The sequence below is a fragment of the Castor canadensis genome, chromosome 8 (genome assembly GCF_047511655.1).
Source record: "Castor canadensis chromosome 8, mCasCan1.hap1v2, whole genome shotgun sequence".
In the NCBI taxonomy this organism is placed as follows: Eukaryota; Metazoa; Chordata; class Mammalia; order Rodentia; family Castoridae; genus Castor; species Castor canadensis.
Genome location: NC_133393.1, coordinates 59,732,704 through 59,854,599, shown reverse-complemented (window position 1 = coordinate 59,854,599; position 121,896 = coordinate 59,732,704). Strand labels below are relative to the sequence as shown.

Below are 121,896 nucleotides of genomic sequence, written 5' to 3'. Positions count from 1 at the left end.
ACGCCAGGCCTCTGTAAGCCATATTCCCCCACTCCCTATGGTCCTCATTCGCAGTGGTCTCTCAGCTGATTAAAAACATTGTTTTCTTTCCATGACTTTTATCTATCCTGGGGTATCTTCTGCCCTTGGGCTCTGGCCTTGGATCCACACCAGCGCCCTGCAGGTATTTGCATACGAGGGGCGTGGCGAGACAGGACACGCCCACCGCTCGGCCCCCGCCCCCCGACGCACAGCGTGCCGTCCCTTCCCCGTGCGGCATGGCGGCTGCCGTGTTTCTGCTGTGGCTCGGCCCACGGCCGGTGGTTAAGAGCCTGCGCGCCTTCTCCACCGCCGTGAGCCCGGCCACCCACGCTGCGAGACCCAGTCCGCGTGAGTGTCCTGCGTCGCCCACGGGCCTGGGCTTGGTGAGGGCGAACTGCGGCCGGGGAGACCGATCCGCCGCCCTTGCTGCAGCGGGTGGGGAAGCCGCGAGCTGGGCCTTTCCTCTCCCGGGTCCGTGCGGTTACGGCGCCCCGAGTGCTAGTCCCGCACAGCTGTGCCAGAGGAAAGGACAGCCCGATACCAAGTCCCGAGGGGACGACCTTCACCCTTCAGTGCTGCGCCCGTCCCGCGTTAAGTCCTCGCAGGAGCTGGAGGGGGGCGTTCAAAACTCAGATCTTGTCTTGCCACTCCCGTGTCGAGAATCTACAAGTGGCTTTCGGATAAATTACAAATTCCTGGATACATCCTAATGGCCCTTATACGTACAGCACCTGTTTCTAATTTTTTCTTCTGTTATCCTGAGTACTTAACTCCTACTGTATGTGAGGCAGTGTTGTAGACACCCAGTAGGGTACGTTCTTTTGCAAAAAAGTAATCAGCTACATAAAATGTCATAGTGTTTCTTGAGAATGATGTACTGGGAGAGTAGTGGCTGTAGGGTAGAATAAGATAGGGTAGTCAGACCTCTCAGAGGAAATGACATGTCTGTTTTTTGACGGGACTTGGGTTTGAACTCAGGGCCTCTCACTTGGCGCTTTTCCACCAGAACCATTCTGCCATGAGCAGAGCCCAAAGCCATGCAGATTTGGGACGAGAGCATTCTTGGCCTAAGGAAATGTTAGGTGCAAAGTTCCACAAGTGAGGACAAGGCTGGGGTGTGATCCAGGAACAGAAATAATGCCAACCTGACTAATGGGGAGCGTGGCAGTTGAAGAGTGAGAGAGTTAAGTAATAGCCTGATCTTGTGAGGGCTTGAAGGCATTCAGTTTTGATATATGGCTGGATTTTTTTATGAGTTGGAGTCACATTGGAGAGCTTTAAGTAGGGAAGTGATAAAATGTAACTTACACTTTCAAAAGATCACTGACTGCTGTGTGGAGAACTTAACTTCAGTGGTTCAGCAGTGGAAGCCAGAGAAGGGTTTGGAGGTTGTTGCAGTAGTCCAGATGAGGTGATGGTGATTTGGAGTAATATTAAAGAAGGTGATGTAGTTGGATTTAGTATAGATTTTGAAGGTAGAGCTTATAAAACTTACTGATGGATTTGATGTGGTTCTGAGGACAAGTTTTAAGGAAGCCTGTTAGATTTTTGTCCTGAGTAATTAGGCGAATGGCAGTACAGTTTACAGGGATTGGGATGACTGCAAGGAGGAAATCAAGCACTCTACCAAGCATAGTTGAGAAGCCCAGTAAAGTCTTGAGCCTCTCTGTTCCGCTCTTAAATATCAGCCCTACTGTATTTGAAGCTGGTTACTTGCCTTAGCTTTCCATGTTCTGTCACTGCTTGGCAACACTTTTTCTCAGTGCCTGTTTCCATGGCTGCCTTCTGCTCATCCTTCAGGTTTTAGCTCAAAGCTTATTTTCTCAGGTGGGATTCCCCAGTCATAGTAGTGTTCTCCCAGAGACAGAACCAGTAGGATGGATAGATGGGTAGATAGGCAGATGAGAGAAGATTCAGTAGGGGATGTGCCCACGTGATTATTGAGGCCAAGAAATCCCACAAAAGGCAACACAGGATGTCAGTAACATGGCTCAGTCTAAGTGAGAAGAACATTCCAGTGCCAGGAGAACAAGAGAACAAATTCAACTTTCCTCTGTTCTATATCTCCCCCAGAACACCTCCAATACACACACACATTGAGGGAATCGAGAATGGATTTTCCCCATTCAGTCCACCAACTCACAGACCTGACTATAAGTCTGCTCTGGAAAATGCCCTCACAGACACCCAGGAGTAGTGCTTTACCAGCCATCTGGGTATCCATAATGTAGTGAAGCAGAAAACGAAGTTCAGAGAAAGACTGAAGGGCCAGGTACTGGATGTTCACTGTTCAGCGAGTTGAAGCTAGAGATGGTGAACCAGACTACGAAGAATCTTGTATGCTTTGCTCGTGTCACCCTAATTTATGTATTTGTTTTTTATTTTTCTGGCCATACTGGGGTTTGAACTCAGGGCTTCATGCTTGCCTGGCAGGTGTTCTATCACTTGAGTCATGCCCCTTTGTACTTTAATTATTTTTAAGAAAGTGTCATGCATTTTTGCCCTGGGTATACCTCCCTCATAGTTGGGATCACAGGTGTGTGCCACCATGCCCAGCTTGTTGGTTGAGATGTGGTCTGACTAAATTTTTGTCCATGAGGATCCACAGTCCTTGCAATCTCAACCTCCTGAGTAGCTGGGATCATAGCCGTGAGCCACCACACTCAGCAAATTTCTTGCTCTTTAGTTTTGTTGACTACAGATGAGTTATAAATAAGGATTATGATAGTTACTTGTATTAGTTGTAATGAATGAAATGAGATGAGATAATGGTGAATGAAAAGCATTTAGCACAGGTTCTGCATGTGGGAATGCTTAATAAATATCCCTATTATTTTAGTACAGTAAAACATTTAGAGAGGCGTATAGGGTAGTGTTTTAAAAGGTGTTTTCTATATGTGAGTAATCTGTCCTCTGTAGTCATGTGACTTAGGAATGGCTGTGGATTTTGTTACTGGTGTTACTGTAGCATTGGTAGTGTTGGGCTTTTTTTTTTTTTTTTTTTTTTTTTTTGAGACAGTCTCACTATGTACTCCCAGGCTGGTTGGAAACTAATGATCTTCCTGCCTCAACCTCCCGTGTGCTGGGATTACAGGTGTGTGTCACCACACCCAGCACATTGGCAGTTCTCATGTGCTGAAAGACCGAAGGATTATCTTTTTAATAGGAAAAAAAAATAGAATAATTCCAAATATGAGCAAGTACATTCATAATTAGGGCATTTCAAGCCAATTATTGTCTTAACTGATTATTTTTAAAGATTCAAAATACTTCTAAGTAGATATTTTAATTTTTGGAAGTGAGCTTATTTTGTTGTGAATCTTAAAGCTTATGAGACTTTTTCTTTAGATGATGAGTTCACTACACCAGCAATCACAATAAACTATTGAAATTGCTGTAGAATTTTCTGAACTGCTTCTGACTTTTTATTTTCATGAAGATGATTTTCGTCTCTGAACTGAAAATAGATTAGTTTCCCTGTTTATTTTACTGCATCTTAAATTGTGTTAGAACTTGGAATAACGATTAATGTTGAATATCTCTACATTATTAAATTCTCTATCACAATTATGTCCTTGTAGGTACAACAGGAAGAATATCCAGAAGTGAAAGGCAACTGAGAAGAAAGGTGAACAGTTTATGTACTTTAGTGGCTTCTGAAATCCTGAAGTGAGGTAGTACTCCAGAGCAGGCTTCCCAAGGTCACTGGGTAACTGCCACAGCCCTGATGGTGTTAGTTTTTGACCTTTCTTTCTTTTTTTGTCTATATCCAGAGAATGGGCCATCTTTGAGACGGAGAATGACCCACATACTCCCAGGGAACAGATATATAAGCCAGAATAGAGAACTGGTTTTAATGATGCCGTTAGCATCCATACAGCCTGAGAGTTTGCATTAGACTCTGGTGGGTATCTCTACAGGGATCCAGATTACATGGTCAACTGATGAGTGTGGAGTCAAAGGCACGTTACTTGGAAGTTAAATGGCATCAAATGACAGTCATCGAGAACAGTAATTTTCACAGGAGTATTGGCTGCTTCTTCTACTTCATGGTTTTGAGATGGCTTCGTTGGGCACTGCTGGATTTTGCCACCTTAAACCCTACTTTTGTATGCTGGCCACCCTCTTCTATTTCATATCATATCTTAAAATATATATGCTAATGTGATTGACTAAGCTATCAAGTAATTTTTCTCTGGGCCTAGGAGACATATAATTTCTTATTATGTATTTATTTAGTTTTTTTATTCCTAATTTACTTATTTCCAAATTCTTACTCTTTGTCTTCCTTATTTACAGGTTCTTAATGGCCCCTTATGTACTGTCTTCCATCAAATAAGTTTTAAAAATTACTTCAAAATATATTGTTAACACTTCAGAAACAAAATATAAACCTTTTGCTGAAAGCCTCTTTAAATTAATCAACTTTTAGTGAAGGAAATTTGACATTAAAAGGGATTTTTGCCAGAGGGTTTGAAGCAACAGTACAGAGATATTTATACAGCGGTAGTGTTTCTTCATTTGAATAGCAGCAGATTTGGTGGAAGTCAGATTTTATGTAGGTGGCAGTTCTAATTTTTATGTCTCATAATTGCAGCATTTGCTTTAAGTTAAATAATTTTTTTAATTTAAAATATGTAAGTTTTTTGTGTTTCTTAGGCACTACCTCCTAGGACCAAGAACATGGCTGTTGACCAGGACTGGCCTAGTGTTTACCCTATGGCAGCGCCATTTAAACCCTCGGGGGTACCTCTATCTGTTCAATGGGTTATCCAGTAAAAAAGGGTGTGCCCGTGGCAAAGGAGGGAAATCTAGAACTTTTAAAGGTAAGAAATTCCCAAGTGAATGCTGATCTTTTCTCCATTCCTACCCTCTCATACTTCAAGGTTCAGCATAGAGCAGCTTGCCATATTTTAATTAATTTTTTTCAGGCAGTAATGGATGTTGCATTTTGATTAGCCTTTGGGAAGAAGAGTCAAAGAACCCTAGGCATTTAAGAATGACCTTTCTTTGTATCTTCTTTATAGTCATCTTTCAAGCAGAACTAAGAAAAGCAAAGTAACCTAATTTGAAACTGAGAATTGAGAGGTGAGGTTCCACTTTTAAAAGAGGAATTTTAAAACTTTCTTTCCAGAAAGGTAGACTATTATTTAAATTTATTATTATAGTCCACCAACTAATTTTTTTTTTTTGGTGAGGTACTAGGGCTTGAATTCAGGGCCTTATACTTGCTAGTAGATGCTCCATCACTTCAGCCTCAATACCAGCCCCATCGACTAACTTTTTTACTACTTAAAATAAGTGATATGTGCTTCATTTGATAACATCTATAATGACTTGTGATGAACTATAGGGTTTTTTAAAGAAAATAAAAATCTTACCCTGGGAATGCATGTCTTAGTACCGTTTTACGTACAGTGGAAATTATCATATAATGGAAATGCACTTTGGTTTTCACTAGATGAAAGGGCTGCTAAAAAACAAAAAATTGCTAAAAGTTGTTGAAAAATGAGACAGAGCTGGGTGTGGTGGTGCGTGCCTGTAATCCCAGCACTTGGGAGGCTGAGACAGGAGAATCAAAAGCTTGGGACTAGTCTGGGCTACAAAGCAGGCTTGTGGCCAACCTGGACAACATAGTGAGACCCTGTTTCAAGAAATCCACCCTCCCCTTAAAAAAGAACAGAAAAGAAATGTCTATGTTTTTTAAAATGAGACAGAGCATAGGGGTACTCTCTGGTGACAGAAATAAATGAAATTTGGAATTGAGAGCATTTCATGTGACTCAAGAAAACAAACACTGAGGAAAACAAATCTTTTCTTCATATTAAAAGAACTTAAAGAGAAGGGTTGGGGATATGGCTCACGTGGTAGAGCAGCAGCCTCGCAGGGATGAGGCCCTGAGTTCAAACCCCAGTATTGCGAGAGAGGGACTGAGAGACTCTCTTTGGAAGAGGTCACTTGGTGGGAGAGAGCAGCTGTAATAATGCTGATGGCTGTGAATGCTGTGTTAACAAAGAAGTATGCAATATTTCATGCATTCCATATATTCCCAGAGATAGAGTCACTGAATGTGCTAACTGACCTAAAGTATGCAAAATGCTTAGAATGGAGCCTGTGTAAGTTCTTGCAAACGTTAGCTATTATTTTTTTCCTTTTATATTTTTTTTTAGGGGCACGGTACTAGAGATTGATCACAGGGTTTTGTGCTTGCTAGGCAAGTGCTATACCACTTGAGCTACACCCACAGACCTGATCTTGAGGTTTATATTTTCATGTTTCAGAACCACTCAGTTGGGGATTGGGAGAATTGTGGGTTGAGGCCAGCCCTAGCAAAAAGTTAGTGAGACCCCATCTCTAACAATAAGATGGGCCTGTTCATGAGCATCTATGGTCTCAGCCACGTGGAGAGCAGTAAGTGGGAGGATTGCAGTCTGAGGCCAACCCCTGCAAAACAAACAAAATCAAAATCCTATCTGAAAAACTAAGTAAAAAAGATGGAGGTGTGGCTCAAGTGAGGCCTTGAGTTCAAACCCCAGTACTACCACCACCAAAAAGAAAAGGAGTACAGAAGATGAATCTATCCATCCCATAATCCTAATGTTTAATATCTGTTTTCTCTTGATTAAAAGAAAGATTTTCTGATCAACTCTTAAGATTGCTGGCTTGATTGTTAGAATAACTTTCTACTTGTTCAAATTTTCATTTCCAAAAAAAAAAGCTAAATTGTCTCTTTCCATGTTTGCTACTATTTAAGAAATGTGTTCGTGAATGTTAATTTTATTTGAAGGGATCCAGTTTCCCTAAATTCTCATTGATTTCATGAATGACTTGGTGGCCTTTTATTGTATCATCATGAGTATATTCTTAACTTCATTAAACTGTTAAGATTTGTTTGCTTTATTCATTTGGTTAATAAATGTGTATTATTTGCAAAGTGTAAGTAACACCATGCTAGCCATTGTCTGAGAACTGGGATGCCTAAACAATGACCAGTGTCCTGGAGTGCTTTCAATTTTGTAAGTATACCTATAAATTCATGGAAGGAAGAATGCTATAAAAATGATGCTTATTTTTCTAGCATGATTGTTGTAAGATACTTGATAAAAGGTGATTTATACCATCTGAAGATGAACCAGAGTGTCTTTATAAAGTAGTTGGTACTGAATCTATATTTTAAGGAACTTGTTTCTTGAATTGACAACATCTGTGACATAGAATTAGTATTGTAAAACACTGTCAGATTTTATTTTCTGCATAAATAAAATGTGTTGTTCCTGTGATTTAGTTTTGTGAGAAAATTATCTTTTTCATATTTTCACGACATTTAGTAGTCGGGTGTGGTGGCACATCCCTGTAGTCCCAGCTACTCAGGAGGCTGGGGCAAGAGGATGACTTGAGCCCATGAGTTTGAGATCGTTTTGGGCAACGTACTGAAATCTTATTTCAGTGAAAAAATTTTAAAAAGACATTTAACTATAATTTATTCTTTAAACTTCTGCATTTTAGATCCCCAATTTTCTGCATTTGACTCCTGTAGCAGTTAAAAAGCACTGTGAAGCTCTTAAAGGTAAGCCGTTTATTTTCCTATCATAAACATTATGTCGACCTTGGACATAGAATTGGGAATCTCAGCTCTAATGAAATACAGCCTTGTGTTGTGCGGCATTGTCAGTTTCTCCCTTCTTAAAGAAAGATTTTTAAGTTGTTTTCAGTGAACTGCTAATTTCAAATCCACAAACTTCTTTTGCTAATCACTCGACAAGTGTTAGGAATACCAAGTAGAAGCCGAAGGCTAAGCTGGGTCGTGGTGGTGCACACCTGTAATCTCAGCTGCTTGGGAGGCTGAGGCAGGAGGAGTGTGAGTTGACAGCTAGCCAAGCTGCAGAGCAAGAGCCTGTCTCAAAAATTGAAAACCTAAGAACAACACGAAAGAAAGATGAAGCCAGAATTCAGGGACTTATTGCTGAAAGCGCATATGTAGTAACTCTGAAGAAAGTACTGCAGTGTCGTCCCTGTTTGCACACCTGTGCAGTTCAAAGTGAAGGTAGCGTAGAGGATGCTGGGTAGCAGAATAGTCAGTGGGTTCAGTGACAGGATGCCACACAGAGAAGCAAGAGTCTTCCTGAAGGAGCCATTTAAAATTTTAGAAAATTTAAAAGTGATATGTGTATGTGGTGACTCAAATAGAAGAGGCTAGCATGGAAAGCAGCCCCTCACCCAGCATGTTCTCTCTGAATCATTATTTAACTCTAATAATTACTTACAGAGAAGGAACTCACTTACGCTTATTTATGATACATACTCTTGCTGTTGCATGTGTATGTGAGTAGGTAATACAAGTGACCGCCAGAAATGAATTTGTTAATTGATTTTTACACAGGATCAAAAAGTGGTATATGATTTGTGCCAAGTAGAGCACGAATTTGGAAGAGTACTCCAGTTTTCTTCCAATTCCAAGCACAGGTGAACAGAAACAGACACTGAAAAGGGATGGGAAAACATCCTAATGGCATAAAGCAGACAAACACATAAATAAGAGGAAACAGTTTTCTCCCCTCATTTCAAGAGTAAGATTACTGTCCCTCTTTCAGGATCTCAAATATCTTCTTCCTTGTATTTTTTAATGCAAAGCCCTCCTGAAAGCTCAAATTTAATCATAATTACATTAATTATCCTACTTTTCCTTCCAATAGAATTAAGACACCTATATAATGTTTCTGGGTTTCATGTTTTTCTAGAAAAGCCTTAAGAAGTACATTGAGTATTTTATACACCTTTAAATCAGCATGAACACATTAAGACTTTATCCAAAGGGGCTGATTCTTTTGAATTAAATGGCACAATCAATCACTTGTGTGAACCAGAAACAATTCAAATGTGCTTATTCTATGTACAGTCCAAGGCAAATTAGATCAGAATTAAATTGGAATATATGCATACTAATGAAATTTAACAGTGAAAAAAATCTGCCTTCACCCCACATGGGAAGGAGAAAGAGTAGAAGCATAAGTGCTTGAAATCTATGTTTATACCAGGGATCCACAGATATTGTTCAGAACCCATCTACTGAATTATGGCTTCATCTTTTTTTTTCTTGTGAAAGGCTTTGATAGGGCACATTCAGAAGATTAGCTTTTTATTATTATAATTTAAAGACCTGAAAATCATTATTTTAATGAGTTTAAATTTAAAAATGTGTGTAAGACTGAGCAGACACCTCATATGAAATAAGTAAATAAGCATATGAAAAGATGTTAAACTTCATGCCATTAGGAATTGCAGTTTGAAATGGAGGACATTACTGCATGCCTACGAGAATGGCTAAAAACCCAAACATCGACAAAGACAAATGCTGACAAGGATGTGGAGCAAGAACTCTCATTCGTTGCTGGTGGGAATGCAAAATGTTACAGTCAATTTGAAACACTTTGAGTCTTACAAAGCTAAACATGCTTTTACCATAGGATCTAGCAGTACATCTCCCTAGCATTTACTCAAATGATTTGAAATTTTATGTGTCCCCAAAAAATCTGCACACAAAGCTTACTATAGGTAAAATGACCAGCTGATGCTCTCTTTTATCCAATATACACTACATCTAAACCTCCTACAAATAAAAATGGTCAGTAGTACTATTGACATGTCTGCTCTTTATGGTCAGTACCATTTGGGCCACCTTGCTCTTCGGAACCTGGACTACATCTTACTTGTTTTGACTGGGTAAACATTGTATATATGACATACACTTACAGTAAAAAGTAGGTCTACTTGGGGTCACTGTTACTCCCTCCCAACTTGTGAGAGACACAGGGCTTTGATTTTTGTTAGTGCTGTACACCTGTTATCTTACCTATCATGATTTAAGGTATTACCACAACTAAATTGATATATGTGTGTGATACATAAACCATAGTGCAAATTGTTGCTGTCTCCTTTGTATATTAAGTTTTTTGTGTTCCTTCTAAAATGTAATGTTTGAAGAGATGCTATACCAAGCTTGTATCTTCCAAATTAAAACTGTTAATGTGATAGCATTTTACAGGTTTGTGTTCCTTATGGTAACAAGGAAAGCTTAGTGGTGCTCATGTAATGCTGTGAATCATAATTTTTACCCTAAAATATTATATACAATAAAAATAACTAAATTATTTAAAAAATCTGCACACAGTTGTTTACAGTAGTTTTATTCATGATTGCCAAAGGGTGCCAGCTGTGGTGGCTCACGTTTGCAATCCCAGCACTAGGAAGGCTGAGACAGAAGGATTGCAAGTTTGAAGTCATAGTAGGCTACAAGATGAAACCCTGTCTCAGAAAAACAAAACAAAAAGCAAACAAGCAAAACTAAAAAATTGCCACAACTTGGAAGCAACGAAAGGACCTCCAGTAACATAAACTGTGTCACTCTTGACGATGGAATATTACTTAGCACTGACAAGAAACCTGTCCATAAAAAAGAGACACAATAAATGCATATTGCTGGGGAAAAGCCAGTCTGAAAGGTTACATACTATATGATCCCAAATGTATGACACTGTAGGAAAGACAAAACTACCATAAACTATAGACATTGCTTTTCTTTTTTCTTTTTGAGACAAGGTTCTCACTGCATAGCCCAGACTGGCCTAGAGCTCCCTGCATAGCCGAGGCTGGCCTGGAACTCATCATCCTTCTTCCTCCATAAACTGAGTGCTTGGCCTGCGGCCATGAACCTTCATGCTGCCTGATACAGATCTTAGTTAATAACGTATCAATATTGACTCATCATCAAGTGTAACAAATGTACCACACTCATACAAGGGTTTAATAATAGAAGAATCTGGAGAGGGGAATATATGTGAACTCAGTTATTGTATAAGCCTGAAACTGCTCAAAAATATCTATTAATTAAAATAACCTTTGCTTCCTATGTAACTGTCTGACTCAAGGCATGAGGAAACACCAAAGATGCTTTGGCCACAGCACAGCAATTATCAGATGCCTGTGAATTTATGTACGGACAGCCCAGTGTTTGTCCTGTTAGAGATGGGAGGACGGCCATCTGTAAACTTGTGTCCTGGGTTTTGGCCTATGGCAGGAGGCAAAAAGCTTTTCTTTGCTCCTTCTTGGTTGGCTTCAGATCAAAATACTGCTTCGCCATTGTTTAAGGTGGCATATTTTGGGGTGACATATTCTGGCCTCCTACAATGTATTGTTTTCTTCTCTTCTGTTACAATTAATTTTTTCATAATGGTCTTACTCCTTTTAACACATGCAGGGCATAATGTTATTTTCTAGTCCTGGGGATGGGAAAGTACAGGCTGGTAACAGGAAGAGGAAAATTATCCTCTTATGAGTGTCAGGGACCCAAGTTTGACGTACGTGAAAATGCATGTAAACTCACCAAGTTACATCTGCAGGGAGAGCTCTGCCATGGGCCACACACCCCCTGACACCTGAGGCTTGCAGGAAAAAGGCCTCCATGGAACAGAAATTCACAGCCTTGGGCTGAACAACTCTTGTAGCAATTTTTGCCCAGGATGCCAACATGGACTCCTGTGCTGAGGTTATCACTCCCAACTGTATTGGCTTCCTCTGTATTGGTCTTCCCACTCCCATTATGACTTTTCTGAAACCTGGTCCCTTGACCACCTTTGTGCATTTCCTGGAACATTTCTGCAGTCTGACCTCTTGTGATGTTCTGGAGTTTCAAGTAAACCTCTATTTCCTTCTCAAATTGTTGGCACCAATTCCACTAAGTGTCCTGAAACACTTTTTAACCAGAGGCACAAAGGTACAAGAGAAGAATTTTACAATTAGGTTTCAGGCAAGCTTTGAATTGTTCATTTGTTTGTGGAAGGTGAACTTTATTCTTTTTCGTAGACGTACATAGATTTGATATCTCCATATACGATATCTGCTGTTGAAACACTGTTCCATTAGATGTTCTTTGTTAGTGTTAGGTTCCTCTGTAACTGAACAAATGTTAAAATCACATTTTCCTCATCTAATTCCTCATAGAAATTCTCGCTGATCATTTTATTTGAATCTGACATCTTGAAGATTGCCCTGCAGTACTAAGATTACTTGCAGTGTACTTCCTTTTTTTTTCAGGTAGCTTCATTTTTTTTTACAGAACTTAAATAAATGTCTTAATCTTTCCTTAATTATATCTTTACACTTCTGCCAGTCTTGGGATTTAAATTGTATTTTCCAAATAACTCAGAATTTTCAAATAATTCTTCTCAATTTTCTTTCAAGGTAGGTCAGTTCAGATTTTGTATCTACCATGCAAATGGAAAATCTGAAATACAGGAAAGTAAGCCAAGGTCTTTTAAAGTCTAGTCCCTTGCTTTACCTATCAGATGAGTAAAGGTTAATGGGAATCTATTATGTACTTTCCAGTTGGCTGTGATTTTTTATACATAATTTAGGTAATTTAATTTAAAAACTAATTATCATCTGGTGACTGAAATGACTTATCCACAGCTTAAAAAGAACAGAAAGATTTGGTGCAAAACCAAAAGCTCATCTAATTCTCCAAACTAGTCTGTCTATTATAAAGTGCTGTCACTTGGGCTGGCAGAGTGACTCAAGTGGTAGAGTACCTGCTTAGCAAGCATGAGGCCCTGAGTTCAAACCCTCTACCACCACAATTAATTAATGAATAAATGAATAAATAAATAAAAGTGCTGTGAGTGGTACATCTTGTAGTATAGCATATTGAAATTAGGTCACGATGGGGGTGACATTCAACCGAGTCTTACTGTGCTCATTGTTTTAAATGTCAAAATGTTCTTAATTCCAGAGATACTTCTGTCCCCTCAAAGTGACTAAGTATTGATCTTTTAAACAGGAAGTTTAGGGAATGGTGTGGTGCTGCTTTATTTGTGAGCATTTATTTAGTCCCAGATATCAAAGAGTCTTTGTAACCCAGAGTGATACGTTACTTACTGATTTTACAGTCAAGCCCAAAGGGAGCAAAATATAGTACCTACTAGTAGAAAATTGTTAGCTTGGGGAAGTGCTATTGGCAAAGTACCTCTCCTGTGTCTTAGAAGAGCTCCCACATCTGCCTGTGATTAGATCAGCCTCTCTTGCAGTGCTTTATTAGAGGAAGCATGGATCCATGAAATTCCACGTGTTTGACCCCACAAGTCAATACTCTTAATTGTTCTTAGAGCGAGGCTATCTAAGGAATGAGACGGGGTGCCCAGTAGTGTCCGGGGTTTCTTCCAGAATCCCTCTACCACACTAATTTGATAGTCAGCTGCTGACACTTAAAGACTTACAGCTCCTATCTTCCTTTTTTTCCCCCAAGAGGGGACTGAGTTTATGCCTCTGCGCTGTGGAGATAGGGAACCATGCTTAGCGCTTCGAACTTTCTGTTGCAGCCTGGGTCCTGGGCCCAGACCCACCTCCTCACTGGGCTTTCTTGCCTGATACAAGGACAAGGCTGTTTCTGCTTCCATTTAGCCCCATTGGTTCATTGAAGCCACATGCAAGAAACGAGTTATTTTAAGGATCCATGTAAGGATAACCTAGGTTTTTACAACGATTTGAGTTCAAGCTTTCCTTAGGTTTTAAAATTTCTTAATGTTCTTTGATCAAATTTACCCATCTATAGTATTACTCCTTTTTTTTTGGCAGTATGGGGTTTGAATTCAGGACCTCTTGCTTGCTACACAGGTGCTCTCCCACTTGAGCCACTCCGCCAGCTATTATTACTCTTTCTTAACCCCTCTCCTTCCTCCCCTCGAGTTGAGGCTTTCTGTAACTCAATTTCTGAAAGATTTGCTGACCACACTTCAGTTACCTCTTAGAGCTTTTCCAGGGCTTCTTTCAATTCCTTTCAGCTGATCTTTACTAGTAACCTTCATTTGAGAGTGAATTAATATTATCTGTCACTTTTCATAAATAATAATTCTCTGGGCACTGAACTATTTTCTTTAATTGGTAGGGAGCAGTTAAACTATCCCATAATATATGCAGAGCCATAGTACACTGCCATCAAGGCACAGTCTCTCTCCTTACTTTTTTTTTTCCAGTACTGGGGCTTGAACTCAGGGCCTACATCTTGAGCGACTCCACCAGCCCTATTTTTGTGATGGGTTTTTTGAGATAGGGTCTCTCGGACTGTTTGCTTCAAACCATGACCTTCCCGATCTCTGCCTTCTGGGTAACTAGGATCACAGGTGTGAGCCACCAGGGCCTTTCTTTTTTATTCTAAATTTTGGTGTTGGTAATTGAACTTCATGCAAGTAAAGCATGCACTCTATCACAGAGCTACACCTCCAGCCCCATAGTTCCCTTTAACTGAACATACTACTCCCCACTCAACCTAAAATACTCAAATCATTCTATTGATTAAATTCCCTAACTAGGATGTAACTAAGAAAAAGAGGTGAGAGGTGACGCTGTGTATGTGGCATGCAAGCGAGATTCTGTGCTTTTGCGTGTGACCGGCGAGTGGTGTCACTAATTGGGTATTGTCTGTTAGCTTGCATTGCAATGAGAATTTACTTGCAAAAAAATAATTGAGATAATTTTTTTAAATTCTCAGATTTTTGCACTCAGTGGCCAGCTGCACTTAGCAGTGATGAGAAATGTGACAAGCGTTTTCCAATTGAAATCGACACAGCTGATTATGTCTCATCAGGACCATCTATTCGAAACCCCAAAGCTCGAGTAGTAACCCTGAGGGTAAGAGATTTTTTAAAAAACAAGAATCATTATAGTGCATTATATAAAAACACATTTTGTACGTGACTACAAAACTTAATACATGTTTGTTGTAGAAAATATGAAAATTTTAAATTACAGGATAAAATTGCCTAAAAATATACCACTCAGAAATAAGTTCAGTTAACAACAGTAGCTCATTTTATTATATATACAGACAGCCTTTGTGTATTTTAATGGAATGATGTTAGATGTGTTTAGTAATCTTTTCTTTTACTCTTAATAAGAATTAAACATTTCCAAATATTATTAAATATTCTTTAATTTTACTTGTAATGCCTACATAACATATAAGTGAGCATCTATTCGAAACAGTGTTTGAAGCTGAGGGTGTGGGGTTTTTTGGTTTTCTGAGCCTTACACATGCCAGGCAAGCACTGTACCGCTGAGCTACATCTCTAGCCCGTGGGGATGCATTGTTGAACAATTCTAATATAATTCTTTTTCTGAAACTGAAATGGGAGATACAAATAATGTCACAGCTTAGATCTGTCATAATGTATTAAGTTACTCATGTTATGGACATTGGATTTTTAATAGTTTCCTTTTGCCAGGTGTGGTAGTTCATACCTGTAGTTCCAGCATTCACAGGAGGGTGAGACAGAAGGTTCACAAGTTTGAGGCCAGCCTGGACTACATAGTGAAACTTTTATCTCAAAAATTAAAAAGAGGTTTCAGGTTGCCCTTCCTGCCTTCCTGCTTCCTTCCTCCCTTCTCCTTTCCTCCCTCTCCCGCTCAGCCCATGCTAGGCATGCCCTCTACCACTTGAGTTACACCCTCAACCTCAACAGTTTTCTTTTTTGCATGGAACTGGGGTTTGAACTCAGGGCTTCATGATTACAAAGCAGGCACTCTACTGTTTGATCCACACCTCCAGTCCATTTTGCTATGGTTATTTTGGAGATGGGGGTCTCACAAACTGTTTATGTGGGCTGGCCTTGAACCCCTATTCTCCCAATCTTAGCATCCCAAGTAGCTAGGACTGTAGGTGTGAACCACAGGTGGCCAACTAACAGTTTTCTTTATTAGGAAAATGTCATAATGAGTATTCTTGGAGATTAATATTTCTATATATTCCTAGTTATGTTCTCAAGGTAACTTCCTAAATGGAGAACTGTCGGTCAAAGGCTATAGCTATTTTGAAGTTTTTGATATATATTATGAAATTTCTTCAGGATGTGTAAAAAACACTGCACTAGTAGATTGTGAGAAAGCCTATTTTCCTCTGCATTCACAGCCAAGATCTTATTACTGATCAATAGGTTTGATAGGTTAAATTTTTGTAATTAAAAACAAGTGTTTTGCAGAGATAAATTCTCAACCTCTTAGTATTCAGACATATAATTTAGTATTAATGAGATTGAGAATTTATTCCTTTGCAAAATGCTTATTTTTGTCATTTGCCCATTTTGATGGTGTATGGTTTCTTTTATACTTTCATTTCTTTTAATTATAGCTTTATTAAGATGTAATTCAGGTACTACAGAATTCACTCTTTGAAGTGTGAAATTCAGTAGTTTTTAGTATGCTCACAAAGTTGTGTAATGATTAGTACTAACTCCAGAAATTTTCATCCTCACAAAAAGAAATCCTATTAGCAGCCTTCTCAAGCATCCCCAGATATCTGTTAACCACTAATCTACTCTCTGTCTTTATGAATTTGTCTGTTCCTGACATTTATTCATACTGTATGTTTTCCGTCTTGAAATGTTTTTCCAGCTTTTGATGTAGATCCCTGCTGTAGGTCTTGGCATGGGAAGCCTGGGGCACTGAGGAACCCAGTGAGGCACTAGGACCTTGAGTCCTGCCTCCTGCTCTGCCCTGGTGCATTGGTATTCACATTTTAGATCCAGAGAAGGAAAGTGGTTTTGTTTTTCTCAGTAATCATGAAGTAGTGTCAGAAGTAAGTGCACCTTATGTTTGCTGAGTGTGATGGCTCATGCCTATAATCCTAGCTACAGAACAGTTGAAGACTGGAAAATCACAGTTCTAGGCTAGCCTGGGCAAAAAAGTTAGTGAGACCCCCCCCATCTCAACTGGACATGGTGGTACATGCCTGTGGGCCCACCTACGTGGGCAGATGCAGTCCTAGGCTGGCTGGGCAAAAACACAAGGCCCGAGTGCTTGCCTAGTAAGCATGAGGCCCTGAGTTCAAACCCCAGAACTGCAAAAAACAAACAACGACAACAAAAAACCTACCTTACATCTGTAAAGTGCTTTCTTCTGTTAATGTGATTTATTACTAACAAAAGTCCTGTGTGTTAAATCGTCCTGAGGAAACCTTGTCTTGTGAGGTAAGATGATTTGTTTGAGTCACATTAACAAGAGGCAAACCTAGAAATCAAACTGTGTCTTCTCGTATGTGTAACACCAGACCTCTTTAACACCATATTTGCAACCTAGATAAGATATTCCATGTGCTTAGACATTTCTCAATTTTGTGTAGATCTTTTGTGTTAATAACAGATATTTAAAGAGAGACACATGTAACAGTATCCTGTGATTCGAAATGTCAATATTATTTTGGGGATAATGTTAATAGCACAATACCTATTGCTTGCCCTATTCCTTGAAAAATGGCAACTTGAAAAAAAAATGGCTCTTGAATTTTGTGAAGAAAGACAATGAATGCCACTCAACCTTGGAGCCAGTGTTCATCCAGATTAAAGACTACAATTTTGCAGTGCCTTTGAGTGCTAGCAGGTGGCGTGAGTGCACCACACGACTGTTTCTGAGCTGTTTATGAGTTTCTGGCATAAACTGTGCAGTTATGTTAATATGAATGAGTGGTAAAGCAGTTGTTATGATAAGAATCAGCATCACTGCCACATTTGACCACTTGCATAAAAACCTGGATCATGCAAAACATTAAAAAATTTTAATGTATTGTTAAATATTTTGATTTCATTGAGGAGAATTTTAGAAGGAAAAATCCCTGCTTTCTCACTATTCTAATGTAAAAATTGTCATTTTGTCTATGTTCTGTCTGCATACATGCATATGTATGTATACATGTAATTTTACGGTAGGTACATATTGTTATTTTCATATCAGTAATTGTCCATGTTACTAGTAGTAGGTTATCATAAGATGGATTGTTTTACCTGTCAAGGTAATAATCTGGTTGTTGATACATATTCTTTCCAGAAGACTGTGGTAATTCACATTGTCTGCAGCTTTTAAATGTGATATTGGGTTGATACTTAATAGGCAGTTTTCTTACTACTCAAATTCTTAAAGAGTGTGTTTACATTTGATTATTTTCTATTTCCTCTAGTTCAAATAAAATCAGTACTTAAAAATACATTTTTAAAAATTTACATATTCATTCAGCAAATACTCAGTGCTTTTCAAGTTCTAGGTCATAGCTAAGAACAAAATAGACATTATTCTCACTCTCAAAGGCTTTTTCGTGTGCTTAATGTTAATATAGGTAACATTTTTCAAAATTAAATCATATGAAATAGTGCTTTCAATAATATTTTTCTTATATTTTTTAAGGTTAAACTTTCCAGTTTGGATTTAGATGATCATACAAAGAAGAAATTTATTAAACTTGTAGGAGAACGATACTGCAAGACCACAGATGTACTTACCATCAAAACAGATAGGTAAAGGAAAAAATTGGAAAGACTGTTCACATGTGTTTCTTTATTGTCCTCCATCCCCTGTAGGCCTCTTTTGAAAAGTCATATTAAGATAGGAATGGTGGCTGGGCAAAATCCTAGGTACTTGGGAGGCTAAGATCGGGAGGATTGTAGTTTGAGGCCAGCCCAGGGAAATAGTTCATGAGACCTTATCTCGAAACATCCTTCACAAAAAAAATAGGTCTGGTGGAGTAGCTCAAGGTGAAGGCCCTGAATTCAAGCCCCAGTACTGCAAAAAAAAAAAAAAAGATAGGAATGGTTGCTGGGTAGAATCCTACTTGATTGGGAGGATCATGGTTTGAGGAGAGCCCAGGGAAATAGTTTGTGAGATCCCATCTCCAAAATAATCAAGCAGTAGAATGCCTGCTTTACAAGGACAAAATCCTGAGTTCAAACCTCCATAAAGGAGTAGCCTTTATTATATTAACTTCTGTTAGTGAAGTTGTCTAATTTGTATTTTTTAAATCCTCAATCTAGCATACTTATTCTCTTTATGTACAGAGAAAGACTTGCTTAGTTGTGTTGTTATTTTTAATCCTGGCTTTCATGTACCTATGTATGTAAAACTTGGAAGATGTAAGAAGAAAAGTATGATTTGCTAGTGATTAATGCTTAAATAGGTTGGTTTTTTTGTTTTCTTAATGGGCTTTATTTGTGATTCTAGACTTGAACAACATTTCATTCCATAAAATAGAATAAGTGTTCCCTTAAATAGGTTTTTACAAAGTCAAAGTATGGAGGTTGGAGTGTGGCTCAAGTGGTAGAGCTCTTGCTTACCACGCAAGAGGTCCGAGTTCAAACCCTATTACTACCCTAAAAAACACAATCAAGGTATATGAGTCCGTAGTTCAGAATTAAATTGCTAAATTGCATATGTGGAAATTTGTGAAGGCATTGCTGTAAATAAGCAGAATTGTAGAGCCAGAATAGTTATTTATAAAAAGAGTATTAAAGTTACCAACTGTGAGTTTATAAATTAGATGATTTTCATTCGATATAAAGAAAGGTTATCGGTATATTTTTACTAAATGGGTATTTTATTTCTAGAATTTACTTTTGTTGCCTCTAAATTGTGTCAGAATATAAAAGAGCTTCCCTTAGAGAAAAGTGAGTGGCAGATCTCCTTTCTCCCTTCTCATCCTAAGTTTCAAAGGATTTGGAGGCATCAGAATCAGGTCTCATAACCTGTGTCTTAGTTGTGGGAAGAAGGCTCAGGACAGTGTGCAGAGAGAGGTGGTGAACATGGTGGAGGCAGGACAAACACAGGAGCTGTGGGTTCTGATTATTACCTTAAGAGGGAAATAGATTTGAAATATATTAGGAATAATCCTTTTAGTATCTTTTGAAAGTGCAAGGTAACGTTGCACTTCTAATTTATCCAACTTTTAAAATACCTTTAACATGTTATTTCCTGAAATTATGTAAGTTCTGATAAGGTTGCTTTATCTCTAGGTTGACAACATCTGTACACACATTTCATGTAACAGCTATTCAGAGGACTATTAAATGTAAGTAAAGAATAAAAGTTAAAGTGACAGTTAAAGTCACTTGTCATGTAATAGTTTTATATTTGTCGAAACTGGAAGCAATTATTTCTTTTTCTATATTACTTTATTACCCTACAAACTTAGTATACTAGCTCATACATATATAGAAGTTTTGCTTAATTTTAGGATATTAGTTCTTTTTTTCCCCCTATATTAATTCTATTTTAAATATAAATGTAGCAGCAACAGTATATGTGTGTAGTTCATTTAAAAAAGAATCAGTTCTGAAGAAATAAGATTAACATTTAGAATAGCATGTGTCACCTTCTAGCTCATTTTTAAATTAACTCAGATATGCTCATGCCATCAAGTAGATTCTCAGCATTGAGATGGTAGAAGGAACTTGGATTGAACACAGTCCTGTTAAAAAATAGCTTAAAGCTATTATCATGTACAGATAACTCCATTAGTGATGAAAGTAAAGATAAAAGTAACCCCAGTACTCAGTATTCTCAATTAATGAGCTGCACAGACTATTCTAAGCAGAATTTCCTGAAATGGATAGAGAATTACTGAAAATGTTATCTTCTGTTTTAGTATATTGTATATTTTGCAAATTATTCTATATATTGAGTTTCTAGAATTTTGACTTCCTCCCTCTTTCTCTTTTAAAGGTGCCCTTTAAAGAGGCAGAATTACGATTATGCAATGTATCTACTAACAGTTCTGTACCATGAGTCTTGGGTAAGTGTGGGTGAATGTTCCTGGACTTTGCCAGTGGAATTTAGATGATGCCAGTCAGAATATTCTGTGGTGAATACTCAGTTGAGTATCTGGTGAGCCACTAACTGAGCATGTACGAATCTCCTATTGGTACCAAAAGTGAAGATCTTGAAATAGATTTCAATCAGTTATAGAACTATACTGAAATCATATGCCTAAACCTTTAAAACTCCGTTTCTGAAAAATTTGGAGTTTTTATTTGATTTTTTTGTTGTTGTTTGAGTTTGAACAAAGTTCTCGGTTATGGAAAAGTAACCGTCATGTGTATAACTTGAGAATGTATGGATTTTTCCTGTTTTCCATAACTTGGTAGAAAGGTATTTGAAATGTTAATTGAAATTTTAGGTTAGCACTTAACATAGTGACAGTTATACATTAGGAACAGTTAAGAATAATTCATTATTTAAATAATATTAAAAGTTGTGTTGTGTCTAAATGTATTATTTTTAGTAAAAGTATGTATGTTTTTGAGCGAGATTTTGTATACTTAAGCATCAACTTTCTTGTTTTTTTTTTTTTTTTTGGTGGTACTGGGGTTTGAGCTCAAGGTTTCATGCTTGCTAGGCAGGCACTCTCACTGTTTGAGCCACTCCACCAGCCATATTTTTGTGATGGATTTTTTTTGAAATAGGGTCTCACCAACTATTTGCCCAAGCTGCCTTCGAACATGGATCCTCCTGATCCTCTGCCTCCTGAGTAGCTGGGACTGCAGGCATGAGCCACTGGCACCTGGCTAAGCACAAACTTTTCAGAGTTCAAGTTGGTATCCAATATATTTAGGTAAATCAAAATTTTACATACTGTTTTTAAAATTAAAATAACTATCAATATGCATTCAAACTAAATTTTTTTATAGCTTACCCAACATAGAGGACTCAGTAGAATTTCATAAGAAGAACATTTGAAGGACTAGAGATAGCTGGAGAAGAGAGGCACTCTCTTTATATGTTCAAAGAACTTCATATCAAGAGAACTTTGGATTTTTTTTTGAGGGGGAGTGGTTTTGGGAGGCAGGATCTTGGTATGTAGTCCAGGCCGGCCTTGAACTCATGATCCTCCCGCTTTAGCCTTCTTAGCACCACCGTACTCTGCCCTGTATTTGTTTGTTATGACTCTTAGAGATGCAACAAGACTTCAGTTTATTGAGTAACACATTTCTAAGATCCATCCAAAGATGCAGTGAGCAGAAAATGTTTCATGTATTGGCCACTTAGCCAACATACAGTAAAAGAAACATATTCCTGAGATTTAATAGTTGCATTAAATTGCCTTTGGAGCCTCCTTCTGGCCCTGAGATCCTGTGATTCTGTGAACACATGCAGCTGTTATTCAAACTGCTCACAGCATTTTCATTGGTGTTAATAATAAAACTTTGTTGCTGTTGTTGTTAAGACTGAAGTTTGAACTCAGGGCCTCATGCTTGCAAAGTAAGCACTTTACTGCTTGAGCCACATGTCCAGTCTATTTTGCTCAGGTTATTTTGGAGATGGGGTCTGGAGAACTGTTTGCCCAGGCTGACCTTGAACCTTGATCCTCCCAATTTTATGATTACAGGTGTCAGCCACTGTGTCCAGCTAATAAAACAGTTTTAACATAAGAGATTGAGTAACAAATGAAGGGGGGTGAGGGTGGGGAAGAAGCTTTATTTCAAGTTAGTGAACAACAAAAAGTAGCTACTAGCTCTTTTCTTCTTTTGCAGTCTTCTCCCTGTCATAATTTATCTCCATTTTCTAATTCCTGGTATCAGGAGCAACATCACAACAGCAGTTATTCTCATTCTTGTCAGTTGGCTTTAGAAATGCCTTTGGCTTAAAATGATTAAGCTCCCTTTTGAGTCAGCTCCCTAGCTGCTGTTAAAGAGTAAACAGCCAACAATAAAAGCCAACCAGTTTGAGTCTCTTACTTTGCCAGCAGCCTATAAAGTGAATTTGCCCCAAAGGAAATGAAATGACAGGCATAAATAAATTCAGTGAAAGTTGACTTACCAAATTCTTTTTGTGGTTCCATGACATAGAATCCAATAAGCTTGTATTCTGGATTCATGTAAAAACCTTTGATCTTTAATGCTAATTAGTTGATGCCAGGACAAGGAGCCACATATAACTGTCCTAAACAGATATAATTAAAGAATTCCCATATTAAAATTGGCTCTTAGTCTTTTGTAAACAAGTACCATCAGTGAAGAAGCTTTAAGAGAATGCAGATGAGCCATGAAATTTTGCAGAGGTATTGGAACAGAATTTTTATTGAATCGAAATACTTTTTTCCTTCACCAGCATGGAATTCATGCTTGAAATTGGTGTTACCACCTGGCATTCAATCCAACATTGGGAGAGTCCCTGCTTAATCTATTCCTTTATTTTTTATAGGCTAGCTTCTGTGTACCCTTGGCTTTTCAGCCTTTCCGTGGAAGTTATTTCTAAGTAACATTGAGAGGAGAGTAGTTGGAACCCTTCTGGAAAATTATTCATCTAGACGTTCATATAAGGATGCTACTGTTGTATAATATTCAAGCCAGTTAACTATAGAAGTATCAAAGTTGACTCTAGTACATAGACTTCACAAAGCATAGATTTCAGACATAGAGGCATAGTAATCTTCAAAGAATGATTGTTTTAATGCTGGGAAGGTGATGAAGACACAAAGTGATCAAGACACTGGTCTGCTTGTCCTCAGCAGTTTAAAGAAGCAAAGAGGCTTCTAGAAATTCAGATTGATATTTCAACATTACATACTGTTAGCCTAGGAATGAATTACATTTCAACATTTGGAGCCATGGAGACCTGGGTTCCAGTCCCATTCCCATTGCTTTTTACATGTGTAATGTTTGTCAGCCATTTAGCCTCAGGCTGTTTTTGGGTGGATCAGGAAGAATTTATGTAGTGTCTAGGAAATAATGGGCTCTCAATAAATGGCTATTAACATTGTTAATAATGCTAAAAATGAAGAAACTTTTTTCTTAGAATTTCAAATTAATTTGTTCTTGATTTCTAGGTATTCATTTATTTTTTATTCCTGTGTTCAGTTTGATAGTTTATATAGTCAGATCTGTACCCTACTGTATTTAAACTTAGAACATGTATCCTACTCACAATCCGACATAATGGATTACAGAAGTTACTAAATTTTTACTTTTTGTAATATTCTTTTTTTACCCCTCCCCCTGTGTAATTTTCTTTAATCTAAACTTTCTACAAGTGGATAGGTTAAGAAATGATTGAAGGAAATATTTTGTAAAGGACTTGCACAAAAATATAGACTAAAACACAAACACTGGGCCAAAGAAAAAAGCAATTGCTTTAGAGTTTACAGAGATCTGAAATTTGGATGCTGTTGATAGATTCAAGGGCTGGGCTGCCCTTGGGAACTACCTCTCCTTCACCATGCCCCTGTCACCCCATGTCAACTTTTGCACAGACTGGGAACCTGCTCATTCTTTCAGGATGGGCTCCTCTGCTCACAGTTCACACCAAAACCCCTAAGACTTAGTCCTTTCTCCTATGTTCTCTGTTGGCATCCTCAATAAATGACCCAGATTTTCAGATTTTAAAAAACAAAGAAGGAACAAAAACTTGTAAAGCCACAATCACCATTTCTCAGATTTTATTATATCAGATCTATCAGATTCAATTTATGTATATGCTTATATTAAACAGTGTTTGCTATGTTGTTTATTCTTTCTTACATTCAATAGCTATTTAGTTTTTATGTATCATTGGCCTTCCATATCCACAAATTCAGTCAACCTTGGATCAAAAGTATTTTTTTAAAAAATTGCATCTATACTGAACTTGCATGGACTTTTTATTCTTATCATTCCTAAATAAAGTTTTAAAGCTATTTACGTTGCATTTACATTGCATTGGGTATTACAGGTAATCTAGAAATCATTTAAAAAAGTATACAGGAGGATGTGCATATCAGATACTGTGCCATCTTATTTAAGGGTCTTGAGCATCTGCAAGTTTTGCTGTTTGCAGAGACTCTTGGAACCAATTCCCTATGGATATTGACTCTATAAGGTATGGTGGTAGGAGTCAGTAAGACCATCAGAATAAATCAACCTTTACCCTTAGGAACCTTTGTTTCTGGAGGGAAATTGATGACAGTAATAGTCTCTCGAGCTAGAAAATGGAAATGGGAACATAGTGCTATAGTGACACCAACTGAGATTACTTGTACCTGTGAGCATCAAAGACGTGCTGGTAATTTTGGGAAGTGAGTAGGAGTGAGTATTAAAGAAGTGGGTGAAGACCTTTGTAGATCTAGTGGGTTTAGGGAGCAGGCAGAATCTTGGTGTGGCAGGGAAGAGATAAAGCAGAGGCAGAAGATGAGGCAAATTATAAAGAAGATGTGCAGCTTACTTACAGTGAACATTTGTAACCACAGGGCAGCGGTGTGTGATGTAGCATTTTGCTAATTGTTTGAAAAGGCATTTGTTTCATTAGCTCAGTGTTTATGAAAGAGTAAGCCATCCTTTATCAGATATCAGTTATACTTTTCATCCAAAATGACACATACTGGCTGGCAGAATGACTCAAGTGGTAGAGTGCCTGTCTAACAGGCCTGGAGGCCCTGAGTTCAAGCCCCAGTACTGTCCCCCCCCAAAAAAAAAGAAAAAAAAAACTTAAGCTATATATGTAAAATATGTAAGATAAATACGTAAAAATACATATTGTCAGTTGTTTGTTTGATAGTCTTAGATTCAGAGGTTAAGATGTAATAGGAAAAAAGTTGAGGAACATGCTTGTGGAAACCAGTGGGTTTAGTAATAAATGTTTTTAAAAGTGCTATAAGGGTTGTCTTAGTCAGTTTGAGCTGTCTAACAAATTACCATAAATTGGATGACTTAAACAACAGAAATTGATTTCTCACAGTTCTGGAGGCTGGGAAGTCTGAGATCACGATAGTTGGGTTAGGATAAAAGCCTTCTTCCTGGTTTGTAGTGGCTGTCTTCTTGTTGTGTCCTCATATGGTAAGGAGCAGAGAGAAAAGACACCCACTCTTGTCAAGCTCCAGTCTCCATGACCTAGCTAGCTACCTTCCAAATGCCCCATCTCCAAACACCATCATATTGGGGTTTGAGATTTCAACTTGAGTTGAGCGGGGAGGGACATAGACATTCACCTATAGGAAGAGTCGTATAATTTACTATTTGATTTAAGTAAACTTCTTTTTCAGTAATATAAACTATAGCATACTTGATGGATATTAGCAATAATTAGCTTACTCCTGTTGTGGCAATATAGTCAGAGGAGAAACCAAGCGACACTCGGAGGAGTGGAGAACTCAGATTTTAATTTTACGCTAGCGGGGCCCAGAGGTATACCTGTGTCTGAGCCCTGAACAAAGGATTCACGGGATATTTAAAAGGCAGTACAGGGCATCAGGTTACAAGGAATGTGCTCTCCCATAAATTAGGGGCTAGTAGTAGATTAGAGACCTAAGGTTTAGATAAGAATAGCAGGGGAGTCCTGCTTTGGAAAGTTTATTTACCAGTGGAGACAAAGGAATGCAGGAATGGGTGCTTATCTCTGCATGGTGTCCTTCACCTGGATCCTGAACTTTTGCATGGCTCTAATGGGCAATTCCTCATGTTTTACAGCTCCATTTGAGGTTATAGCTTTTAATTGACAGTTTACTATGTTTTACAACCCTGTTTTAAGGCTATCTTCCTCTTCACTTCTAGATATTAAGTAAAAAATTATAACGTATTTTCAATATATATTTTTACAGTAGCTTAAGATTCTTATTTTTCATCAATATGTAATTTGAATTATGTGTAGATCAGCATTATTTTTCATTTGATTACGTTTTTTCAAATGTTTAAAAGAAAATATTCTAATTTCGCATTATTTTAGATGTTCTTCAGAAATAATTATTCCCATGAGTTTACTTCTTGATGCATATTTATATTTGGCAAAGTTAATAAAATCTGTATTCTAAAACAAGTTGTTTCTCCTACCAAGATGCATTTCTTTAAATGAAGTGTGTATTTTATTTCACACTCTGCATAAACCTACTAATTTTAGTGACTTTTAAAGAAATGCAATTGGCTAAGCATTTAATTGCACCCCCATAATGAGTCTGAACATTAATGGTGTACCAGTTGTTGGCAATAATGGCGCCGATAGGTTTCAGTTCTTACTGCACCCTTAAGCTCCTGTTTTCCAGGGTCACGGTCCTGCCTCAAGTCTAGCTTGAATCCTCCTTCTGCCCCAACCTCCAATCAGCATGAACCATAAGATCCTAACCAATCAGATCATGCTGAGTCCCACTGAGGGGTATTTAAGCCCCTGCTCCTCTCTCCCTCTCTCTCTTGGCTCTCTGCTCCCTCCCTCTCCCACCCGGCAATAAAGAATCTCTTGGCTAGATCACTCCTCTCCACGTGGTCATTTTGGGGCCTATATTTCCTTACACCAGTAACAGTAAAAATGTGACTGTATACCATAGTTTTACTTGAATCCAGATAAATCCATCTGGCCTTTGTTCTAAAAGTGGATCTGTGGTGTTCCAATGAGAGTCACTGTGAGAGTTAACTATGAGAGTCAGCTGTGTTACCGGGAGAGTCAGCTGAGTTTTCTGCTATTTCAGATGATCACCTTGGGCTAACACAAAAAGGAAACCAAAAAGGGGATGGGAGAGGAATTGTTCCCTTTTTAAAAAGTGCTTCAAAGTAATTTGTCTTTTTTTCTCTTTACACAAAACATTTAGTTAATGGCCGGCCCATTTTAAATTAGTTCTAACCTGGAGAGGAAAGGTCAGGTGTTTTGCCCAAGGTTACATTAGCAGAGGAGCTCAGACCTGAACTGTAGTTTCACAGTTTCATATTCTTTCCATAGTATCATATTCTTTACTTTTGTTCAACTTTGATTTGCAGAATATTAAGAAATAAGAGCTGAATCAAATGTGTCTTTAGCTGCTCATTTCTTGTCTTCTCAAACTTAATTGAAAGTTCATCTACATAATCTCATTTCAGTTGAGTCATACAATGTCACCTGTGATAGATACCTGGGCCCTATATAGTCAGAATCTCTAGCTATGAGTATAGTTCTAGAGCTCCTGATTCTGAGCTCTGGTTGTTAATAAGTACCCAGTCTGAGAGGTGTTAATGAGAGATAGGTTGTCCTATCCTTTTTTGTGTGTGAGCTGGGAATTGAACTCACAGTCTTTAGCATGCTAATTGTGTACTCTGCCACTGAACTACACTCCCAGCCAGGAGAGTGACCTGCTTTAAGACAGTTATCTAGTATCAGAACTCAGAGTATAGGCATGAAATGGAGGGGTTTGTCTGACACATACACATAGAGTTTAGACATAATGGGGAAAGCAATGGGCAGCTAGCTGTTCTGTATACTTGAAAGCGGTGTAGAACCATCTTGTTGCCTCCAGGCAAGACATTGTAGTCTAACACTCAGGAGCCCACTGTTGTCTTAAAGCTCTTGTCACAAAAGCTGTAAAACTAGCCGGGCGGTGGTGGCTTCTGCCTGTGATCCTGGCTACTCAGGAGGCAGAGACCAGGAGGATCAGGGTTCAAAGCCAGCCCGGGCACATAGTTCACGAGACCCTATCTCAAAAAACCCTTCACAAAAATAAGGCTAGTAGATGGTTTAAGGTGAAGGCTCTGAGTTCAAACCCCAGTACCACAAAAAAAAAAGTTGTAAATCTAAGAGTCGGATATTTTCTTCTCTCTCCTAGTATCTAATATATGGGCAGGTCTTTTCAGTTTTAGCTTTTAAATGTCTGTTAAAACTATTTCCCCCTCTTTATCTCTGCTGCTACTTAGGTTTTTATCATCTTTTACCTCAATAACTGTTACAGCCTTCTAATTGATATCTCTGTCTGAGTCTGCCTTCCATATTATTGGTAAAGTAGTTGTTCTAGAAAACAAGTTATTGTATCACACTCCCTTATAAAATCCTTCCTTGGTTTCCCATTACCTAAGATAAAGTCTAAACTCCTTAGCACATTATTCATAGCAATTTGGCATTTCATTACTAGCTCCTCGGGAAATAATAGGCTCTGTACCCTATAACTCACCTGTAGTATAAAAGTTATGTTCATAACATATTCTTTCGTAATTCTTCATGTGTTATTCTCTTTGCATATTCTTTTTCCAGTTGATCAGCCTGGCAAGTTTGAGGCAGGCTGGTAGGAAAAGAGTGGGGCTCATGTAGGTTGCCTGGGGATGGGCCAGACCACCCTCATCTGGCTGGGAACTGCCCATGTCCCTACCCACTCATTCATTATTGGGTGGGAACCTCCTGGGCCTGCCCTCCCATGCAGTAGTATAGGTTTTAAAAGCACCTGAAAAAGAAAAGTAGGCTCTCTCCACCTGCACCCCACAGTGCCCTCTGCTTCTTCCGTTTCATCACCTGGCAGAAGAGGTGACTCCTCTTTTCTCAATAAAACTATCCTGCCTCACCCCATCCACGTGCTCTGCTTGGATTTTTTCCATTTGGAGCACAAAAACCAGGATTTTCTGATCACAGACTGCATCAGCATCAGTAACAAATTGATATGAATCTTTTACTATACCTCATATGTAATCTGTCTTAGATGTTTCCTGCCAATCCTTTTCCCTTCCTCCAGTTAACATTCTATTACTTTTATGGCAATTGCCTGTATATAATGTCCCTTCCCTCCACTGGACTATGTAATCACTGGGGGCAGTGACTGTATTTCATTCTTCTTTATTTTCTTAGCATCTAGTATAGCGTCTGGTATATTAGTGTTCAAAAAAATATTTTTAACTTATCCAAATTGAATTTCTTGACATATTAGTTAAAATTTAGCTTTGGCAGCTATATTAGCAATTTTTTTCACTTTTTATCCATTATGCATATTTGCCTCTCCCTGGTTTTTTTATGATTTTCATATTCCTTGAGATTTTTTTAAATGGTTAAACTATTTCATATAGCACAATGCCTAACTTGTAATCATGAGAAGTGAAACTTACTGTGATCCATGTGCTAAGCAAAGGGAGTTGTAAATAAGATGGTAGGAGGTAACAAATCTTTCATTTAGTGAGACAGATACTTCTTTGCCTTTTGTTACTTCAGAACATACTGACTATTGTATCTCTTAGATGGCATTTTTCTTTGTATTAAATTTGTGCTTACAAGGAAGAAAAGATAGGTTCAAATTAAGTTACTCTTTTGTTCTTTTAATATCTTGTTTACCAGGTTTATATTGTTCCTGAGTACAAGTTGTTCTCCCACTAACCACTTACGTGGTTTTGGGCAAATTATTTAATTGCTCTGGGCTTCACTTTCTTGGTCTGTAAAACAGATGCTAATAGTACTAACTCACAGGGTTGTATCCGAGTTCAATGAGTTAATACATGAAAGGACTTTGAATAGTGCCTGGCACAGAGTGAGTGTCCTGATCTCTAGTCAGCCTCATCCATGCCACTTTGTTCTCATTGGCCTTCATTCCCTTCCCTTAATGTGCTAATCTCTTTCCAGCCTTGGGCTGTGCCAGTTCTTCTACTGGGATTATAAGCTTCGTGTCACTGGCTCCTACTCAACTTCAGATCTCCCATTAGATTAGAAGTTCGAGGAGAGCACACTTCGTGGCATGTAGTTGGATCATAAAATTAATTGAATGAAAGAGAAAATGAGTAATTGAGCCAACTGGAAAAGAACAGGATCACATGGAATGTCTGCTCCAGGTTATGGTAAGGCAGGTTCTCTCATTGCATCAGGGAGGAAAAGAAAAAAGAGAGTTCTGTATGTGTGTATGTGCGATTTATACTCATAAGTTAGTTTGTGAATGTAAATGCTTAATGGTTGAGGTTTTAACATAGGTGTCTTCAGTGTAATCCAACTCTTTCCCAAAATGATGCTCCATCTTAGGTCACAATATTTTCAGTTTCCCCCAGAAATTTGAATATGCTGTTGTTTATGCTCTAGAAATTAATATATTCCAACCATACTTCAAAAAATAAACTGGTGGATGTGAGGGCAATCTGGCTGTAACATCTTGTCACCCCATTGATTGCCAGAGTTGATTCAGCTTATGTGGCTGGCTAGGTGGGTGTCCCCTTCCTCCCTTACTGCTCCACGTGTATCCCTCCTGAAGCTGCACTCTCAGTTGAAGAGGACCACCATCTCAAATAAAGGAGGACTGTTCTTTGGTTCAGGGTATATGAGGAGCTGCGCTCCCCTCCTAGATCTTCCAAACAAGCTCAAAAAAGAAACTGGCTGGGGATGTATCTCAGTGAGTAGAGCACTTGGCTAGCATGCATGAAGCCCTGGGTTCAATCCCCAGCACCAGAAAAGAAAAGAAAAAGGAAAGAAAAGCTTGTAATTAACAGACTACATCAGTGCTGGGAATGATATTAAAATTAATAATTTGATGATAAACTATAAGTCAGGGTACAAAACTAAGTAAAATTTAACCATAGCAAAGTTTTTAAACTGTGTTTTTTTTTTCCTTGCTTTTATTTTATTGATTTTACATTTGCTTACATGTGTATACATTGTTTGGGCCATCCACCCCACCCCCCAAATCTGGGCAGAACATATTCCACCCTCTTGTTCTGTGATTTTGTTGAAGGGAAAACATAAGACATAATAAGAAAGGCATAGCATTTTTGCTGTAAACTGTGTTTTTAAGTATTGATTTGGGGCGCTACAATTATAATTTTCCCCTTTTTAGTAATTTCCATCTTTTCTATTAGAATATATGTGAAATTATAATTTGCCAATACTGTATCAGAATTGACTTCTGAATTACTGTCATTTTACTCTTAACCCACTATTTTAGAGGCCCTTAATGAGACAATGAAAACTTTACTTAAAGGCATTGAAGTTTAAAAAAGTTTGAAAAGGAAATTATGAGAAAAAGGCCATTTTAAACAATACAAGTATAAAAATCTTATTTCAAAATTGTTATGTTTAAGTGTAGCATCTTGGAAAAACACTTCTTATTTGCAAGTAGTAGAAGCTCTTTTATTTTTAAGTGTAGCATCTTGGAAAAGCACTTCTTATTTGCAAATAATAGAAGCTATTTTAACTTTCTCCCTTTTTTCTTTCTTTTTTTTTTTTTTTCCTTCAGTAATGGGGTTTGAATCAGAGCCTTGGGCCATTCCACCAGCCCTTTTTGTATTGGTTGTTTTGAGATAGGATCTCACTTTATACACAGGTTGGCCTGGACTGTGATCATCCTATCTGTGCTTCTCTTCATAGCTGGGATTACAGGCACATACCACTGCACCCACCTGTTGGCTGAGATAAGGTTTCATGAACTTTTTTGTCCTGAGCTTGCCTTAAACTTTGATCATCCTGATTTCTGCCTCTTGAGTAGGTACAGACTTGAGACATTGTGCCCATCTTTAACTGCAAAATTTCTAATTGGAGTGTGTCATGTTTCTAGAGTGTCTGTTATATGTTAAATCCAAATGGATTAGATGTAATTTTTCCCAAGTTTTGTCCCTTCCCTCTCTTTTCCTTATTCTGCTTATCTCTGAGGAGGTATAAGTTGTACATATGCTAATAACTCTAAACTCTTTGTATCCCGAGGCCTTTCTCCTGACCACCTTGTACTAATTGAGTTCTCCTTGTTGTAAGTTATGGAAACTCACTCAAGCTAGCATAAGCAGAAAGATAGGGCAAGGGTGCTAAGAGATGTAAGAAATGGGCATGAGTGGAAGCTGGGCAGAGTGAGGTTCCTTAGTTTTGGGGCTCTGCTACCGTATGGGTAACGAGCTTTATTGTCTCTGTCTGTAAACTGACTTCCTATCCTGCTTCAGTCTACAGGTCTGAAAGCATGACCTTGACTATTTCAGGATTTATAGGACTGAAAAATTAAAATAAAATTTTATTTCTCATTGGATTCAAGCTGAAAGGAAGGTATTGTGCTTTAGTCAGCCTTCCTCCAGTCACTGCAAAAGGATACCTAACAGGGAATGTCCCTGTGAGGAGCCAGTAATCTGCGGCTGATAGACTGAATGCATGAAAAACCGACCCAGCTTGGGCCCTGTGAATCAAATTAATAATGCCGTTGCAGTTAGGATTTTTAGAAATCCCAATTTTTTAAAGGCAGATACTGATACGCTACACAAGAAATGATATAATGCCTAGAATTTCCTTCACAGTCATTTAGTAAAGTTTTGGGAAGGGGGCCGTGGTAGAGGCATATATGAAATAAGATTGACCATGAGTGAATCATTAGAGCTGGGTGACAGGTACACGGGTGTTCATTGTGCTGTTCTCTTTACTTTTCTATGTTGGTGAGACTTTCTTAATAAGAGGCTTTTTATAAATCATGAAAACAAAATTGTATTCAATAGAGTTAATAGCATGTGTAAAATGATTGGTTTATAAATTAGTTTTGTTCTAGTAGCTGTGTTTTCATGTTTGGATAATGAGGTGTTTTTACTTTAGCCAACTCTTATTTTTTTTTTTTACATGAAGGGAAATTCAGCAGTTGTTTAATATGAAAAGCCAGCATACCTTTTTCTAAGACATGAAGCATTCATTTAAAAATGCTAAAGCAAGGGTGTCCTAGATGTCTGCCTTCTCATATTGCCTGAGCATGTGGTAGGCTCTCTCTAAATGCTTTTTTAAAGAACATCCTGGGCCAGGAGCGTAGCTCAAGTGGTAGAGTGCCTGCCTAGCAAGCACTAGGCCCTGAGTTCAAACCCCAGTATTGATGATGATGATGATGATGATGATGATGATGTGTCCCAGAATGGTCACAAACCAACAGGGAGCTGTGTTGTGTCTCGACATTTGTTGTCCCTCGACAACAAACTGCTTTTCTTTGCAATTTATTTGTTGAAGAAATCTTGGTGTGTGTTTCCCTGTAGGCTCTCCTATCATTTGGATTTTGCTGATAGCGTCACATAGTACTGTACATCCCACTGTTCTGTGTTTCCTGTAAATCAGTGCATAGATCTAGAGGCTTACTCACACCCTAATTAGGTTTTTTTTTTAGGAAAACTGCTTTGTAATTGGTATTGTAGACTTCCATTAGGAAATAGAATATCTGTTTATCTTTTTGTGAACTTGGCACCATACTTTTTCAAAGTCAGAAATTAAACATTATGGGCTTTTGAAAGTAAAACGTATAGGTTTTTACAGTAGTAACAACTACTGTAAAAACTCAGGAATTGCTAATGCAGACTAAGTTCCTCAAATTATATTTTCACAATCTTACTTAAATATTTTACAATTTCTTCTTTGTATAGAACATTTAAGAGTTGTCCTAGTTTCACATTTGTTGAACTTGTTAAACAGAATCACCATAAACCTTAGGAGAAGCTAATTAGTACAGTATTTTTAAAAAGACTTCAGAATCTCCTAGTTATAATCCCACAGTACAGATTTCATAGTTATGTTAAGTAGCTCTAATGTATATAACAATATAGTTTTCTGTTGCTCCTTGAGGTCATTAATCCTGCCTTCTGCTATATCTAGACTGTTTTTAAACATAGACAGTGATTTATTAATTTCAGACGTTTAGTTTTTCAATTCTACATGGCTGTACTGAGGTTTGAACTTGGCCTTGTGCTTGCTAAGCAGGTGTTCTGCCATTTGAGTCACCCCTCCAGCCCAAAATTGTTCATTTTTAAATTTACAGTATTTATTTTTTTCTCTGCATTCTTTTTTTTTTTTTTTCTTTGAAACAGGATCTTGCTGCGTAGCCCAGGCTGGCCTTTATCTCCTGCCTCAGCCTCCCATGTGCTGGTATTACAGCAATGTGCTGCCACACCTAGCCTTTGTTTTCTTTAACACATTAATCATAGATATTTTAAAGTGTTGTAACTCTGTTATTACGATCAACTGAATGTCTGCTGCTGTCGTTTGTTCTTCCTTAGTTATTAATTTCATTTCCTTGGTTATTATTTTCTTTCCTTCCAATCTTTATTACATGTCAGACATTGTGGAGGGTTTCCTGTTTGTTTGGTTTTAGTTTTTTTAGACAGGGTCTCACTATGTAGCCCAGGATGGCCTCAAATTTATGATTCTTCTGCCTCCACTTTCTGAGTAGCAGGAATTACAGGTGTAAGCCACAGCACTCTGCTCATACATTGTGCCTTGAAAGACCCAAAGAAGCTGTACTTGTATTGACCATCAGAAAGGATTTCCTGTTTTTTCTCTTGAGCAGATAGCAGTCAGGGCCTTATCATTTTAACTCACTTATGATTGAGTTGGGCTAGGGCTAGGCTGCAGGTTTTGTAAGATCTAGTCCACCTCTGGGTTGTCCCTGTTCCTGAAGCACAGCCTTCCAGGCTTGTGATGGGAACTTGGTGAGTCTGGCTCCACGTCTCTGAAAGACTGCTGAATGATCAATTGCTCCTTCCAGAAGTTTTGTGCTTAATCTGTTAACTGCTTAGCTCCTTACAGCTTCACAGTCTAGCAAATGTCTTGAGAGGGAGATTAGTCAGAAGAGGACTTCCTGCCTCTTCCAAATACTGTGAGATTATGGGAGTTTATACACTGCCTTTTATTTATTTATGTTTTTTCCTTTTTCTTTTATTATTCATATGTGCATACAAGGCTTGGCTCATTTCTCCCCCTGCCCCCACCTCCTCCCTTACCACCCACTCCGCCCCCTCCCAATACCCAGGAGAAACTATTTTGCCCTTATTTCTAATTTTGTTGTAGAGAGAGTATAAGCAATAACAGGAAGGGACAAGGGTTTTTGCTGGTTGAGATAAGGATAGCTATACAGGGCATTGACTCACATTGATTTCCTATGTGTGGGTGTTACCTTCTAGGTTAATTCTTTTTGATCTAACCTTTTCTCTAGTACCTGTTCCCCTTTTCCTATTGGCCTCAGTTGCTTTTAAGGTATATGCTTTAGTTTCTCTGCGTTAAGGGCAATAAATGCTAGCTAGTTTTTTAGGTGTCTTACCTATCCTCACCCCTTCCTTGTGTGCTCTCACTTTTATCATATGCTCATAGTCCAATCAGCATATGATAAAATGAGCTCCTTGTCCAATGAGCTCCTTGTCAAAGTCCCTTGTTTTGTTTGCCCTTGATCTAATGTCCACATGTGAGGGAGAACATATGATTTTTGGTCTTTTGGGCCAGGCTAACCTCACTCAGAATGATGTTCTCCAATTCCATCCATTTACCAGCGAATGATAACATTTCGTTCTTCTTCATGGCTGCATAAAATTCCATTGTGTATAGATACCACATTTTCTTAATCCATTCGTCAGTGGTGGGGCATCTTGGCTGTTTCCATAACTTGGCTATTGTGAATAGTGCCGCAATAAACATGGATGTGCAGGTGCCTCTGGAGTAACCTGTGTCACAGTCTTTTGGGTATATCCCCAAGAGTGGTATTGCTGGATCAAATGGTAGATCGATGTGTAGTTTTTTAAGTAGCCTCCAAATATTTTTCCAGAGTGGTTGTACTAGTCTACACTCCCACCAACAGTGTAAGAGGGTTCCTTTTTCCCCGCATCCTCGCCAACACCTGTTGTTGGTGGTGTTGCTGATGATGGCTATTCTAACAGGGGTGAGGTGGAATCTTAGCGTGGTTTTAATTTGCGTTTCCTTTATTGCTAGAGATGGTGAGCATTTTTTCATGTTTTTTGGCCATTTGAATTTCTTCTTTTGAGAAAGCTCTGTTTAGTTCACTTGCCCATTTCTTTATTGGTTCATTAGTTTTGGGAGAATTTAGTTTTTTAAGTTCCCTATATATTCTGGTTATCAGTCCACTGTCTGATGTGTAGCTGGCAAATATTTTCTCCCACTCTGTGGGTGTTCTCTTCAGTTTAGAGACCATTTCTTTTGATGAACAGAGGCTTTTTAGCTTTATGAGGTCCCATTTATCTATGCTATCTCTTAGTTGCTGTGCTGCTGGGGTTTCGTTGAGAAAGTTCTTACCTATACCTACTAACTCCAGAGTATTTCCTACTCTTTCCTGTATCAACTTAAGAGTTTGGGGTCTGATATTAAGATCCTTGATCCATTTTGAGTTAATCTTGGTATAGGGTGATATACATGCATCTAGTTTCAGTGTTTTGTAGACTGCTAACCAGTTTTCCCAGCAGTTTTTGTTGAAGAGGCTGCTATTTCTCCATCGTATATTTTTAGCTCCTTTGTCAAAGATAAGTTGCTTATAGTTGTATGGCTTCATATCTGGGTCCTCTATTCTGTTCCACTGGTCTTCATGTCTGTTTTTGTGCCAGTACCATGCTGTTTTTATTGTTATTGCTTTGTAATATAGTTTGAAGTCAGGTATTGTGATACTCCTGCATTGTTCTTTTGACTGAGTATTGCTTTGGCTATTCTTGGCCTCTTGTGTTTCCATATAAATTTAACAGTAGATATTTCAATCTCTTTAATGAATGTCATTGGAATTGCGATGGGAATGGCATTAAACATGTAGATTACTTTTGGGAGTATAGACATTTTTACTATGTTGAGCATGGGAGATCGCTCCACTTTCTATAGTCTTCCTCAGTCTCTTTCTTCAGAAGTGTATAGTTTTCCTTGTAGAGGTCTTTCACATCTTTTGTTAGGTTTACACCTAGGTATTTGATTTTTTTTGAGGCTATTGTAAATAGAATTGTTTTCATACATTCTTTTTCCGTTTGCTCATTGTTAGTGTATAGAAATGCTAATGATTTTTCTATGTTGATTTTATATCCTGCTACCTTGCTATAGCTATTGATGATGTCTAGAAGCTTCTGAGTAGAGTTTTTTGGGTCTTTAAGGTATAGGATCATGTTGTCTGCAAATAGGGATATTTTGACAGTTTCTTTACCTATTTGTATTCCTTTTATTCCTTCTTCTTGCCTAATTGCTCTGGCTAGGAATTCCAGTACTATGTTGAATAGGAGTGGAGATAGTGGGCATCCTTGTCTGGTTCCTGATTTTAGAGGGAATGGTTTCAGTTTTTCTCCGTTAAGTATAATGCTGGCTGTAGGTTTGTCATATATAGCTTTTATAATGTTGAGGTACTTTCCTTCTATTCCTAGTTTTCTTAGAGCTTTTATCATGAAATGGTGTTGGATCTTATCAAAGGCTTTTTCTGCATCTATTGAGATGATCAAGTGGTTTTTGTCTTTGCTTCTGTTAATGTGGTTTATTACGTTTATTGATTTTCGTATGTTGAACCACCCCTGCATCCCTGGGATGAAGCCTACTTGGTCGTGGTGAATAATCTTTTTGATGTGTTGCTGAATTCGGTTTGCCATTATTTTGTTGAGGATTTTTGCATCAATGTTCATTAAGGAGATTGGCCTCTAGTTCTCCTTTTTGGAGGTGTCTTTGCCTGGTTTTGGGATAAGTGTAATACTGGCTTCATAAAATGTGTTTGGCAGTTTTCCTTCCCTTTCTATTTCATGGAACAGTTTAAGGAGGGTTGGTATCAGTTCTTCTTTAAAGGTCTGATAGAATTCAGCAGAGAATCCATCAGGTCCTGGACTTTTCTTTTTTGGGAGACACTTGATTGCTGCTTCAATTTCATTTTGTGTTATAGGTCTATTCAGGTGATTAATTTCCTCTTGGTTCAGTTTTGAATGATCATATGTATCTAGAAATCTGTCCATTTCTTTTAGATTTTCAAATTTATTTGAATATAGGTTCTCGAAGTAGTCTCTGATGATTTCCTGGACTTCCATGGTGTTTGTTGTTATCTCCCCTTTTGCATTCCTGATTCTACTAATTTGGATTTTTTTCTCTCCTCATTTTAGTCAGGTTTGCCAGGGGTCTATCGATCTTGTTTATTTTTTCAAAGAACCAACTTTTTATTTCATTAATTCTTTGTATGGTTTTTTTGGTTTCTATTTCGTTGATTTCAGCTCTTATTTTTATTATTTCTCTCCTTCTATTTGTTTTGGGATTTGCTTGTTCTTGTTTTTCTAGGAGTTTGAGATGTATCATTAGGTCATTGATTTGGGATCTTTCAATCTTTTTAATATATGCACTCATGGCTATAAACTTTCCTCTCAAGACTGCCTTAGCTGTGTCCCGTAGGTTCTGGTAGGTTGTGTTTTCATTTTCATTGACTTCCAGGAACTTTTTAATTTCCTCTTTTATTTCATCGATGATCCATTGTTCATTAAGAAATGAGTTATTTAGTTTCCAGCTGTTTGCATGTTTTGTGTCTTTACTTTTGTTGTTGAGTTCTACTTTTACTGCATTGTGATCAGATAGTATGCACAGTATTATTTCTGTTTTCTTATATTTGCTGAGACTTGCTTTGTGCCCTAGGATATGATCTATTTTGGAGAAGGTTCCAAGGGCTGCTGAGAAGAATGTATATTGTGTAGAGGTTGGATGAAATGTTCTGTAGACATCTACTAGGTCCATTTGATCTATTGCATATTTTAGATCTTGGATTTCTGTATTGAGTTTTTGTTTGGATGACCTATATATTGATGATAATGGGGTGTTAAAGTCTCCCACGACCACTGTGTTGGCGTTTATATATGCTTTTAGGTCTTTCAGGGTATGTTTGATGAAATTGAGTGCGTTGTCATTGGGTGCATACAGATTGATGATTATTATTTCCTTTTGGTCTATTTCCCCTTTTATTAGTATGAAATGTCCTTCTTTATCTCGTTTGATCAATGTAGGTTTGAAGTCTACATTGTCAGAGATAAGTATTGCTACTCCTGCCTGTTTTCGGGGGCCATTGGCTTGGTAACTCTTCTTCCAGCCTTTCATCCTAAGCATATGCTTATTTCTGTCGGTGAGATGAGTCTCCTGTAAGCAACAAATTGTTGGATCTTCTTTTTTAATCCATTTTGTCAAACGGTGTCTTTTGATGGGTGAATTAAGTCCGTTAACATTAAGCGTTAGTACTGATAGGTATGTGGTGATTCCTGCCATTTAGTTGTTTTAGTTGTTTGAAGGTTTGATTGTGTGTACCTAACTTGATGTTACTCTCTACTGTCTTGCTTTTTCTTTTCCTGTGGTTTGGTGCTGCCTGCCTTTTCATGGTTAAGTTGGGTGTCACTTTCTGTGTGCAGAATCCCTTGCAGAATCTTTTGTAATGGTGGCTTTGTGGTCACATATTGTTTTAGTTTCTGCTTATCATGGAAGACTTTTATTGCTCCATCTATTTTGAATGATAGCTTTGCTGGGTAGAGTATCCTGGGATTGAAGTTATTTTCATTCAGTGCCCGGAAGATCTCACCCCACGCTCTTCTTGCTTTTAATGTTTCTGTTGAGAAGTCTGCTGTGATTTTGATGGGTTTACCTTTGTATGTTACTTTTTTTTCTCTCTTACAGCCTTCAATATTCTTTCCTTAGTTTCTGAACTTGTTTTAATGATGATATGTTGTGCGGTAGTTATACTTTGATATGGTCTATTTGGTGTCCTGGAGGCCTCTTGCATCTGTATGTGAATATCTTTCTCTAGATTTGGGAAATTTTCCATTATTATTTTGTTGAATATATTACGCATTCCCTTCGCTTGCACCTCTTCTCCTTCGATGCCCATGATTCTCAAGTTTGGTCTTTTGATGGAGTTGGTGAATTCTTGCATTTTCTTTTCACAGGTCTTGAGTTGTTTAATTAATAGTTCTTCAGTTTTTCCTTTAATTACCATTTCATCTTCTAGTTCTGAGATTCTGTCTTCTTTTTGTTTTATTCTGCTGGATTGGCCTTCTGTTTTGTTTTGCAGTTCTGTTTCGTTCTTTTCTCTGAGGTTTTCCATATCCTGGCAGTTTTCCTCCTTAATTTTGTCCATTTTTGTCCTGAGTTCATTTATCCATTTATTCATTGTGTTCTGTCTTTCCCTTTGGTGTTTATACAGTGCTTCTATGGTTTCCTTTATTTCTTCTTTTGCTTTTTCAAATTTTCTATTTTTATTGTCTTAGAATTTCTTGAGTGTCTCCTGTACATTTTGGTTGACCCTATCCAGTATCATCTCTATAAAATTCTCATTGAGTACTTGTAATATGTCTTCTTTTAAATTATTCTTGTGGGCTTCATTGGGTCCTTTGGCATAGTTTATCTTCATTTTGTTGGAGTCTGGATCTGAGTTTCTGTTCTCTTCATTCCCCTCTGGTTCCTGTTCTAATTTTTTGCTGTGGGGAAACTGGTTTCCCTGTTTTTTCTGTCTTCCCGTCATTGTCTTTGGTGTTGTTACTGTCCCTGTACTGTGTGCAATTAAGTATTTTCTAGCTTGTAATAATAACAATGGTAATACTTAGAATGGAAGGGTGAGCTGAAATGGAAAGCAAGAAGTTAAAGAAAAGGGGAAAACAAATATACAGACAAGAGGGAGAAAGCAGAACAAGGTATCAGACAAGAGAGTTTCATGTTATAAACAGGAAGTGTTAGTGTACTAATCGACAGTACGCTGAACAGACATTAGAGAGACAGAGAGAGGATTGAAAATCAAAGATAAAAAAATAAAAAATAAGTAAATGAAAGTAATATCTCTATATAAAAATGAATTAAAATAAAATGGAAAATAGAAAAAAAAAATAAAACCCAAAAAACCAATGCAGTTTCAGTCTTAATAATTTGGGTGTCCGTCTCAATCTGCAGTCCTGGAGTTGGTGCCTCAGATGTTGTTCTGTAGTTGTCTCATCAAAGGGGATGCATAAAGTAGAACAAAACTACACACACACACACACACACACACACACACACACACACACACACACACACACACACACACACAAAAGCCCCACCAAGTGTCCCCAGTTCAAATGCAATACAGTTTCAGTAAGTTTTTCGGCTTGCAGGTGTAATTTGGTTGTTCTCTCATCAAAGGTAGGGAGAAAAAGAAAAAAAAGCGTGTGGAGACAGTTCTGAGAATGGTATCTGCAGCTGTGGCTTGTCTCCCTGCTGCTGTCAGCCTGCTGTAGCTGGCAGTGTTATTTATGCAGATCTCTGGGGTGAACTTAGCACTCACCTGGTCCCACAGGCTTTGTTTGTTTAGAGTTCTCCTGTGCGGGAGCCTCTGCTACAGGCTGTCCCCTTTTCAAGCACTGGGAAAGGTGACACTGCCCCCGCGTTGTCAGGCCTGCTGTTTATTTACAGTTCATGTGGGAGGTGGGTCTTCCCTCCTCTCCTGTGCAGTTTTCCTCCCACTGCCACTTTCACAAGCTTTCCTGCTCCTGCTTACTGGGCGGTGCTGCTGCTCCTGCCGGCCGCCATCTTTATTTACAATTCACGTGGGAAGTGGGTCTTCTCTCCTCTCCTGTGGAATTTTTCTCCCTCTGCCACTCTCACAAGCTTCCCGGCTCCTGGTTGCTGGGTGCGCGCCCTGCTCCCGCCAGAGGCTCTCCTGCCCACCCAGCTTGTTTATTTACAGTCCCAGGAAGGATTCCCTTCCCCCAATCTTTAGCACTCAGGGCGCCCCACCCTCTTTCCCATGTGTCTTTATTGTTCTTATTGCTTATTACTCAGTTTCTCTTTTTTGTTCCCCGGGTGGAGGTCAGTCTGTCCAGGGGGCTATGCTGCTCTGGCCCAGGCTTGTCTGTGGGAGTTGTTTGGTTCCGCGAAGCCACCTGGTCAGCGTCTTCCCAGTGGGTGCCGGCCACTGGTGGCCCTGGGGGCCCCCCTTGTTTCTCCGTTTAATGTGAAGTGGAGATTCTCTGCACCAGCTGGAGGTGTGGAGGGGTCAAAGTTATGCCTTTTCTCGGTGATTATGCATGCAAAGTGTGTCTCCAGCATCTCTCCAAGATTTCACTATAGGAGGCTTGCTTTCTGCTTCCTACCTCTATCCACCATCTTGGAATCCTCCTGGATAATCTATACACTGCCTTTTAGAAGCCTGGTCCTGACTTCCAATTCCTCTATGTAGCCCAGCACTAAAACTGGTCATGTCTGTGGCTTCCCAAATTCTAATCTGTCACGTAAGCCCTGGCTGATAGATCAGACCTTACTCATTTCTCTTTTACTAAATAGAGTCCTTTTGCATGGACCGATTCAGTCTTATTCTTGTACAGAATTGGAAAATGTCCTCAAGGAGCAAAATAGCTGGGGCTTGAACTCAGGGACTCTACCACTTGAGACACTCCACCAGCCCTTTTTTGTTTTGGGTAGTTTCAAGATCGGGTCTCTCGAACATTTGCCCGGATGGCTTCAAACCATGATCATCCTGATCTCTGACTTCTGAGTAGGTAGAATTATAGACATCAGCGCCCAGCTTAAAAAATGTATTTTTAATTGACTTATTAATTATACATATTTATGGAGCACAGTTATGATAAGTTGATAAATGTATCTGACGCACAATGATCAGATCAGGGTAATTAGTATTTCCATCTCCTTAAACATTTACATTTCTTTGTGTTTGTGTTTTCAAACTCTCCTTTATGAAATACAAGTTGCTGTAAACTGTAGTGACCCTTCTATGTGGTAAAACACTAGAATTTATTTCTTGAACTGTCTTATTCCCTCCCTACCTTACCCTTTCTAGCCTCTAGAAATTGCTATTCTGTGTTTCCTTCTTCCATGAGATCAACTATTTTAGCTTTCATGTAAGAACATACAATATTTGGCTTATTTCATGTAACACATTAATCCCCGAGTTCTATGCATTTTGCTGGAAGTGACAGTTTTATTCCTTTGTAAATTTTTTTTATATTTATCATGGGGCTTTGGAAATTAGATTTCTTTTTTAATCCTAACAGTGACCTGGTACAAAATGTTTTTAAGAGAGGCTTACTTTTGGTCTTATTGGTCATAAAATGTGACCTGAATGGATGAGGATCTGTCTGTCTATCTATCCATCTATCCATTTATCCATCCCTTCTGTTTAGAGATGGTATCTCCACAGGTCTGGGTATTGTAATCTGAGTTGTTTAGACCAAAAAAGCTTACACCCAAAGGCAACTGCATGAAAACTGAAGATAACGTAGTTATTTTAAAAAGAGGTATGTAAGAAAATGAATTCTGGCTGTGGGTATTGGTCAGTGGTAAAGTGCTGGCCTAGCATGTGCAAGGCTCTGGGTTCAGTCCAGAGCACTGCAAAAATAACATCATCTTCATCTGAGGTTCATTTATCAGGAAGATAGGAAGTAACAGCATTATGAAAATACCACCTTGGACAGTTTTATTATTTATTTTTATTACTGTTATACTGGGGTACATTGTGACATTTACCAAAGTTCTTACACTATATCGTAGTTGAATTCACTCACTCCATCCTTCTCCTTTATCCCTTCTTTCCCCCGTTTTCCTGGAATAGTTTTGAAAGGCCTCATTTTTCCATTTTCAAGTGGTAGAGTTCTTACCTCACATCCATGAGTCCCTGAGTTCCAATCTCCACTGCAGCAGAAAAAAAAAAGGAAGAAAAATGTCACCTTTAGATAAGTGACAAAGAATTAAAACCTCTTATTTGTGTATATTCTATCAGGTTTAAAGATACCAGTCATTTTGTGAGTGGGAATAAAATGATAAAACATTTGGGGCAAGTATGTATAAATTCGTATTACCTTATTTTGTTGTTGTTTGATGCCTAAGCTGGCCTCAAACTCATGATCTTCCTGCTTTTGCCTCCTGAGAGCTAGGTGTATTTACCTTTAGAGTTTCACCTTACTGCTTGATAGTGGCAGTGGTAGGCACATGTCATGTTCACTTTGAAGACATTCTCCAAAATGTTTCATAGAAACTCCCCCATAAATACTCCTCCCAAACCCTTGGCATAGTGCATAGGTTTTGGAGGTAGGCAGATGTGTGTTTGAGTCCACTCTTATTTGCAGTTATGTTATCAATAACAAATATTTAGTTAGTGTTTACTGTGAGCCACGTGCTGTCGTATATAGCCATCCTTTACTCTCTTAATGCTTGGAATAGCCCCGTGAAGTCTGAGCTGATAGAGATGCAAGCTCAAGGGACTTACTTATCACAGGTAAAGCTAGGATTTGAATTCAGGCCTGAGAAACACGAGCCTGTGTGTGTGTGTGTGTGTGTGTGTGTGTGTGTGTGTGTGTTTTGTTATCCCACCTCCCTCCTCTGTGACATTGAGCAAATTTCTGATATACAGCTCTATATTTGTATTCTGAAATCCAGAATACCTTGGAAATTGATAGTCTTTTCATAACTTACTTGGTAGGGTAGGAAGAATGGGTCCTGAATGGCTGAGGAGCTATTTTATTTATAATTTATTTTGAGATGGGCTCTCACTGTGTCACCCAGACTGGTCTCAGATACCTGGGCTCCTGTAATCTTCCTGCCTCAACCACCCAAGTGGCTGGGACTACAGTGTAGCCACCATCCCTGGATATTTGTGTTTTCTGTTTATCCCGTTTAATGTGAACAGTTGATATCTTGCTGTAAAAATAGTAATGAGTTAGATTAGGAGGTGCTGCTGTAGACCCTTTCTGGAGGAGTTACAAAATATATGGCATATGCACTGCCATGTATTTTAATTTCCTAAAATACAAGAAAAATTTAGGAAATTTAAATTTCCTAAAATACAGGAAATTGTGAAATCTGAAACCCTGTAAGAGATCGTGGCCCTCTATTTAACTGGTATACCGCATTGTTTTCTTATCTTAGTGAGAATTACAGTGTATGCAGTAATTAATGCATGTAGGTATTTGAGGTATTTGACAGGAAGCATTCGGTTAGCTGAGATTGTTGGATCATTCTCTTGCATTTTATATTCAGCTGTACACAGCTTGGACGCTAAAGCTCGTGTATGTAGAAAATGTGAATTGTGTTCAGCTTGCAGCTGTAGTTCAGCGCTGTATTGTGGTGGTAAGAGGATAGTGAGAAGCCATGCCTTTTACAGAATGTTGCTGTTTTGAAGCAGTAGTGATTTCTTCCTGTAAACGTACATTTTCCTGTAGTACAGGGTTTCCTTACCTTTTCATGCCATGTGCACTTGGAAAATCTCTTACTGCAATAAATTAGCAAAGAATGTGATTCTCCCTGCTTCTGGAGAATCCAGAACTGAGGGGATCATTATGGCACACCTGTACCACCTTGGCAGAAATGTATATATGTTAGGTGGAAGGGCAGGATAAATGGAATAGAAATTATTAGTGGGTTTACTTTGGCTACTTACTTCCTGTAAATATCTACTTTAAAGCATTGTAGAAAGTCCAGACGACACTTGGATGAAATGTAAAATTTTTTAAACAACTAGGTCACTTAATTTGTTGTCTTCTAGCAGTCAGGAATGAGATGGAGTGACTTTTTACTTAATGCTTTATGAAATGAATTCATTGGCTTCTTAAATTAAGCATATTTCACTTGTAAGTTGGAATTATGAAGAAATTAATGTACAAAACAAAACAAATTCAGTTTGACTGTTAGAAATTATTTGCGACGGGTGTAGAGAGGAGTACAATAAGAAGCAGTTTCACATGTCTGCATCTCCCCGTGCCAAACTAAAAGCTTCCCTGTCAGGTAAAAGGGGGGCAGAGGGTTGATTGTCATCTGGATAAATTATTTCTAGAACATGTGCTGGGACACTGCCTGCATCTATCAGTTCAGTTTTTAGGACAGTAGGGCAAACGTGCAACAATTGTGAGAGCAGAATACCCCACATTTTGGGGGTCAGAGAAGACACTCTGTATCTTATTGGTTTCCTCTTCCCCTCCTCTCCTCTGCTCTGTCTCTCTCTCTCACTCTCTCTTTTTTTGGTGGTACTGGGATTTGAACTCAGGGTCTCACAGATATTAGACAGACACTCTACCACTTGAGCCACACTCCCAACCGTACTGGTTTCTTTTGAAGGATTCAGGGGAAGATTTCTTCTTACTGGTCTCTGTGTGGTGAGGGAGCCTCTTCCTTGAACCTCAGTGGTTGCATATGTTAGACAAATGCTCTACCATCGGATTACATTCTCCTTTGTTTTCCAGTGGGCTGTTGTGGAGGGGTAGGGGTAAGAGGGTTACATGGGTGGAAACTGTTTACCTGCTTGACACTCACACACTTAGCTCTGAGGAGCCTTGGAGCTTTCTCTGCTCAAGCTGGGGCCTTTTCAGTGGAATTTTTCAGAGGTAGTATATTATTTCTTTCTTTTCTTTTTCTTTTGTATTTTGTTTCCAAGCTAGGGAGTCTCACTAACTTTGCCTAGGCTGGCCTTGAACTCACAACCCTCTTATCTCTATCTCCTTGAGTAGCTAGATGACAGGCAAGTTGTTCTACCATGCCCACCTACAAATATACCTCTTGTAATAGCTTTCCACCTTTGTAGTGGATGATTCTTTAATAGTACACAGCTCAGAATATTATGTTAATTTGGAAAGAATCTGTGAACTAGGACATATTACTTATTAGTTATGTTGTTTGGCTTTTCACAGAATGTTACATCTCCATTAAATCACAGATCTGAATTATATGACTGTTAAACCTGCCAGTGTGCCTGAAATAGCATGGTAGTAATTTTTGTAATAAAAAAAGTTCTAGAAGAACAAAAGAAACAAACAAAAAGAAAGAAAGAAAAAAGATGTACTGATGAAAATTTTTTGCATTATGTAAACAAAGATAAAATTCTAGAAGATATGGAGTCATGACAAAAACCATGCACTGCATACAAATGTGCACATATATTGATATTTTAAATTTTATTATAAATATTCTCTCCTGTCATTCCTACAAGCATGTTGCAAAGATAAGTAAGTCTCAACTCATTTTTAACCTCAGTAATGTAAGGTGTTGATGGGTTTAAGGTTTAGGGAATAGAATGCTACAAATTCTCTATTTGTTGGAAAACAGGATAGTTATATTATAAGTGAAATTTGCAAAGTAGACAAATTGTAAATTATATAGCTAGAAGTAGTGAGAAGTAGCACAGCTTGAACAATTGGTGTTCACAGAATAGAGTGTGAGCCATTACGGCTGGCCCAGATTGTCAGCCAGGCCAGATAAGGCAGATAAGGGGATCAGAGTATGCATACAAAGTGTTAATCAGAGACTCCACATTTTGAAGATTCTCTTCCCTTGAAACAAATAAAAATACTTTGTCTTTTGGTAACATTTCCCAGAATTGAGATCTCTCTCTTTTTCTTTTCTTTTTTTTTTTTCTTTTAGAAAACTGAAGAATGAGGAAAAAGAAAGACTGAAACAGACATGGAAGAGTATGTGTGGAAAAACAGCTCCTTAGCAAAAAGTATCTTGGAAATACTTTTTCAAATTAAAGCTTGCTGAGAAAAATTTGGAAGTAAATAAAGAAGAGCTCCTTGGTACTAAAGAAGTTGAAGATTACCAAAAGTGTGTTGTTAGTCTCAAAAATGAAGGGGAAAACAAAATTAACCTTTCTCATATAAAGAATCAGTGAAGAGACTATTGAATTTGACATGAATTATGAAGTAGAAAAGTCTGCTCTGACTTAATAATTTTATGATGCATGTAAGCCATATCTCATTTCACATAGAAGTGAAAATGTTTTAAAGCCATCATTTCATGTCATTAAAATAATCTTTCTTACTAATGCACAGTGACAGTGATTATTTTAGAGTTTTTCATTTATACACCAGAACAGTTAATTAGAAGATTACTGATTGCTTAGACTCTAAGGTGTTTTTTTTTTCTACATAACTTTAAAATTCATATTTTATATATATTTGATTGCTTGTCACTGCCATATTTCTTTCCTCCCAGATTGGCATTTAGTGCTTGTTCTTGAACACTTCAATTATTTGGAAAGCCAGGCCCAGAACCCAGCTCCCTGACTTGCATTTCAGCGCTTTGTTGACTTGTTTCCAGTTCTGGGCTGAATCAGGTCCTCAGGGATATTTTCTAATCTAAAAACTTGTTCCTTCCCTTCCTCCCTTATAGGGGCACTTTATGTTGATTTAGCTCTGCTTAGCATCCTGCTTTCTATGTTTTAGAGCTCATTTTGCAAACCCAGGCTGGAGGAAAAGTACAAGTAGATACTACCTGGTGTTCACCCCTCTCGATGCCCCAGGTAGAGCTCAGGAAAGAGTGCAGTGTGAAGACCTTCAGTTTAATTGGAGTAAATGACAAAGTGAAAACTGTCCTAAGAAGCATGCCATTGAGTTTGAGTTTAGCTGTTAAAACATTTTCTTTTTCCAGTGCTAGGGATTGAACGCATGGCCTCATACTTACTCAGTGCAAACTCTGCTCTTGAGGCTAGATTCCTAGCCCAAGTCAGTCATTTTAAGTATATTTGCAAGTCATTTCTTAACACTTCCCAAGTTATTGACAGGTGGTTCATTTACAATCACAACAAAGGAATTCTTGAGAGGTCACTTGCCTAATTAGACATATTTTGCGTAACAGAATTAGAGAATGAAAGTAAAAAGCTATCTCAAATCAGTTGTCTAAAACATTTCTATAAAATGAAGTTTAATTTGGTATTAGCAAGGCCAAAGTCTACAGTTTATAAAAGACAAAAATGTGACCTTGAGTATAAAAGAGAAAAGGGAGTATGTTGTGTTCCATTGGATACAGATAGTAAATAAAAAGCAAACAGATAAACTTTTGGTCATGTTTAGAGCATTTAGGAAGTATGGCAGTACAGGTGCAGTGCACGTGAATAATCCCAGCACTCAGGAGGATTCTGAGTTTGTGGCCAGACTGGGCTAATTAGGAAGAACCTGTTTTTAAAAAAAAAGTGTATTTATACTCCACTATTGTGGAGTGAAGGAAAATAGATACAAAATGGGGTTGAAGAAGGGAACATTTTGAAAACACTGGAAGCTGAGGGGAGACCATTTGGGTTAAGGGCGGTCTGTTGTGTACTAACAGTGCAGGTGAAAGCAGAGGGTGTAGTGTGTAAAAAAATCCATCCTTGCCCAGAGACTGGTCTGGGCTTTATGCTCAGCCTCTGAGAGGCAATCTATATAATGCCTGATAGGAGGGTCTTTGTGTAGGGTGGGAGCTAGTGCAAAAAGATTTGAGGGTGGACCCAGCCATGCCAGAAAAACCAACTATATGATTCAGAGTGGGGGCTTTGGGTCACATGGTATCAGTCCACCTGGCAGTTGGGATCAAGTACCCAGGCAGTCAGTGAGTCATTCATTCCTGTGTGATGGAGCCCCAGTAAAAACTTTGGACTTTCAGACTCAGACAAGCTTCTCTGGTTAGTAAGACTGTGCAGTTATCACATAATGATACCAGACAGTAGTGTCCTGACTTCGTAGCAGGGAGGAGGACCACAAAAGAAACAGGCCGGTGTTCTGGTAAAGTAGCAGGGAGAAGGAATGGCATAGCAGAGAGATAAAACCTAAAGAATCCAAATGTGAAGAAAGTCACGTAGGACTAGTGGTAGAGGGGCACTTAGCACTAGGGTGAAGCAGCCTATAGAACTGCATATAACCATATATGTGCTAAACCTTGTTTGTTTCTTTTTTATTTTATTGCCTCTGTAACCTGCTTGCAAGGGTACATAAGGTGAGACCCCTTTGTTCTTGGGGCTCAGCCTTTGGACACAAGTTGCTGACTCTGTGCCAGCATAATAAAGCGTTGCTTACTTGCCTCAGAGTCCCATGTCTCTGTTTGAGTTTCCTATAACAACTCCAGAGAGCACCCCAGAGGCTAAGCATTTGAAACCTTCCTGGACTTCAATTTATTTGTGTTTTCCCTTGGATGTACCTTTTCTTTGTAATAAACTGTAACTGTGCAAATAGTAGCTGTCATTGAGTTCTGTGAGTTCGTCTAGTGAATTACCTAACCTAGAGATGGTATGCAAACACTCCCAATTTACATGCGGTGTCAGAAATAAGGATAGTTACAGATGTATTAGAAAGGACTGGTAAGTTACAATGTTGGGGAGATTTCGTGGTTATTTCCTAAGCAGGTGTAACAACATTAGCCTTAGTTATTGATTGGGCCTTGAAGTCTTTGGTTGTTTCTTAATAAAATTGTAAATTTTATTTGGTTATGTTTGGATTCCAGTTATTATGGGGTCTTGTAGCCCCAGTTATTTGTGCTTTTTGCCTGACTAGTGAAGGTTGCCTCTTCAAGCCAAGTTTACTGAGTTTATCTGAAGGACAAAAGTAGGGGCTGAGGAAGAAATGTTTGTTTCCTTGCTAGGGTAGTTATATTTTTCTCAAGTGAATTTGAAGGAATGAGTAAAATTCTAAAAAACCTCAAGAAGGAAAATTTTTTTTCCTTTAGTTTTTTGGAAAATTTCTAAGCAATTTGTACATAAGTATGTATGTATTTTAAAAGGATGAATGTACAAATAACCTGTAAAGACAGCTTCTGAATTCTTTGTTTAAATATAATTTTAAGGGGCTGGGAGTACAGCTCAGTGGTAGGGTACTTTCTTAGCATGTACAAGGGTCTGGGTTCAATCTCCAGCATTGCCAGGAAAACCAAACAAATAGAATTTTGTAATTTAAATCTTGATATTTCCCCCACCAGTGAAATAGTTTTGCTTCTCTAATGTTTTAGGAAATAAATCAGTAAGATTTATGAGCCAGGCACTGGTGGCTCACACCTGTAATCCTAGCTACTCAGGAGGATCAGGGTTCAAAGGCCAGCCCCAGGCAAATAGTTCATGAGATCCCGTCTTGAAAAACCCATCACAAAGAAAGACTGGTGGAGTGGCTCAAGTAGTAAGGACACCTGCCTAGCAAGTATGAAGTCCTGAGTTCAAACCTTAGTGCTAAAAAGATTTATGATATTTAATACTATGAATCACTAGCAAGTTAAGGTTCACTGATTAATTTTTTTGGCGGGGGGTAGAACTGAAGTTTTGAACTCAGGGTTTCATGTTTGCAAAGCAGGCACTCTACCACACCTCCAGTCCATTTCGCTCTGGTATTTTGAAGATGAGGATCTCATGAACTATTTGTCCTCAAACTGGAATCCTATCTCAGCCTCTCAATCATTAAGTTTTTAATCATATTGTTATTTGTGGCTGATAGCCATTGCTGGAGAATTTGTATACTTCTATACTAAAAGAAATAGCCAGTTCCTTTTCCATCCAATTTCAATACATTTAAAGACTGAATATATTTAAAGAAAAATATCTTTTAAGACACTGGACAGTTTAACATTTGATGAATTCATGCTATCCAGTATTTATCCATACTAAACAGTATTTGTCCATCTTGTAATAGGATTTCCCCTTACCCTTTGTGCTTAATGGCTTTCTTTCAGAATGAGATGAAGGGCTAGAAGATGTGGACAGAGCAGGGCTGGAGATGGAGTTTGGTTGGTGTGGCATGCACCTAGTATGCAGGAGATCCTGGGCGTTATCTCCAGCACTACCACAACAACAAAAGATTTGGATGGATGCAAAATGCCTAGAGATAATATTTATACCGGGGTAAACTATGCAAGAGAAGAATGCAGACTAAAATTCTCAAGCTTTATTCAACAGAATCAACAGAAAACTCAAGGAGCTCAGTACCACAGTTACTGAAAGGCATCTCAGCTTTAGAAAATAAGGACGGTGGATTGGGATTGAGAAGGATTAATCAATCGAACTTAAAAATCAGGAAGCATTTGCTTATGGATTAGTAGGTAGCTAATAATGCTCTTTGGCTCAAATCAGTAAAGTGATACGTGACAATAATTTGACCTTGTCGATGGCATCTTTTATATCATGTTTATTGGAATAACAGTGGTTTTTTAAGTCTTTTGAACTAGATTTCCTGTAGTTAAATCCTGGCCTCACTGTAGCTGTGTGACTTCAGCCAAGATGCCTACCCACTCTTCACCTCAGTTTCCTCATCTGTCAAATGCAATAGTAATTGTGTGATAACAGTATTATGCAATGGTAATGGTTAATAACAGTCCACCTATCTTGCAGAGTTGTAAGTGTGCAGGTAGTTAACGCACTTAGAACTATCTCTGACACGGAGCTAAATGACAACTGCTGGAGTGAGACTTACGTTTACTAAGCATTGGCCTTTTTAGAGGTTGGTAGGAGTGGACATCCTAGATAATTAATTATGTTTTTAATCAAATTCCCCATGGCTTACAGAAAACTGAAAATGAAACCCTTGAAATGTTATAACGTCACTCCAACTTTTAAAGAGTTCTGCCTCAATGTATTGCAGTTTTTACTTTGTCTCGATCCTGACTTTCTCTGTCCTAGTGTATACTGTCCCTGTTGCTTCTGACAGCATCCAAATGCCAGGATGACTACACAACAGCAAAGGAAGATGACAGCGGTACACAAGGCCAGAGAAGCCAGCCAGGTCTTTGAGGTCACAGATGCCCCACCAGGTGTCTCATCTTCATTCTCAGACGTGTGATTTCTGCTGTTGGACCCCTTGGTTTTGTTCAGTAATTGTTTGCTACTGTTGAGTCCGGATGGGATAGGCACATGAGAACGTTTTGTGTCTGTGGGCACAAAGAAAGTAGAAATAGTTTCATTGTTTGGATTGTTGATGAAGTCAGTACTTCGTGATTCCTTATTTACTTTGGTGGTAATGGGGTCATTTAGGGAAATGAATTTTGCCCCCAAATCTGTGGTTAATTCCTTGGAATAACCAGTATTGTTTGTGTTTGCAACCAAATCTTGATGTGTAGTTGATGATGGAGGCTCTATTGATGGCAGCATGTGGTTGAGCATGGTGGTTTGTTGTTTGTCTAAATTCATAGCTTTTAGGATCCTTAGTCTGTCCCACCTACCAGATGAAGAGTGGGTCTTTAGATCAGAGGGAGATGATTGCTCAAAAACCAGCAAATCTGGATCTTTACCTGAAAGATAAATAAGATATTATTTATTTTATTTTCAATTTCAAAGAGAAAGCCTTAATACATGGTTTGGAGAGTCAGATTTTCCCACTCTGAATTATTGAACTAAGCTAAATACAGACTCTACCACTGGAAACTTCTGAAAAGCTTAGACACATACCAGCTACATTTCAGCTTATTTTCTCTTCCTAGGACACTTTCTGCTTTGAACAAATTGGGCTTGTGTGTGCCAGGGCTTTGGCACAGCAATAGTGAGTGTTATGTGTACTGGGAAAACAGTAATCATGTGAGGTACTAGATAACATTTTTAAATGCAGTAGGATAAAATAGAGCCAGAGAAAGGTAACTATTCAAAGTCATGAAATCCCCAAGGGTCTTGCTTTATTTTACTATTTTCTCAGTTTTTGTATCTAACTCCTTTTCCTCTGACTTTACACATGCCCAAACTGCTTTGTCTTTAGAGGAGAAGAAAAAAGCTTCCCCTTCTCTCTCTCTCTCTCTCTCTCTCTCTCTCTCTCTCTCTCTCTCTCTCACACACACACACACACTTTCTCTTCTCTCCTCTCTCTCTCTCTCTAAAAGCATGCCAATTTACATTTCCTTTCTGACTTTGTTTTACCTTAGTTTCTTGTTTCATTCCTCACCCTTCTGTCAAAATTATGCTTCTGAGGCCCTTTCTGTTTCCTAATCAGTTGTACCTCATTGCTTTGGCTTTTCTGTTGTTCTTCGATACTGCTGACCATCCTTTTCTTGAAATTCTTCTCCCATGACTCCCTGGACCCCAGGCCCCCTGGCATTTTACCCCCCACTCCCTGCTTCCCATTTTTACTTCTTTTGCTGGTTCTCTTCTTGCTGTTAACTGGTGGCGTTTCCACATTCTTTAGTCCTTGGGCTTCTGTTGTGCTTCTGTTGTGTTTTCTTTTCACTGCTTCCCAGCCTTCCACACACACAAGGAGATTGTCCTCAGTCTTCACACTACAGTGATGGCCCTCAGTGTTTCACTGGAGGCTTCTGCCTGGACAGCTCACGTCATCTCTACTGAATATGTCTGAGCCAAAATCATTCTGCCTCCTTGTCTCAGCCAGTGGCATTATCACCCCGTCACCCATCCTGGAATCTATGGCAAGAATGATTTTTGCCTTCTCTTGTAGTGGGTAGGAGGGGAAGACATGGCAGAAAACTGAAACTTAAAGAAACTAAACCTGAGAAGGTCATGTAGCACTGAGGATAAAGTAGTCAATGAAGCTGTAAGTAACCGTATATGGGTTAAACTTTGCTTCTCGCTTCTGTAACCTGCTTGCAAGGGTATACAAGCAAGGGCCCTTGTTCTCGGGGCTCAGCCTTTGGATGGGAATCCACTGAGCCACTGCCAGCATGCTAATAAACACTGCTTCCCTAAAAGCCTTGGTGCCCTGTTTTCCTGCTTGGCTATCCCACATTCTCTCTTCATTTCCTTCATTTCAAAGGTAACTAAGGGCTGGGGATGCAGCTCAGTGGTAGAGTACTTGCCTAGTATGCTCAAAGCCCTGGGTTCAGTTCCCAGAATCTCACACACAAAGTAATTAATCCTTCTTTCCAGTGTTCGCGTAATTACCCTTTTCATGACAACTACCATCACCTTGTGTAGATCAAATGCTTTCTTGACTAGATTTTCTACTCTGTGTCCCACATACAATGTTCCTAGACCAAGGTCATCAGAATTCTCACTTCAATTGCGGTGTCTTGTTAAATGCCTCACTAATTCCACATTCCTTTGTTGCTATTGTTGTGAGGCAGGCCAGCCTTAAACTCAAAATCCTCCTGCCTCAGCTTTATGGGGTTGGGATTAAAGGTCTAAGACACTGCACCTGGCTTGATTCTCTCCTTCTGGCAAAGTCATTCCAAAACTCTACCCATAGACTTCTGGAAGGCCAGCCCCACTCTCTCTCTGCCATATTTCCATTGTGACTTCAAACGTGTCCTTATTGTAGCCAGACCAGCTTTTCACTTTCCTGTGGTGTGATACACAACTCCTTACCTTGTTGCCTCTTCCAAGAAGCCTCCCCTGAATAAGCTGGCTTCCTTCAGTCTCCCTTTCTTACAGCCTTTGGACTGAGGCTGCATCACACATTTTTGTGTTTAGTTATATATTCTATATGGATTGTCTTAACTCATTACATCAACTAGATTATAGGAAACATGAGGGCAGAGGTGTAGCTATTGAGCCCAGCCTGGAATATTAGTCAAAGAATACAAATCAATAAAGAAATTTATCTCCTTTGTATTTTGATGGCAAACACTATTCTTTTGTACATTGGCAAAGGACTCTTAAAGATGCATTTTTCTAGAATAAAATACACTAGTTATCTTGAGACCAGTGAGAGGCTGATGTATGTCCATGGTCTGTTTCTTGGTCCTTGACTTCCGTCTTTGTAGAGTCCTTGTATACATTGTCCATAGACCATTAGCCAGCCTGCCTGCCTGCCTTCCTTCCTTCCTTCCTTCCTTCCTTCCTTCCTTCCTTCCTTCCTTCCTTCCTTTCCTTTCCTTTTTTCCTTCCTCCCTCCCTCTCTCCCTCCCTCCCTACCTCCTTCCCTTCCTTCTTTACCTTTGGGTCTTGCTCTATATCCTAGGCCGGCCTCAAACTCAAGATCCTCCAACCTCTGCTTCCCTAGTACTGGGATTACAGATGGCGCCCTCAGCCAACACAGTAGAAATGTCTACTTAGCTTTTGTTGTGGGTTCCTGAAATATGGTACTTTAAGTTCTTGTTCATTTGCCCATAATTTATCATCTGGAATGAACTTGTCATTGCTGAATGTGCCAAACTAAGGGGAATTTCCTTTCAGTTTTCTTTCCTGGATGTACAAACCATCTCTAGACAGAGGTCACTGGAAAAGAGTGATGTAGAGCCTATCCATGGCCATTACCAGCCAGTTTCTAGACTATATGTCTCTTCTAGAGTATTTCCAGCATCCTTCAAAAGTCTCAAAATGCAGAATCATTACCATCTGTTATGTTGTACAGAATGGCACCGGTTCCAGGCTCTAATATGCAGCTCTCCAACGTGGGGCAGTGGATGTGGAGGCAGTTGACATTGTCATGAATCGGATCATGGAAGAAAACAGCCAGGTTACAGGAAACTGAAAAGGAAACAGACAAAGCACACCTTCAGAAGATTTGATTTCCACCAGTTTTTGCTTATTTGTTGGCTTTAGCAGAAGTGGGTGGTGTGATGGGGAAAATGAATCCAGCCTCCCCAGAACAGCCCTGAACTCTATCTATCCTGAGCATACAAGGGCTTCTTCCACACGGGCTCCTTGGAACCATGTGCCTGTGGATACCAACCATCTACTGTGCATCAGATTTCTAGGTGCAATAGCTTCTCAGAATGCTAAGGTGTTAGCACCAGAGAAAGGAAAAAAAAGGGACGAATGTTACCAAAGGGAAGAGAATGATGGGAAGGGCAGAATGACAGCCTAACTGGGAGGAGAAGCCCAGATGTTGGAAGGCAGCGCCAAGCAGCAGGCCAACTGTGTCTGCCTGCATGTGTGCGCGAGTGCCATGTGCAAACCACATCCCCCTAAAACATGATCAATGCTATATAAGGAGGCAGAGGGTGCTGGCGTGTGCCATTCTAGTGGGTGGTGGCATATTGCTTGCTCATGCTGTCTTCCCTTTCTAAGCAAATTTGCTGTTTAAAACAGTCTGGAAAACCTGAAGTCAGATTTGTTGTATGCAAACCTTCAATCTATCTTCCCTAAAATGCAACACAGATTTTAGTCCTGCTGCAGAGTGGTCAGAACCATGTGATGCATCCCTTGGGAATACCTTCTTTAATAAAGTAAGGTTAGAGAGGCGAGCATGTGGCTCCCAGGCCTCAGCGTGCCTGAGTCTGCTGTGGAATTATGCTGGCAGAACCTGTCTGGCTTCTCTGGAATGTTCATTGTGAGAGCTACATCTCTACCACTACTTCTGGGACACCCTCAGATTTCTGCATTCCTTATTTTTCCAGAAGGAGAAAACAGACAAAAGTTAGCTTAACAATGCATTGCTAATATGTTAAAGATTGCATATTACAGTCCCGAGGACTGAGCTGTAAAGTTTTAAGGGAAAGGAACTTTAAAAAGTTCAAATTTAATACATTTAAATTTATGATAAAGTAGCTAATGCTTAAAGACATTTCATGTTAGCCAGACAGGTGGTACATGCCTGTTATCCCAGCACTTGAGAGCTGAGGCAGGAGGATTGTGATTAGAGACCAGCCTGTGTTACATACTGAGACCTTGTCTCAAACAAAACAAAACACAAACAAAAAAAAGTTTTATATTCCTTACATACATTTCAAGAGCCTCTGCTCAGAGCAGGGGTATGGCATTTTAAAGTTCTTATCTCCAGCTAAAAACTGCAATGTGCCTTCCTGCCTTTCCAGATCTGAAGAGAGAAAGCCACAACTTGGAAGCTACAGAAACGGTCAGATCCTGCAGTTGTCCTAGGTGATTACAGTAGCCCTGAAAACCCAGAGGCCACAGCCACTCAGGTGTGGAGAGTGAGGTAAATTCTAATCCTGGGAAAACTGGGGAAAAGCTCCCCTCATTGAAGGTTTTTGGGAGTTAGAAGCATCCAGGAAGTGGAAATCTGGATTGATTATCTTTTCAGAAAGAGTCCCCTTTATTAAATTAGTTGCTTTCTTTGTGCCTGACTAACTATTGAGGAACTGGGCTGTGGCAGCTTCTCACATTGTGATCCTGGTTAAACTGTCCAAGTAGCTCCAAGTTCATCTCACATTCAGGAATTGTACATGCATAGTTGGACTAGAGACACTCTACCACTTGATTCACTCCACCTGCCCAGGAATTACTTTAAAGCACTTATTGCTTTTGCTGTTTCTTTCCAAAAACCTTTAAAATCACGAGGAAAGTGAAAAGAAAATGGAAGAAATCTTTAGGCAATTGTGACCTGAAATTCCACAAGAATGAACTGTTTTCCTAATTGAAGGCCTTATCATATTATATAGATAATGTTTGCACCCAGATTCCATACTAAAGAGAAATAGTCTTTTATGGAAATGTGAGAATATAATTTAATTTTTTTGCTATTTGATATACATATCCCTATGTTTCAAACATGATTCACAGTCTTCCTGGCCAACGCATCCTGTGTTTTGTCAACCCAAGCAAACACAGTTCAAATAATTAGTATGATACAATAATAATATCACCAAGAAGTACTTTAAAAAAACAAAATACTGCAAACATTTTTGAAATCATATCTGTCATACCTGGGGTTATAAAAATGTTGTTAGTTAACCCTGGAGGAAATATTTTCGCTTCACACTTCTTTGAAGAAAATAAGATTCTGGTTTCTGGAGGTCATGTGGCATTCTAAGACATTATTACATTTGTAAATACAGCATGCTAAAGTCAGTCTCAATCTCTCTCCCTCTCCCTCTCCCCCTCTCTCTTCCTCCTTCATCCCAGTGCATCTTTTCTGGTCCTTTTCACCTCTCCCCTTTCCTCCTTACCTAGGCCTTCGGTCTTGGCCGTCCCCCTTACTTTTGCTAAGGTATGTCATTAATACTTGCCGTCCTTCCTAAGACAGCAGCTCCTGCTGCACTTCTGGCCAGTGCTCTCAGAGTAATACTTCAAGAACTGGGCTCCCAGCTTCTGAGATTCCTGCAGCTCAATGAGCAGACCTGGGAATCGACGGATCCAGCAGTCTCTGTAGAAAATGGTGGGTGAGCAGAGAGAGTCTGACAGCCACACCATGCTCAGGAACAACAGCAGGTCTGCTGCCACCACAGCCACCTGCATTGCTCTGGTATGAAGGCAGACTCAGAGACAGTGTGACTTCCAGACTGATGCTGAAGCTCACCATTAGGGTTTTGGGTTTAGGACAGTCTCAAGATCTTTGGGCTAAGAGTGAGCTTCCTTGGAAGGCTTCTGGAGAGTCAGCCTGAGGAAAAAGGAGACCATTCTTTGCATACTGATTTTTCTTTTGTTTCTTCCTAGAAGAGTCCCAGGTAAACACTGGCATTGCTCTGTGAACCCTGGCCAGGTGCTTCCAATATCCTGTCCCTTAGACTCTTAAGGATGTAGACTCTCTCCTCTACTTTTCTTCTTCCTCTGAAAGTGAAGAGTCACAGACACCTTTTACTAAGTAAATATACAGACAAATGGAAATCCTAGTCAGGAGTCTTTCTGAGGAAAACAATAATTTAGTCACTTGACATCAGATAAAGGAAGGATCTATTTCACCAGAAACCAAACATTGTTTTGTAAGGTACTCTGTATAGCTTTAAAGGAACTGACTGAAGATTAAAAAAGAAATCAGTTCTTTATTTGAATTTAAGTTCCACTGTTCATGTTCACTAGAAAACTAGTCTGAAACTAGTTAAATTTTTGTTTTTATTTGAAAAAAATCTTGACGGTAAATTAAAAATTAATATAAAATAAAATTTAAAATTTTAATTTTGCAGGGACTATAAAAGTTCTTGGGGTCAGTCTCAAGCTTTTTTTTTAAAAGAGAATTAAAAATTCAGCCATAAAAATATGCTCATAATGTAAATGGAGTATAATAACCATTAAAATGTATACTGCTGGACCAAGAGTAAGTGTAATTTATAGTGAAAATTGTGAAGAGGTTCAAGAAAGGAATGCCCAGGCCGGAGGTGTGATTCAAGTTGCCTAGCAAGTACATAAACCCCAGTACCACCACGAAAGAAAGAAAAGAGAAAGAGAGAGTAGAAAGAAAGAGAGAAAAAAAAAGAAAGAAGAAAGAGAAAGAAAAGAAAGGGATGCTTGTCTTCTGCAGTTTATGTTTGCAAGTGATAAAAATGACTTCTTTATGAAGGACCTACAGAAAGCCATTGTATCTCTGAAACAGAAATAGTTGCTCTGAAATGTGATCATGGAGAAATCATTTTAAATTTCCAAATATTAATAGAATCACTACAATTACAAAGCCAAAACAATTGAAAAGGCAGTAAAAATGGCCTCTTGATCTTGTGATGGCTATGTGTTCCTCATCTCACAATGTCCAAGATGACAAATTAGATCCAGCCATAAAACTGCTGCTTTTTTATCCATTTTTATAGATGCATTAGCGATCATGGACTTTCACCATGAAGTACTGAACTGTACCTTTAAAACCATGAAATATCTCCACATCTTGAAGCTGTTTCTTCCATACCTTTTTACACAATGTCTCATTTATGTACTTGATCCCAAAATGTAAACATTCTCTGAATTTCCTAATAGTCATCATCCTACTGGTGACATCTTTTAATTTTTAGAAACATACATAATTGATAATGAGGAGGAAAATACTTAAGACTGAATAACTTTAAAAACAATTTCACTTTCTCCTAAGCAAATATTATATCAAGCACTAACTCCTATCCTTGCATAAGCAACATGAAATATACTAAAAATGCTAATTACTTCATTCTAATGCATTTTATAAATTGTTTTTATATTTATTCATATATGAATACATTGTTTGGGCCACCTCTCACCACTACCCCCTGCCCACCCCTCTCCCCCCTACCCTAATGCATTTCTGGAGAGCTTGTTTGGAGGTTCTAGCAGGGGAGCACCACTACTCCTATATCCTTGACCAAAGAATGGTCCTCCTCTATCAGAATGGTCGTCCTCTTCCACTCAGCACGCAGCTTCAGGACGGGCGCACATGGAGCGGTGAGGGAGGAAGGGGACACCTGCCTAGCCAGCCAGATCAGCCGAATCAACCCTGGCAATCAATGGGGTAACAGATGTCACAGCCAGATCGCCCTCACATCCCCTAATCCATTTCTTAAAGAACGTTTCAGTTGCTTGCCTGAAAACAGTCTGATTATTCCATCTCTTTTGAGGGGAAAAGTAAGAGATTTTCTAATGGCAAGCAAGGGGCAGATGAATAACAAAAAATTGCTCCCCATTTTTCATGAGAGTCCATAGCTATTTCTATTAGGAAATGCCCTTGTAGCAGGGAGGAGGATCAGAAGAAAACAGACAGGCCTGTGTTCTGATAAAGTAGCAGGGGGGAAGGGATGGCACAGCAGAGAGATAAAACCTAAAGAATCCAAATGTGAAGAAGGTCACATAGCACTAGGGGTAGAAGGGCACTTAGCAGTAGGGTGAAGCAGCCTATAGAACTGCATGTAACCATACATGAGTTAAACCTAGTTTTTTAATTTTATTGCCTCTGTAACCTGCTTGCAAGGCACATAAGGTGAGGCCCCCTTGTTCTTGAGGCTCAGCCTTCGGACACAAGTCTGCTGGGTCTGTGTTGGCACAATAAAATGTTGCATCCTGCTAAACTGCCTCAGTGTCCTGTGTCTCAGCTAGCAACTTCCTGCAACACCCTTGGAGCATAAGGTAGAAAATCTACTTTCTAACCTTGTGAACTTCAAGTATCTTAGTCATATCAATTGTAGTTTCTTCTGTGTAATTCCTTGAAGTTCTCATGTTCCCTGCTGGAATAATGAAATAATCTGACATTGTTTAACCCTTTACTGTCAAGTGATATTTAAGTGAAGATCAAAGTTGCATATTAATGGATCTACAATGCCTTAAAATTTTGAAACACATTTTTTGTGGTGACTCATAAATATTAAGTCTGGAAATGAGTAACTTCTTGGGGCTAAGTATTTTGAAAATGAAAGAAAGAAGAGGACGACAGAGCTTGACCATGTGACGCTGGGCACCATTGCTCATGCCTGTTGTTATCCTAGCTACTTGGGAAGCTGAGATCAGATGGATTGTGGTTCAAGGCCAGCCGGGACAAATAATTTGTGAGATGCTGTCTCAAAAATACCCAACACACAAAAGGGCTGGCAGAGTGGTTCAAGTGGTAGAGCACCTTCCTAGCAAGTGTGAGGCCCTGAGTTCAAACCCAGTACTGCCTCCCCAAAAAAAGTTCTTATGAAAAAGTATCTTTCAGTGCTTTTAAAAGAAAGATCTAGATTAAAAATTATACTGACTTTCTGGTATTTCATTCTTTATGCATACCAAAATTTGTACCAGAACTTCCTCAATTGTAAAATATTCTAAAGATAGTATTATAACCCACATAAAGCATTTCACAACAGTGCCTGGCATGTAATAAATGCTCAATAAATATTAGCCACCATTATTATTATTATGTATTGTTTTCCAGTTTTTATTATGAAAACCAATACTGTGATGAACATCTTATACTAAGACTTTTCCACTTGCTAAGTCCAAGTCCACAAATTCTTTTTAAAATTTCCTGTTTGATCATTATTTTAGTCTTTTATAAAACAGGCAGTGATATTATTAAGTGCTTGACATGAATCACAGTTCCAAAAGCAAGTCTTCTTTAGGTAACAATCAATTTATCTTGTTACAAAAGAAATGTTTTCATGAAGACTAGAAATCATATTCTAGGTCTTTTGTAAATAAAAGAATTTGTATTCCTTTGACTTTGTATTTCTAGCTTAACAGGAAATTCATTGTGTAATTTATTTAAATGAATCAGTCTTTTAGGATGCTCCCAGTCTTCAAGGATGTTATTATGTCAGGGGCTGAAGAAGTTTGCAGTGTCAGTGCTCAATATTGCCAAATTAACACCTGATCTTGCCCTGATAGTACCATGCTTGGATTACCTTTCTAATGCACATCATTCATGGAGTGTGATTTTTCGGTCTGTTTTAAAAAGGCAAGAAAATGCCAGTCTGAGGCAGATCTATGACAGCTGGAAACAAAAGCATCCATTGGTGAAGGACTCTAAAGAGACAAATGAGAGACTAAGAGCCTGTTCTTTGTGGCTGACACACCGAATCCTGCATTGTCACTGACTGAGGCACAAATAGACCCCAGGTCCAGCCTCTTTGAAACAGGACATCCTAACACAATCCTCCAGTCTAATGCCTAAGAATGGGTGTGGCATTTTACCTTCCCAAAGAGACTGCTAAATCCTGGTCACTCACCTGCCCTCACCTTTCTCCCAAATCAAGAATGTCTCACTGCACTCTCATTGAGAATGGAAGTGTGAAAGACTAGTGTGACAACAGAATCTTATCAGCAATGATTTAAAGGCCAGGTGACATAAGGTGAAGCTCTGGAAGTTTGTCACAGAATCCAATAGAGTAGTTGAATAAAACAAGTCATAGATTCATTTGTTTCCTTTGTTTTTCCCAGAGAGATGGAACCTACTAGAATTCTTTTTCCATGTTTCTTAAATTTAGTTCTTGATTCTTGGTGTATGAGGCAGAAAATAATAGACAACACCACCTCACTATGAGGTAGCTAAATTGCAGAGTAAGAAACACAAATGTGCTTAGCAAGTGTGAGGCCCTGAATTCAAGCCCCAAATTCTGCAATAAATGCATAAATAAGCATAAATGTATGTCGAGAGGTTCTCATGCTTTACCTGTAAGATTTTTCCTTTTCTGATTTTTAATCATTCCCAATTTCTAAAATAAAATACTAGTCAGCATTATAGGAAGTACTTTCAGATTGAGATACAGGAAATATATTTAGCAGAATATTTTACTTAATAACTTCTCATTCAAGAAGAAAGCTAAAGTTTGTATAATTACAAACTTTAAAAATATTTTTAAATAAAAAAATGGGCTATGGAGATAGCTCAGTGTTTAGCATGTATGAGGACCAGGTTGGAACCCCTGTTTCATGAAAACAAAATAAACAATCTAACTACGTAGTCTCCCCCAAATTGAGGATTATTATATTTGGTTCTCAAATATTGGTCTGGGGAGGTTTTCAAGGTTTAAAAGATAAATATGAACATGCTTTCTGTTCCTTTGAAATTCACATTCCTCCTTCTAGCCATTCAAAGACAAAAATCACAGCAAATTTAAAGGTATTAATTGGCTTTTATTTCCAATTCTAGAATCTGAAAACACTTTTTTCCAAAATACAAGGAGTTTTCTGTGCCATAAACAGAAAAGGGTTGATGAAAGTAGAAACAGAACCAAGAGTGACTGGGTCATTTCAGTGACTTTTCTTATGAAGGCTAATGATAAGGCCCGAAGCCGGCCTATTTGGAGATTTCGTTGTTCTCTCTCAGATAAGACAAAGTAGATTCTGCTTGGTGAGGTAGAACCTCAACACATCACTTTCGTTTATCTGTTGGGCCTACAGAAGGCTATAACTCCAAACCAATGACCTCTATATATTTTATTTTACATACTATTATAGTCCAGTACAACAATGCAAATATCTTAATTGGCTTTTTTTTTTCTGTGCTGGGGATTGAACCCAGGGCCTTGGGCATACTAGGCAAGCACTCTATCACTGAGTTACCTCCCCAGTCCCTTGGCTTGACTTTTGACTCTAGAATCAGGCAACACTTTTATTCCATAAAATAGAACAAGTGTTCCCACGGTCAGAGAAAAGGAAGTTGGTTTTTGTAAGGTACTGCCAAATAAAGACCATGCCACGTGTGGAAAAGAAAGATTTATTGGAACCACACTGCAGGGCTGTCACTCTTGGGTTCAGAGTGAAGCAGCTTGGCTGAAATGAGTAGTGGGCTTTTTAGGAGAGGCCAAGCCATGGAGGCTCTGGCCTCCGATTATCTACGATCACCAGATGGAACAGGTCGACATGCCTGGCTAGTTGAGTAGCTGGAAGTTCCTGAGTTGTTTTGCAAGCCAAGAAACAATCAGGCAGGGAAACAAGCAAGGGAGAAACAAGCAGTCATGAATCAGGGGGTCTGGTTTTGGTACTATTCTCAGGACCTTCCACCTGCCCCAAGAATGCCAGGGACCTAACATTCTAGCCTTTTGTTGGTATTATGGGAGCCAATTGATCTAGCTGTTTTGTGCTGAGTGGGGGCATCATTAAGGGGGGTTCAGCTGGAATTGGATATTTGTGAGGTCCCCAGGAGCAGAGACTGACTTTTTTTCCCCCAGGCTTCATTTGCAGACAAGGACAGTTGTTGGGAGAAGGTTGTAGTAGAATCTGGTGGGAAGTCTGTCTGCTGAGTTCCCTGAATGATCCTGGAGGCATCTAGGGTTAAAGAGCATTTTCCTGGTTTAAGGGTTTGTATTTCCATAGCATCATTACATGTGCAGCTGTTTTTCTTTCTAAAGTAGCCTCTATAATGGATCTAATGATCGTAGAACCAAGGGAAGGAAGCAGGGAAGTAGTATGCATGCTCCCAGAATTAGGCCACTGCCTCTATCAGTGTTTTAATTCACCTATGGCAGAAAACCACCCTCCAAACAAGTTATTAGGATCCCAGCTTTTCTTTGTTTATACATGGGGACTCCCAGATTTTCACCTTGTCTGAGGAGGAGCAAGTAGAAGGATGGTCTGATGGAGCCCAGCACATAAGACCCAAACCAGTTTCTAGGCAACACTGTATTTACAGGGTTACAGGTGCCTTGACTGCAGTTAGGGGTAGTAGTGTCCTTTTGAAAGAGGGCTAAGTGTGTAGCCTCATGCCATGTGGTCCATGAAACACAACTCCAATAAGGGCAAAAATGATAACCCTCATTATTAGACAGCCAGGAGTTGTCTCCCCTGCACATATATTTTTCATTTGATCTATAGGTCCTTTTCCAACCCAGGCCCCCACAGCCACAGTCTGTACCTTCACATAGTTTGTCTATGGTCACACATGCATCAAACAATAATGACACTGGTTTTTCAGGATCAAACACCTGGGTGTGAGTAACAATGTTCCCAGCGAGGTAGCCACTCCTGAGTTCTAACCACTGCTCCATAGGGCGATAAGTGGGGTTGAAGCAGGTAAATTGATTATCACACTTGATAGATGGTGTGACTATGAGTGCGTGACCCGATAACAGAGCCTGCACAGGAAGAGTAAGTGTAGAACAGTAAAGTCTTAGTAACAATACATCCTGCCCGTGCAATGCACATGCATGGGTCACAGGAGGAGGATTTCTGGGCTGCAAAGGGAAAGCAGATCAAAAGCCTGGTGAGGAATAAGAGCTTATGCAGGAGTGGAAGAGGGAGAGAGTTTGCAAGAGAGGCATAGCCGCATGGGGCCCAGCGGCATGAAAGAGTACTCATCCTTTGCTGTAGTGGAAGAGTCTGAAGTTGGTGGGCAATGTTTTATCCTTGAAAGGTACTGCCAATGGGGGGTCCCGTTGAGCTTTGACAGTGGTGGGTGTTGTGAGGATGACCAGATGAGGGCCAGTACACTGAGGTCCCAATGGAGAGGGTCGAAGATCCTTCAGGAGAACAAGATCCCCTGGCAGAAATTGTTATAGGGCCCTCTGAGGGGTGGGACAGGATCTGGTCTGCATGCTCTCTGAGAAGTTCCTGGAGGAGGTTAAGATAAGATAGATAGCCAGAGGAGTAGAGTCTGTTGAAGGCAAGTTTCCTAAGAGAAATGGGTGGCCATACATTATTTAAGACCCAAACAGGAATATTAGAAGGAACATAAAAGGTGTCTGCTGGGGGCTGTATATCTAGGGATCCAGATTCTGTGAAATCCTGTAACTCCCAAGAAAGCTCTAAGCTGCTTTTATGATATGGGGGAGTGGGAAAAGAGGATTGGATTGATTCATTCATGACTCAGGGAGTGAGTCTGTCCCTTTAAGAACACACCCAGGTAGGTGACCTGAGGGAGACATAATTGAGCCTTCTCCTTAGAGACTTTGTATTCCTGGAGGCCAGAAAGTTTTGTTTTTTTTTTTTTAAAGGACTCAGTCACCCTGCAGGTGAGGGGCTCCTTGGCTCTGCACTGAAGTAAGTCATATTGAAGAAGGGTGGCCTCTGGGAAGTGCCAATCTAATAAGTCTCTGGTTAGGTCTTGTCCACAAAGATGAGGGCTGTCTTTAAACTCTTGTGGCAAAACTGACCAGGTTAGTTGCTATGAAGCATTTGTGGGACCTTTAAAGGCAAATAGAGGCTGACTGTCAGAATGCAGGTTAAATGTAGCACTTTTGGATAAAAAAGAGCTTTAGCTCATTATTTTATATAAACTGACACTTTTAACTCTGTAAATGTTTGTATCATATTTAGATAAAGTATAGACACAGAACACGGTTATAAGATGGTCATTTAAGAAAACTTTGCATGAGCAAATACATAAATGAACTGATTTAATAGTACTTAAAGCTTGACAAGATCAACAGAAACAAAGTAATTTCTTTGATAAAATCTTTCTGTATAACAGTTTTTTTGTAGATGTTACTCAGAGCAGAATAATATTAAGATAGCCTTATTATTTTATGGACATAGAGAATTAGATTTTAGTTTGATATGACCTTAAGAATCTTTTAGGCAACTTTTAGATTATAGTCAACTTTAACCTTATCACACACTGAAGCTTTTATTATATCCTTTTAAAACTTACTCAGAACCTTCACACAACATACTAAACCCTTTGATGGTTTGTCCTTATCCCTCCTCTCCATATTTGAAACAATCTTTAGGACAAACCCTTCTTAACAAAATCCTTTCTCATCCAAAAAAACCATTCCTTTTTCCTTCAACTTCTCAAAAATACACTCAATACCTATCTATATCCTTTCCAGTTGTTTACTTTGTAACTTGTATTTTAAATTTAACTTTTATAAGAATTTTAAATTTAAGTAAAACTGTCTTAACTTTTTGGCTGATGGATGAGACCATCCACCCCCACCATGGAGATCTGTGAAGGATAATGCTTACCTGAAATGTCAGGTAGCACCAAGTAGGTGACTGAGGCCTACCTGCCACTTGGACGGTTACCCTGGGCTTCTCCAAGGTGATCTTGAAGGGGGCCAAGGTCCCAGGGCCATGTCAGTCTTCTGCCGCCAGACCCAAGAGGTCCATGAGGCCTTCACTCTGTTGAGAGTAGGAGTGGGGACAACAAAGAGGGGCAGTCGTCCCTCCAGTGCCCATTCTGGCTACATTGTGGACAGGGTCCTGGCGGTGGGCGAGGTGAAGGGCAATTTTTTTGCCCAATGTCTTGTCTGGTTGTACTTGAAGCAGGCCCCTGAAGGTGTGCATTGTTGTCTGGCCCATCTCGAAGTTGAAGGAGGTGGCCTCAGGGTAGCTGCCAAGAGCTGGGCCTTTCGCTGGTCTCAAGCCTCATCTCAGTTATTAAATACCTTAAATGCCATTTTCACAAGATCTTCTGCCTGTTTAATTTTCTTACAATATCAGGGAAGGATTGGGAAATAAAATGAGAGTTGAGAATAATTATTCTATCCTTGGAAATGGGTCTCATGCTAAGTCATATCATATGCTTGGGTTAGGTATTTAAATTCTTTAATATAGGTGGTTGAGTCATTAGAGAAGGAGTTTAGTCTCTTTTCAATTTTAGAGAGATCAGTCATGGGAAAGGGCATATGAACTGTGATAATGCCATCAGCTCCTGCCACCTCCGAGAGTGGTACAGGTGGACTGAGTATGCTTGGGAGGAGGTATGGGAGCAGGCATGGGATGCAGGTGGGGAGGAGAAGGGTGAGGGTGTAGCAGGGGCTGAGGGCAAGGCTGGTGGTGTTGGCACCTGAGGAGCCGATGGCTTAAGGTCAATTGTGGCCACTGCAGAAAGGAATAGGGGGGGTGGATGTTTGGGAGAGCCATTGGGGTGGAAAAGCGGGGGGGTCTCAGTCATGGGAGGATGCGGTGGGAGAAGAGATTGAATAGAGGACCAGTGGGAGGAGTTGGGAGGTGGACAGACAGAGTCCGTGAGGTCACAAGTAAGAGAGTTCAGTGGGAGGGAGAGACAGACTTTGAGGGGGGTTTGTCACTGGCAAGGAGGATTTGAACAGCGTTACAAGATTGGAGCAGGGAGGGTCAAGAGCGGAGAGAAAGAAAAGCTTGGACGAATGGAATTTTGGATCACTTGCTGTTGCAATGGCAGAAATTGTCAAGATCTAGAAGTGTGTGAAAATCAGAAGTACCATTTTCAGGCCATTGTGAATGATCCTCTAGTTTGTACTAAGGCCAAACGGTGTTGCAGTCATAGATTAGTTGCTTAGGTTATATATTGTCTTGGAGACCAAGGGGGAAGGTGTGGAGAAGGCATCCCAGTGTACACGTCTAATGTAGAGTAGGAGGTCCCCATAATGTAGAAGTAGAGAGAGAAAGAACGAGGCAGGTGCCTTGGCGAGTTTACTCTTCAGGCCAATATAGGCCTAGGTCAAGGTCTAGCCTCCCTTATGTGATTCAGGCAAGAAGAGCAGAATTGTCCAGTTGCATTTGGTCAAAGTAAGCCAGAGGGGCTGTTGAGCTCTCACCCTAGGCAGAGGAAAGGAAAACAGGGAGAGAGAGCAAGAGAGAGAGGGAGAGAGAGTGGGAGTGTCACCTGAGTGGGTTCCCAAGGGCGGGCATCCCCGGCCTGGGTTGCCATCTAACAGGAAGTGTCCCAACCAGTTAGCCAGGTGTTCCTGTGCTAAGTGGTGGGTGCCCCAGCGGGCAGGAGAGGCATACCTGGCATGGCTACAACTTCAGGACCAGGCAGAGCAGGTAGCCCTGGCAGGAGGGTGACACTTACAGAGTCTGAGGAGTAGGTCAGGTGGAAAGCAGTGGGAGAGAGGCTAATGATGGATGGGAAAGCCAGCAAGGCAGTAAGGTCCAAAATCCACAGTCTGGAGGCATATGGGGTCAATTCAGCAGTCTGGGTTCAGGAGAGGGCAGGACATGAAAGCCAAGGGAGCAGCCCCAGGCCGGAGCGTCCTGTTAACTCCTCCCGGTTTCGGCACTAGATGTAAAGTACTGCCAAATAAAGACCACGCCACGTGTGGAAAAGAAAGATTTATTGGAACCAGACTGCACGGCTGTCACTCTCCAGTTCAGAGTGAAGCAGCTTGGCTGAAACGAGTAGTGGGCTTTATAGGAGGGGCCAAGCCATGGGGGATGGAGAGTCTCTGGCCTCCGATTACCTACCATTGACAATCGCCAGATGGAACAGGTCGACATGCCTGGCTAGTTGAGTAACTGGAAGTTCCTGAATTGTTTTGCAAGCCAAGAAACAATCAGGCAGGGAAACATGTAGGGGAAAAACAAGCCGTCATAAATCAGGGGGTCTGGTTTCGGTGCTAGCCTTGGGACTTTCCACCTGCCCCAAGAATGCCAGGGACCTAAGAGTTTTTATAGACAGAAGGGCTTGAAGAAAGTAGAAGTAAACACAAAAAGCACATTGGCCATTTCAGAGACTGTCTGCTTCTTAAACAGGGACAGAGAGTCAGTACACTATAGCTGACTAGTTAACATCAGGGCATTTCAAGTTACCTGTCTGATGCAAGAATTAAAGTAGAAGGAATTTCATTATTATGCCAATTGAAACTAGCCTGTTTGGGAAATTTGGCTGTTCCAGTTCTAATCCTGATTTCTTGGACGGTCAGATAAACAGCTTAGTTTCAGCTTGGTGAGTTAAGACTTTACCAAGAGGGATTCCATTTTGATTTTTCACTTGGTCCTTGTGGCCTAGAGCAGGAGTTTAGTCCAAACCCATCGCTTCCTGTAACATATTTAAAAACACTTACACTTAACTTACATTTTTCTCCATCCCCTTGCAGGACCTCCTTCCTATTATTATTTGGAGTGAGCCTTCTAATTCCCATATCCAGATGGGAAAGAAGGGTCATTTCTAACTGTCTTCAGACCATGGGGGAATGGGTACGTAGGGTAAGGAAGTGGCAAGCAAAGCCACCTCTGTAGGCAGATAGGAGCAAAAGCCGTCAGACTTCTGCCCAATGGTAACATTTTGTAATGGTTGCCCAACTAAACTTCAGTAGGAAAAGCAATTGCTGTTAGAAAATATTGAGTCACAGCGTGTACGTCCCTCTTAATGACGTAGGCTGGACAAGGCACCCCAACACCAAAGGCATGATCCCCTGGTTCCCTGCCCCCCATCCCGGTCATGGGGCTTGCTCCTCAGGTGCTGAGCCCTACGGAACCTGCTGCACCTGCCTGGCCCTTCTTCAAGATGGCTTCCACACGACGGCAAAACGAATGAGCTATAGGTGCCAACGTGCAGAGGCGGTCTGTGCGCCCCAGCCCTGAGACTTGATGCTGAAACAGCCAGAGGGGTGACCCCAGCTTGACGCCTTTTACCACCCCTAGGCCCTATTCCGTCATCCTGTCCTCCCTCGCTCGGTTCCTTTTCTTTCGCCTTTGTAAAGCAACGCGGAAGCGGGCACAGGCGGCCGGGAGGCTGCGGGGACGCGCGTGCTCCTGCGGGCGGGCGGGCCGGGCGCCGAGGGCCGCGCGACCGGACGGAACCGGCGGCGGGTCCGGGCGGAAGAGCGGCGGGCGCGGGGAGGGGGCAGGGGCTGGGGCGGGGGACTGGGACCGCCCCACCGGGTGCCGTCGGGTGCCCCGCGCGCGGTCGCCCGGCCTTTTTTGGTACTGCGGGAGCGCAGTGCAGGGCCGCCCCTCCGCGGTGGGGGAGCTGCACAGCTCGGCCGGGCCGCCATCCTTCGGCGCGCCCCACCCACCCGGAGCCCGGGAGCGCGCGGGGACGGCTGGGCTAGCGCTCACCGCGGCGGGAAGCCCCTGGGCTTCCCGGGACGCCCCCGCGCCCCCAGCCATGTCGGCCGAGGAGATGGTGCAGATCCGCCTGGAGGACCGCTACTACCCGGTGAGCAAGAGGAAGCTTATCGAGCAGAGCGACTACTTCCGCGCCCTCTACCGCTCCGGCATGCGCGAGGCCCTGAGCCCCGAGGCCGGCGGCCCGGAGGTGCAGCAGCTGCGCGGCCTGAGCGCGCCGGGCCTGCGCCTGGTGCTCGACTTCATCAACGCCGGCGGCGCCCGCGAAGGCTGGCTCCTGGGCCCGCGCGCCGAGCAGGGCGGAGCGGGGGACGCGGATGAGGACGGGGACGAGGGGAGCCTGCTGTCCGAGCTGGTGGAAGCCGCCTCCTTCCTGCAGGTCACGTCCCTGCTGCAGCTGCTGCTGTCCCAGGTGCGGCTGGGCAACTGCCTGGAGATGTACCGCCTGGCGCAGGTGTATGGGCTCCCCGATCTGCAGGACGCCTGCCTGCGCTTCATGGTCCTGCACTTCCATGAGGTGCTGTGCAAGCCCCAGTTCCAACTCCTGAGCTCTCCTCCCCAAGCCCCGGGGGACATCAGCCTCAAGCAGAGGCTGAGGGAGGCCCGGATGGCTGGGACTCCTGTTCTCGTGGCCCTGGGAGACTTCCTCGGGGGACCCCTGGCCCCGCATCCCTACCAAGGGGAACCCCCGTCCATGCTCAGGTATGAGGAGATGACGGAGCGCTGGTTCCCGCTGGCCAACAACCTTCCTCCCGACCTGGTGAATGTCAGGGGTTATGGGTCCGCCATCCTGGACAACTACCTGTTCATTGTGGGCGGGTACAGGATCACCAGCCAGGAGATCTCCGCGGCGCACTCCTACAACCCCAGCACCAATGAGTGGCTCCAGGTGGCCTCTATGAACCAGAAGAGGTAAGCAAGCGCCCGCCCAGTAGAGCCTGCTTCTTTCTCATCCCTTCACCTGTTCCTTCCTTCATCCACCTCAGCGTTTATTGGCAGCTGAGGTGGGAATGACAACTTCAGGAGTGTCGCCGGCCTTGACTCTGGCATAGTTCCCAGTAAGCTAAGAAGTTGCAAGGAAGAAGAGGCCTGAGTGAGGTCAGCTAGCTGAGTGGTTTTCTTGTGGGTACTAAGCCTCGAGGTAAAACTGATTTCTTTGCCTCTCTCCTGGTGAAAGAAGATGTGGTTTCCGAGGATACGTTTTAATTTTTTGCAGTACTGGAGTTTGAACTCAGGGCCTACACCTTGAGCCACTCCACCAGCCCTGTTTTATGTTGGATATTTTTCGAGATAGGATCTCAGGAACTGTTTCCCCAGGCTGGTTTTGAACTGTGATCCTCCTGATCTCTGCCTTCTGAGTAGTTAGGATACAGGCGTGAGCCACTGGCTCGAGAAGGATACTTTAAAAGAACACTGCTATTTGCTTTTTTCTTATTTTGACTTTTTAATCTTTAGAGTCTAATCCTAAGGACAGTCATCTGTAGCATTGACTTTGGGGGATTTTTCTGTTAGTGACTTTTCCACATTGGGGCACCAATCCATGACTGAGAGACAAGTCCCCAGAAAGTTATTAATATTTGCTATATAGGATTACACACTCTGTCGCTTTCTCTTTCTCTTCCTTTTTTCTTTCTTTCCTTCCCCAACAGCCACCATCATTGATCCAAACTTGAATGTGGCTGGTTAACTAGAGTTGGAATGCAGTCATTCCTCAGTATCCATTATCTGGGGGATTGGTTCCAGGCCGCCCTCAAGATTGTGAATGCTCAAGTCCCTTATATAAAACGGCTGGAGGATTTACACAGAGCCCATGCACATCATCCCATATACTTTCAAGTTTTTTTTTTTTTTTTGTATTTGTTTTCATTCTCTCTTTTTTGGTTGGTGCTGGGGTTTGAACTCAGAGCCTTGTGCTTGTTAGGCAGGCACTCTTCCACTTGAGCTACATTCCCAGCCCTTTTTTGCTTTAGTTATATTTCAGATAGGGTCAGGCTGGCCTCTGCCGATAATCCTTCTACCTACACCTGTCATGTAGCTGGGCTCACAGGCGTGCACCATCACACCCAGCTTCTTTGTTGTGATGGGATCTGGCTAACTTTGCCTGGGCCAGCCTTGATCATGATCATCCTAAGTAACTGGGGTTATGGGAATGAATTACCATGCCCAGCCCTGTTATTTTTAAGACTAAGTCTTGCTTTGTTGCCCAGGCTGCTGGTCTTGAACTTATGGGCTTAAGTGACCTCCCACCTTAGCCTACCAAGTAGCTGACACTACAGGTATGAACTACCACACTGGTCTTAAATATTACAGACTTTTAGCTATGGTTTTTTTTTGTGTTGGTTTGTTCTTGTTGCCCAGTCTAGTATGGAACTCCTGGGCTCAAGTGGTCCTCCCTCTTCAGCCTTCTGAGTGCTGGGACAACAGGTGCTCACCACCATGCCTGGTTCCCCCATAAAATTATCTCTGGATTACTATAATTTCTGGCATACTGTAAATGTTATGAAAGTGGTTGTTATGCTGAAGTGTTAGGAAGCAATGACAAGAAAATGTCTGTACGTGCTCAGTACAAATGAAATTTTTTTCTGGATATTTTCCATCCATGGTTCATTGAATCCATGGATGCAGAACAAAGAACCAAATGCGTTTCCATCCATCCCAACCATCTCCCTTCCTATCCTGCTTCTGCCATGAACATGGGTGACTTAAAGAAGGGAAAAAAAAGGAGGCACTTGGGGGTGGAGTGGGAGGGGAAGCAGGGAAATGAGCCAGGAGAGACTAAAAACAAGGATAAAGAGAGAAATATAGGATAAGTGACAGGAATAAGGATAGCAGGGCCACGATGCCTCAGAAACCCCGATTCAAAGTAAGGAGAGGAATCGGCATCACCCAGGAAAGGACAGGAATACCCAGTGCACGTGTTGCCACCTCCAGCCCCACCACCTGCCCTAAAATGTGGGGCAAGGAGTCTGGGAGCACCCAGCTAGGCAAAGAAGGCCTGGATAGCAGTGGGGGTCCAGCATACACATTTATTCCTTTTGAGGGTCCTCCTCACCAGCGAGGGAATATTTGGGGGGAACTTGGTTAATTTTTACTGTAACATAAAATGCATTTGGGAAAGTGTGCTTTTTTTTTTTCTGACTATAAACATACTACACAGAGCACTGAAGAAGCAGAGAGCCTATGTCACCCTTCCTTCTTCCCCCTAAAGGCATTAACTATAGGTTGGCACATTTTTCCTCCAACCTCCACCCCTTTTTTCTGGTGGTACTAGGATTTGAACAAAGGACTCTGTGCTTGCTAGGCAGGTGCTGTGCCAGGAGAGCCACTCTTCCATCCCTTTTTGCTTTATTTTTCAGGTAGAATCTCATGCTTTTTGCCCAGGATTGGCCTCAGACTTCAATCCTCTTATCTGTGCCTCCCAAGTAACCAGGATTACAGTTGTGGGCCTGGCCTCATCCAGCCCCTAGTTAATGCATTATTTATATCATTGAGATACCATATTTAAAATTTCATATCAAAAGTGTTACTTTTAAGCAAACGTTAAGAGTGTTGATTGAACCAACAAAGGAACATTCAGTAGTTATATGTAAGTGGTGCTCTGTGTGGGGATGGAAGGTCCTGGGTTCTGTAGTACTTTTACTTGCCTCTAACTATATCAACTTGTACTCAACACTCCATCCTTAGCTCTACAACCATATCAGTGCACCTTATAGCATTTTTTTCATTCACAAATCCTTGGTAGTTCCCGCCCCACCGCCTTGCCCCCAAATGACTTTTCTGTGCTTTTAAAAAAAAGTATTCATGTTGGTGGAGTGGTTCAAGTGGAAGACCACTTGCCTAGCAAGAGTGAGGCCCTGAGTTCAATCCCCAATACTGCTAAAAACCCAACCAACCAACCAAAAAAAAGTATTCAAGTAATGCATAAGTACATACTTCTTAGAAAAAATCAAAAAAGACTTGAAAAACTATAGAGAAGAGTAAGTGTATCTGTGTTAGTTTCCTTGTTACTGTGACAATACCTGAGGAAACAACTTAAGGGAGGGTGGATTCATTTTGTCTCATGATTTTAGAGGTTCCACTCCATGGCCACTTGGTTCTACTCCTGGCTCATGCATGGTGAGGCAGAGTGTGATGTTGGGGAGTGTGTGGTGAGCAAGGTGACTCAGCTCATGGACAGGAGGCAGAGCAAGATGAGTCCCAAGATAAGATATATCCTTCCAAGGCACAGCCCCCATTGACCCACTTCCTGCAACTGGGATCCACCTGCTGATACTGCCATTAAACTATGAATCTGTCAACAGATTCATCCATTGATTAGATCTAATCACTTCACAAAAGTCCTACTACTTCTGAATGTTGTATTGGGGACGGAGCCTTTGACACACCAGCCTTCAGGGGATGTTTCATATCCAAACCACAACAGTACTTATAGGTATCTAGTTAAGTATTATAAGTGTATAGACATATAAGTTATATGCCTTTATAAACATGAGTGTTGGTAATGGTTCACAGTGGGAGTGTATATCACCTTATGCATAATTATTTTTGTTCTAAAATTACTGGCTTGTGTTGATTATTATTAACAGTGTATTGTACCTCAGTTTTCTCTGTATCCACAAATGCAGATCCACCTTGGTCTTGTTAATGACTGTGTAGCATTCTAGCCATGGATATACCATAATGCCATTAGCTTTTCCCTTACTCGTGAACATTTAAGTCACTTCCGTTTGCCACTGTAAGCAGTGCTGCTATATGTGCTTGCATATTTTAGTAGGCACACATGAGTTCTGTATGTTAAAATCTTGGACTCCCTGGGTGGGCAGGGCAAAGTGCATGCACATTTTAAAGTTTGGTACCTCACCACAAAACTTCTAATTTCCTCTTCCATCAACAGTGCCAGTTTCCTACACTGTTGCCAAGATGAGATACTACCATCCCTCCCCCTCCCCCTTAATGGGCAAAAACACTGGTGTGATTTTCCCTGATTAGAAGAAAGATTATTCTTTTCGTATGTTTATTGGTTCTTTGTACTTCTTTTATAAATAAGTGGTCTTTGCCAATTTTTAAAAAAATTGGTTAAATTTTTTCATATTCATCTTACAAGGTATACACACAGAGATCTCTTGTTCGTTATGCAGTACTGCACATGTTTTCACTTGCTTTTTTTTTTTTTTTCTCATATGCTTCAAAGCTGAAGTCCCAAAGTGACCAGGCAGGTAAAGTCACTGGCTAGATGGGCGGCTGAGAGTGCTGATGAACCAGAGAGCTGCTACCCCACCAAAAGGGGGCTCCACACTCAGCCACACCTGGCTATGCCCAAGTGGAAGTGAGGAAATTGTGTTGCTAGGCATCCAAATGTACCAGTTTTTAGATGTTGGCCATTTGCTCTGAAATCGTAAGCAGTAAAAACCTTGTAGAGCAAGCAACCTGGTGAGCATCAAGTCTTAGACTGCAGGCTTGTAGTGTCTTCTTGTAGGAAGACATTTTCATGGTTGTGAAGTTGGATTTGTCATGTGTGTTTTATGAATTCTGGATTTTGTACAGGAAAATCTTCTACTAAAAATCCTCTGTTAAAAATCTGAAAATGTTGTCTATATCATGTTCTCTCTTACAGTTTTGACTTTAACGTCCAGATCTGAATGTGTTTGGGATTTATTTTCACACGAGGAATAATGTAAGATTATACAACTTTTGTCTGAATGTCCCAACAGCTTCCATTCTTCTCACTGTCGTTTGCAAAATCAGTTATCATGTGCTAATTTTCCTATTTCTAATTTGGTAGATTGTCATAATTTTAAATTAATTTAGCTTAGCAATACATTTTGTTGTCTGGTAAAAATGAAACCTCTCTGTTTTATTTTAATTCTCTTAGCTATTTTTTTACACATTTTCTCCTTCAGATAAACTTTAGAATCAATTTATTAAGTCCTAAAGGATTTTGACTTGGGTTGCATTGTGCTTCCAGATTAGAGGAAGATTAATAGTATTATTCACAGTAGTTCTTCTTATCCCACATTTCATTGTCCATGGTTTTATTTACTCATGATCTAAAAACATTAAATAGATAATTCCAGAAACAGTTCATAAGTTTAAATTGCATGCTGTTCTGAGTAGAGCAGTAAAATCTCACACAACTGTTCCTGAGACATGAATCATCCTGTTGGCCAGTGTAGCCATGCCATGTACAGTATCCACTCATTAGTGGCCTACAGTCACTTGGTAGTCAACAGATCATCAGTGTTGATATCACAGTCCTTGTGTTCAAGCAACCCTTATTTTATTTAATATTGGCCTCATGAGCATGAGTCATGACCATTAGAATGTGCCCAAGACAAGCTGCAAAGTGCTTCTTTTAAATGGGAAGGAGAAAGTTCTTAATTCAGTAAGAAAAAAATCATATGTTGAGGTTACTAACATCTGTATAAGAACACATAGAACATGTCTTCTATCTGTACAGCTGTGAAGAAGGAAAAAGAAACTCATGTCAGTTTTGCTGTTGCACCTAAAAGTGCAAACAAAAGTCAGGGCCACTAGGTGTGATAAATGCTTGTTATGATGGGAGAGGATTTGGTACTCTCTGGTTTCAGGCACCCCCTGGGGGCTTTGGACCAACTAGAAAAATCATTATTTTGGGTGTGTATCTAGGTCATTTGGTCCTTTAGAAAAGGTTTGCTTTATTATCTTCAGAAAGTCTAGATAATTTGGTTAGGATTATTCTTAGGAATTTTGTAATTTCTCCATAGATACTTTCCCCATTATACTTTCTAATCTGTTATTGATGCTGTGGTGGAGTTTATACCCTTCTTTATTGCCTTCATTCTTGGACTCAGGTCTGACCTCATCCGAATTAGAAGTTCCTTCCTGAATCCTCAATTGGGCTAAATGTCCTGACCCCATGTTCCTCTAGCATCTCATGACTTCCTACCTTGAAGTCAAAGTGCTTATGTTGTGTCTGTCCCTTCTCGTCAGGAGCTGTGACTACCCAGTGCTCACTACATTGCTACTATGAACATGGTATGCAATGAATAATAGGCGCCTTTGTTTTTTACATTACTGTGATAGAGTGAATGTATAATATTATATAAAATGTAACATTATTGTGAACACTTTCACCTTATACTATCAGTAGAGTAGCTGAAACAATAACAATAGCATTTAGTTGAACACTTAACTGCAGTGGAGGCTGCTTTGCACATACCTCACTTCTTCACAAGGACTGTGTTAGGCAGGTTCTCATCTTACAGAAGCAGGAAGTGAGGAGCAGAAAAGCAACGCAAATTGCTCAAGGCTGTGTGATAAGTATCTATTAGATAATTGTAGCCATTTAAGTTGTTTGCAAGTTTTGGCATGTAGTTTCCTCCAAAAAATAAAGAGTGGTAGTTTTTGCAGTACTATACTGCTATTTTTGTTTGCTTTTTTGAGGTTGGCTTTGAACTCTTGGTCCTCCTATCTCAGTCTCCTGAGTGCTGGGATTACAGATGTGCACCACTATGCCTGGCTTATTGTGTTGCTTTTTAAATAGCATTCGTGTCTCAGTTTTGCCATTCTTTTTCTTCACTTTTTTTTTTTTTTGGGCAATACTGGCATTTGAACTCAGGGCCTGGTACTTGCTAGGTAGGTGCTCTACCACTTGAGCCACACCCTCCTCCCACACTGTTTGTTTTTTTTGTTGTTGTTGTTGTTTAGTTATTTTTGAGATAGAGTCTTGAGTTTTTGTGGAACAGCCATGGACCATGATCCTGTTAGTTATATCTTCTGTGTAGCTGGGACCACAGGTGTGTACTAGCATGCCTGGCTTGTTTTGTGGAGCTGTGATCTCATTAACTTTTTGCCTGGGCTGGCTGGACACAATCCTCCTGATGTCCACCTCCCAAATAGCTGGGATCACAGATGGGAGCTGCCATGCCTTGCCACGACATCATTTTTCTAGTAACCACTGGATATACAGAAACAGTTGATATAGTTCCTGCCTTGAGGGAAATTACAATTGAGTTTAGACAATGAGACAAGTGAAAATAAGACCTAGAGTGGGATGGTTCCTGGATAATGCATCCAGTTCAGATTCTACACTGGAAGAAACTTGGAGCTTTGAGTAAGAAAGATGGGTTTGGCATCTGATGACATGGCATTTCACATCTGCCTAGATTCCCTCTCCACATGGCCTGCCTTTGGGGTGTGTTCAGTACTGACTGACTTTTACTTTGAAAGGGGGTCAAATGCTGAATGGCCACTTTCCCCTGGGACTGAACCCTGCAATAATCCAAAATGTTAAGGTAACAGAATCCTAAAGTGCAGGAATCCAGTATGCAGATATTTTATACAGCCTTGTGCACCCCGGAGAGCATGGTGCTATTTGATGTGCAGTAGGGAAGAAAAGTTTAGCGTCATTCCCCACGTGCTTGAAAATGACAATATCCAGCACTCCTTGAGATGACTTTTGAAGTCCAGGTGTGCAACATCCCTTATTGTGTGAACATAGATTTGATCTCAGGTGTCACCAGGATGTAAGTCTTCACGTGTCAAAGCTTGTGGGACCACAGAATTGCTATCTTGCTTCACTTTAGCAGTAGCTTGTGGGAACTGGCTGCACTGCAGTATTCAGATCATTCATGGCCCCCGTTTCCTAAGTCATCTTCAGGGTTCCACACAGCCCACACTTCTACTCTGAAAATGGAGCTGTTGTGTCCTCCTGTTCAGTATGTGTTCTTTTGTTTTTGAAATAGGGTCTTGCGATATAGCCCAGGCTGGCCTCGATGATCCTACTGCCTCAGACTCCTGAGGGCTGGGATTACAGGTGACTACCATTATACTCAGATGAGAGCTTCATTTTTCTTAAAAGTAAAGTCAAAATCACATTGTTGCTTTGTTTAATTTTTCTCACTTGCATTTGTCTTTTTGTAAGAGAAACCAAATCATTTGTTATTTTATTAAAATTTCTTTTTACCTCCTGAATACAGTATAGCTTAAGTGGTAGAGCACCTGCCTAGCAAGCAGAGGCCCTAAGTTCAGTATCACCAAACAAACAAAACAAAACAAAGCACTGTAGAGATCATTTTAATTATTAAGTGATTGATGGCTCACATACACATCCTTACCATTCAGCAGGCAAAGAGTGAGTTATTTTGAGGAAGTTGGAAGCGAGGTGCTAAGTGGTGAGAATTTGCTGCTTTGTGCAGAGTTCCAGTGACTACTACAGTTGATGAAGGAGACACTGACCGCCTTAGGGTTGATAAACTCAGGCTTAGGACACATGAAAAGCTTCCCTAAAGCACCAACGGCTTCTTTTTGCAGGTTTTTTCTTTTTTTCACACTCATTGCATTCCAGATACTGTCCTCACTTCTCGTCCCCCCTTCAAAGATGGGCAAAAGAAAGTACAGATAAACTGGTATTCGGTAATTTGTCCAGGTCACCCAGTGGAGCTCAGATTTCACCATGCAAGCCTGGAGTTAGAGACCTTAGCTGTATGATGCTAAATTTAGTAAATAGTCTTTTTTTTTTAATGTGGCAATTTTATCTTAAAACAAACCCAGCATTAATAAAGTGTTTCTCTTGATTAAACATTTGAGCATGTTGGGGTCCTGTGAAATGGAATTGTTTACTTTTAACTGCCTATTCATTCATTCTCAAAAAGAAACCCTTTACCTGTTTGGTTAGGACAAATGATTATGCTAGATGAACAGTAGAAACTGTTTTAACTTTACAAAATTTGCTATCTGTATACCTTGGGGAGCAAAACCAAGTTGAGAGCTGGTAAAATTTAGTGCTTATTTACAAGCTTTATTTCCTCTGGTTCCCCAAATTTACACACACACTGGGGGCATCAGTGGTCAGATTTTAAGGACCATTGGCAGCAAGGAAGGTAAGCAACATGAATCAGGCCCCCCCAGGAACTGTTGGTGAAGTCTGTTGGCATGAAAAGATGGGATAGGTGGCTGGATTTAATGGACATTGTGAAGTTCTCCATGAAGAGTGCTCTGTTCACTTTGATTTGAAAAACAAAACTAAGCAAAAACACATTTAAATATAACTATCATAGCACCTTTAAAAAAACTTTAACTTTTTAGTAGGTGATTATTGTTAACAGATTTTTTTAAATCTTTTAATGCATCTGTGGTTATTGAATACCTACCAGGAGGCCAAGCCTGAGCTGCTCACCCACTGCTGCTTCCTGATATACATGCTTACATAACTTTTATTGTTTTTATTTGTAGCTTCTATCCCCATTCTTTTCTACGGTATTGTTATTTTTGATGAAATCCTTGGCCTCAAAATTTACTTGGCCTAGCATCTGTGTTTCACAAGATAGAAAGCTGATGAATTATAATAATATCTTATCTTTGTGCAGTGCTTTCTGGCAAACTACTTGATTTAATCCTCACAAACACCTTGTGATGGAGATTGTCTCCATTTTAGAGATGAATTTGAGAAGTGATTGGACCAGGTTCAGACACCTGGTTATCAGCAGAACTGGGGCTAGAACCAGGGTCTTCCAATTTGTGCTCAGGCCTTTTTTTGTTGTACCATGCTACTGCTCACACTTTTGTAAGCTTGTGACTGTTGCACATATCACTGCTTATGGACCCAATGTTGCCAATCTTTATCCTTGGCTTTGAAAGGATTGATTAATCCCTATATGCTACATTGAAACAAATTAACTTTATCTTTTCAATTTAAAAGTCATGAGGCTTATCTAGTATCTGAAGCTGATGACTAAAGTTGAATTCTATACTGAATATGGCATTTGACACCAGTATGCTTTTCTTTTTAAAATTATTCAATATTATAATAAATGTGTATTTGTTGACATAAGTATTTGTTAACATTTATAAATGCCCTAAAAGCACTGGATCAGAATATTTTAAATTAGATCAGTGCCTACCTTTCCCCATTTATATGTTATAAAGCAATATATAAAATGTCCTCCAGTGGAGCAGCGAGGGCCAGTGACCTGCAGTTGTCACTATGCAGGTCCCCCCTGTGGTAAGAGGGTCTCTTCCACTACCCTTTGCACCTGCCTATTGGCACTGGTGTGTACGGAGGATAGAGCCTTCCCACTTGATAGGAAGAATGAACTAACCATTCTGAGGAAAGAAAAGACAAGCAAGCTTTTCTCCCCTACATGCCCTAGAAGGAATGTCTAGTCATCCCCCAAATACCCATGGGGGATTGGTTCCAGAACCCCTGCCAATACCCAAACCTCTGGATGCATTTGCACACAACCCTGTCATCCCTATCCTTTAAGTCATCTCTAGGTTACTTGTCATATCTGATACAATGTATATGCTATGTAAATAGTTATGAAACTGTAGTGTTTAGGGAATAAAGATAAAAAGTCTGCACAGATGCAATTATTTTTCTGAATATTTTTGATCCACAGTTGTTGGCAGAACCTATGGATGTGAAACTTGTAGGTAATAGAAGGCTGTTTGTGTTTGTGTATACAAACTGTCATAGGTTCCTGGCCTAAGACCAGAAAGATTAGTACTTGTTGTATTGAACTGTTATCTGCAGTTGCTAATGTCAGGACGGTGTGCCATTCCTGTGGAACCTTGGGGACAAAAGTAAAATTTGAGGAGCCATCCTTTCAGTCCTCTGTCCTCAGGCAGAACGGCCCCCTACTTGAAGAGCTGATTTTCTTCAGCTCTCCAACACACTCCACACTGTGTTAGTAGTATGCCTTCATCATACTTCTTCATGATCATGAGCCTTTGTGTCTCTCTTCCAGGTCTAACTTCAAACTTGTGGCTGTTAATTCAAAACTGTTTGCCATTGGTGGGCAGGCCGTTTCTAATGTTGAATGTTACAATCCTGAGCAAGACGTGTGGAATTTTGTGGCACCCTTACCAAATCCTCTCGCTGAGTTCTCTGCATGTGAGTGTAAGGGGAAAGTTTATGTCATTGGAGGATATACTACCAGAGGTAAGTGAAGGATGAAGTAAGTCATCATATATATTAGCTTCAATGGCCTGGGCAGGTCAGGAGGGACTAGGGGAAATGGTATGCCAAGTGTGGTATTTAAATTCTATACGTTCACACATCTGGAAGGAAGGGTCCTGTATGACGGGTTTTTGATGATCTTATGTGAGTATGAAAATCAGTTGAATGGAGTAGGGGCAGCTATGAAGAAAATATGTGTTTTTTTGTATTCAGCCATGGTGACCTGGCTGGATCTGCTTTGTGGGGGCTGCTCAGGTCACAGCTGCTCTCTGAGGTAGCAAGTAGTTGGGAGAGGAGCCTATCTGAGTATCCTTCTCCCAAACACACATTGTCAGCCCCATCCAGCATTATAGGACCAGAACTTCCTTGCAGATCTTTGCTTCCATTTTGTCACTCTGTGAGCATAAAAGGATACAGGTTCCAGAAACCCAGCTCTACGGCATTGTTCACATGTCAGAGGAGTTACACAAACATGAATGCAAACAAATTCTTTCTTGACTAGTGGTTGCACTATGTATTAAATTGTGTGCTTGTTACCTTTTGTAGTGAGTGTTTTATAGTTAGTAAATTGGAAATAAAAAGGTTCTTTAATTTTACACTGTCGTACTTGGTAGGGCATGCTTGTGGTGACAGTGACAGTTGCTGGACAGCCAAGAAGAGATGTGCATCTCCTGCCCACCCTTTCTCAAAGCACTTTTCTCCAGGTTTTGTCTTGGCCAAGGGAATTTTGCATTTGGTCTATCTGACTCTATAGAGCCCAGTCTTTAGAGGAAAAGTGTAACTGGACTCTTAGGACTTTTAGCCACCCTGAAGTAGTAGAGTTACCATTATACTTCACATAGTGAGATAACTAACATTCCTTTGTGGAACAATATGGGTAAGACAGAGTTCTCCAGTCCTGGTTAATAACATGTATAAAAAAGACCCTAGGTTGAAAGTGACCTAGGGCAAAAATCCGCATAGTATTCAAATAGATGACACAAATTCTTTTTACCATATTCAAGTTTGTCTTGTTTAGGGGGTTGTGTTAGAGATAGAAATTAAATATAAAGTATTGTATGAACATTTCATTTACTTTTTAAGTGGCAGCAAAAGATTTTGATGAGTACTTCTTAGCATACCACTAACTGGTTGCTTCCTGTGGCTGCCATAACAAATTGGCACAAACTTCATGCCTAAAACAACAGAAATGTATTTTCTCACAGTTCTGGAGACCAAAAGATAGAAATCAGGGTGTCAGCAAGGTCCTGCTCTTTCTGAAGGTCCTGGGGGAAGCTTCCTTCCTCTTCAAGCTCTTGTATTCCTTGGCTGGTGGCTGCACAGTGCCTCTGTCTTCACATGGCTCTCTCCTCTGTGTGTCTTCTCCTCTTCTGTCTCTTAAAAGGACCCCGCCATTGTATTTAGGGCACACCTGCATAATCCAGATTGATCTTTTCTTAAGATCCTTAATTATATCTGTACAGACCCTTTTCCAAATAACGTCACATTCATAGGTTCTGAGAATTAGGAAGTAAATATGTTGTTGGGGAGGTCACCATCAACCCACTGCAGGTGTTGTGTATATTTAAATAGAAGCAGTGACAAAAAAGAGTGAGAGCACTGGAAGCAGTGAGCTGCTTTTCCTAGTCCAAGTTTCCATCACTTGTGGAGTTATTCCTGAAGTTTTCTGTAGTGATCCTTCACTAAAGATAATTGCCAGTCTCTTCTTTGCAAATAATTGAGAAAATAGCTTTAGCAGGCTTCTTTTATCTTCAGCATTAGTGCTTAGGTAACTAATCAACTTTGATCAACTTTGTATGCCTAGACAACCATAGTCTTCCTGCAACCCCCAAACTCCTAGGTCTCTTTGTCTCCCTGTCTCTTTTCTCCTAGGAAAGTAATTAGCTATCTTATTTACCTGTAGACATTTCTAAGGATTCTGATTCCTCCCTAGATGGGGTGACGCAGAAGGCATCCTGTGGCCTAACATAATGCACATACATCCTTTGACTTCTCTTCTAGCCAAGGGAAACTGAGCTCTGCTGGCAGCACTATAAGCTGGAGTGCTCTGCTGGTAGATTTGCTAGGTTTTCCACGACCCCGGCTGAGCAAATGTTCTTTAGGTTTGACCTGGAAAACTCTTCTTGTAAGTTTTGAGCTTTACAAGCCACCACTAGTGTGCTTTCTTCACTTGGGCCACCCACTGTGATTTGTGTTCTGGATTCCCTGTGCCAAAGACCATGATGGGATGGTTAGGCAATGTGGATGGATGAGTGTTTGTGTAAGGGTTGAAAATTTGTCTTCTAAGACTAGAGGGCAGGACAGCTACTTGTCCTCTGCAGCCCCCATTCCTCCTCTGTTGGACTTTTCCCAGCACTTCTTAATAGTTTCCTGTGTTTCAAACAAGTCATCCTAATTGTTATGAATAAAGCAAACCACACACACACCTAACCCTCCCACCCTGTCGCTGCCCCCAACACTACCGTCAGGACTTGAAGTTGGAGTCTTGTCTCACTGACTTAAGTGAGACTTTTAAAATTCAGTAAATAATAGTGCATTACCTTTATGATTGCTTTTTGATTATTTCAGTTCTTTGCCAAGCACTAAAGAAATCAAGAAAAATTCAATAAAATGTTATAGTTACCATAAAGGACAGAAGGATGATTTATGAACCATTAGAATCAATTTTAAATGCAAAAACTAGAGCTGGGTGCTGGTGGTTCATGCCTGTAATCCTAGCTACTTGGGAGGTTGAGATCATGAGGGCCTTGGTTCAAGGCCAGCCTGGGCAAATAATTCGCAAGACCCTATCTTCAAAATAACCAGAGGAAAATGGAGGTATGGCACAAGTAGTAGGGTGCCTGCTTTGCAAGTGCAAAGCCCCATCCCCCAACACACAAAAATGTAAAAACTAGAAGATCTTCCCACCAACTCAAACCATCTCCTCTTAGGCTGGGTCCTTGCTGAGTGAGGAGAGAGAACATTTGCAGAGGACCTAGAGAAACCTTCAGGCCTGGAATTGAGAAATGTGTGGGAATTTGGAGCATCACTAGAATGAATCTTTTATTCCTGCAGTGGGGAGTCAGGTTACAAAGTCAGGAGCACTTCTGATAGATTAGCAGCCAAAGGCTCCTGGGATGAACTTTATCACAAGGGCTATAGGAAAAACAAATATGCAGGAGTATTAATGAGGATGGAAATCAGGACAGTTTCCTTAAGTGTAACAATTTTGAAATTTCTGTAGGTCCAGCGACATGTGCACACATAGGACTTGGTCTCCTCCATGCCCTGCTAGGAGGTACTTTAGTGTGGACTGTGTATAGCATATAGGCTATGGAGCTCCTTAAGCCCTGCTTACTGTGGGTGGGTCCTTCTAACTGAAGGAGGAGGCCAACACTGAAGAAAATGATCTGTCTTCTCTTACCAGTGAAATGTATGCTTTCATAGTGTGTCAGTTCCCTAGCTGAGTTGTTTCCTCCACTGATAGTTTTTATTGCTGGTTTAATAATGTTTAATAATAATAAACAGAAAGTTCACTCTTCCTGATAACTCAGAACATTTTTTTTTTTTGCCTACTGAAGCTAAAAATATTCCACTTATTATTTCCTATAGGAGAAAAAAAAAACAATTTAAAAAGCTTTGTCTGATATTCTGAAATTTCACAAGCATTCTGAATTTCACAAGCATTTATTTTTTGAAAAAGGGAGGCGGCTACATTTTTTCTTAAAGAAAATAGCTATTAATGGGAAATAATGTCAGAGTAGTCCTTGATTTTTTCCACAACAACTAACCATGTCTTGGGAAGTGAGCAGGGGAGAAGGTTGATCTTTGTTAGTGTGTCTCCAGCATTACTGCTGGGAAACAATTGTCAAGTGAGTCTAGCCTGGCTTGTTAGAGAGCAAGAGGTGAGATTTCTTATACCTCACTTCTAAAACTTTAAGTCCTTTTCTCTAGCCAATCTGTGGAGACTTGGCTTTGTTACCTGTCATGTTTCTAAGGACCAGCTGCCAAGAATAGATCATCTTAGGGTTCAGCCTATTTTCTAAGTAGTCAGTCATTCTGCAGCTGTTAATGAGTGTTCAGAGGCTTTTATTCGTTTTACATTGATCTTGTGATTCAAAGTGTGAAGATACCAGGGAGAAGGGCCTGTATTTAAATAAAGCTGTTCATTTCCCTGGCTAAATGATGCTAAGATGCTACCAAGCAGGGCGCATGCCTGAATGGGAGGTAGATGGGGGTGAATCCAAATGTACCTTTCCCCAGCCATTTGGAAAACTATTGTTCCAACCTCTGCTTTCCTAAAAGAGTTTTACAGCCTTGTGACCATATTGTACAAGTAGGGGAAGATGTTGATGTACAGCTTAGGTGGTCCGTGAGAATTGCTGGTGGCGCTGCAATCATTTGGCTTTTTTCTGTTTCAGACCGAAACATGAACATCTTGCAGTACTGCCCCTCTTCTGACATGTGGACGCTCTTTGAAACCTGTGATGTGCATATTCGCAAGCAGCAGATGGTGTCTGTGGAGGAGACCATCTACATCGTTGGGGGGTGTCTCCACGAACTGGGGCCTAACCGGAGGAGCAGCCAAAGTGAGGACATGCTTACTGTGCAGTCCTACAATACCATCACCCGGCAGTGGCTCTACCTCAAGGAGAACACGTCCAAATCGGGCCTGAACTTGACTTGTGCACTCCATAATGATGGTATCTACATCATGAGTAGAGACGTTACCCTGTCAACCAGCTTGGAACATCGAGTTTTCCTCAAGTACAACATCTTTTCAGATAGCTGGGAAGCATTTCGGCGTTTCCCAGCCTTTGGACACAACTTGCTGGTTTGCTCCCTTTATCTGCCCAATAAAGCAGAAATATGATGAATTGACTTAATAGTTAAAAGAAACCTGGTTCAAGACAAAAAAAAAAAAAAAAACAAATGTGGTATTCTACTTCAAGGGAGACTGCTTTCTAAAGAGAAAAAGTAGGTTAAAGTAGGCCACATGTATACTAGTAGGAGCTGTAAATAAGCTTACCTGAACTAATTACTTGAAAACTTGTGGAAAAAAGAGACCAACTTTATTATTTTTTTAAATTATTTTTAAATTATGGGAGAAAATCCGTGATTTTATCTAAACAAAATACTCTTGGGCCAGTGACTAAAACTGATTCATTGAGACTGCTTGGGAAGGGGCCCATGTCAATAAGTGACATGATTGGTAAAGATGATTTTAAAATGTTTTATTTAGGTCACTTGAAATATTTCTTTATTGTTTTCAATGTATTTGACAAATGTCAATATTAGCATTGTCCTCACTGCACCTCCATCACACCACACCAATAAATTCCTATGTTCAGATATCTCATTTTCAAACTATTTTTCAGAAATCTACACTAATGGAACTCCACAGTGAGCCTATGCAAGCATTCCGTCCTCCCCAAAACTTATATGAAAACATTCTCTGCTATTTTTTCAGTCTTTTTTGTAACTATGAATACTGAATAAAGAGACTGATAAAGCCTCTTTATTTCAGATGTGGTAGATTATGGATCTATGTGGTTCATATTGCATTACTAGGCATTCTGTATTGTATAAAAGAGAGGGTATGATTCAAAGGATGGATATAAACATATATTTTTTAAATTGAGTCTTAAATAGGAAGGAAAGGAAATACCAAATAAAAAATTTGCCTTTAACAGACTTCTAGTAAATGCATTTGACTTTGTTCTTGTTTTAAAAGTGAAAGAAACAAACTTTATAACATTTAAATCAGGATGCTTTTTAATTTAATCTTAGCTTTATAATTCATGTTTTGCTTTTGTGAGCTTAGGTGAGGATGGCTGTAAAACATTTGTACTCTAAAGAGTAAAAAGTTCTTACAGAAGTGGACTGGCCTCTGGTGGTGCTTCTGAATGTAAATAAGGTGTTTAGCTTGCCTTGGCTGTGAACTCAAATAGCTCCCCAACAATGGCAGTAAGCAGCACCAAGTCACTGGAATAAAAACTTCTTCTGGTCATAGGTAGTGTTCTTTAAAAAAACAAGTGTGCTAGGGCACACTTACCATGCAAGAAGGCCAGGTTTAATTGCCAGCACTAAAAAGCAAAACAAGAACCCTTCCCCATGCTCATGTATGGAATTTTATTTTGATTGAAAAACACTTTCTGAAATCATCTGCCATTTTGTAATGGAATCAGTTAAACTGTAAGCTGCACTCTGTCATTTGCATGAGCAGCAGGCAGAACCATTTCAGTTACACTGTGCCTGGCTTTAAGAAAGCCCCATAGAGAAACCATTGTTATGGCAGATTTGTGTATTCCACACTTACTGAGTGCCTGCTCTATGCCTGTTGCTTTAGCTGTGGTATGTAGGGAAGCTGACCACTCCAACAGTTCTTCAGGTGATTAGAGTCACTACAGGGTTTCTTTGCAACCATGCCTCTAGTGTATTTAAAAGACAGATCTAGTTATAAGATCCTATTTGTACAACTTTTCAGGAGAACTTCTATCAGATAAAAAGGAGTAAGCCTTTATTTCGGATGTGGTGACAGGATTTTATATCTTGTTACCAAATAATTCTATCAGTTGTTACTTACCAGTAGTCTACTTATTACACTGCTTAAGGGTTTCTAAGCCATATCTGTTTATTCTCAAATACTAAGTCTTTTGAGACAGGGTAAGCCCAGGCTGGCTTCAAATTCACCAACCTCCCACTTCAGATTCCTGAGTGCTGGGATTACAAGTATATACCACACCTGGCTTTCTTAAAGAAAAATTCTGCTGAAATCTTTCCAAGAATGGTACTTAAATAATAGATTTAATTTATATTCATTGTAGAATTGGATTTCCAGTGACCTCTAATTTCATTACCTGTATTTTAAAATTATTTTTAAATAATTAAGTTAAGCTTTTTAAAAAGCTTAACTTTTTAAAGGCTTAATCCTTTATATTCAGAAGAGACTACCAGGTGAATTAGTATTGGACAAATGATTGGAGATAAGCTGTAAGTAACCACATCTCATAAAGTACAGTATTATTCCGGGTCTCTTTTCCTAATGTTGACAATTAGATTCTTGGACCAAGTGAAGGTATACTTTTATCCACAGAGCTCTTATATAAACCAGGTTTGTGTGTGTGTGTGTGTGTGTGTGTGTGTGTGTGTATGTGTGTATGTGTGTGTGTAGATGGGCTTGCCTGTTATAGTGCTCATTAAGCTACACAGACTTGTACCAAGATTGTGTCATTCTTGGCCACCAGCAGTACTTGGGAAATGTAGAATGTGTAATAGGAACAGATCTGTAGATTTTATGACATCATCTTTCCTGCTGTGCATGTCATCTGTGTTGACATTTTAAGGGTAGTTTTCATTTAGCTCTGTTATCTTCTTGGTGTCAGTGTTATAGTGAAGACTCTACCTGTGATGAAGGCAGTGTTTCTTTGAAAATCTCCTCTCATCCTCTAGAACTGTCCTTTACTCTTTGATGATACCTCTTTATTTTCTTCCCATCCTCCTTCTGTAAATGCTTTATCCCTGTTTTTCTGAGATGCTTCTGAGAGGTGCTGACCTCCCACTGTGGGGCAGGAAGTGGCTGGGAGGGTTCTGAGTAGGAGCGACCTGTTGTACAGAGGACAGTCTGATGAAAGAGTGAGTTCTGAGAGTGTGTTGGTAGAAGGAAGTTGTTCCTTCCTGTCATTCTTTCTGACCTTCAACACCCTTATTTGAAAGGCTTTCCTCTTAGCATGCTTTAAAAGGTTTTCTGATGAGTACATAAGAGTTAATTATTTTTACAGTATGGGCTCAGTCATAACATCAAAGTACTCAGAAAGTTATGGATCCCAATAAGAAACACACAAAGGCTTAAGACCAAGCATGAAACCAAAGAGATTTAACTCCTCCATTCTTTTTTAAAGCCAAGAACCCAAGTATTTCCAAATGCCTTAGATACAAATCAAAGCTATAGTGAGGTGGACAAAGTTCTTTCTCTAAAAAGGGAGTGACTGAATTAAATGTGTTCTTTCAATGAACAGTTGCTTGTTGGATGCTGTGTTTTCAGATGTCTAGGTAAAGTTACGACCCTGTTTGGCCAAAGAGGTAAATTGAGAGAATGGGCCTTAGTCTTCCTGATTACCTAGCCTTTCACAAACAGTGGCTTAATGCAGATCACTTGAGAGGAAGCATAATGAAAGGAAGATGGGTGAGTGTGGACACCTTTTTCCTAGACCAGGAGTTGGGAGTATATAACATTGGTGCCACTGTTTTTTCAAGGTGGCACTCCTCTCTTCGATGCCAGAATTTGGTCCCAGAAATCCATGTCAAATCGATACTTCCAGAAGCCTTTTACAGATCCACCATAATGGAAGGAAGTCTATTTTCCATCCCCACCTTAGACATAGGAGTGAAGGAATTAGGTCAGTAGATATCTCTCAGAACGGCTTTGAAAGCAGCCAACTGATTCACCTCAATTCCCTGGTTACCAGGAATACTTATTCTGAGTGTCTGTCAGTGCAAGACAGTGCTAAGAGCTGGGAACACAGGCATTATTAATAAGCCACAGTCCCTGATCTTGAGGAGTTTACAGCTGTGTAAAAATGTTCACTGTAGTTGTTTTAGATAGGGTGTCATTCTCAAAGCTGCCTGTTTTTGTCAGGCACCCTGGGCTCTGGTTAGGCAGCCTGTTCAGTCTTGGCCCAATCTGTCCTTTGCTTTGTGATTTAATAGCAACCATAATGAACTGGTTTTTTTTCCCTTAAGTTTATATACCACATCCTGTGTTTTAGTTTTTTTTACTCTGCTTTTTTCTCACTACTTTTAATAATCTTCATACTTCATTTTTATGAAAAAATTTAAATTGCATATAATCTGCTTTAGTTAGAAACATCCAATCAGCACTGCAGCCTGTGCAGCTCTGAGCTCAGCAGCTTGATCTAGTGGAGGAAGAGTAGAAGCCAGGAAGTATGGATTTGGAGCAAGGCAAACTGATACCATATATAGTTAGAGCTATGCCTTGAAGATGCTTTCATGAAAAGCATTAATAAAAATGTTCAGACAATAATCCCCACAAAAATAAGTTTATTTTGTGTTTTTAATAATTATCAAATGGTAGTTTTCCATCTTTATGTTTCATTCGCATGAGTATTCGTTTTCTACTTCTTCTGTTAACTTTAGAAACACAATGTGAAACACACACCAGCTGACACATGCCATCTCCTATACTTGACATAACCATGTTTACCCATTCCTACAGGGAACAGATTAAGTAGAAAAGGCCAATTTTGAAGAGCAAAAGAGTGCTGAAATAGCTTTTATAGGGGTGGCTGGTGCTCTTACAAGTGGTTGCCATAGTTCATTACTGGTAAAGAAAAGGAAACTGTGATTTGCATTATTGTGTCATTTAAGAAACCCTTCAGAATGGGGCACTTTAGTTGTCCCTACAATGTTTTCATATCTAATAGTCATTTTAAGGCAAATGATAATCTGTAAAATGAACAGTTAATGTTTTGTTATGACTGGTATTTTGTTTGTTCAAAGGTTGTATGGAGCCTTCAATTTTAATGTGGCTTAAAAATGTAAACATTATCCTATGATTCATTTAAATGCAATGACTTGTGTGAAACACTTGCTGTAACAGCATTCATTTTGTGTTTATTACTATAACTGTGGAAGAAAATTTCTTCAAATAAAATAGTTCTGAATTGCTTATTGTTGTGTTAGGCTGTATGAACCAGCTGTATTCCCAGGACTGCACTCCTGCTTGGAGTGCAGAGAGAGGGAAGTGCAAGGGAAGAACTCCCCAGTTCTAGGGGATGCAAGGCCACACTGGAGAGTGGATTAGGGAGGTGGCAATCCTGTTGGAGGGAAGCTGAGCAAGGAGAGTGACTGGAGTTTGGAAGAGAGGGAGCTGTGAGGAGTCAGGAGGTACAGATGTGCTGAGCAGACTGCCTAGAATCCTCAGCATCCCTGGATCCTACTTTTTGAGTCCCTTGAATTCTGAATAAAGCATGAAGTCTAAATCCCACAGGGAGCCATTATGACCCACCATGATCTGTGTCTCCCTGTTTAGAAACTTTTCCCCCTTTTAATCTCCCTCTACTCCAGAAAACCTGAAACATACAATGTCTTGCCTTTGTGTTGCATTAGTTATGACTTTGGCCACGAGGTTGGGAAAGGGATGTGGAGGACAATGTCACAAAATGAGACTCAGTTACACAGTTGTTCATTTTTTGATAGTCTTATTGTCCAACATGGGAACGTGTGCACATGCACATACCTTTTTTATATAAACAATTTTAACAATGCTCCCACTTAAAATTCTACTACCACCCTGTAAGGAGCCACCCCACCCCCTGCTCCCCGATGGAAACAATCTGAGGCAGCTCCTGAATCCAAAGCCATATACCACTCACTGACTCCAAGTCAGCATGATGGTGTCAGTCTCTCCATTAGCTTTAGGGAAACTTGAAACAGTAGTACTGTCCTGCCAGACTGCATCCCCAGGGATGCTGCTATAGGAGAAATGATTGCCTCTATGTGGCAGGAGGTACTCAGGGAATGAAATCCTTAGCCTACTTCTTTGTCTCCCGCAGTGGCCCAGTCCTACTATACTTTCCCGACTGTCTGTCATGCACTTCTAACTGAAGGAGAGAATCTGGCTTCTGTAGTTATGTAGGAGCATAGTGTCTGATCCTTGCTGACTGTTGGCGGCAGCAGGAGGGTTAAAGCCATCAACTGTAAAGCAAGACTGGAGTGTGCTTCCCTACATGCAGTTTTGGGGATTGAGGGTGCTCAGTCTCCCTGGGTCTTAGATTCTTTATCTGTAAAACAAAGGTAACAGTATCCACCCTATGGAATTGTGAATTGTCTGAAAATGTCATGCAAAGTGGTCCCTGGCACATTGTCAGCGTACGTGAACATGAGCTGTTGTTAACAAAGTTGGTTGTTTATACTTATTTTTTTGGTGGTACTGGGGTTTGAACTCAGGACTTGGTGCTTGCTAGGCAGGGGCTCTACTATTTGAGCCACATTTCTCACCCTTTTTGGAGATAGGGTCTTGCTTTTTGCCCAGGTCAGCTTGGAACAAGCTGTGCAGTACTATGCCCAGCTTTTTTCCCATTGAGATTGGATCTTGTGAACTGATTTTGTCTGGACTGGCCTGGAAATGAATCCTCCCAATCTCCACCTTCTGAGTGACTGGAATTATAGGTATGAGCCATTGTGCCTGGCCACTGATTTCAACTTTTAATTAAAAACAAGGTATTTGGGGCTGGTGGAGTGACTCAAGTGGTAGAGCATCTGCCTAGCAAGTGTGAGGCCCTGAGTTCAAGCCCCAGTACTGCTAAAAAACAAAAACCAAAAAAACCCCGAAACAAAATTTAAAAAGCAAGGTATATTACACAATGAAATATAATTACAAATTAACAAGAGCAACTGTAGAAATTGTACCAATACGTAGAAATTAAATAATATGCTCCCAAATGAGCAATGGGTAAATGAAGAAATTAAGGAAAAAGTTAAAAATTTCTTGAAACAAATGAAAATGGAAACACAGCATACCAAAACCTATGGGATACAGTACTAAGAGGGAAGTTTATAGCCATAGTGCTTGTATGAAAAAGAAAGCTGTCAGACAACCTAACAAAGCAACTTATGGAACTAAAATGCAAGAACAAACTAAACCCCAAATTAGTAGGAAGAAAATAATAAAGATAAGAGCAGAAATAAATAAAACTGAGGCTAAAAATGTCCAAAGGATCAATGAAACTTTGGGTTTTTTTTTTCTTTTTTTGAATAAACAGAATTGACAAACTTTGGCTAGATTAAATAAGAAAAAAAAGACCCAGATAAAATCAGAGACAAAAAAAGAGACATTATAATTTATATCACAGAGATACAGTGGATCATTAGGACTGTTGTGAACATTGCCAACAAATTGAAAACCTAAAAGAAATGGACACATTTCTAGGCACATATGACTTACCAAGATTAAACCACAAAGAAACAGGAAACATAAGCACCAATAACAAGCAAGAAAATTGAGATGTCTCCCAGCAAAGCAAAGCACAGAACCTAAGGGCTTCATTGCTGAATTCTACAAAACTTTTAAAGAAGAGCTAACATCAGCTCATCATAAACCATTTAAAAAAATTAAAAGGGAAAGAATTCTTTCACACACATTCCATGAGAGCAACATTACCTTGTTACCGAAACCAGACAAGTACATGACAACAAAAATAATTACAGACCCATATCCCTGATAAACATATATGCAAAAATCCTCAACAAAAAACTAGCAAACTGAATCCAACAGCACATCAGAAAGATTTTATAATGGAGTAGGATTTATCTTAAAGAGAAATGCAAATCAGTAAACTTGACACAGAATGAAGGACAGAAACCATATGACCATCTGAATATACACAGAATAAGCATTTGATATAGTTCAACTTCCATTAACAATAAAAAAAACTCAACAAATTACATGTGAAAGGAATGTACCTCAACACAAGGGCTTATGTGACAAATTTATGCCTAACATCATATGGAATGGGGAAAATTAAAAATGTTTCCTCTAAGATATTGATGACAAGGATGCTACTCTTATTCAACATGCTACTGGAAGTCCCAGCCAGAGCAACTAAGTAAGAGAAAAAAGGAAAGGTATCCAGATTTAACAGGTGGGAGTCAAACTACTCCTATTTCCAGATGACAAGATCTTATATAAGACTCCATCACCACTCTGGACACTGGTGGCTCAGGCCTGTAATCCTAGCTACTTGGGAGGCAGAGATGAAGAGTTTTGTGGTTTGAAGCCAGCCCAAGCAAATAGTTCACAAGACCCTATCTCAAAAATACCCAACACAAAAAAAAGCTGGCAGAATGGCTCAAGTGGTAGAGCGTCTGCTTAACAAGCATGAGGCCCTGAGTTCAAATCCCAGTTCTGCAAAAAAAAAAAAATACTCCACCATGGTTAGGAATTCTGTAATATTGCATATGAGATCAACATGCAAAAACTAATAGTATTTCTATGCACCAATAACCGACTAGGTAAAAAACAACTCAAGAAAGCAATTTATAACAGCTAAAGAATGACTAGAATAAATTTAACCAAAAAGGGAAAGAACTCTATAATGAAAACTGTAAAACACTTATGAAAGAAATTGAAGAGGACACATACACACACAAATGAAAAGACAGTCCATGTCATGGATTGGAATAATTAATAATAATTAAAATGTTCATACTACACAAAGTAGCCTATAGGTTCAATGCAGTCCCTATCAAAATATACTAAAGTCATTCTTCACAAATATGAAGAAAAAATACTTCTAAAATTTGTATGCAACCACAAAAGACCCTAAATAGCAATCCTCAGCAAAGCAATGAAAGTTAGAGATATCAGAATCCAGACGTCAGCACAACTATGAAGGCATGGTAACCAAAACAGCATGACTGGCACAAGAGCAGATTATAAACCAGTGGAACAAAAAGAACCCAGAAATAAATCCATGGATTTATTTCCAGCTGATGGAGGGGGTGCGGTACTGGGGTTTAAACTCAGGGCTTCAGCCTTACTAGGCAGGCGCACTCTGTTACCGCCTGAGCCTTCAGCTCTTGCCAGCTGATTTTCAGTAATGACACTCAGAACATTCAATGGAGAAAGGACAAGTTTTTCAAGTATTGAGTCAGGCTACAAAGTAGAAAAAGATACCATGGGACTCCTCAGACCCCATGTAACTAACTTATCTTCAGCATGTCTCATGCTAAAGTCTTTATCTCAGCCCAGTCCTTTGCTATTGTAAATTGTAAGACAAGACAAGAAGCCTTGGTGTGATTCCACCCTCCATCACCTCGCAGATAAAAACATGAATATTGAGCACATCCCAGGTATTTGATAAAAATACCTAAAAGCTAGCTTAAATGCATGCACAGAGTAACTGTCAATCACCCTATCCTGATCCACTGGGACTGTCCAAACCCCTACCCACTGGCAGATTATTGGTGATTTGGGAACTGCCCAGGTTTTTCCTCTTTCCATAAATAATTGGGGTTTTAAATACCTTGAGACGAGAGCACTCTCTCTGCTCCCTTTCCACCTCATCTGGCCAGATGAGGCCCCTCCATTGCTTCTTGTGATGCATTCCCTAACCTTTAATAGACCTTACTATATCCACATGTCTTGCTTGGTTGCCTCCATGCCAGACACAAAGAATTTGGAAATCTGATCAGAAACCACCAGACTCTACAGCAGAAGTATTGAGAAAACTGAATTTCCATGTGCAGAAGACTGAAACTAGATCTTCATTTTTCACCATATAAAAAATCAATTCAGAATTAATCAAAGACTGAAGTGTAAGACCTGAAAATATGAAACTACTAGAAGAAAATATAGGGAAACTACTTCATAGTATTGATCTGAACAAAGATTTTAAAAATTTAACCTCAAAAGTCATAGACAATAAAAGCAAAAGTGGGATTACATCTAGTTGAAAAATCCTGTACTGCAACGGAAACAGTCAATGGAGTCAATGGACAATCTACACAATGGGAAAAATATTTTAGACTATTCATTTGACTAGGGATTAACATCCTGGATACAAAAGGAATTAAGAAAATCAACAGCAAAACAAACAATAAGGGCCTGAACAATAAGAAAGTCATTGTAGGGGTTAGGGATGTAGCTCAGTGGTTGAGTGAGCCAGTATACATGTGGCCCTGGGTTTGATCCCCAGTACCACAAGGAAAAAGTCATTGTAGGATAGGGGGTAGTTTCAACTCTTGTTACAAGATGTTTATTCATCAGTGCTATCATTCTGGAATCTAAGATAACCTCAGAAGACAAAGGACACAGATACAAAGTGAAAGGAGAGATGCCGGGTTTTCATTCCTGGTTTTAATTACCCTTTGAACTTACAAACTCAAGTCTTTTGCTTTTAGCAAAAGCAGTTTCTAAGTACCTATTACAATATCTCCTTGTGTTTGAACATTTCTCAGTCTGGAGGAAATTAGATGGTCAGCCAATCTGCCTTTATAAGTGTTCTGGCTGAGGATAAACTAGTTCTGAAGGAGGGGGCAAACTGTAATAGCTGAAGTATGTAAGTCAAAAGAACCCATTGTGTTTGCCTAACGTTAGAAACACCATTGCAAAGCACAATACAAAATGGAGTCAAAGTCAGAAGACATCAATTGTGTAGTGGATCCTCTTTTCTTTTAAATAACTCCATGAATATGGACTACTAAAAAATATGCTTGGAGTCAGTAGAAATAGTTGTTTGTTGCTACTTAAATAGAAGGCCTTTGCCAAAGTTATGAGTTTGCCCTCCTGCTAGAGGTGCCTGGAAGGGCTTTAGTGTCATAATCTCTCAGCTTTAGTTACTTTTGGAAGATCTGGCACAAGTAATTCCCCTGTTTTCTTTCCCTCTTTCTCTTCCCTAACTGGCACTGTTAGAGGGTGACTGTAGCTGCTACCACCCAGGCTATGGGAGCATGAGCTGCCAGCTTCTCAGGCTGCTGTAGTCACTGGGGATGGGCCTCAGCAGGCCGGCACTAAGTCCCCACCAAAAGTTTCGGTCTGAACTCCCGGCAGCTGCAAGCTGGCTATGTGGACAGTGGCGGCTGGGGCACATGACAATGTATGGCGCCAGCAGTGGCAGGGTGCAGTGGGGCGGCAGGGTGCAATGGTGGTGGGGCATGGCAGTGCCACGAGTAGCATGCATAGCCTTAGCAATGCTGTGTGCAGCAACTGCACACCCCAGGAACCAGCACCTACATGGCCAAGTTGCACAGCTGCCTTTTTTAAAAATTAAAGTCGTCACCTCTAGCGGACGCCACCCTGGGCCCCAGGCCAGGATTGCTTTTTCCTGTGGCTACCACGGGCCATTAGCTCTTTTCCTCTTACTCCTCTAAACCATTTCCCCACCAAGCCTTTGTTTCCCCTGGCCACTTGATCCCAATTCCCCTTGCCCACTTCTTCCTTGCCCCCATAGCATACAGGGGTTGAGGAAATGCTCACACTGAGGTCACACTCCCTTGTCCCAGGACGGTGAGGGCTGCCCGTGAGCCCTTAAATTAATGTCCTTGGTAGCCACTACCTCTTTCTTGCAGCTGTCATGGGTCTGCTCCTGCCCCCCACCCCTTCTCCCTCCTTCTGTTGGAATCGATAACCCTCTGGTGCCTAAAACAGACAGACACACAAGAGACAGAAAATCTTGACAAGGCAATTTCTCTTGATCAAGAGGGTGCAAAAATGAGCTCACTCCAGCTAAGCAACATGCAGGCACCAAATGGCTGACAGTGGCTCCTCCTTACATCCTTGACACAGTTGTACTTGCCCCTCACCTGGGATTTGTCCAAGTCAAAGGCTCACAGTCTTTCCCGATTGGCTTAAAGGCTTGGGGGAAGGGTTAGGGCATGCAGTTTGGCAGGAATGGAGTTGTACAGGAATCTGGAAGAAGAAGCAAGGACCTTTAAACATGAAAGTCACCTAAGATGGCGACCTGAGGAATTTTTAAGTAATCTAAGAGGGTAACAAATACTTTGATGGAAAAGATCATTTTTCTTACAATTTCCCCCTCTTTTAAGTTAAATTCTTTTCTTCAAACTCATTTAGGAGCCGTTGGTTCTCATGTTCCTGTGTTTCTAATAGGAACAAGTTATTTTGGTAGGGAGGGGGTGGTTGTTTGGTGAGGCTTGTCTCAATTAACTGCTGTATTAGTCCTCGGACACGAGGAATTATGCAGCATCCTGCTAAAATAAAAACTCCAGCCACTACGATCAAGGAGGTTAAGATTGAGGTCATCCAGCCCTTCCATCTCCCAACCCAATTTCCATTAAGTCAGTAAAGGGATCATTTATATCTGAGTTTTCAGCTAGCTTGTTAGATAGGGAAGTTAATCCCTGCTGGGCCTTAGTGATACTTCCATCTGGGGCTGTATTATTTGGTATGCAAACCTCTTCCTTTTTCTAGATGTTGTGGCACGGGCTGGGGATCTACATGCTGGGATGAAAGGAATTGCCAACTGTACCAAAGCACAGGTGCCTGCCCATTTACCTGGGAGAGTCTCAAGTAAAAGTCCTCCGCAGTACTACCAGACATCGGCTCTGCCAACCAAGAGTGTGGACCGGTTTGTGAGGCTGTTGAAGGACTAGCTTTCAATGCATCCCATCAGGTTTCCTACATTTGTCAATCGTCTCCCCTGTTCCGTGAGACATGGGGTATAATTGACATCTAGGGTGGGTGGCCTAATAATAGTCCTCGGGGGCTGACCCATAGGACCTCTGACCTCTGGGAACAGTAGTGATAGTGTCCAGGAGGATTCATTGCCCCAAGCCTTGGCATCCTAAAACAGAGCCAACATGCAACACATTCCATCTGGGTCTGAGGACCTTCCTAATGAAAAAGGGATCAAATGAGACTCTGGCCTCCCAGTAGTACAAACATAGCAATCGCTCTTATTTAATGTGCAGACAGCATTTTATCCATTTATCCAAGCATTTGTATCCCTGTACCCAATTTTAATAGCCACAGTTTGTCTTAGGGTCTTGACTTCTACTACAGCTACCTGAGTTCGATTTTGTATAAATGGGGAGGTAGAACTGGGTGACACCTAGAAGAAGTTAGGAGCTAGATGGAGCTTAAAGGCACTTAACAGGTCTGTCCCTGAGATATCTGCCCCAATCCATATCTATGAAACATAGATGGTCTTTGTGTCATACTCCAAGGACTTTCTGTGACTAATCTAAGTGGGTTATATTGTTTATCTTTACAAGTGTCTGAAACAGCTGTAATTTTTTTTATTATTCATATGTACATACAATGTTTGGGTCATTTCTCCCCCCTGCCCCCACCCCCTCCCTCTCCCCCCCACCCCCTCGATACCTGGTAGAAACTTTTTTGCCCTTATCTCTAATTTTGTTGAAGAGAGAGTATAAGCAATAATAGGAAGGAACAAGGGTTTTTGCTAGTTGAGATAACGATAGCTATACAGGGAGTTGACTCACATTAATTTCCTGTGCCTGTGTGTTACCTTCTAGGTTAATTCCTCTTGATATAATCTTTTCTCTAGTTCCTGGTCCCCTTCTCCTATTGGCCTCAGTTGCTTTTAAGGTATCTGCTTTAGTTTCTCTGCGTTGAGGGCAACAAATGCTAGCTAATTTTTTAGGTGTCTTACCTATCCTCATATCTCCCTTGTGAGCTCTCGCTTTTATCTTGTGATCAAAGTTCAATCCCCTTGTTGTGTTTGCCCTTGATCTAATGTCCGCATATGAGGGAGAACATATGATTTTTGGTCTTTTGGGCCAGGCTAACCTCACTCAGAATGATGTTCTCCAATTCCATCCATTTACCAGTGAATGATAACATTTCATTCTTCTTCATGGCTGCATAAAATTCCATTGTGTATAGATACCACATTTTCTTGATCCATTCATCAGTAGTGGGGCATCTTGGCTGTTTCCATAACTTGGCTATTGTGAATAGTGCTGCAATAAACATGGGTGTGCAGGTGCCTCTGGAGTAACCTGTGTCACAGTCTTTTAGGTATATCCCCAAGAGTGGTATTGCTGGATCAAATGGTAGATCAATGTTTAGCTTTTTAAGTAGCCTCCAAATTTTTTTCCAGAGTGGTTGTACTAGTTTACATTCCCACCAACAGTGTAAGAGGGTTCCTTTTTCCCTGCATCCTCGCCAACACCTGTTGTTGGTGGTGTTGCTAATGATGGCTATTCTAACAGGGGTGAGGTAGAATGTTAGTGTGGTTTTAATTTGCATTGCCTTCATTGCTAGAGATGGTGAGCATTTTTTCATGTGTTTTTTGGCCACTTGAATGTCTTCTTTTGAGAAAGTTCTGTTTAGTTCACTTGCCCATTTCTTTATTAGTTCATTAATTTTGGGAGAATTTAGTTTTTTGAGTTCCCTATATATTTTGGTTATCAGTCCTTTGTCTGATGTGTAGCTGGCAAATATTTTCTCCACTCTGTGGGTGTTCTCTTCAGTTTAGAGACCATTTCTTTTGATGAGCAGAAGCTTTTTAGTTTTATGAAGTCCCATTTATCTATGCTATTTCTTAGTTGCTGTGCTGTTGGGTTCCATTGAGAAAGTTCTTACCTATACCTACTAACTCCAGAGTATTTCCTACTCTTTCCTGTATCAACTTTAGGGTTTGGTGGTTGATATTAAGATCCTTGATCCATTTTAAGTTAATATTGATATAGGGTGATACACATGGATCTAGTTTCAGGTTTTTGCGGACTGCTAACCAGTTTTCCCAGCAGTTTTTGTTGAAGAGGCTGCTTTTTCTCCATCGAATATTTTTAGCACCTTTGTCAAAGACAAGTTGGTTATAGTTGTGTGGCTTTGTATCAGGCTCCTCTATTCTGTTCCACTTGTCTTCATGTCTGTTTTTGTGCCAGTACCATGAACAGCTGTAATTTTGACTGTAGCCTGTTAAAAGATTGTTGATTGTTCTAGATGGTAGAAATTGGGATCTTTCCAGTGCCCTGGGGTCTGGTCCAGCCCTTAGGATTGTCATAAAAGGAAGAAGTGTATCCTTTATACCCACATCTGTCCACTGTGAACAGATACTAGCTTCCCTGTGGGTTCCAGGATGGGGCACATATAAAAGGAATATCCTTGGAGCTGGAGTTGGGACATAAGGCCTCCACAAGGAAGTATCTGGCATGCATTGAATTCAACAATTAAGGAAAAAGTACTCTGAGTTACATTAATAATAAGCATACCATTTCCCAAATGAAAGGGAAAGAATATTTTCACTATAGTCCTTATAAAGTCACTTTGGTGTTGTCTGGCTGTGAGAGCACAGCCCATTGTTCCTTCTGGTCAGGTGAGGGCACCTTCTTTACCCGAGTGTGATGAGTCCATCCCTGCTCCATGGTCTGGATGGCTGTCTCCATGGTCAGCAGGACCAGGAAGGGTCCATCCCAAGCTGGCTCAAGCTTATTTTCCTTTCAGGTCTTGATCAGCACATAATCGCCAGACTGGTGTGGGTGAACAAGAAAGTCAAGTGGAGGACCCTGTGCTAACAATCCTTTTTTCCTAAGACAAAGTAAAGTAGAGGACAATCTAAGTATATAATTTTTGAGGAAATAGTCTGGTTTCAAAAGAAGGTACTTCAGTAACAGCGATAAGGTAAGGAAGCCCATAAAGCATTTCATAGGGGGAGAGGCTAATGTCCTTCCGAGAGGCTGTCCCAATTCTGAGTAGTGCTACAGGAAGACATTTAGTCCAAGGTAATCTGGTCTCTAAAACGAATTTAGTGAGTTTTTAAGAGTCTGGTTCATTCTTTCAACTCTCCCTTAGGAAGGTGGATGCCAGGGAGTATGATATTCCTGTTTGATCTCTAGAGTCTTCATAAGTCCCTTAAGGATATTGGCAGTGGAATGACTCCCATCGTCTGAGCCCATATTTTCTATAACCACAAACTTTGGGATTATGTTTTCTATAATAACCTAAGACATCCTTCTGATACTTGTTTGTCTAGTGTATAGATCCCTATGCACCCATAGGCTTGCAAAGCCGCATCACACGTGGCCTGGTGTCCCCAGTGGCTCCTCTGATGGAGATAGGTAAGGAGTTCTCTCATTATGGGCTTTCAGATCATTTCCCTCCTATCGTGGAGAACCCATCTTCCCTGTTCAGTCCTGACCGCCCCAAGTTGTTTTTTTTGTTGTTGTTGTTGTTAATGTTGTTGTTCTTCCTCAGAGGGGGTAAAGATAGGGGTGATGTGAGGAGCAGGAATGAGACAAAAGACTGAGGCCTCAGAGGTGAGAGCAGCCTGTTTTGTTGTCTCATCTGCAAAAGAATTTCCGTGAGTCTCAAAATTTACCCCCTTTTGGTGACCTGGCACATGGACTATGGCTATTTCTTCAGGTAGTTTTAGGCTAACATTTGTTTAATTAATTCTCCATGTACCAAGTCTTGGCCCTTGCTATTGATTAAGCCCAGTTTCATCCAGATTTTTCCAAAGGTGTGGACCACACCAAATGCATATTTTGAATGAGTGCATATGGTCCCTTCTTTCTCTTTTAAGTGTTTTAAGGCCTGATTTAGGGCAAACAATTTGCAAGTCTGTGCTGACCAATTATTAGGGAGCCAGCCTGATTCTATTATAGTCAGGGCCTCCTCGTCTACTACAGAATATCCATTATTACCTCCCTCACCCATTACCCTCCCTCACCCATTACCCAAGAGGATCCTGGAATCCATCAGCCATCTACCCACCTTCTGGTTTAAGATTGTTCTAACTTAATGGGGAGGGCTAATAATTAGGTCTCCCCTAAAGGTGATTTTTTTCTACTTTCTTTGGTTAGAAGGGCTGTAGCTGCTACTGCCTGAATGCACTCAGGCCAACCTCAGGTGACAGATCTAGGAATTTAGATAAAAAGGCCACACAACACACTAAGATTCCACCTCCCCCCCGTTAGAATAGCCATCATTAGCAACACCACCACCAACAGGTGTTGGCGAGGATGCGGGGAAAAAGGAACTCTCTTACACTGCTGGTGGGAATGTAAACTAGTACAACCACTCTGGAAAAAAATTTGGAGGCTGCTTAAAAAGCTAAACATTGATTGACCATATGATCAGCAATGACACTCTTGGGGATATACCCAAAAGTCTGTGACACAGGTTACTCCAGAGGCACCTGCACACCCATGTTTATTGTGGCACTATTCACAATAGCCAAGTTATGGAAACAGCCAAGATGCCCCACTACTGATGAATGGATCAAGAAAACGTATTTATACACAATGGAATTTTATGCAGCCATGAAGAAGAATGAAATGTTATCATTTGCTGGTAAATGGATGGAATTGGAGAACATCATTCTGAGTGAGGTTAGCCGGCCCAAAAGACCAAAAATCGTATGTTCTCCCTCATATGTGGACATTAGATCAGGGGCAAACACAACAAGGGGATTGAACTTTGATCACAAGATAAAAGCCAGAGCACACAAGGGAGATATGAAGATAAGTAAGACACCTAAAAAAACTAGATAGCATTTGTTGCCCTCAACACAGAGAAACTAAAGCAGAAACCTTAAAAGCAACTGAGGCCAATAGAAGAAGGAGACCAGGAACTAGAGAAAAGGTTAGATCAAGAATTAACCTAGAAGGTAACACACATGCACAGGAAATTAATGTGAGTCAACTCCCTGTATAGCTATCCTTATCCTTACCTCAACTAGCAAAAACCCTTGTTCCTTCCTATTATTGCTTATACTTTCTCTGCAACAAAATTAGAGATAAGGGCAAAATAGTTTCTACCAGGTATCGAGGTGGGGGGAGAGGGAGGGGGTGGGGTGCTGGTAAGGGAGGGGGTGGGGGCAGGGGGGAGAAATGACCCAAAGATTGTATAGACATATGAATAAAAAAATAAATAAAGAAAGAAAGAAAGAAAAAAAAAGACCACATGTTGAAGTTGACCCCATGTTTTGGGTTAGCACCCTAAGGGCAACTCCCTTATTTACAGGTAAACAAATTCCTAATTGGGTCATTAGATCTTTTCCAAATAGGTTGGTACCTGCCTCAGGGACTAGGAGAAATTGTACCTTAGTGGTCCTGTCTTGGAAATAAACATCTGTTTCTTGTAATATTTTAACTGAAATGCTTTCTCCCTTTACCACAGAAATTAGTATCCTTTCCAGGGAATAGATTAAGCCCCTGGCAGAAGACAGAGGAGGATCTAGAAGTGCCTGAGACAATCAGGAAGGTGACAACTTCACACTATGGTCCCATTTCTAAATTTATCAAGGGCTCTGAGTGGGGCCCTTCAAACTAAAAGAGCCCCTGGGCCTCTATTCTTCATCAAAGGTCATTAAGGGAACAGTTTCCTACACTCTCTTTCCTTCTGTATATTCTCTCTTAAAGTGTCCATTATCCCCACATTTAAAGCACTTACTTTGCCTTCTTCTTTGTGTCATCTTCTGACTTTCTCATCTCTTATACCCCATGAGGGAAGCTGGGGTGGTTGAGGTCCAGTAGGATATTGGTTTGGCCTTTCCCTATTAACTTGATGGTGGATAACATAACCTTTGTTTTTGTTTTTGTTTTTCTTCCTCTCGCCTTACATATACCTTTTGTGCCTCTCCTAATAATTCCTCTGTGGATCTATTTTTCCAGTTTTCTAGTTTTTGTAATTTGAAGCAGAAGCCTGAGGGGCTGGGAGTTGAAGGGGGTGGAGGTGGAGGGGTGGAAGACTGGAAGGCAGGGCTGGGTCCTGCTCTGGTGCCTGAGCCAGAGGGAAGAGCAGGCAAAAGGGGAAGGGAAGGGAGGAGAGTAAATCCCAGTTAAAAAAGGGGTTTTGGGGTTTTTATTTTTCCTTGGTGGAAACAGGACTACAAGACTCTGTCTCCAACAGAGGGCCTATTCCATCTCCTCTTGAGTGACTGAGCTTTTGTCATTAACATGCTCAATTTTTTTTTCTATTTTTTTTGGTACTACTGGGGTTTGAATTCAGGGCCTCACACTTGCTAGGCAGGCACTCCATCAATTGAGCCACTCTGACTGCCCCAGACCCAAATTTTGATCAAAATAAAAACCAAAGACTTTAAGATCAGTTCTTGGGTCCAGATAAAACAACAGTATTTAACCATTCTTTGTTTTGCTTTCCTTTAGTACGGGGGCTATCATCCCAATATTTAAACATCTTCCCTAGGGGCTCCAGAGGGTATTTTATCCTGGGCCTTTGTTTTCTGGCCTCCCTCTTTGCTGCCTTTATTTCCCATATCTCCCTTCTGGTTGACTGTGCTCTATCAGGAGCTCAACCCCCACTTTGTCTCAGAGGTTTCTTGCAAACTGATTCTTTTTTGCTTTGTCCATCTCCGCCCAAATCCTTCATGAGAGCTTGAGGCACCTCTTGGTAGCCTGCAGGTCAGTATAAGTTGCTGACCTGGATTAGATTCAAGAACCTAATTCCACCTTAAACAGCATACTTCGCTTTTCCTGCATGTCACCCAACACGTCTCATTCACACATCACACAGCTCCAGTATCCCAACCACCAAGAAATTATTTGGCCACCCCTGTGATGTTTCTTGTCTTGGTTTGTGCACAGAACTTATGTGGTTGCCATGGTCTCTGTCTTCAGAGACCATTTTCCCCCACATTGTCAAGAAATTCTGCAGTCTGAGTTCATTTGCAGATCTGGAATGTTGTCGTCCTTGGCCCAACCTCAGGGCCACCACAATCAGGCAGCAGGACACATCTCTCTGGGGAAGGGCCGGGACCTCCTTCCCCAACAGAATGTAAAATCCCAGACAGAGCCCCCAAATTGTTGGAATTGATAACCCTCTAGTGCTGAAAATAGACACAGAAGAGACAGAAAATCTTGACAAGGCAATTTCTCTTGATCAAGAGGGTGCAAGCATGTGCTCACTCCAGCTAAGCAACACACAAGCACAAAATGGCTGACAATGGCTCCTCCTTACATCCCTGACACAGTTGTACCTGCCCCTCACATGGGATTTGTCCAGGTCAAAGGTTCACAGTCTTTCCTGATTGGCTAAAAGGCTTGGGAGATGGGTTAGGCATGCAGTTGGTGGGCAATGGAGTTGTACAGGAATCTGGAAGAAGAAGCAAAGACCATTAAACATGCAAGTCACCTAAGATGGCCACCTGAGGAATTTTTAAGTAATCTAAGAGGGTAACAAATACTTTGATAGAAAAGATCATTTTTCCTGCACTTTCTAATTCCTGGGACCAGCCAGCCATATGGCCCAGGAAGCAAGCTAGCAATGGTGGCCTCAGTCATCATGGATGTGCCAGTGGGTGAGAGGGCATGCCCCACCTGATCAGCCTCAGGCCTTGTCTCTAAAGTGAAAACCATGGGGTCAGATTTTAAGGGTAAAATATTTAACTCAGCTTTGGATTCTTTTGGCCCTGGGGTGGTTTTCTGAGTTTGGGTAGTTGAATTGTTAAGAGAGACATTTAGTAATCTACTGGTTCCTGCTCTAATGGATGTAGAATTTTTGTTTAAAATTCCTAGCATTTGCTCTGTCTTCCTACTCAGTCTGAATTTTTGGTTTTTTTAAATTCGCTTATAAAAACCTCCCTGCTCCAAGCAAAATTTTTTAAGCTGTGGATTGCTCTTGGGTAAAAAATGAGTTGGCTTTAGAGTAAATTTAGGCTAACCTTAGAATTTCTTTTGGTGGCCTCTGGGCACTGACTAACTAATTTTAAATAGAGATTAGTGGAGTTGAAAAGTTAAACTAAAGTGACTTCTTCCTGTGCCCCACCCCCCCATTTACCTGTTGCCTCTCAGAGGAACCAGTGATGCTACTGTGCCCCAAGTATCTGACCCTGCCTATCAGCACCTGCCTGGGAGCCTCAGCTTGGAGGCTGGGAGGATTGAGCACCCACCTGGGCCACAACAGTGGCACCAAAGTGTGCCCAGGAGCAAGCTCTGGTGTCTGTTGCCTATTAAGATGTCATTTTTTTACACTAGAATACAACCTTTAAATATATACTTGAGATAAATTTAATGCTACTAGCTAATCATTGGTTTTGTATTTTCCTTACAAAACTGTTCTGTGCTGATAAAATTAGGCTTACAGCCAAGAGGTTAAAGAAAATGGGTCTATATTGTAGCAGGGAGGAGGATTAGAAGAAAACAAACTAGGCCTGAGTCCTGATAAAGTAGCAGGGGGAAGGGATGGCATAACAGAGAGATAAAACCTAAAGAATTCAAAGAGAAGAAGGTCATATAGCACTAGGGGTAGAAGGGCATTAAACACTAGGATGAAGTAGCCTATAGGGTTGCATGTAACCATATATGGGTTAAACCTTTTTTAAAAATTTTGTTGCCTCTGTAACCTGCTTGCAAGAGTACATAAGGTGAGACTCCCTTGTTCTCATGGCTCAGCCTTTGGACACAAGTCTGGTTGGTCTGTGCTGGCACAATAAAATGTTGCATCCTGCTAAATTGCCTCAGTGTCCTGAATCTCAGCTAGCAACTTCCTGCAACATTTCTTGGGGGCTTGTCTGGGAATCCAGAGACATGGTGATTTATCACCTCCCTTGTCACTGGGGTGCATCCCCCAGACTGCCAAGAGGAGATCCCACCAGGCACCAAGGGACAGCTTGATCTGGAGGGGTATTCATCCTCCTGGTGTGTTGGGTCAGGGCCTTGGATGCACACTGGAACTTGGTGAGGCACAAGAACCACTGAGGGGAGGGGAGCACCATTCATCAGACTAGTAAGAACCTGGGTTCAAATTCAGGCCTGCCTCAGGAGGTAGAAGGGGAGACTGATCACCTCCCAGAGACACCCTAATAACCCTATTTGGGGTGAAAGCAGGTCTCTCAGGTTAAGGGAGTGGGGCAAAAGTGTGTAAGACACCTCTAAGAGTTGTGGGAGGGAGCCTTGAGCTTTATCTGGGAAATAGCCACAACCAAGGTTAAAAAATTCAGTTCCAAAGAGGGAGACTCACAAGAGAACACATGCATCATTTACCATTCTACTGGATAGCCCTCTGGGTATAATTTAAAAGTTTTTTTCTTGTTTTAAGAGAGCACTCTAAATTTGTGTGTGTGTGTGTGTGTGTGTGTGTGTGTGTGTGGATTTGTTTAAAGACTGGGCAAAATTTAATTTGTTCCTGAAATTCCAGCTTATCTTATGCATGCTTAAGTTGACATTTTTTCTGGCATGCTTAATTTATAAAACTTTTTTTGTGTGTGTACATGTGTAAGCATCTTCAAAATGGTTCTTAAACTGCTGCTATAAGGTTAATATGATACTCAAGGTAACAAACCCCCCCCCAAAAACCAGGGTATTTGTTTTAAAGATCACTTTTAAAAACTGCTTAGACTTTTTACACATAAATATGTAACCATCTTGAGAACAGTTCTTATTATAGAGTCAATGTAAAAAACTATCACTCTGTTCTACTGCTACTTTTAAGAAAACAGGTTTTAAAACTTATTTCAATCAGGTCTCGTTAGGATGCAGACATTCAGGGGTTAACACTCTGGCTCAGACCAGAGGAGTAAAAAAAGAAAGGTAGGAAGGAAGGAAGGAAGGGAGGGAGGGAGGAAGGGAGGGAGGGAAGGAAGAGAAAGAAAAGGGGGGCCACAGTTTGCAGCAGGAATCTTAAAATTTGGGTAGTTAAAAATTACCTCAGCCTGTTTCATTCTGTTGTGAATAAAATCTGATTTTTAATTCTCTTATAATGCATGGGTCTATTAACAAATGGGCTTTCTATAAATTGTTTTTATACAAAAAATAATTTCAAGTTTGCTTTCTTGTTTTTTTTTCATACAAATGTAATGTTCTAACTTAAAAGAGTTTATGAGTTATTTTCAACAAATATATATATATAGTATTAAGGATATGGTTTTTTTTAAAAAAAAGAAGTTAAAAAGTACTTTTAAATAATAACAAAAAAAGGATAAAGACAAGCTCCCCCAGAAGATACAAAATAAGTAGTCACAAAGATACAGAGTAAGTTGTCATAAAAAGATGGAGCTTATAGATGCTTATGTAAGTGAATCAGTTAACTAAAATCCAGTTACATTAAAGGTTTTGTAAGGTCAAAATTTAATGTACTGATGTTAAACTAAAACTTAATTCTCTCAGCTCATAATAACAAGGCTATCTTAAAAATATATTTTTCTTGATAACATTTACATAAAAACTATCTTAAAGATGGTTTTTGTTTTGTCAAGATAATGGTCAGGAATTTTTGTCAAGATAATGGTCAGGCTAATCCACAAATTTGTCAAGACAACAGAGTGTATTAAAACACAGAGAGACAAGAGGCAGCTGAGCATAAAGAGTACTTTACTTATGTAAAGCAAAGTAAAAAAAAAAACAAAGCCAAAGTGCATCTTCCAGATAGGATAATAGGATAAAGAAAAACAAAACAAAACAAATAAACAAACAAAAACCTCAAAAAGGAGCACTACACTGGAAGTCAAGACCTTCTGTTTTTATTGGAGATGTTAGTCCTACTCCTTCCATATGGCAGTTGGAGGGAATTTTTGGCCTGCAATGGCCAGATTGGGCCTGTTATTTTACAGGGGCCCCATTGACTACAGGTTGGTGGGATCCTGCTATATGTCAATAGCCGTGTGTTAATGTCAACAATCTGGGATGTGATCCCTTATCAACATCTGAGACATGATTCTTTGGCACTGTTTCCTAACTCCACACTTAGTCCCCATAAATATTTACCTGTGTACTCTAGTGATTTTTGTTGGGGTTTTGACTGCTAAGGTAACTGAGTCATGTTCATTTAGGTCTAGCTCAAAATCTAGATCAAGGTCTTGGACTAGTCCTAAGTCCAGTGGCCACTGATAGTATAAACTATGATACTGTCTAGGCACGGATCATTCATTTACTCACAGTTTGGTGTACTTAAATTATCAAGAATACAATGTTGCAATCATGTGTAAAAACACTTGTTAGTTTTCCCTGTACCAGGCAATGGTTATATTAAAATCATACACTGAGGCTGAGACGCCGCTCTGAAAAGTCAAGTTTGTTTAATGTTATGGGCAGCTACCAATTTGTGGTGTCTCTGTATATTTTTGTAAAGATTTTCATTTTTTATGCTTGAATTATCTGGTGAAAAGATGTTGGTTGGCCATAATTTGCAACATTGTCTTATTAAAGATAAATTGTCATATTTGGTAGAACTGTTAACCTAGAAATGTAGCTTGGTAATAAGATAGAACTACACAAAAGTGAGGTTATAGCCACATTACCACACTTACTGCTCAGACACATTTAGGTTCAGGGTGAACCTTTATGTCTTATTAAGATATCTAGGTGCATGATAATAGTTTATTTGTGATGCAGTGTGGAATAGTTCTTTTCTTAACCCCACTGTCTTGGGGAATGATGCCAACTGGGTTAAGTAGCATTTTGAGGAAGAGTGAGTAGTTTACTGAAACATGGAGCCCTCACTACTTTTTTTCTGTTCTAAGATTTAGAATATAAAAACATCAGAAAAACTCCCCTTAAAACTTGAACATGTCAATGATGACAGAAATAATTTTAAGGGGAAAAGAATGTTCTTACATAAAGTTATTCTAAAATTTAAGGAGCATTTTACTTAGTTTTCTTGCTATTAGAAGTAAGTTGTTTCAAAATAGATTTTGTTTGTGTTTATACAAAGTGTAAAAACTGAGTTTTGATGCTTTTGTATCAAAACTTGGCATGTGCATTTGTACCAAAATTTGCCTACCTCTTTATGAGGGGGGCTTGCTCTTCACACCTCAATTCATTTAATGTGAGGTAAATTGAAAGACAATACTCCCATCCTTGATGATTCTGAGGTGCCATGAAATTTATAGTTATTTTGGAAAAAGGATTAGTTTTAAGCAAGAGCCACATCTCTTAGTTTTTAATTATCAATGTAGTACTATATTTGACTAAAAATGAGGAAGTAATACCCTTAACTATAATTTCTAGCATTTCTCAGAACATTCAGGAGATAAAAAGAAATGGTTTGAAATGTCCAGTTTCATTTCAGAATAAAAAGGCAACATCTTTAAAAAACTTGCTTGGAGATATGAGTAAGAAATACTATGGAAAAATGATTCCTTTTACAGGATTACTTTTTAAAATTTTGGTTTTAGAAGTCTAGATCTTGCCTGTAAAGAACAAAGGTAGGTTTTACTACTGTTTGTGGAATATGTTTAAAGGATTGATTCTAAGACCTTTGTATGTTTCATAGTGTTTTTAACTTTCATTTCTTTACTGTTTGCAGTTAATGTTTATGTTCTGCTATGCAATCACTTATATGCATGTTTCTTTAATTTTTAAAGATTTTCCTGGATGTATAGTTTAAACAACAAAGTCTATTTAAAACTGTAGCAGTAGTTTGCAGTTCTAGCAAAGAGGAAAGCACTGTGGGGTTAAACTGTGTATTTTCTTTCTTATAGAAGCTTCTAAAAAGGTATTTTTCTATGTTCTTTTTAACAAATATTGTGTACAACCTTTAAGACATCAATGTTTGGATCAAAACAAGACCCAGCTAATTTTCTGCTTGCTGTAAATTAAGCAAACATTCTATAATAAAAACAAAATAAAGGAAATAATGATTAACTGGAAAAAAAAGAGCTAGTTTATGTAAAATTTTCTAGATGATCTCAGGGTTAAACTACTGCTGTCTTGGGTGATTCTAACGCAGTTGGTACCCTATATGTGTCTGTGACTGGGCTGTTTGGGGTCGCTGATGCTGTTCTCCCCTGTCCCCTCAACTGATGAGAAAATCTGTTTTACTTCAAAAGCAACAACTAAACTAATATGTATATATAACCTCTATAGAGCTGTAATGCTGTTGCTGGTTCCTGTATATTAAATATATTTATGTTTGTCAAGTATATCAAGCCTTCTAAAATACAAAATTTAGATAAACACTGTAACAAAAAATTAGTGGTATTGATATACTGTTCTGTTAGTTGCTAAATTGTCCATCAGAATTTTAACCATGACTCTTAAATTTTTGTCATTACAGTTCTGATCCTTCTGGGGCATTTATAATCAAGTCCATAAAAAATGACTCTAATAACTACTTATGTGTCAACTAGGTTAGCTTTTTAGACATCTGCTTTTGTTAGATTTTGTTTTGTATTGTCCTTTCTAGAAGCTTACTGCCTAAGAGCCACTCCTTCTGAGACTCTTTGTTGATTAAATTTGGCCAAAATTTGGTACTGACTCCCACCTGATCTGCTTGTTATTTCCCACAACCTCCCCTCCCCCCATGATGTGGGACCAAAACCAAGCAAACAAACAAAATACAGGACAGATCTTCAGAGAAGACTGCTCAGAGACAAGCAGTTTGGAGACAAGGGGGGAATGCCATCAAAGTTCAAATGGAGTCACTGGTGCCAGACATCTCAAAAATAATCAAGGCCGAGAGAATTGAGGAAATGGTTCCTATGCATGTGTGGCTATCTGGCATTAAAGCCCTTCCAGACACAAATTCATATTTTTAGACAGGGTCTTCTACTTAAATAGAGACAAGATAACTATTTTTACTGACTCTAAACATGTCCTTTGGTACTTAAAGATGGTGATTTTAACTTTTTAAAAAAAACACGTTTTCTTGGGCATATATACTGATAATATATTGTTGCCATGGTAATTCTACTCAGTTAAAAAGACATTGTCTGGGTTAAAAAAATAAAATGTCCAACCATTAAAACCCCATTGGAGATGCCCTTTTGTTGTTATCTTGTCTACTACTTCTACCGCAGTTAAAGTAGCAGTGATTGCTCCTTGGATCCACCATAGTCGAGTCAAGCCAGCTTCTCTCGAGTGGGAGTGCATCCCTGATTGGCTTCACCATGTAGGATCACCCTCTAGAACCTGAGTTCCCTCCTTCAGCAGGACTCTGCTTCCCAGGAAACAACAGGGGACCAAGAATGGCAGGACAATAACCCTGCTCTATTTATGCCCAGAAGCTGACTAATCTACACACATCAGAAGCTTGAAGAGTTGACCCTCCAACAGGACAGACAGACTGTTTTTCATGCCAGTTATCTAGCTGTAATGCATTGTCACCCCTTGTCTGTAGTTCTCACCCCAGTCTTCACCATAGGTTTGTCAGAAAACGCCCCTGCTGATTGGACTCACAGTGAAAGGCTTTTATTAGCTCTCTTCTATCTCTTTTGGGCAGGATGCATAATTTATTGTTACTGATCTGGTTTCCCTTTGCAGCCCCAGAGCCCTCCTCCTGTGACTTATACAAGGTGAAAAACTGGGAGTCCCCATATACGGACAAAGATTAAGTAGACAAAAATGGGGTGCCTTACAAATTGGGAATTGGAAAGATGATGAATGGTCTCCTGAGCGAATCATCATCCAGTACTATGGTCCTGCCACCCAGGCAGAAGATGAGTCCTGGGGCTATCGCACCCCTATATATATGCTCAATTGCATCATCAGGCTGCAGGCTGTTAAAATTATAGCTAATGAAACTGCAAGAGCCCTTGATTTGCTGGCAAAACAAAACCCTAAGATGTGCAATGCCATCTATCAGAACCTCTTGGCTCTAGACTTTTTGCTGGTTTCTGAGGGAGGAGTTTGTGAAAAATTTAACCTGAGCAACTGCTGCTTGCAGATTGATGATGAAGGAAAGGTCATAGAAGCGATCACAGACAGAATGAGAAAGCTCCCCCATGTCCCTGTCCAGACTTGAAAAGGATGGGATCTCAATGACCTGTTTGGAGGGTGTTTTTCTGCCTTAGATGGGTTCAAAACTTTGATAGCAGCAAATAGGCCTAATCCTAGGAGCATGCTTAATACTGCCCTGCCTGGTCCCCCTGGTATTGTGGTCTATCAGGACTACTATGGAGGCCATTGTAGAAAGGAAAACGGCCTCACAGGTAGTGATGCTATGTTAATACAAACCCCCAGATCAAGATGGTGCTCTTTGACCATAGTTGGGTCTGAGCATCAAAGGGGGGAATAATGTAGCAGGGAGGAGGATCAGAATCAAACAGACAGGCCTGAGTTCTGATAAAGTAGCAGGGGGATGGGATGGCATAGCAAAGAGATAAAACCTAAAGAATTCAAAGGTGAAGAAGGTCACATAGCAGTAGGGGTAGAGGGGCACTTAGCATTAGGGTGAAGTTGCCTATAGAATTGCATATAACCATATATGGGTTAACCTTTTAAAAACTTTATTGTCTCTGTAACCTGCTTGCAAGGGTATATAAGGTGAGACCCCTTTGCTCTCGGGGCTCAGCCTTTGGACACAAGTCGGCTGGGTCTGTGCTGGCACAATAAAATGTTGCTTCCTGCTAAGCTGCCTGTGTCCCATGTCTCAGCTAGCAACTTCCCACAACAATATATGTGGGTATTTTAAGTAGGCAATTTAATTAGAAGTTTTATTCTTAACAATTAATTATTTTTGATTTGAAATTAATGAAACTTTGTTTTCTATAGCTTAATGTAGTATGTTAGAGTCCAAACTTGTTTAAGGTCCTTTCAAACTGTAGATCTGTAAATGGCTGGTTCTACAGGGTTTGGATTCTTGGCTTTCTATTTAATAACAAAGCCCCTTTATAAGGAAGTCCAGAATCTAATTATAAACACCTGGAGTAAACTGTACAATAGCAAAACACCTCAATGCTTAGAGGCTTACTGCCATTTGCCCTAGTGAACCTAAATTTAAATAAGCCTTTAAAACTAAAAGACAGAACATTATATTCAAAGGAAAAAATTCTACATCCTTTGACTTATTCTATAAAACTGTCAAGTGATGTCACATCCAAGGAGGCTAAGAAAACCTTTTAAATCCCACCTTAGCTTACTTCAGTTTGGTCCTTTCATTAACATGCCTAACTAACTCATGGACAGCTGTCTCTCAGGGGGAAAGGTCTTTTATTCTTATAACAGATTGCTATTTTGAGCCTGTATGTTGCATGTAACATGTCTTTGTGTTCCATTTGAGAGACCCTTTGGAGAGACCATGTGGTCACAGGAAATGCTGCCACCATGATGAAGCCACCACATGTCCAGCGCCATCTTGCCATTCCCTAGAGATATGAAAATCATGGGTGATGCCATCTTGCCATCCTGTAGGAAAATCATAACCAGCTTGTGGTTAAAATTCTTTAAATTGATACAGTTTTTATACATGTTGTTTTTGATACATTAATCTGTTAAGGACTGGGCCAAGGATAGAGTATTTATGTTAAAGAACTGTTATAAACTGCTTAAGAATCTAGCAGACTAATCTAAAGATAATGACAAATAAATGGTTTAAGAGTGTATTCTGAATTAATGTAACTGCCTTGTGTGTCATTGTGTGTTTTCTGTGTATGTCTTTGTCTATACCAATTGTGGCCACTTAATCTTTACTTTTTGAGCTCATTATGTGTGCTAATATTCTTTGGCTTGCTGAGATCAAAACATCTGTGTGTGTGTTTAGATGTCTAGGATGGTTCTCAAACTGCTTTTACAAAGTTAATGTGCACAACTGTCTCAAAGTTTATCTAAACTTCTAATCCCAATCAGGCCTAATTATTATCTGCTTTACGACTAAAGAAAATTTTATAAACAATAATCTCAAGCTGTTTTATTCCACTACGAGTGTAATTTACATTTAACTCCTTTATAATTAGGTTTATTGACCCATGTGTCCTCACAGAATGTTATTATGGTTTAATTTTCTTCTTGTCTTTTAAGGTATAATGTGACTAAGAGTTTTATTTAAAACAGTGTTATTTAAATTTGGGTTTTAACAAAGGTTATTTCAATATACAAATTTAGGTCTTAAAGCTTATAAGTTTATAAATTAAAGTTTGCCTAAAAAAATTTAAGGTACAAAGGTGTGTTTAAAAATGAATTTCTGTTTTGTCAAAATCTTTTTTAGGCTGATACAAAATTTTACCAAAACCAAACAAAAGCTTACCCTCTGGATGTAATAATATGTTTACCACTTTATCTCTGTTTCTGTGTCTAAATATTTGAGACATTAATTCTAATTAATTATTAATAATTATACATTTTCTCCCATTTTTCTCAGTTTACAAGCTGACAACAACCCCATGGCCTGATAAGAAAACTAACCATGAGTGATGGGTTTGTATCAGCCATGCTTATCTTGGTGTGACTTAGATTTGACAGTTAATTTTGTACTGGCCATACAAAAAAGTTCATATTAAGATGTTTCCCTTGAAACAATCAACAGATTGTCTTCCTACATATTGTTATCCTTTCATTTTACATGTTGTTTTGGTATCAGCCTCTTTGCCTAGTGCGTAAGAGTTCTGATGTTTTAATAGTTGGGTCAACACTCAGGATCAGCATCCCATCTAAAAAACCCTCATGCTGGGGTGGATGAGATTGGCCCTTGGGGGAAGGTTGACTCAGAAGACAGGGTACCCTGATACTCCCTTACTACACAGATATGTGATGGAAACAGGTGGGAGGGATTTGTGTTGAGGCTTTCAGGAGGTTCAAAAAGGACATTTAGAGAATCTAGAAAGTTCTTATTTTTCTCTCTCCGAAAGGGCAACTATTCACCCTCCCTTTTCCTCTCTCTCACTCTCCACCAGCCAGCAGAGGGAATTCCATTCAGGAGCCCTCGTTCAGGGGTGGAGGGGTGAATGGATTCTCCCCCTCTCCTTTCCCTCTCACTTTTTCCACCAGCCAGCATAGAGGAAGCCAACGTACTCTCTTGGCTGTATCCTTAAGTACTGTGAGATGCTTTGATTCTGATAACCAAAAATAAGATGATGAGTTCTCTTCATAGCCCAATTAAGATTATTTACTATTCTTTACATCCTGCTTAAATTAGTCTCTTGCCAGACACAAAAACCTAAGGTATTTTTCTGATAACACTGAAGAAACTACGTTTAAACTAAGTAAAAATTCTTTTAAACAGTTCTAATACTCCTAGTGCCTTATACGTGTACCTAAATGTCATAAAAAATAGTTATTTTTACTATGTTGATTCTACCAATCCATGAGCACAGGAGATCTTTCCACCTTCTGTAGTCTTCCTTGATCTCTTTCTTCAGGGGTTTGTAGTTCTCCTTGTAGAGGTCATTCACGTCTTTGTTAAGTTTATTCCTAGGTATTTGATTTTTTTTGAAGCTATTGTGCATGGAATTATTTCCATATATTCTTTCTCAGTTTATGCATTATTGGTGTATAGAAAAGCTAATGATTTTTCTAAGTTTGTAGTTGATTTTGTATCCTGCCATCTTGCTGTAGCTGTTTATGGTGTCTAGGAGTTTTTGGATAGAGTTTTTTGGGTCTTTAAAGTATAGGATCATATCATCTGCAATAGGGATATTTTGACAATTTCTTTACCTATTTGTATTCCTTTTATTTCTTCTTCTTGCTTAATTGCTATGACAATTGCTCTTGCCTAATTTCTCTGGCTAGGAATTCCAGGACTATGTTGAATAGGAGTGAAGTTAGTGGGCATACTTGTCTCATTCATGATTTTAGAGGAAATGGTTTCAGTTTTTCTCCCTTAAGTATGATGTTGGCTATAGGTTTGTCATATATAGCCTTTAAAATGTTGAGGTACATTCCTTCTATTCCTAGTTTTCTTAGCGCTTTTATCATGAAGTGATGTTGGATCTTGTTGAAGGCTTTTCCTGCATTTATTGAGATAATCAAGTGGTTTTTGTCTTTGCTTCTATTAATATACTGGATTACATTTATAGATTTGTGTATGTTGGACCACCACTGCATCCCTGGGATGAAGCCAACTTGGTCATGGTGAATGATCTTTCTGACATGTTGTTGGATTTTGTTTGCTGTTATTTTATTGAGGATTTTTGCATCGATGTTCATTAAGGAGATTGGCCTGTAGTTCTCCTTTTTGGAGGTGTTTTTGTTTGTTTTTGGATGAGTGCAATACTGGCTTCATAAAATGAGTTAGGCAGTGTTCCTTCCCTTTCTATTTCATGAAAAAGTTTAAGTAGAGTTGGTATTAGTTCTTCTTTAAAGGTGTGATAGAATTCAGCTGAGAATCCATCAGGTCCTGGACTTTTCTTTTTTGGGAGACTCTTTATTGCTGCTTCAATTTCATTTGGTGTTATAGATCTATTCAGGTGATTAATATCCTCTTGTTTCAATTTTCTGTGGTCATAAGCATCTAGAAATTTTCCATTTCTTCAAGATTTTCAAATTTATAGGAATATAGGTTCTCAAAGAAGTCTCTCATTATTCCCTGGATTTCTGTGGTGTTTGTTGTTATCTCCCCTTTTGCATTCCTGATTTTACTGATTTGGGTTTTTTTTCTCCTCATTTTAGTCAGGTATGTCAGGGGTCTGTCAATCTTGTTTATTTTTTCAAAGAACCAGCTTTTTGTTTCATTGATTCTTTGGGTGTTTTTTTCTGTTTCTATTTCATTAATTTTGGCCCTATTTTTATTATTTCTCTCCATCTGATTGTTTTGGGTTTTGCTTGTTTTTGTTTTACTAGGAGTTTGAGTTGTATTGTTAGGTCATTGATTTGAGGCCTTTCTGTCCTTTTCATACTCATGGCTATAAACTTTACTCTTAGGACTGCCTTCGCTGTGTCCCATAAGTTCTGGTAGGTCGTGTTTTCATTTTCATTAACTTCCAGGAAATTTTAAATTTCCTCTTTTATTTCATCGATAACCCACTGATCATGAGCAATGGTTTGTTCAGCTTCCAATTGTTTGCATGTTTCTATTGTTGTTTTTGTTGTTGATTTCTAGTTTTAATGCATTGTGATCAGATAGAATGCATGGAATTATTTCTATTTTCTTATATTTGCTGAAGCTTGTGTTGTATCCTAAGATATAATCAACTATGGAGTAGGCTCCATGGGCTGCTGAGAAGAATGTATATTGTGCAGAAGTTGGATGAAATACTCTGTAGACATCAGCTATGTCCATTTTAGGTGATTTAGTTCTAGAATTTCTTTATTGATTTTTTTTGTTTGGATGAACTATCTTTTGGTGATGGGGGCGGTATTAAAGTCTCCCACTATCACTGTGTTGCAGTTAATATATGCTTTTAGGTCCTTCAGAGTTTGTTTGATGTAATTGGTTGCACTAATGTTGGGTGCACATAGGTTGATAATTGCTATTTCCTTTTGGTGTATTTCCTCTTTTGTTAGTATAGAGTGGCCTTCTTTATCTCATTTGATCAATGTAAGTTTGAAGTCTACTTTGTCTAAGATAAGTATTGCTACTCCTGCCTGTTTTTGGGGTCCACTGACTTGGTAAATCTTCTTCCAACCTTTCATCCAAGCCTATGCTTGTTTCTGTCAATGAGATGGGTCTCCTGTAAACAACAGATCGTTGAATCTTCCTTTTTAATCCACTTTGCCAAATGGTGTCTTTTTATGGGGGAGTTAAGTCCATTAATATTCAGTGCTAATATTGATAGGTATGTGGTAATTCCTGTCATGTAGTTGTTTTTGTTGTTTAAGGGTGTGATTGTGTGCAGCTGAATCAATGTTACTATCTGATTCCTTGTCTTTTCTTCTCTTGTGGTTTGGTGCTGCTTTTCCTCTCATGGTTTTGTTTGCTTTCATTTCCTGTGTGCAGAATTCCTTGAAGTATCTTTTGTAGTGGTGGCTTGGTGGTCATATATTGTTTTAGTTTCTGTTTATCGTGGAAGACTTTTATTGCTCCATCTATTTTTGAATGATAGTTTTGCTGGGTAGAGTATCCTAGGGTTGAAGCTGTTTTCATTCAGTGTCTGGAATACCTCACTTCATGCCCTTCTTGCTTTTAAGGTTTCTGTTGATAAATCTGCTGTAATTTTGATGGGTTTACCTTTGTATGTTATTTTTTTCTCTCTTACAGCCTTCAATATTCTTTCTCTAGTCTCTGTGCTTGTTGTTTTAATGATAATATGTCATGGGGTAGTTCTATTTTGGTCAAGTCTGTTTGATGTCCTGGAGGCTTCCTGTACCTGAATGGGCATAGCTTTCTCTAAGTTTAGGA

At 39.9% G+C, this 121,896-nt stretch overlaps 3 protein-coding genes and 1 non-coding gene across 6 annotated transcripts; 3 read left to right on the top strand and 1 right to left on the bottom strand.

Annotated features, from left to right (window-relative positions):
• The first annotated feature begins 229 nt into the window (after window positions 1–229).
• On the top strand, window positions 230–50,137 carry LOC109679861 (small ribosomal subunit protein mS35). Its single transcript, XM_074083039.1, is given in 11 exon segments — window positions 230–369; window positions 3,603–3,649; window positions 4,681–4,780; window positions 4,783–4,847; window positions 7,528–7,588; window positions 14,561–14,700; window positions 18,241–18,350; window positions 20,548–20,617; window positions 47,578–47,688; window positions 47,690–47,804; window positions 47,807–50,137. Coding segments are annotated over 11 exon segments (972 nt in total). The 5' UTR covers window positions 230–257; the 3' UTR covers window positions 47,848–50,137.
• A 1,696-nt stretch (window positions 50,138–51,833) lies between these two features.
• Window positions 51,834–59,529, bottom strand: Mansc4 (MANSC domain containing 4). The gene is made up of 3 exons (XM_020151666.2): window positions 58,729–59,529; window positions 56,153–56,287; window positions 51,834–53,169 (listed from the first exon to the last, which is right to left on the bottom strand). The coding sequence occupies exons 1-3, from the start codon at window positions 58,955–58,957 to the stop codon at window positions 52,475–52,477; spliced, it is 1,059 nt and encodes a 352-aa protein (XP_020007255.2). The 5' UTR covers window positions 58,958–59,529; the 3' UTR covers window positions 51,834–52,474.
• An 11,891-nt stretch (window positions 59,530–71,420) lies between these two features.
• Klhl42 (kelch like family member 42) lies at window positions 71,421–93,186 on the top strand. Of its 3 annotated transcripts, none has more exons than XM_020151665.2 (3): window positions 71,421–72,493; window positions 83,308–83,501; window positions 87,920–93,186. In XM_020151665.2, the coding sequence occupies exons 1-3, from the start codon at window positions 71,622–71,624 to the stop codon at window positions 88,369–88,371; spliced, it is 1,518 nt and encodes a 505-aa protein (XP_020007254.1). In that variant the 5' UTR covers window positions 71,421–71,621; the 3' UTR covers window positions 88,372–93,186. The 3 variants fall into 3 exon arrangements, with proteins under 3 accessions (XP_020007254.1, XP_073939139.1, XP_073939138.1); XM_074083038.1 differs by having other exon boundaries at window positions 71,436–71,672; XM_074083037.1 differs by lacking the exon at window positions 71,421–72,493 and adding an exon at window positions 78,707–80,375.
• A 3,170-nt stretch (window positions 93,187–96,356) lies between these two features.
• Trnav-aac (transfer RNA valine (anticodon AAC)) lies at window positions 96,357–96,429 on the top strand. Its single transcript has one exon. It is a non-coding gene; the product is annotated as a tRNA-Val (tRNA).
• Window positions 96,430–121,896: the final 25,467 nt, after the last annotated feature.

What these genes read in the sequence shown, in the direction of transcription:
- Mansc4 (XM_020151666.2), bottom strand. Translation starts at nt 58,957, where the DNA reads ATGCAGGTGGCTGTGGTGGCAGCAGACCTGCTGTTGTTCCTGAGCATG. An exon ending in CTGCTGTCTTAGGAAGGACG is followed by an intron (nt 56,288 to 58,728) that starts GCAAGTATTAAT and finishes TTTCCTTTTCAG; the next exon opens with TTTCCTGTAACCTGGCTGTT. An exon ending in TCTGTACAACATAACAGATG is followed by an intron (nt 53,170 to 56,152) that starts GTAATGATTCTG and finishes TTTATCTTTCAG; the next exon opens with GTAAAGATCCAGATTTGCTG.
- Klhl42 (XM_020151665.2), top strand. Translation starts at nt 71,622, where the DNA reads ATGTCGGCCGAGGAGATGGTGCAGATCCGCCTGGAGGACCGCTACTAC. An exon ending in GCCTCTATGAACCAGAAGAG is followed by an intron (nt 72,494 to 83,307) that starts GTAAGCAAGCGC and finishes TCTCTCTTCCAG; the next exon opens with GTCTAACTTCAAACTTGTGG. An exon ending in TGGAGGATATACTACCAGAG is followed by an intron (nt 83,502 to 87,919) that starts GTAAGTGAAGGA and finishes TTTCTGTTTCAG; the next exon opens with ACCGAAACATGAACATCTTG.